The 144179-nt window shown below is 43.0% G+C and overlaps 5 protein-coding genes, 4 long non-coding RNA genes and 1 pseudogene across 16 annotated transcripts; 6 read left to right on the top strand and 4 right to left on the bottom strand.

Moving 5' to 3' along the window:
* Positions 1–7346: 7346 nt before the first annotated feature.
* Positions 7347–10115, top strand: LOC133731205 (disease resistance protein RPM1-like). Its single transcript, XM_062158633.1, has one exon. It carries the CDS (start codon positions 7347–7349, stop codon positions 10113–10115), a length of 2769 nt encoding a protein of 922 aa, XP_062014617.1.
* A 15594-nt stretch (positions 10116–25709) lies between these two features.
* LOC133731204 (gamma-soluble NSF attachment protein-like) lies at positions 25710–40605 on the bottom strand (annotated as a pseudogene).
* Positions 40606–66703: 26098 nt separating this feature from the next.
* LOC133733207 (uncharacterized CRM domain-containing protein At3g25440, chloroplastic-like) lies at positions 66704–70136 on the bottom strand. 7 transcript variants are annotated; one of them, XR_009857554.1, is made up of 6 exons: positions 69509–70136; positions 68943–69174; positions 68806–68850; positions 68076–68204; positions 67724–67937; positions 66704–67072 (listed from the first exon to the last, which is right to left on the bottom strand). XR_009857554.1 is itself a non-coding variant. In XM_062160835.1 (4 exons), exons 3-4 carry the CDS (start codon positions 68190–68192, stop codon positions 66848–66850), a joined length of 342 nt encoding a protein of 113 aa, XP_062016819.1. In that variant the 5' UTR covers positions 68193–68204; positions 68806–68850; positions 69509–70136; the 3' UTR covers positions 66704–66847. The 7 variants fall into 7 exon arrangements, 2 of the variants coding, with proteins under 2 accessions (XP_062016819.1, XP_062016818.1); XR_009857555.1 differs by having other exon boundaries at positions 67724–67964; positions 68943–69142; XR_009857552.1 differs by having other exon boundaries at positions 68943–69142.
* Positions 70137–74253: 4117 nt separating this feature from the next.
* LOC133734341 (uncharacterized) lies at positions 74254–77116 on the top strand. The gene is made up of 4 exons (XR_009858238.1): positions 74254–74563; positions 74673–74748; positions 76885–76953; positions 77083–77116. It is a non-coding gene; the product is annotated as an uncharacterized LOC133734341 (long non-coding RNA).
* Positions 77117–100561: 23445 nt separating this feature from the next.
* LOC133733414 (uncharacterized) lies at positions 100562–102905 on the top strand. Of its 2 annotated transcripts, XR_009857692.1 has the most exons (4): positions 100562–100755; positions 100876–100904; positions 100975–101025; positions 101858–102905. It is a non-coding gene; the product is annotated as an uncharacterized LOC133733414 (long non-coding RNA). The 2 variants fall into 2 exon arrangements; XR_009857693.1 differs by having other exon boundaries at positions 100880–101025.
* A 488-nt stretch (positions 102906–103393) lies between these two features.
* On the top strand, positions 103394–105646 carry LOC133731202 (uncharacterized). Its single transcript, XM_062158632.1, has 7 exons — positions 103394–103672; positions 104119–104211; positions 104292–104408; positions 104512–104982; positions 105058–105180; positions 105287–105545; positions 105609–105646. Exons 1-7 carry the CDS (start codon positions 103394–103396, stop codon positions 105644–105646), a joined length of 1380 nt encoding a protein of 459 aa, XP_062014616.1.
* A 934-nt stretch (positions 105647–106580) lies between these two features.
* Positions 106581–108227, bottom strand: LOC133734434 (uncharacterized). Its single transcript, XR_009858271.1, has 4 exons — positions 108090–108227; positions 107940–108007; positions 106902–107003; positions 106581–106764 (listed from the first exon to the last, which is right to left on the bottom strand). It is a non-coding gene; the product is annotated as an uncharacterized LOC133734434 (long non-coding RNA).
* Positions 108228–116489: 8262 nt separating this feature from the next.
* On the top strand, positions 116490–118719 carry LOC133731201 (uncharacterized). The gene is made up of 8 exons (XM_062158631.1): positions 116490–116768; positions 116869–117063; positions 117192–117299; positions 117365–117481; positions 117585–118055; positions 118131–118253; positions 118360–118618; positions 118682–118719. Exons 1-8 carry the CDS (start codon positions 116490–116492, stop codon positions 118717–118719), a joined length of 1590 nt encoding a protein of 529 aa, XP_062014615.1.
* A 934-nt stretch (positions 118720–119653) lies between these two features.
* Positions 119654–132146, bottom strand: LOC133734641 (uncharacterized). Its single transcript, XR_009858438.1, has 4 exons — positions 132069–132146; positions 121013–121080; positions 119975–120076; positions 119654–119837 (listed from the first exon to the last, which is right to left on the bottom strand). It is a non-coding gene; the product is annotated as an uncharacterized LOC133734641 (long non-coding RNA).
* Positions 132147–141341: 9195 nt separating this feature from the next.
* Positions 141342–142830, top strand: LOC133731200 (uncharacterized). The gene is made up of 6 exons (XM_062158630.1): positions 141342–141427; positions 141508–141624; positions 141728–142198; positions 142274–142396; positions 142503–142688; positions 142825–142830. The coding sequence occupies exons 1-6, from the start codon at positions 141389–141391 to the stop codon at positions 142828–142830; spliced, it is 942 nt and encodes a 313-aa protein (XP_062014614.1). The 5' UTR covers positions 141342–141388.
* The last annotated feature ends 1349 nt before the right edge of the window (positions 142831–144179 follow it).

The raw sequence follows: 144179 nt of genomic DNA, 5'->3' as shown, positions 1-144179 counted from the left end.
ATCTAAGAGTATGCTCTAAAATTTACATTCAAGGAATCTAACAATGCCGCCGAGTACAAGGCTCTCATTGTCGGGTTACAAGTAACCTGGAAGATAGGTGTCGAGCACCTTCAAATCTTTAGCGATTCTCAACTCCTAGTGAACCAGGTCAACGGGGACTTTGAGGCTAAAGAGCCACAAATGTCATCTTACCAGGCCCTTGCCAAGGCATTAGTGCAATGCTTTGTCACGGTGACAATCACCCAGATACCACGAGCCAAGAACAACAAGGCTGATGCTCTAGCTAAGCTCGCAGCAGCCCCACCGAGCACATCCTACGGTGCCACGAAGGTGGAAGTATTGTACAAGCCAAGCACTTCGAACGATATCAGAGATATTTTCCATCGCCACCAGCCCATCATGGATGGATCAAATCCTCAAATACATGATCGACAGTCTAACCCCGGAAGACAAGGTGGAAGCACGAAGATTACAGCTGAGGTCCGCCAGGTACGTACACCATCATGAACAAGAAGCTTTACAAAAGAGGCCATTGTTTCCCAGTTTAAAGTGTGTCATGGAGACCGAGGGCCACCAGATCCTCAAGGACATTCACGGGGGCGTTTGTGGCAATCACGCCGGAGCACGATCACTGGCGCATAAGGCCCTCAGGGCTGGATATTTTTGGCCAACAATATCTGCATTGGCAAAAGCGATCTCCAGTTCCTGCCACAAATGTTAGATGTATGCCAACAGTCCCCGGGATCCACCAATCGCTCATTCCATCTTACTTGCAGCTTGGGCTTTCTGCCAATGTGAACTGGACCTCATCGGTAAGCTCCTACGGCAATGGGACAATTTAAGTATGCTATTGTGGCAGTTGACTTCCAAACCAAGTGGGTAGAGGCAGAACCCCTGGTAGCCATCACAATAGAGAAAGTCAAAAATTTCTTATGGAGAAATATTTATTGCAGATTTGGCGTCCCTGACACCATTGTCATGGACAATGGGGCACAGTTTGACAACAAGGAACTAAGGGCATACACCGAGAACATGGGCACAAAGATCTTGTATGCTTCCCCAGCACACCCCCAAACAAATGGCCAGTTTGAGGCTATCAACAAAATGATCAAGAAAATTTTGAAAAAGAAATTGGAGGATGCCAAGGGACTTTGGGCCTCCAAGCTCCCGAAGACTTTGTGGGCCATCAGGACTACAGCAACCTAGGCCACTCTATCCTGGAGAGCTTGCTGCAAACCCTCCTGCGAGTTAGGTGGCTCTGCATGATAACCAACTACTGCAGGGTCTTAGTTTACCGCTGCTGCAATGCCTGTAGTACTTGCTGAGGATGCTGAACTTACCTGCGGGCAGATAACTCCCAATGCATGGCGGTAGATGCTGAGCATGAAGAAGTTTCTAGGCAAAGGTACCGTTAATGAGCTTAGGGCCTTGTACCTCTTATCCAACTCAAAGAAGTCTCTAGGCAAGGGTACCGTTACACTGACTGCCCGAGACTATGCGCCTCTAGTTACCGACTTGTCCTCGTCCCAAAGCAAGAGAAGTTAAGATGCATGATCTGATGCGAGAGCTTGCTTTGTTAACAGCCGAGAAGGAAAAGTTTGGTCATGTATGAGATGGGAGAGAAGTAATGGAAGAGACCTCAATCTGTCGCTTGTCAATTCACAAAATGGAAGGAGAAATTAAATCATTCAAGGGTATGTCAAAGATTCATTCTCTTCTTGTCTTTGCAACTACCAAGTCCTCATTGCCTTTCTTAAATACACTAGTTTCTCGATTCAAATTGAGGACCCTAGACTTGGAGGATGTCCAAATTGATAAACTGCCGGATGTAGTAGTTTACTTGTTCAACTTGAGATATTTAAATTTAAATGGCACTTTAATCGAGAAACTTCCAGAGTTCATAGAGCGTATCTGCAACCTTCAATTTCTGAACATCACAGATACTAAGATAGAGTTACTTCCACAAGAAATTTCAAAGTTGCATTATTTGCGCTATCTAATTATGTTTCGTCGTAATGAGGTTGAGGCATTTATAGGAGAATTCAATCGTATAAGTGGAACAAGAGCAGCGTCAAATATTTGTAAGTTGTAGAAATTAAAATGTTTATCAGGTATTGAATCAGAGGGGAACATTATTAGACTTGCCAGCAACATGACTCAACTTATGAAGTTAGGCATAACGAATGTGAAATAAAGAGATGAGATTGACCTTTGGGTTTCAATTAAGAAGGCAACTAAGCTTCGACATATGGGTTTAATGGAAAGTAATGAAGAGAATTCCTTCGGTTAAAGCAGAATGTCCACCTCTTCCGCACCTTCGAAAGCTTTATTTGTTTGGCAGACTGCAAAACGTAATACCTTGGTTTTCTTCACTGCATAGCCTCACAGCTCTGTATCTGCATTGGTCAAGACTTGAAGAGGATTTACAACCTCAAATTGAAGCACTGCCCAATCTGACAATCCTTGCTCTTTGTAATGCATATGTTGGGGAAGAGTTTCCTTTACGCAGAGGCTTTGTAAAGCTGGAGAGGTTGAATTTGTTGAATTTTTGCCCCAGTGAAAAAGATAACTATAGAAAAAGGAGTCATGTCAAATCTCTAGTACTTATGGGTCAATGGATGCAAGGGGTTGAAGACAGTGCCACTGGGCTTTGAATGCCTTTCTAATCTACAAACTTTGGGCCTGATAATTGTTCCCATTGAAGTTATACAGCCCATTCATAAAGGAGGTAAGGATCGCTATAAAGTACAACACATTCCTGAGATCATATATGTTTTCGAATAGTGATCCAAGTGGGTCCACGAACACTTGGCCTAATATTTCTTTCTCCCAAAAGGTACATATATATAGCCTTTTAATTATCATTCTATTCAAGAAATGGTACACAACAATAAAAACTAATGTGTGCAATTTAGTGTTTCGAGCCACATATTATATGCAATGAAAGAAATACTTCCAAAATATTTGTTTTCTCTTGTTATAGCTTTTCCGGAACCGATCAAGTCTAACAAGTATATATTGAAGAAGATTTGATGCAATTTGTCAATTTGATGAAGAATCCTTTTTGTACGTGTGGGAGGATGCGATGATCGATCTCGGTTTGTCATTTACCTCTTCAAGACTGTTTCTGACGTTGTACTTATTATTGTTTATGTGCATTGGCATGTAATAATGTGACATTGAGTGCCACTTTAGCAGTTTGCATTGTAATAAATATTCGGTATGAGATGGAGGTTTAGCGTGGTTGTTGCTACGGCGTCAATCTACGATTCTGGGGTTTCATCCTCTTCATTGGTGTTTTGGCTACTTGGGTTCAGATCGGTTGGTGATCGGACTGTTAGGGGGACTAGGCTCTGGACGGAGAACGGGACAAGGCAGAGGTGCTGTGATGGTGACGCTGTGGTGGTAGCGGCGCTAGTGGGGCTGTGGTGGCGCTGGATTGGGTTGGAACCCTGTTTGTTCCTTGCTGGGCCTAAAGGTTATTGGGCCTGGGCTTGTTCTTTGGCTCCAAATTTATTTTCCTTTATATTTTATTGTTATTTATATTTAGTTAATTGTGGCTTTATATCAACAATAAGTCCATATTACTTAATGGTAGGTCGACGTGGGCTTGGTCCCAGCATGCACCTTCAGTGTGCCTTGTCTGGCCTAGCGAGGCGGCGGGCTGTTTACATCAAATGGATGCAACCTCCTAGGAGCATGATGAAATTGAGTGTTGCCGGATTTATTTCCATGCTGCAACATAGTAGGAAAGCTGAGATATTTGTAATGATGCTTCTTCGTTATAGAGTAATTTTTCCGTTATGTCACCGCTTTGTTAAAGCAAATAGAGTAGCCGGTTGGGCACTTTTTGCTGTTTGTCATAATACATAAACTTAGTGGAGACTCTCGATATTATTTCAGGATGTTATCTTTATGCTTATGCTTATTGTAATCAAGAGCTCAGGCTCTACGTCCCCCCCCCCTTGTATTCTGCAGTTTCATTAATCAAGGCTTGAGGGCAGCTGCACCAAACCCCTTTAAAAAATAAAAATAAAAATAAAAAATCGGTATTTCTTTTCAAAAAAAAAAAAAAGATTGAATATCCATATCGAGCATTTTGCAAATTATTTTCTGTACTTGCCATTTATTTGGAATTTCTGGAGGAGAACCACATAACACACAAAGTGCACCTTGTTTAAGACCATCTGATATATGTGTCTGATCCAGACTCTAGTGACTTGTCCAAGTTGTAATGGGGTTAGTCTTACAAACAATGTTCTAAAAAATGGCCTAGGCGGTAAGGAACCAATCAGATTTTGGCCCAGGCGTTACCCTTAGGCGCTGGGCTACTAGGCGTCCGCCTAGGCGGGGACTAGGCGGCCCTAAACCCTAATTTATTCTATATTTTGACTATTTTTATATTTATAATTAATTTTTAGACTTTAAATATTTTTATTTATATTATTATAGGTCATAAAATAATTTAAAAATAAAAAAAATAAAAAACCGCCTAGTCCCCGCCTAGGCCCCTAGGCGCTAGTCCCCGGGTCACCGCCCGACTAGCGCCTAGCGTTTTTTAGAACCTTGCTTACAGATATCTTCAGAGATATCTTAATCATTGTACGATTCAGTTTCCTTGTAAGACTTCTATTCTCTGCTTGTAATCCTCTATATAAAGAGAGCTCTATTATCAATGAAAGCACAGATCATTCTCTCCTAATTTTTGATTTTCTAAAACACATCTAGTTTTTTTTTTTTTGGACTAAATATTTTTCATTCCTTATACTTATAGTGTCTCGACGTTTCAGTCCCTCACTTTTCAATTTCATCCAAATACTCCCTAAACTCTCTAATTCCACACAATAGGTCATTGTTATCAACTCTCCGTCAAAAGCTCTATTAAATTGTTGACATGGCATCCCTTCCACATAAAAATATTTTTTCTACCCTCATTTACTCTGTTTCAATTTTTTTTTTTTTTCTTTTGACCGCCTCTTCTTCTTCTTCCAGCTCTGTTTATCTCCATCTTCTTCATCCAAAAACAAGCCCAACCTTTGGCACCACTGGATCAGTTGGCCTCTCCTCGGCAGTGTCAGATTTTCAAATTTCCTTGGATTTACAGTGACAGTAGCACCGCCACTTATTGCTGCAGTTTTTGAATTTCCTTGGTATTGCCGGATTTCTTCCTGTCCTTGCAGATTCATAGATCATAGGGTGATTAGGGTCATTAGCCATATCAGACGGTTTCTAAGTTGTTTGTCCGTAACAGTTGTGCTCCTGAAATTACAACACAACAACTAATTAAGACCGAACCTAAGTAGCAGAAAAATGCATTTCAGATTAGATGTCTGATTTAACAACAGATTGTAGGAAGGAACTCCTTTAGATGTTTGCGAACACATTTTAGGAGTCAAATTCTGAAAACCAAAATGCCAAAATGAAAGTGTAACAGAACAATCCAAGAGATGCTGAGATTTACCCTGCCTCAGCTTTCAAGTTGTTGTCGCCTTCTTGCATGTTTCAAGAGGAAGCTGCCGGCGGACCGGCCGGTGGTGGTGAAGGCCAAGCTCATCTCGAAGGTGGCGGAGAAGAAGATCAAGGAGGCCGCCTAGGTTTTTGCTTATTTGGATTGATATGGATTTTGTGCATGGTGATGGATTTTGGTTTTGGTTTTATGCAATTGGTGGATTATGAAAATTTGAGTTGGGTTTTGATTAATAGAGTAGTAATGCTTCGTGTTTGTTGTGCTTATCTAATTTCAACCTTGAAATTGAACGATGTGTAGAAAAGATTGTAGCTTTTTCGTCATTAGGATTGGATTCCTTATTTCATGACTTTTCCCTGGTGGCTTTCGAAACTGTAGATAGAATCTTTTTGTCATGCATTTTCGATTCACGAAATACATTTCTATAAGAAATTTTATATCACCATTATTAGGGGATTCTGTATTCAATGGCTGGATCAGCTTAAAGCCCTTTTAGGATTCTAGCCCCTGAGCTTCTTGTATGCCAGAGTTTGAAACTTTCTGTTGCCAAGCATATGGTTTAGAATAAACCCTATGGTTTTGCTTTGCTTTACTTGAAGAATTTGCTTACTTCAGTGATCACCTCCATTCATGTGTAGTCAAACAGTCAAATAAGTTGTTGACCGTCCATTTAGGAAGTTTCATGCTGGACACTTGGTTCTCTAAAGCTGCTGGAGTTTTTGGGCCAGAAGCCTACTGCCTTAAGTATATCCCCATAGACTTATTGGGAGTTTGGGACTAAATAAGTAAATATGACCCTCCTTATCATTTCTATTTGGCACCACTAGAGAAGGCACACAGTCCTCTTGGTCATCTTCCGAACAGAATCATCCTAACATAGTTTAATACATTCAGCAGTCAAAATGGTGAGGAAGACCAAAAAGGTAGTGACAAACTGAGAAATTTTGATGTTGTATGTAGTTTTTGATAGATTCTGTGGCAAACCATATTCCCAGGTCCGATGACTTGTGGATGCCATGCCCATGTCACCGAACAAGTTGTAGATTTGTCCCAGGGGTGAACATGCTCCCTCATCTCACTGGCGATTAGCAAATAAAAATAATAGATGTTTTTGGTGATGATTCGGATCCTCATTCTGAACATCGATCTATTTGAATGACTAAAAGATCTTCAGTTTGGTTGATATTTTGCATAGACTCTTGCTGTTTCCTGAAACATAGCAGGATTTATCACAGTAAATAAAGTTCAGATAACTGAGCGTTACAATTTAGCATTGTATGCTCTGCTCATGAATGGTTGGGTACTAAAAGAGAATAATCAAAGTCTTGCTAATATAGTAATATGAAATGCCAACTCCTTCCAGCACTAGTAATGTGACTTATTACTACTTTACTAGAGTCGAAACTCCTCTTAATATTTTGTTTCTGAGCAATTTAGAAGACAACTAGACTGATGGACAACTACGCGTCAAAAGTCTTGGTGTTTGTTTTCAACAGAGGTAGGATGCAGCAGGTTCAGTATACTTTCTCTGTAAATTACATATGAATCATATCAACTACATTTTAGCAAAAGCTGCACCGGAAGTCTTCTTCTTGAGTTGTTTACTAGAGAGAGCCGTTAGATCGAGTCCAGTTCTTCATGGAATTGAAACAGATCACTCCAGTTCTTCTGTGAAATTTCACATCTTATCAGCAATATACATCCACACCGGGTACATAGTTCTACACCTATCATTCTTTAAAAAGCAAGCCAATTTATTTCGATATTAGTTTTGTCCTGTTGGAAATACTCGTCACCCTTACTTGTTTAGTTATGGATTTTATTAGTTGTTGTTGAACTCTCTCTCTTCTTTACAGAGAGATCGAGAGTATAATGACAGATGGCTACTATGGCCTTATCTGCAACGGACCTCTTAATTGGAAAACTTCTGACAATTCTTGAGAACGAAGGAAAAACCATAGCCGATGTTCGTGATGAAGTTGAAAAGATTAAGGAGGAGTTTCTAAGCATGAAAGCTTTCCTAGTGGATGCGGAGACCAACAAAACAAAAACTGAAGGAGGGAAATTGTGGGTTGCAAGCATCAGAGACTTAGCCAATCAAGTTGAAGATATCATTGATGAATTCATGTATCACATGTATGAGAAGCAAAGTGGGGGTCGACTTTCAAGGGGGCTGCACAAAACCATTGGCGCTCCAAGTCATCTTTGGTTCAGGCATAAAATTGCAAAGAAGTTGAAGAAAATTACTGAAATGATCAAAGCCATTCCAGAGAGGAATCAAAGGTACGGTGTTGGCCATGTAGGAGGAGCAACTACATCTGAAGATATTCACAAATTGGTGCAGAACCAAGTGGAGTCCTCTATTTTCATTATGGAAGACGAACTGGTTGGGATTGAAGGCAAGAAGCAAATACTGATGGGATGGCTCATGGATGAAGAGCAACACCAAACTGTTATATCTGTGGTTGGCATGGGAGGCTCTGGAAAGACAACTCTAGTTGCCAAGACCTTCAACAATGAAAAGGTGAAGAGACATTTCAATTGTTACGCATGGATTACCATTTCCCAAACTTATGATGTCGTACACTTGTTTCGAAGCTTGATTAGGGAACTCTACAAATCAAGGAAGGAAGAGTACTCTGGAAATTTGAATGCCATGAGCCGCATAGAATTGCTAGGGTTACTAGTTAACTACTTGGAGTCCAAAAGATACCTGGTTGTTCTAGATGACGTGTGGGATATAAAAGGTTGGAGAGAAATAAAGGTATCACTTCAAGATAGGCAACTCGGAAGTCGAATCATAGTTACAACTCGAAAAGAAGATGTAGCATGCAATTCTTTTGGAGTTAAAAGCCATGTTCACCATATTCAACCCCTGCTAAAGAATGAGACTTGGGAGCTCTTTAGCAAGAAAGCATTCTCAACTAATCAGGATAAAACTTGTCCTACTGAGCTTGAATCATTAGCTTGCCAACTTGTGGATAAGTGTGAAGGCCTTCCTTTGGCTATTGTGTCTTTAGGTGGTCTTATGTCTTCTAAGAAGTCACTGGATCAATGGGACCAAGTCCTCAACAGCTTTAATTGGCATCTACATAAAAATTCATTGCTAGACCCTATGAAAAACATCTTGTTCATGAGTTTCAGTGATTTGCCATCTCAATTGAAACATTGCTTCCTCTATTGCTCTCTATTCCCAGAAGATTTTGTAATTAAAAGAAAAAGGCTCACTAGATTGTGGATAGCCGAAGGATTTGCTGAACTTGTGAAAGGGGTCACACCAGAAGAAGTTGCAGACGACAATCTTATGGAGCTCTGTTTCCGTAGCATGTTACAAGTTGTAAGGAGAAATGGTACAGGAAGGCCGAAACAAGTTAAGATGCATGATCTGATGCGGGAGCTTGCTTTGTCGACAGCCGAGAAGGAAAAATTTGGTCTTGTCTATGATGGGAAAGAAGTAATGGAAGAGATCTCAACCCGTCGCTTGTCAATTCACACAACGAGTGATGGAGGAGAAATTAAATCATTGCCGGGTAAGTCAAAGATTCGTTCTCTTCTTGTCTTTGCAACTGACATGTCCTCATCCTCTTTCTCAAATACACTGGTTTCTCGATTCAAATTGTTGAGGACTCTAGACTTGGAGGATGTCCAGATTGATAAACTACCAGATGCCGTTGTTTACTTGTTCAACTTGAGATATTTAAATTTGAGGAACACTTTAATCAAGAAACTTCCCGAGTCCATAGGGCGTCTCCGCAACCTTCAATTTCTGAACATCAAGGATTCTAAGATAGCGTCGCTTCCACAAGGAAGTGCAAAGTTGCTGAACCTGCGCCATCTAATTATGTATCGCTACACTGGAAGCTTTCTAGACTTTAATTATGTGAGTGGGATAAAAGTGCCATCAAATATTTGTCAGTTGCAGAAATTGCAAAGTTTATCAATGATTGAATCAGAAGGGGATACTATTAGATTTATCGGAAACATGACTCAACTTAAGAGCATCGGTATATCAAATGTGAAAGAAAGAGATGAGATTGACCTTTGGGTCTCAATTGAAAAGTTGAATCTGCTTCAATCTATGGTTTTAATGGCAAGTAATGAAGAGGAAATCCTTCCAGTGAAAGCACAATGTCCACCTCTTTCGCGCCTTCGAACGCTTTATTTGACTGGCAGACTGCAAAACGCATTACCTTGGTTTTCCTCACTGCAGAGCCTTGTACATCTGTCTCTGCGTTGGTCTAGACTTGAAGAGGATTTACTACCTCAAATTGAAGCACTGGCCAATCTGACATGGCTTTATCTTTGTAATGCATATGTTGGGGAAGAGTTGTGTTTTCGCAGAGGCTTTGTAAAGCTGGAGAGGTTGCATTTGTTGAATTTTACCTCAGTGAAAAAGATAAGTATAGAAAGAGGGGTGATGCCAAATCTCCGGTACTTGTGGGTTGACAACTTCATGGAGTTGAAGACAGTGCCACTAGGCATTGAATACCTTTCTAATCTACAAACTTTGGGCCTGGCAATTGTTCCCATTGAAATTATACAGCCCATTCGGATAGGAGGTGTGGATCGGTCTAAGGTACAACACATCTCGGATATCAGACATATTTTCCAACAATCATCCAATCGGATCCACGAAAACTTGGCCTAGTGTTTCTTCCTCCTGCAAGGTATGTATATTTAGCCTCTTATCATACTATACAAGAAATGGTACACAACAATGGAAACTATTGTGTGCAATTTAGTGTTCCGAGCCACGTAAGATATGGAATGAAACAAAGATTTACCAAATATTTGTTTTTTTTCTTGTTACACCTTTTGCAGAACCGATATGGTCTGACAAAGTATATATTGAAGATGATTTGACGCAGTTTTATGAAGAATCCTTTCTGTACGTGTGGGAAGATGCAAGAATCGATCTCAGTTTGTCATTTGCCTCTTCAAGACTGTTTCTGATGTTGTACTTATTATTGTTTGTGTGCATTGGCAGGTAATAATGTGAGATTGAATGCCACTTTCAGTTTGCATTCTAATAAATATTCGATATCCATATCGAGCACTTTGAAATCATTTACTGTGTACTTGCAATTTATTTGGAATTTCAAGAGGAGAAACCATAGAACACACCTAGTTGTTTTGTTTTTTGTTTTTTGTTTTTTTTTTTTTTTCTTGTTGGAGAAATTTTATTCATACACTTTTAAATATTAAATACACATATCTTTTTTTACACACCAGCCTAACATCAAATTTTATGAGTACATGAAATTACTAAAAGAGACATTAAAATATATAGTTGGAAACTATAGAATCAAGGATTGCTTCTTTATTTTGTTATCAGCTGGGTTGAGGCCCCCCTCTGGGCTCTCTTTGGGCTTGTCCCTTTAATGGATTTATCCGTTTCTCCAAAAAAAAAAAGGATTGCCGGGTCTGTAAGTCTGTTGATGACCTTGTCAGGTTGAATGTTCCATATGGGGCGAAGTTATTGTACGTGCCAAGGAACTTTTCAGCATGGGCATAAGTCTCAAGTTTGAAACCAGGCTCTGCTGAGTGAGTACTAGAACTATGTTTTGTAAAGGACTAAATACTGTTTAGTCCTTGAGCTTTTGACCATAAAACACTTCAGTCCCTGACCTTCTAATTTCACATGTTTAGTCCCTGTACTTCAAAATTTCAGACCAATAGGTCCTTGCCGTCTAAAAGTCGCGGCGAAATGTCTATTATGCCCTCAGTTCTTTTTGTTTTTAATAAATTTATTCCTTTCTCTTTTTTTTAATTTATTCTTTTTAATTTATTTTATTTATTCTTTTTTTTTCAAACAGAAAGAAAGAAAGGAAAAAAAACAGAAAGAAAGAAAGAAAGGGAAAAAAATTTCCTTTTCCAAAAAAAAATAAAATAATTAATTAATTAAAAAAAAGAACTGAGGGCATAATAAACATTTCGCTGCGACTTTTAGACAAAGACCTATTGGTCTGAAATTTTGAAGTACAGGGAGTAAACGTGTGAAATTAGAAGGTAAACGTGTGAAATTAGATGGTCAGGGACTGAAGTGTTTTATGGTCAAAAGTTCAAGGACTAAACAGTGTTTAGTCCTTTTGTAAATGACTATGAATATCTCTCAGTATTTAGTTCCGGTGGTTGATTGCAATTTCTAACTCTTTTAACTTATATGTTCTACTTCCGTGTGACTAAGTCATGAGCATTATTAGGCTGGGGCCCAAAACGTTTTACTAATGGTTGCAACATGCTGGATTTGGTTAGTCATGTTGTATTCACGTATACATTTACATCAGCCCCTAATTAGCTAGGACTAAATTATTAATTACTGTTGGAGTGTTGTTGCTGCTGTTGGTTTTGAATTGCTTCGATTGATAGTTTCAGAGATGATGACTACGTAAAGATAATGACTTTCTACCAATCACATGTTAATGGGTGTACTGATAACTTGGGATGACTTATTAAGGATCATCGATCCTTCTCATGCTGTTTCCCGTCAATAAATGGTCTTAGTTATGTTTCAAAAAAAAAAAAAAAACACTGATCGAGGAGGATTGATGGTTCCAAATATAATTGGCAACAGCGTAATAATTCCCGATATTGGTGTTTCTTAATCCTCAATTGAGGTATCCCCATCTTTGACATTTAATCTATTTATTCTTATGAGTGCTTTTTTTTTTTCTTTTTTCTTTTGAAGTTAAGATGGTATATTGGGATGTGTATTTAGTGAATTGGTGGGTGTATTGTGAATGAGGATAGTTTAGGAAGTTTGGGGTTGTGTTTCTAGTAAAATGTTAAAATAAAAAAATGGTTAGGTGGTTTAAAAGTAGGGAATGTGTATCTAGTATTTAGCAATATGTGAATAAAATTTCTCTTTCTTGTCTGGTAACATACATAGGCTTTGGTTGCATAGAAAATGGCTGCTTTGGCAATGGCTGCATATATAGGAATTGGCACCCGGCAGCTAGGGAAGGCTCCCCGAGGCGGGAAGATGTGGAATGTCCCTCGAGGCGGGCAACTTTGGTGTGCTCCTTGAGGCGGACACTATAGGCAAGGTCCACCTTGCGCTTCTTTCCCACAACCTTAGGCAGCACTGGATCAGTTGGCCTCTCCTCAGCAGTAAGATTTCCACATTTCCTTGGATTTACAAAGACAGTAGCACCGTCACTTATTGCCGCAGTCTGTATTCTTCTCCACCTGGCTGCCTTGGTATTAGACGGTTGTACCTACACGTACGTTACAAAGCATAATTAGCTATAATCAGACACACTCATCGTACCGCCAGAGATACCAACTACCGTCAAAGGAGTAACCCACAGATAGGCAGCCAGGCGGGCCACGGCCTGAGCACAAGAGTTCCCCGGGATCAACACTGACGCGCCGCCACGCACTCTGCCAAGACGGCATCAGAAGCTACTGGAACTGGGAAACTGAAGCATATCAGTCCCACATCGAAAACAAGGAGAAGATCAGACCTCTCCTCACCTATAAAAGGTCCTCTCTTCTCTCTTCATTAGGACGCATTAACTACTCATTTATTATTGTGCTGCCTATATATCAACTGACTTAGGCATCGGAGAAGTGAAGACCGCCCAGCGCGGTCTCCCTCTGACGCCCTGTCTTTCATTTGGCAGCCAACAGGAATCACCAAGTATACAGAGTAGCGGTCCGCCCGCCGGACCCGCGTTAAACGAAGGTTTGGCTACCGCCAGACTTTGAGCATTAACATTGGCGCCGTCTGTGGGAACCCTTGAACAAGAGGTCATCCCATCACAACAACCATGACTAGCGGTAGCGAGGGAAACGCCGATGAGCAGGCAGACCAATCCGCCATCCCCCAACCATCCAATCCAGCGGTAGGTGTTAACCGCGCACTATTCAACACCCCAACTAACCTCGGCGGTGAGACGAATCCAAGCAGCAGTCGCCCGCCAGGCCAGGACCTCGCCGCCATGTACGAGCTGGCACTGGCAGACCTTCACAAGGCAAATAGAGAGCGTGAAGAGGAGCGCAGAGAGAAGACCGAGGCCCAAAAGCAGGTGGCTACGCTGATGTCGCGTTTTGATAACCTAAAGAGGACGTTGGAAAGAACCGCCAACCCGGAACAGAGCGAGCATTCGCATAGCACAAGGCGTAGTCATCCCAACGCTGGTACATTGGGACCAGAACCAGTCGTGCAGATGCAGGTCCCGCTGGATCCCCCTGAACTACTGGGGATGGGATCACCGCCCATTCCACAACTCATGTTGGAGCAGGAGGCAGAGTCGGTACCACGCACCAACCGCTCGGAAATTAGGGCAAGAACTGAGGGCGATCCGCCTGCGCCAAGGCGTAGGCAGACCCAGCGGAGTACATACGCCGGACCCGCCGGCGACGCAACAGCCCAAATTTTGGAGAGGATGCAACAGTTGGAACAAAGGTTGGTCCGGGCGGAGTCGGGCACCTCGCCGCCAACTCAAAGTCCACTTTTTACGTCCAGACCAGGGCCCTTCACCGCTGCAATCCTACAAGCTATCAGGCCTGCGTACGCAAAAACTCCAAAGATGTCGCATTACAGCGGTACAACCGATCCCTTCGTCCACATGGACACCTTCAAGAAGGTCACCAACAACAAGGGATTTGACGACCCCACTCTATGTCACTTGTTCAGCGAAACACTGGACGGAGAGGCAATGAATTGGTTCTTCGAATGTCCGCCAGGATCCATTGACTCATTCAACGCACTATCACATACCTTCCTCTCCCGGTTCATCTTATTGTCCGCCGGACATCATAACACGAGTCAGCTGTTCAGCGTCAGGCAGGGAGAGAACGAATCACTAAAGGCGTTCGTCACAAGGTGGCGAGCAGTAGCATCTCAGTGCCGCGATCTGGACAAATCGATGGCATCGGCGGCCTTCAAGCAAGGACTCCTCAAGGGGCCGTTCCTCTATCACCTCAACTACAATCATCCAAATGCGGCATATGACCATATCATGAGTGAGGCGGTCATTCACGCCCAGGCGGAATTCATTACATATGGAGAAGTCCCACCGCCACCGGCAACGCCAGCAAAGGCAACGCAGCCCACCTCCAATCATGAGACCGTTAATAAAGCACCCGCCGCATCACCAACTGACAAGAAGAGGGAATGGCCACAGGGCCACTACCAGAGCAAGCGGCAGAAGGATCAATACCACAAGGGCAACCGCCCAACCCAGGAAGATAACCGCAACAGACAAACGGAGTCTTCTCAGCGGTATGCAGTGTTCACGGTCCTCACAACTTCATACGAGGAAATATACAATCAGTGCATGGATCAAATCCCGCCACCTCCTCCAGCAAAATACCCAAAGACGGGCAAACCTAAAAACACCGGTAGATGGTGCAAATACCATGAAGACAGCGGCCACAATACCAACAGCTGCAACGCACTGAAGACGGCAATTGAGACCTTGTACCGCGAAGGCAAGATGGAACAGTTCAAGGTGCGCCAACCACCACCCGTGATCGCTAACGTAGAGATGTTGGGCCGCATTAACACAATCGACGGCGGTGCTCCAATCACGGGCTTGTCTCACAGAGCCAGGAAGCGTTATGCACGCATTAATCACCCAAAAGAGGTCTGCCATATCCGTTACGAGAGATCCGCCAAAGTCCCAAAGGTGGGTTGGGAACCTATTACATTCTCTGAGGAGGAGGAGCGCGGGGTGCACCTACCCCATGATGACCCCTTCCTGGTCGACGCCATTCTTGGTAGGTTCTCAGTGGGAAGGATATTGGTAGATAGCGGGTCCGCTGTCAACGTCATCTTTAACGGTTGCTATAGCCATCTCAAGCGGAATAACAAGTTGCTCCAGGACCATGAGCCACTGCTAAGCTTCTCTGGTGACGTCACACAGCCGCTCGGTTCTGACTATATGCGGTTGACTATTGGCGCTAGTCCATGTATGGCGGAGGTGCATACAGAATTCATAATTGTTGATTGTCTCAGCTCATATAATGCAATCCTCGGACGACCGGCGCTCAATAAGCTTAAGTGCATTATCGCCGGATACATGCTTCTCATGAAGTTCCCCACACCTAACGGCACAGGCAGTGTGAGGGGAAGCCAGCAGTTGGCACGCGAGTGTTATTCAACGACCATGGCACGGTCAGTACACCGCCATGATGTCCTGACGGTGGGAAACCAGGCACCGCCACCGAATATCTTCGAGGACCCTAGGGATGAGGAGAAGAAGTATGTAAGGAAGGAGCCGGTCAACCCGGACACATCCTTGAAAGTTGTCTGCATCTCGGACGAGCACCCTGAGCGGACAGTCCGCATAGGCGCCCAACTAGACCCAGAAGTAGAGGCAGAACTCATTCAATTCCTACGTCATAACGCCTCCGTCTTTGCATGGTCCTACGCGGACATGCCAGGTATCTCCCTTGAGATTATCACTCATAAACTGACCATCAAACCCTCTTTTTATCCCATCAAGCAGAAGCGGAGGGCCTTTGATGAGGAAAAATACCGTGCAATCGGAGAAGAGGTCGCCAAACTCCAGGACATTGGATTCATCCGCCAAGTCATCTATCCCCGGTGGATCTCAAATTTAGTAATGGTCAAAAAGCCCAGCGGCAAGTGGCGGATGTGTGTTGACTTCAAAAACCTCAACAAGGCATGCCCAAAGGATAGTTTCCCGCTACCCCGTATCGATCAGTTGGTTGATTCAACCGCCGGACATGAGCTCCTCAGCATGATGGACGCTTTCTCCGGATACAATCAGATCAAAATGCACCCCAGCGACCAGGAATGCACAACCTTCACCACCGACAAAGGCCTCTACTGCTACAATGTCATGCCTTTCGGTCTGAAGAACGCCGGTGCCACTTACCAGCGGTTGATGAACGCCATGTTCGCGGAGCATCTGGGAAAAATCATCGAGGTCTACGTGGACGACATGCTAGTTAAGAGCATAAAGGCCGTCGGACATGTGGCAAACCTCAGGATCATAGTAACCATTCTCTTGGCCTATGGTATGCGCCTCAACCCGGAAAAATGTTTCTTTGCAGTCACCGCTAGCAAATTCCTGGGATACATTGTCAGCGAGCGGGGCATCGAGGCCAACCCAGACAAGGTCCAGGCCATCCTTGACCTGGCGGACCCGGAGTATAAGGTGCACGTCCAGTGCCTCCAGGGTAAGTTAACAGCCCTTTCTCGATTCATCTCTCGACTCACTGACAAGTGTGCCCCATTCTTCAAACTCCTCAAAACAACGCACAAGAAGGTCATCGACTGGAATCCGGAATGTCAGGCGGCGTTCCGGGGCCTGAAGGAATATCTGGCGGCAGTCCCTCTCCTCTCTGTCCCTGTCCAAGGAGAAATCCTATTCATATACCTAGCGGTATCCGCTTCGGCGGTAAGTTGCGCAATTGTCAGAAGGGAAAGCCAAGATGAACACCCAGTTTTCTACGCCGGCAGAGGCATGAACGGAGCAGAAACAAGGTATCCTCCCTTGGAGCAGCTGGCCCTTGCACTTATCGTTGCCGCCAGGCGCCTCCGCCAATACTTCCAGGCCCACACGATCCATGTGTTAACCAATCAACCGCTCAGGCAAGTGATGCAGAACCCTGAACACTAGGGGCGCCTCAGCAAGTGGGCCATCGAGCTCAGCGAGTTCGACATAGAATACAAACCAAGAACCGCCATGAAGGGCCAGGCAGTGGCGGACTTCATCGCTGAACTCACCGAACGTCAACCTGAACCCGGTGTAGAGATGGTACCCGGAGCGGAAGTGGTGACCGTCGGGGAGGCAAGTCCCCTCCAGTCGGATTGGAACCTACATGTGGACGGATCAGCCAGCGCCAAGGCCAGCGGCGCCGGAGTCATCCTAACAGGACCAGGGGGATTGAACGCGGAGTACGCGTTGAAATTCAACTTCAAAGCTTCAAACAATGTGGCGGAGTACGAGGCACTGATCGCCGGCCTACTCCTCGCCATTGACTCAGGGGCTGACAGCGTCAACATATTCAGCGACTCTCAGTTAGTCGTTAACCAGGTCAACGACAGCTTCCAGGCCAAGGACCAGCAGTTGGCGGCATACTTGGGATATGTCAAAACATTGCTAAAAAAGTTCAACTTCCACACCATCACACAAATCCCCAGGGAAAAGAACGCCAAGGCTGATTCCCTGGCGAGACTGGCAACCGCCCAGCCACATCAAAGTCCAGCGGACACAAAGGTGGAATGTCTTGACAAGCCAAGCATCACAAAGACCCTAGCAGAGATCTTCAACATTGAAATCAACCCCAGCTGGATGGACGAAATCACTGCATACAAGCGCAGCGGCACACTACCAGAGGATAAGGTCAGGGCACGCCAAATTCAGCGGAGAGCAACCCGCTACAATATCCAGAATGGCAAGTTTTACCGCCAGGGGTTCACTCACCCCAACCTCCGCTGTTTAACCCCGGAGGAAGGAAAGCTCGTGCTGGCAGGAATCCACGGCGGGGAGTGCGGAAACCACTCGGGCGCCAGATCCCTGGCCAATCGTACAATGCGACAGGGCTACTTTTGGCCTACGCTTGGTGAGGACGCCCGGCAGGTGTCAAGATCTTGCCACAAATGCCAGCAGTTCGCCGATCTCCCACGTGCGCCGGCGGAACCACTTTCAGTCATCATCGGTCCATGGGTCCACTCTACATGGGGCCTCGACTTGATGGGAAAATTCCCAACCGCCAAAGGACAGTTCAAGTACATCATTGTCGCTATCGACTACAACAGCAAGTGGATAGAAGCAGAGCCACTAACGGCCATCACTACCGCCAAAGTCATTCACTTCCTCTGGAAAAACATTTACTGCCGCTATGGTGTCCCACACACAGTCATTACAGACAACGGCACACAGTTCAACAATGAGGAACTCATTTCATTCACCGCCAATCTAGGCACCAAGATGAGCTTTGCCTCTGTCGCCCACCCCCAAACCAACGGCCAGGTCAAAGCGGCAAACAAGATAATCAAGAAGCTGCTAAAAAAGAAACTCGACACTGCCAAGGGCTTGTGGGCGGAAAAGCTTCCAGAAGTGCTATGGGCCATCAGGACGACTCCATCCTCCGCCACTGGTGAAACCCCCTTTTGTATGACGTTCGGAACTGAGGCCATTCTGCCTATCGAGGTAGCTCAACCCACCGCTCGGGTCGAGTGCTACCACCCAGAGACCAACGGCGATGGCATCAACCTGGATTTGGACCTCCTAGAGGAAAAACGGCACAAGGCTCATGTGCAAAACTTGCAAAACAAGCAACGAGTATCGCGTTTCTACAACGCCAGAGTCAAGGCCCGGAACCTCCAACTGGGGGACTGGGTAATGAAGGAAGTCATTCCAGCACCAACAAAACTCCGCCCAACTTGGGAAGGTCCATATAAAATAGTAGAAGTCGTTAGCCCAGACACCTTCTACTTAATGGACAAGGATGGCGTCACTACGACCCACCCTTGGAATACCGAACATCTTCGGTATTACTACAAATAGTCATGTCGCTACCCAGGAGCATCTTGACTTAGCTAAATTTTTGTTCAATATTTAGCTAAGGGAAGCTACCCAACGGGTACATCCCCACTTTTGTTAACACTGACCAGTCAGTTATCAATGAAACGAGGAATTATTCAAACCATTGTTACCAAGTCTAGCACTGAGGGCAGCTGGCAACGCCAGCAATCGTCAGCGGACCACGTCCGCTACGTTGTGCACTTGGACCAATCTTAATTCCTTTAAATTTTTCATTGATTGCAAAAGAAAATCCTAAGTCAAAACCCTAGCGGTATAGACATGTCATCACACAAACGTCAAAAAATCCATACTTCATATATTCAGGGCTGGGACTCCCCACCCATAAAATGTTCCTTACATTCAAAAAAAAAAAACAGAGTACATATATCTTCAGCCTCAGCGGCTACACAATCAAAACAGGGCACGTCCGGCATGTCAGGGGTTGGCCCCGGCGTCGCCTACTTCGGACTGCGGCGGCTGTACGCAGCTGGTTTGGTCAGTCCCTCGAGCGGTCGGACTTGGCGTCTCTATGGTCCCATCCGCCGGAGTATGATACCCACTGCCTGAGCTGCCACCTCCTGCTGGGGGACTGGGTACGGGCGGGGGTTTCTTCGTCGGCGCTACATCTTTTGCTTGCGGCGCCTTGGGCAGGGACGCCTTGGCCCAGTCAATGGCACCCTTCGCTTGCAGCATCTCGACATTCGCTAGGGCACCGGCCTTTGCCGCCTCATTCATCGCATTTTTGTATTCCGCCGACTGCTTGAAATTCTCCACAGCGGCGGCTCGGCTTCCATCGTCCCTCAGCCGGGTCACCTCACCCTCCAGTCTCTTCACTTCCCCTTGCCTGGCGGCAGACTCCCGCTGCAAGATGTCAATTTTCTTCTCCTTGGCGGCCACACGCTCTTGCAGCAAGGCCTTGTCTTGCTCCAGCTGGGAGACTTGATCATTTCGTTCTATGTCCCGCTGGATGGCCACGTCTAGCTTGCCTCGAGCGTCCGCAGCATCACAGTCCGCCTTCATCAGGCGTCGCTCCACATCCGCCAGCCTGTCCTTGGCCTCCGCCAGCTCCCTCTCAAGCCTCTTAACCTCCTCCCGGAGCTGTCCCTCAATCCGGGGTTGCTTGGAGGCCGCCAAGAACATTTCTTTCAGCCCGACCGCCAGGTGCCCAAAGGCTGAGCTAAAGGGCGACCGCTCGATCGCCGTTGGCCGCGTCATCCCTGCCAGGCCGCCAAACCCCAACCGCTCGAACAGGTGATATAGGAACTCCCGCTCACTGTCGGTCATGAACTCGGTGAAGGCAGCGAAGGAGTCCAGATCGCTCACGGGCATCTCCCTCTCGGCCGTCACAGGGGCCTTCGACGGGCCTTGTCGGCTCTTCTTTTGCCTGTGGACCTCGAGGGTCTCGTCATCATCCTCCTCCCCGCCTGAGTCACACTGGCGCCGCTTCCGCAGAATCCCCCGTGCATCTCCAGTGGGCGCAGCCCTGGACCCCTTCGGCGGTTGTCTCCCCACCGCAGTCGCGGCAGCCCCCGCCGGCGCCAGAACTCTTTCTTTCTGCGGCCCACGTCGAGTGCCAACCGCTCTTTCCTTCTGCGGCACGGTAGAGGATCCCTTTTTTCCCCCGCCTGCATTCCCATCCCCCTGCACGCTGGGCAGACCGTCGGCCCCTAGGTGGGAGTGGTGCGGCATGGGCAGCACCACCGGAACCTCGGATGCACTCACCTCCAGAGTCTCCGGGTTCACCACTGTCCTTTGGACCACCTCCCCTGACGCGTACATCGCCTCCAAGAAGTTATCTATCTCCGCGCGATCCATGGCTTTGTCAAAGGCGTCACGGCTCGCTTTGTTGCCTGGCGGAGTATCTGAGAACATGCAAACATCCGTTAGCTTTAACCAAGTTTCCAAGCGATACAATGTGGCGGAGATCTCTTACCAATAGCGCGCGTTAACTGTTGGTCGACCAACAACTCCCAGCCGGTGAGGAGACGGAAGTCCAGCAAATTGCGATTCTTCCAACAGCCTTTGATACGCGCAACACGGCACTCTTCCTCACGGGTCAGGTTATACCGCAGTCCCGCTACAAAACAAGAAACAAGGCGTCAGTACAACAGTTGAAATACGTATAGCGTAAACCGCCAACTATGTTCAGCGGGGATCGACGGGCAACCTCGGATTGGCTGAAACTCCGACTTAATCCTAAACGTCGGTTCCCCCTCGTTCGACCCCGACTGGTACTCCCACCCTGTCATGGCCACGCAAAACGTCCCCCGCCAGTAGGACATCGAATCCCTCAAATTCTCAATCAGCTTGGGCGCCCCCTGCCGGCGGCTCAAATTTACTTGCCCCCTACAACCTTGGCGATTAATGTACACCAGTTCGTAGAAGTGCAAAACCTCCGCCACCGTCGGCCCCTCGCACCCGGATAGCCGCCACAAGGAGTTCATCGCCAGCATCAACCGCCACATGTTGGGACAGATCTGCCCAAAGGCGACGCCGAACTCACACACCAGGATCTGAAGGTTGGGCACTAGCGGCAACGTCACTCCTTGCCGGAATATTGCCTCGTGAACGGCGGCGAACCCCACTGGAAGGATTGAGGCCTTCTCGTCCGCCGTCGGTTGACGAAGTCTCACCACTCCCGCCAGCCGGTATATCCGCTTCATCCGGTTGACCGCGGCGGCAGTCATCCGCCCTCCCGCCTCGTCGACGGGGGTCCCATCCGGGAGCACCCACGCAGATTCTGTTTCCTCCCCCATCACGTTTCCCCCGTCAGCAGATCCACTGGCGGCACTATTACTTCCTAGCCGCTCCTCACTCCTCTCCCGCGCAGCAGCTTCCTCACCCGCCCTAGAACTCTCCGGACGCGACGTACGGCCCATGACAACCTCCCAGGGTATGGTTTGCAGCGGCTCGATGTCTAACGGCTCTGGCAGTGAGGTTCCTGCACGGGCAGACGGACGCAACGAGTCAATAAAAACCCTATCCGCCGCACTGATTGACACGTCAGACCCGGAGTCCTCACTGCTCGAGATCTCTACGACGTTGGCCATCCCAAAACCCTAAAACCCAAATCAGTTAGCCCACAGAAGGATCTAACCTATCCCTATATCAGGCATAGCAAAGCACCACGAACAGCTACCCAGAAAATACCAAAACATGAACAAACCCCCCCTCAACCCAGATTCAACCATCTAGCAAAACCCTAACTGTCAACTCTCTGTCAAAGCACCATAACCTACCTCAAATCTCCTCTTACACCCCCGACGAGCATCAAGAAACCCAGTTCACACACCAATCCCAGACACAAATACCAAACCCACAAATCGACAAAAAAAAAAAAAAAAACAAAACCGAAGAGAAGGATATTCAGAGCACTAACCTCAGTCGTGAACTCGTCGACGTACTGATGCTCGCTATGCCCCGACGACGGAAGTTTTCGTCTCTCCCACCACGAGAACTCCACCAACGCACGGCACTCTCTCTGCAAATCTCGGCTGGGCAGAGCTTGAAGACGACAAACAGTTCGAATGGATTTTCTGATCTCCCTTCTCAATACGTTCCCCCCCTTTTATGTCAACGTCAGAGGCTTGTGGGCCGTCCGCTAGAAAAACGACATCACACCCCAGCCGTACACGTGTCCCCTGTTCGCACTAACCCTCCGGGTTACCCGAGGCGTCGCCTCGGTTACGAAATCCATCATTACTCGCATTAATGACGAGAAGACGGCCGGACTGAGGAGACGCGTCTCCACACGCTAAACCTCTAGTTATTTGCCACGTGTCAAGGCGTATCACGGAAGCAATTCGAGGTACGCCCTTCTCCAAGTGACGGTCTCCGCTGAGCGAAACCCCGCCAGCGGAACTTCTCACTTGTCCTTCTCCAAGTGACGGTCTCCGCTGAGCGAAACCCCGCCAGCGGAACTTCTCACTTGTCCTCTCCTAGTGACGATCTCCGCTGGGCGGAACCTCGCCAGCGGCACTTTTCACTAGCCATTATTTACGAAGTCTCCTAAAAGCGGCACTTCTCCCTTGTCATCATACAAACGGGGCACCTTCCGCTACGCACCTCTAGCGGAAACCTCTTTTATCTGACAAGTCGCGTACTTTATTCAGCGCGGTACCGCTCAATAAAGTAACGCCAAGCACGTCCACTGGACGCTGTTTACTGCTATGAACCAGCGGGAGGACTCCCGCCAGCGGCGGATCCCGAGGCCACGCCTCATTCTGACAAATGACCGCCACGCGGCGTTACTGTCAGATTGTCCCTACGGGACATGGGGACTAGTCAACAGTCTACGACGACCCTGATCAGGTACGTTGACCCCCGTCATTCGGGTACTAAAGATTGGGTTCGCTACCCAACACCCTCTGCTCCGTACAGCTCCCCCTCACCAAACAAATTTTGCGACCATCCGGAGGTCCATCTTAGCCGGGGAGTGGGGGACTCCCTGGGGGGCCTAGCAGGGGCCCACCCGAAAGGGTATAAAGCGTTTGCTCAGTAATATCCATGGTTGACAACGCACTGACGCTAATTATGCTTTTGCAAAAGTCTAGCGGAAGAAAACGCTTCAAACCGCCGATCAACTCCCCAACCAAGATTGCCCTCCTTGACTGGGGACTTGGGGGACTTGTACCTACACGTACGTTACAAAGCATAATTAGCTATAATCAGACACACTCATCGTACCGCCAGAGATACCAACTACCGTCAAAGGAGTAACCCACAGATAGGCAGCCAGGCGGGCCACGGCCTGAGCACAAGAGTTCCCCGGGATCAACGCTGACGCGCCGCCACGCACTCTGCCAAGACGGCATCAGAAGCTACTGGAACTGGGAAACTGAAGCATATCAGTCCCACATCGAAAACAAGGAGAAGATTAGACCTCTCCTCACCTATAAAAGGTCCTCTCTTCTCTCTTCATTAGGACGCATTAACTACTCATTTATTATTGTGCTGCCTATATATCAACTGACTTAGGCATCGGAGAAGTGAAGACCGCCCAGCGCGGTCTCCCTCTGACGCCCTGTCTTTCATTTGGCAGCCAGCAGGAATCACCAAGTATACAGAGTAGCGGTCTGCCCGCCGGACCCGCGTTAAACGAAGGTTTGGCTACCGCCAGACTTTGAGCATTAACATCGGTTTATAAGTTGTTCTGTCCATAACAATTGTTACAACACAACAAGTAATTAAGACTGAACCTTAGTAGTAGAAAAATGAGATGTCTAATTTAACCGCAACAGGTTGTAAGAAGGTAATCTTGCTCAGGTGCGGATATCCGTACCTAAGCAAAAGGTACGGATTTCCAGTTTTTACCTAGTTTTGTATCACACATTTACATATTAACTGTTCAGTTTTTATGTCCTAATGTATAGATCATCTCTACAAATTTTCAGCCAAATTGATGATCGTTAAGGCATCCAAAATTGCAATTTACACGAATGAACCGAATCTATTGAACCGGAACCGTTCGTGTTCATTGTTGTAAATTGCAGTTTTGAATGCCTTAACGATCATCAAATTGGCTGAAATTTTGCAGAGATGATCTATACATTAGGACCTAAAAACTGAATGGTTAAGATGTAAATGTGTGATCAAAAAGTGGGTAAAAACCGGAAATCCGTACCTAAGCAAAAGGTACGGATATCCGCACCTGAGAAGCCCTGTGTAAGAAGGTACTCCATCTTTAGATGTTTGCAAACACCTTTTAGGAGTCAAATTCTATTCTTGTACTTTGACAATCTGGCTGCTCCTTGTAGGATTCAGAAGCTTAAGATTTCTAGGCACAGTCAATGTTCTTGAATATCGAAGCTGTAGAAAACACTTGAGAGAATTTCTTAACGTTTCACACTAAGCAAGTTTACTAACTTTTAATGGGAGTAGCTAGATTCAAGCAAGCATTCCAGCGAAACGATCCTTTGACAATGGGCTCTGCCGGACAGACTTACTTTATACTTAATAGAGAGAAAGGAAAAGCAGCAATTCAAGCTCTTTTTGAATCGGATATTGAATAGGCTAGGCTAGGTGTAGCCCTTTCTCTTTACGGTTTTGCTGAACTTGTCAAGCCTTTGGGAATTTTTGAGAATGATAGATAACAGAACAATCAAAGAGATGCTGAGATTTACCCCGCCTTAGCATTGGAGTTTTCGTCAAAATTGCATGTTGCTGCTTCTGTGCTTCTTCTTGTTGCTCTTGTTCTCGAGTTGCTCTTCAAGGACTTTACTTGACGAAGAACTTTAAGTCCTCGAATGGGGGTTTATGGAGGAGGTAGTTATATAAAAGAAGCATAAGCTTCCTCGAGAAGCTTTGAACATATATTGCAGCCTCCTTCAGAAGTTTGAACATATGTTGCAGCTTCCATGAGAAACTTTACCGGGTTATAGAAGCTATTTCATTTTTCAATTCCGTGGAACTTGGCATCTTCATTTTAGCTACTACGAATTCAAACTTCTTCTGAGATTAGCCTTGAATACAGTTTCTTGTTATGCGTATACATCTTTTAATTTCGGTTGCAATATGTGAAGGCCACTGCAAACCCACAATTAACACAAGTCTTAAATAATGTCGAATGTTAATACACATGAAGCCAATATTAAACAGACCAAGGAATTGTGATTTTACATTACAAGATGAGCTCTTTTTCATAGAAAAAACTCACTTGAAAATTCCATGTGTAAGAATGTACTAAGATCAACACATTGTGAAAGGGGGTATGTATGGCAATATCACTCTTGAAGCTATGTAAGATCATCTTCATCCAATTCTTCTTCTGGCTCCTTGACACATTAGTCTTTAGTCCACTGACATCACATGTAGGCAGTTTCCTGGCGAGTCTGATGACCTGCAGCCATTTCAGTTTAGTGAAACAAATGTAAAACCATTCAAAATCAAGATTGGTATACAACCCCATTGTTCGTAAAAAAGACAGGTTTAAGCAAACATCCCTATATCATAGCCTAGATTAATGCTCATACCAATAATGGTAGAGAAGCAAGCATATGCATTACCATGTGATCAAGATGAGAAACGGCGCTTGACTGAGCAAGTCGTTTGATTTATTCAATATCACCTTCTGTGTATGCGGAAAGAAGTTTACTAGCACGTCGGCCATGATCATTGCCCAAAAAAGCATCGACCCTACACATATCGATCCAAAGCAGTAAACTTATAATCGTGTAAACAGTACTTACCAGCCAAATGTATAGTGGGAGAAAATAGAATTTTTATGAATATAGATAACCACAGCCTCACATGTCATCATTCTAGGAACTTTATATAGATGCAGCTCAGCTCGGACGATAATTCTTTTCATATAAAAAGAAGGATTAAATTCAGTTTAGTCCCTCAGACTTTAGGCCAAACATCAGTTTGGTCCCTCATCTTTTTTTTTAATCAAACTCATCCCTGATCTCTCAAATTGCATCAACCTCGTCCAAAATTTGAATCCGGCCCCAAATGTGACGTCATCTGCTGAGCTGGAGTAGACAAGGAGGTCCCACAAGAAGGGCATAATGGACATTTCATATTTAATCTAATTTCTATTTTTTTTCTCTTATTTTCTCTCTCTCACTCTCTCTCACTCACATCTGAAACAGAGAGAGGAGCTCTCTCTCTCTCTCTCTCTCTCTCTCTCTATTTTTTTTCTCTTATTTTCTCTCTCTTTCTCTCTCTCACTCATATCTGAAACAGAGAGAGGAGCTCTCTCTCTCTTGCTCTCTCTCACTCACATTTGAAACAGAGAGAGGAGCTCTCTCTCTCTCTCTCTCTCACTCACTCACACATATTCCCAGCCACCGTGAACACCGGCCTACCACCATGAGAAGAATCCGTTCCCAGCGGCGCCACCACTGTAGTCACCACCATCCCCGCCGATTTTTCTTCGATTATGTCAGCGGGGTTAAGATGTTCAAGTCCAATTTCGGGGAGTTCTTCGATCATCACAACCCACCAATCCAATACCTAACCAAAATGCAATGCAGACACCACAACCCAAAATTGAAGAAACCCACAACACAGAACCAAGCAATCAACAACTTCCATTCAACAACCAACAAATTACATCAAAAAAAAAAAAAGACAGAAATGAACCGAGCTCCGAGTTTAGCAGACACCTCCCTCGATCTTGCGGGCCTCTCTCCTTGGCTCCTCCCACCCCGATTCCTATAGATTCAGATTCAAATCCGTCATTTGGATCTCTTTCCTGTTCGGATCCCGGATCGATCCGTTTCGCCTTGTCTGGATGCTTTCTCGTTGATCTGAGAGCATCACGGTTTCCGCATACCGAATCGCTGCCGGGTCAAGTAGCTCTGGGCTGCCTCGACAAGTCCAAGTCAGTCACCGGAGAAGAAGATGAGGACGACGCCTATCAAGAGGCAGAGGCGGAGGCGAAGAGAGAGGCTTCGACGGTGGATTTGATCGAGGCCTCCTGTTGCTCCGGTTTTGAGAGGGTGTGGAGGTGGTCGAGGGTGTGAGCAGAGGATTCATGGTGGCCGGCCGGTGTTCACGGTGGCTGGGAATATGTGTGAGTGAGAGAGAGAGAGAGATCGAGATAGCTCCTCTCTCTGTTTCAGATGTGAGTGAGAGAGAGCAAGAGAGAGAAAATAAGAGAAAAAAAATAGAAATTAGATTAAATACGAAATGTCCATTATGCCGTTCCTGTGGGACCTCCTTGTCTGCTCCAGCTCAGCAGATGACGTCACATTTGGGGCCGAATTCAAATTTTGGACGAGGTTGATGCAATTTGAGAGATCATGGATGAGTTTGATTAAAAAAAAAGATGAGGGACCAAACTGATGTTTGGCCTAAAGTCTGAGGGACTAATCTGAATTTAATCCTAAAAAGAAACTGGCATCTGGTAAATTTAATATAAGTATAAAAAATCCCATAATTTTTGGGCTCTGCCTCGATAAATTGTCAATAATATATAGTAAATAAAGCTGATGTAATAACACGTAAGGTACAGAACCTCAATATATTGCTTATACCAGAGGTTTCTATTAAAGCTTTTACTTACTGGGAGCAATCGTTGTAGCATTTTTCTGCTTGCTTGACGTCATGAATATACAGGTATATGAGAATTGCACTAAGATATGCCTGATTCAACAAAGGTCATAAAAATAACTTCTTCATAAGATCATATTTAAACATGAAACTATGGAATTAAAAAGTGACTGATACTCAAAAGCACATAGGATAAAACATTAATAATGCAACAGCTTAATATCCCATATGGAGATGCTGGTTAGTATTAACTACACAGATACAGAAGCACAAGTTACAGTCATCACAGAGTTATCAGACTACAGAAGTAGAAATGTAGAACCAGGAACAATTGCTACTTTGAACCTTTACACATACTTGCATTCTAATTGAAATGATCTGTAGAAATTAGTTTCAGTGCGACAACCAAGATACATGAATAGATGCCACAAGGATGGTAGTTTCTGTAAAACAAGGTGCAAGAAGACTAACTATAGCTCTAATGATAAAAGTTCAATTACTAAAGTCGCAAAAGGGAATCGGTCTCTTTGTCCAATGACAAGCAAATGAAAGCAGAGAGAAAGACATCGAGTTGTAAGTTTTTTCCCTTTCAGAAGATTCTATTTCTTAGAAAACTCAAATCCACTTTTTCAAGGCTTTAGCACTCTATGTAGCATTTGCACATTGTATTATCAAATACCAATACTTCTAAATTAGTCCAAAATAATCTATATCATTTACATATAAATAAATGGTAAAGAATAGTGTCAGAGGAACCAATTCCAAACATTATCATTTTGATAAAGAATAGTAAAACCAAAAGATAAATGTGCAAAAAGCCAAAAACCAATCCTTTCGCACCCTGCACTGGCTATGGTAGCATTACACTTATCAGCCGCTAAGTTCCATCTCAACAGGAAAGCCGCAGCATCTGTATACCTGTAAATAATGGAAGCAATTATTTGTAGATCACCACGATTATGATTAAACTCATAATGAAAGTTGCTGGTGACAGGTGACCCTAATTTCCTAGAAAATACTGATAGCACCAGAACAGCAAGAACAGTAAAAACAGAGAAAGAAGATAATAACTAAACTTCAAACATTTCATTCATGCCCAACAAAAGCATCAGTTTACAATTATATAAGATTGAACATCTATCTCAATCTACTGTAGACTGCCACGTGGTTATGACCGCTTCAAATATTGTCATTTAGTCTAAATGGGCTGAAAGAACTGTTGCTGCAAAATATACGGTCTGCTTAACTTGGGTTTGTGCAGGAGAATAGGGTTGCTGGGGAAGTGGTTCTAACAGGTCCCTCCCCCTTGAGTGGGTGCCTGACTGCGTGCACCAAAATCTGGGAACTTCGACACAATTGAGTGAGCCTCCTCCTAAGTTGCATCCTCCACAGGCAGACCTTTCCATTGAATAAGCCACATCGTCACAGAACGCTTCTTCTTTCTTTTCACCGCCATGTCGAGCACTTGTGCAGGTGTCCAGAGTAATTCACCTTTCTGATCAAACTGGGTAGTGAGGGGGAAATTGGGATGCTGTCCCCAACCCTTTTCTTCAAGAGAGAAACATGGAATGTGGGGTGAATCTTAGAGTGTGGAGGAAGGTGCAGTCGATATGCCACTTTGCCCACTTTGGCTGCAATTTGAAAAGGCCCATAAAAACGAGGAGAGAGCTTGTGAGAAGGGCGGCGGACCAAGGACTGCTGCCGGTATGGGTGAAGCTTCAAGAAAACCCAATCACCTTCTTTAAATTCTCTTTCAGTATGATTTTTATCCGCCTATTGCTTCATTCTATTCTGGGAGACCTCCAAATGATATTTGAGCTGCTGCAAAAGAAGGTCTCTACTGCGCAGGGCCAAGTCTACGGCATGAACAGAAGTAGAACCCGGCAAGTAGCGATGTACAGTAGGTGGGGGAGACCCATATAGTGCCTGAAAGGGGACCATCTTGATGGAGGAATGGAAGGTGGTGTTGTACCACCATTCGGCCCAATGCAAGAGATCACTCCAAGAAGAAGGTTTATCTGCAACAAAGCATCTCAAATAGTGCTCTAGTGATCGATTGACCACTTCGGATTGGCCGTCCGACTGGGGATGGTATGCTGAACTATGACACAGCTTGGTACCCTGTAATTGATGAAATGCTCTCCAAAATTGGCTGATAAAGATGGGGTCCCGATCGCTTACAATCGATCTGGGCATACCGTGAAGGCGAAACACCTTTTTCACAAAAATGTCAGCGATTCCGGCAGCTGAGTAAGGGTGAGAAACGGCGATAAAGTGGCCGTACTTGGATAATCTGTCGACGACAACCATGATTGCATTCTTGCCTTGAGAATTGGGGAGACCATCAATGAAATCCATTGAGATGTCTACCCATACTTCTTCAGGGATTGGTAAAGGCTGGAGCAAACCTGGAGGTTTGATGGTCTCATACGACTGCCTCTGACATTGGTCGCACGAAGCAATGAACAACTTGACATCTTTCCGCATCCCGGGCCAGGCAAAGCTTTGAAACAGGCGCACATAAGTGCGGAGATAACCAGAATGCCGTGCCTGAAGAGAAGAGTGAAACTCGAAGAGTAACTTAGGGCGCCATTCTGAGGATTGGGGAACAAAGATCTTGTTCTTGTAACAGAGGCGGTTCTGATTGAGATTGAAGCCTTTTCTTGTGGCTGTGCCCTGTTTCAAGGCTGAAATGATAGATTGGGCTTCTGGGTCGGGGAGGCATGCTTGATCAATTTGACTAATATAATCAAATACAGGGGCTGATATAATATGAATTGCACAAACCTCAAATTGCCTAGAAAGAGTGTCTGGAACAACATTCAGCTTACCCGGTCTATACTCAATTTCATAGTCGTACCCCAAGAGTTTAGCTAGCCATTTATGTTGAGAAGGCGTGCTGATGCGTTAATTGAGTAAATGCCTCAGAGTTTGATGATCGGTGATGATGGTGAATTTGTGACCCAGAAGGTATGCCCTCCACTTTTCAACTGCGAATAGGACAGCCATCATCTCCTTATCGTAGACGGACAAGGATTGATTTCTAGGTGATAATGCTTTGCTCAAATAGGCGATCAGATGGTTCTCTTGGGAGAGTACTACTCCGATTCCAGATCCGCAGGCATCAGTTTCGATGGTGAACGGCTTGGAAAAATCCGGCAAGGCCAAGACCGGCGCGGTGGTGACCGTGGTTTTCAGAGAAGAGAAGGCTGCTTCTACCGCAGATGTCCAACGGAAATTGTCAGCGCGCAACATCTCGGTCAGGGGTTTGGCAATTATGCCAAAATGCCGAACCAGTTGCCGGTAATAACCTGCAAGGCCGAGAAAACCCCTCATTGCTTTGACAGTTGTGGGCTTGGGCCAGTCAACCAAGCATTGGACCTTTTCTGGGTCAGCTGAGACTCCTTCTCCAGAAATTACATGGCCCAAATACTTCACGGTGGGCTGAGCAAAGGTGCATTTAGATAGCTTGATTCTAAGGTGATTATCCCTTAGGATGGAGAACACCGCTTCAAGATGTTGGACATGAGATGATAAATCCTTGCTATATACTAGGATATCATCAAAAAACACTAAGACAAAGTGTCGTAAGAGAGGCTGGAATAATTGATTCATTAGAGCTTGAAAAGTTGAAAGGGCATTAGAAAGCCCAAAGGGCATTACCACAAATTCGTAGTGACCGTCATGAGTCCGGAATGCGGTTTTTGGTATGTCTTCCTCCTTCATACGAATTTGGTGGTATCCCGAACGAAGGTCCAACTTAGTGAAGTACTTGGCTCCATGTAACTCGTCAGGAGTTCATCCACAACGAGAATGGGAAAACGATCCTTTATGGTTACGGAATTAAGGGAGCAGTAGTCCACACAAAACCGCCATGTGCCTTCCTTCTTGCTGACTAGGAGCACCAGAGAGGAAAATGGGCTTCTACTAGGGCGTATTAAACCTTGGGCCAACATCTCTTTGACTTGATTCTCAAGCTCGGTCTTTTGAGAATGAGCATAACGGAGGGCGAACATTGACAGGGTTTGTGTTTGGAAGTAGTGGGATGCGATGGTCAATGGCTCGTTTGGGTTGCAAACTCAATGGGGGCTCAAATAAATCAGAGAAGGTGGCTAATAGGGCTTGGATGGAGGGGTTGTGGGCTTCAGGTAACGGGGTTGGTGTCTTTGGGCTGGGCTGCATGCATTCTAGGTGGTCTGATGGTAGTAATGCACAGAGGGACATTTGGTCAAGGGTAGAAGTGTGAGTAGTGGTGCCCTGAAGAACATGACAACGGCTTTTAGCCGTAAAAACCATTACCTTTTCGGCGAAGTGCCATCCAATAAAGCCCAGAGAATCAAGCCATGGGGCCCCAAGTAGCAAATCACATCCAGTTACCGGCAGAAGAAGGAATGAGTCAGTGAATTCATAATCCTGGATGCGAACGGTGATGTTGTTTGCCATGCCTGATGGTGCAATCGTTTCGCCCGTGGCTGTGGAGAAGCGGAAGGCTGTTGTAGGAGAAACCGAAGAGCCTAATTGGTTGGCAATCGCAGGATTAAGAAAGTTCATAGCAGAACCGCAATCCACAAATATATTTACTAGAAGGCCATTCACAAGACCCTTGAAGCGCATCATCTCGCTCACCGATGAGTTGGTGATAGCGTGGAGTGGCAGAGGTGGGTTTGTTGCTTCTGTCGGCTCCTCTATGTTATCATGAGCAACGTTGTTGTCGACGATGTCCTCTTGAGCAGCGGGACATTCGAGGATGGCTAGGATCGGCTTTTTGCAGACATGGGCCGCCAACCAGTGCTCGTCGCAATGGAAATAGATCCCTTTGGCTCTTCTATCTCTTTGTTCTGGTATGGACAAGCGCCTGTACGGTGCCTCATGACGAGGTCTTTGAGGTGGCTGATTTTTGGTTGCAGGGAGGAAAGTAGAGTTGGTCGGCTGCAGGTGTGTATTGTTTGTGCTTTTGGTGGCAGACGAATGGGGACCACTTGACGGCTTGGGTGAGTACGACCAAGAATTTGTACAATGAGAGCGCATAGCACGGAAATCAAGGAGGCGTGCCTCGTAGCGTCGTGCTAGACGCTGAGCTTTCAACAGAGTGTTGGGCTCGAGGGCCATAACATCATGTCGTGTTGTGAATTTGGCTTGTTGATATGTCTAAGTTGATTAGGATTCAAGGCCAAACCAGATGGGTAAATGAAGATTAGTGCGCACAAGAATTCTTCTAGTATCCTAATGGGTTTTGGAATAGGAAGAGTTATTCCTATTGATTTAGATCTGGAATTAAAGTAAGTTCTATTCTAGTTAGGAATAGGAAAGCTAGCTCTCTTTCCTTGTTCTAATAGTTTTAGGAATCCTAATGTGATATGTTTGTAACCAGCACCTATAATCTATAAATAGGGCTGCAGGGAGGTCACATAATGTGTCCTCAGATCAGAGAAGAGATCAAAGAGATATCTCAGAGAGTTCTCAGTTAACATACAAACACAGGGGCAAGGAGAGCCAAGGGTGATAGAGAGATCTAGCAAAGGGGTTGGGGATTAGCATAGGGATTTCAATAAGTACTTGTAATCAAGTTGTTATTCTCCATAGTGCTAGTGATTCTCAAGAGAGATCACACAGAGGACGTAGGCAAAGTTTTTGTCGAACCTCTATAAAATTATGTGTTCGTGTGCTGTGGTTTTTCTTGCTGTGATATTTTGCATCATCATCCTATTACTGTTTGCAGTCATAAGTCTATAAAGAGAAACAAGGTTCTGGGTAAAAGGTGCATATTTACTACAAAGTGGTATCAGAGCTTAGGCTCAAGGTGTTTCTAAGATGGGAGATGACAAGGCAGATGCAGGCAGCAATGTGATGCCCATTATGTTGAATGGGAAGGATAACTTCACATTATGGCAGAGGAAGATGAGAAGTGTCCTGATTCTACAAGGTTTGTACGAGGCTATTCTCGGGATAGAGAATAAGGCAGCTGATATGGCAGACAAGGTTTGGCAGAAGATGGACAAGAAGGCAAAGAGCTTTATAGAGCTACATCTTGCTGATCATGTATTGGTTCATGTATTGGCTAGTGCCGGTGAGAATATGAACAGCAAAGAGACCTGGGATTATCTCGAGAAGGTTTATGTGGGTAAGGTTCATATTGGTGAGAATATGGACAGCAGTAAGACATTGGACCATCTGAATAAATTTCAGATTTGTGTTGCCAATTTATCAAAGGTGGATGTGAGGTATAAAGATAAGGAGAAAGCACTTATGCTGCTAAGATCTTTACCAGCTTCATTCGAGCACTTCATCACCAGACTCGTTTCCGGTCAGGATTCTCTCAAGTACGATGAGATTACCGAAGCTATTCAATCTTATTTTAAGATGAGTAAGGAGACCGAAAGCTCTCAAGGAGGCCTTCATGTCAAGGGCAAGGAGACAGGTTAGTTGACGAGTAAGAAGGCTAAATCTGGTAACAAGGGTACATCAAAATCCAAGGAAAAATACAAGAAAGGTTGCTTCAAATGTGGTGGTGCCGACCACGTGAAAAGAAACTGCAAAGAAGGGAAGATGAAAGCAGAGGTGATGGCAGGGAGTTCAAACACAGCCAATGTAGTCATCAAACAAGATAAAGATGACGGTGAACTCCTTGTGGTAACATCCAGCTCCAATGCTTTCAGAAATTGGATTTTGGATACCGGTTGTACATTCCACATGTGTGCAATCCGAGAATGGTTCGACACATATGAGGAGAGTAGCAGCGGAGAGGTTTTTAGGGGAGATGACTCACTGTGTAGGATCCTAGGTATTGGATCAGTGAAAATCAGAATGCATGACGGAGTTGTTAGAACGCTGGAGAATGTAAGATATATTCCTAAGTTAAGGAAGAACTTGATATCTTTGGGTACTTTGGACAAGGCCGGATATAGGTATCGCTCTGAAGAATGAAGACTCAAAGTTCTCAAGGGATCACTTGTTGTGATGAAGGGTGACATTCAACCTAACAACTTATACAAGCTTCAAGGGACTACAATAATAGGTGGAGGTACAATTTCTGCTGAGGTAAAAGACAAGACTGAGCTGTGGCATCATCGTCTAGGGCACATGAGTCAAAGAGGAATGCAGGAACTCCACAAGAAAGGTAAGCTAGAAGGCATCAATGTTTGCAAACTAAATTTCTGCAAGGATTGTACTCTTGGGAAGCAGAAAGTGGCATTCAGGTTAGCAAATTGTTAGAACAAAAGCAAAGGATTGCTGGATTATATTCACTTAGATGTATGGGGCCCGACACCAGTAAGGTCTATGGGAGGCTTCAAGTACTTTGTTACTTTTCTAGATGATTTTTCTAGGAAGATTTGGGTCTACTTTATGAGGAAGAAATCGGAGGTTTTCACCAAGTTTAAGGAGTGGAAAACAGAAGTAGAAAATCTAACAGGCAGAAAAATAAAGTATTTGAGAAGTAACGGTGGCGGTGAATATAGAATGAAAAGGTTCTTACAATTTTGCAAGGATGAAGGAATCACAAGACACTTCACAGTGAAGGAGAATCTCCAACAAAATGGGGCTGCTAGAAGGATGAATAAAACTCTCTTGGAGAGATAAAGAAGCATGCGGTTGCATGCAGGATTACCGAACACATTTTGGGCATATGCAGTTAACCATGCGTGTTACTTGGTTAATCGGTCACCATCAAAAGTCTTGGACTTCAAGTGTGCAGAGGAGGTATGGTCTGGAGAACCAGTTGACTATTCTAACTTAAAGGTGTTTGGTAGTAGTGCATATGCTCATATTTTCGACAATGAGCAAACCAAACTCAAGCCAAAGTCACGCAAGTGCATATTTCTCGGTGTTGAGAAAGGAGTAAAGGGCTACAAGTTACGGGATATTGTCAGCAAGAAAAGGGTTCTAAGTAGACATGCATGTCATTTTTGATGAGGAGACAATGCCGTTCAATGAAGTCAAGACAAGTGAGGTGAAGAAGAAGACTGATGTTGTAGAGGAAGCAACCGAAGTTCCTCTAACCAAAGGGATCATGGAAGAAACTCCAGCTCAGGTGGAGCAAATTGAGCAGGTGGAGCATGATAAAGAGGTTATCGAGGAAGAAGTCTTAGAGCAACAATATCAGTCATTAATACAAGCTCAGGTGGAGCAATTAGCACTGCGAACCTACGACTCAGTTCGTCAGTCACTTGGGCAGGAGTTCCAGAGAAGCATAGCATTGGACAAGTATGCTCTAAGTTTCAGTCTAGGAGATCCAACCACGCAGCTATCTCCTTGGCCAATACCCGAGTTGCGTTTATGACCAAATCTCACCAGCAGATAGCTGCGTTTATCATCATGTGTTCAAGGATAGTATGGTTTTACTATTGCTATTTTATTTAGGTGACATGTTAACTACACGTCAGGCTATGTCTAGAATTCCGAAGTTAAAGACACAACTAGGGAAGGAATTTGACATAAAGGATCTAGAAGCTACACAATAGATCCTAGGAGTGAAGATAAGGAGGGACAGAGAAGCGGGAAAAATATCGCTGTTACATGAACCCGTGTCTACTCCACCAGTAGCACACTTCCAGTTGAGTGTGCAGAGATCATCTACGAAGGAGTTAGATGAGATGATGAATGTGTCTTATGCAAGAGTAGTGGGGTGTCTTATGTACGCTAGAATCTGCACAAGACCAGGTTTAGCTCAAGCATTGAGCATTGTGTCAAAGTATATGGCGAATCCGGGTAGACGACACTGGCCAGCAGTGAAGTGGATTCTGTATTACTTGAGAGACACCAAGGAGCATGGATTTGTGTTTGAAAGACAACAAGAACAAGCATGCATTGTTGGTCATGAGCGTTCAAATTTGGCAGGAGACTTAGACAAGAGAAGACCTGCAACAAGTTATGTCTTTACTTGTGGTGAACGTTTAGTGAGTTGTAGAGCAACTAAAGAATCAGCTACGACGTTGTCTACCACTGAAGTAGATTGCATGACACTAACAGAAGCTTCCGCAGAGGCATTATGGCTTAATGGATTGGTGAGTGAGTTTGGAATTCAACAAGAAGTTGTGGTGAAGAATGGGGTCATCAATTTGACAAGGAATCAAGTGTTTCAAGCAGAGACGAAACACGTTGATGTTCGTGGTCATCGCAGCGAAGGTTAGGTCAACTCAAGGAAGATAACAATTGAGAAAGTTCATTCAAAGGAGAATGTCTCAGATTGTTTGACCAGGACCATTGCCATGGAGGAGTTCAAGTGTTACTTGAACCTGCTCGATCTTACAGCATGTTGAGATTGAGGTGGAGCACCTCCTCACTTGAGGTGCGTTGAGGCAAATAGACTTTTGCCAAGGTGACGGTTCTTGAAGGTTTCAGGATTACTTCAAGAAGTACAAGATATCCTGGAGGTTGCAGCAATCAGTTTGGTATCAACTCACCAAGGTGGAGATTGTTGTGAATTTGGCTCGTTGATATGTCTAAGTTGATTAGGATTCAAGGCCAAACCAGATGGGTAAATGAAGATTAGTGCGCACAAGAATTCTTCTAGTATCCTAATGGGTTTTGGAATAGGAAGAGTTATTCCTATTGATTTAGACCTGGAAAGTAAGTTCTATTCTAGTTAGGAATAGGAAAGCTAGCTCTCTTTCCTTGTTCTAATAGTTTTAGGAATCCTAATGTGATATGTTTGTAACCAGCACCTATAATCTATAAATAGGGCTGCAGGGAGGTCACATAATGTGTCCTCAGATCAGAGAAGAGATCAAAGAGAGATCTCAGAGAGTTCTCAGTTAACATACAAACACATGGGCAGGGAGAGCCAAGGGTGATAGAGAGATCTAGCAAAGGGGTTGGGGATTAGCATAGGGAGTTCTCTATAAAATTCTGTGTTCGTGTGTTGTGGTTTTTCTTGCTGTGATATTTTGCATCATCATCCTATTACTAAACGCATTCATAAGTCTATAAAGAGAAACAAGGTTCTGGGTAAAAGGTGCATATTTACTACATGTCGGATTTCCGATTTCAGGCCACCTAGAAAGATCGGAAGTAGTTGCTCGTCCGACCAATCCGGAGCACGGCAAGAGAGTTTGGTGAAGGCCGTGATGAATTCATCGACGGAGGATGATTGTTGAAGGTGTGACAACGCAGCCTTGAAGTCGGTGACATTGCCGGACCCAAAATGCTCTAAGAATGCAGCGACAAAGCAATCCCAATTCGCTGCAGGGTTGCGTTGCTCAAACGCATTCATCCAAACGGATGCATCCGGTCCAAAGTGTGATGCAATTGTGGATACCTTGTCTTGAGGAGGGATGTGGTGGGAGCGTATGTACCGCTCAGCCATGGCTAGCCATCCGGTTACATCCTCGCCAGTGAAACGCGGTAGGTCCACTTTGGGTGGCCGGAAAAAATGTGGGTCTGGTGGGGTGTTGTAGTGGTGAGGGGGTCTGGAGGTTGGGGTGTATGCAGGGAATGATGTGGCAAAATTCAGTGGTGGTGGAAGCTGTTGTGATAGTGAAGGAACAGTGGAGTAGTCGGGCGGGGCAGAGAAAGGGGTGGAGTAGAGAGATGGTTGGAGTATGGTGGAGGTCTGGGAGTTGTAGGTGAGGGCTGGGTGGTGTTGGGACCGGGGCCCGAGGGTGGTGTGTGGGCGATGGTGAGAGCCGGCCATGAAATGGGTGGTGGTGGAATTGATCCAAAGGAGATGTGTGGGTGTGTAACTGGTGTTGCAGGTTGAATTTGGGCTATGGAGGAACCCAATTGCCCTAAAAAGTCATAGGGTGGTGTAGTCGTGGAGGTAGGTGGTTGTGGAGGTTGGAGACGGCTCATGAGTAGCTGCTGAAATGCAACAAATTGCAGTGCCATGGTGGTCTGGCTCCGAGATATTGCATCCATGGAAGCGTGGATATCCTCTTGCTGTGATTGGAGGAGTTCCACAGTGGCTTGAAACACAGTGTAGGGGTCGTCATCTTGAGTTGGTAAGGGGGTGGAAGTGGAGGGATTTTGGCTCGGAGTTGGTATGGTGGCTGAAGTGGGGGGATCTTGGTCCGGAGGTGGTGGGGAAGGTGGTGGTGGGGTTTGGTTGTGTGAAGTAGAGGAGATTTGCAGGCCTCTCATGGATCAAGGTCTCTGATACCAAATGATAGCACCAGAACAACAAGAACAGTAAAAACAGAGAAAGAAGATAATAACTAAACTTCAAACATTTCATTCATGCCCCACAAAAGCATCAGTTTACAATTATATAAGAGAGTGATTCTTGCGTGGGGCAGCCGCACCGCCACGTGGTGCGGCTGACCAATCAGTGCCCAAGCAGAGGAGTATTTTGGGTATTTCACATTTAAAAACCAGGGACAATTTCGGAACAAAGAAAAAAAATTCTGAGATTTGAATGGGCAGCCGCACCGTACACGTGGTGCGGCTACCCACACCTAAGAATTGGCCTATATAAGATTGAACATCTATCTCAATCTACTGTAGACTGCCACGTGGTTATGACCACTTCAAATATTGTCATTTAGTCTAAATGGGCTGAAAGAACTGTTGCTGCAAAATATACGGTCTGCTGAACTTGGGTTTGTGCAGGAGAATAAGGTTGCTGGGGAAGTGGTTCTAACAAATACCAACTATCTAACGTTTTTATGTTCCACTTTGTACCCTCAGAGCATTCTCTTTTCCCTTTTCCCTTTTCCTAAGAAATAAAACCTATAAGCCCCAATTTCCCACAACCTTAGCCTCAATTGTTGGATTATCAATGCTGCTAGAAAACCCTACAACATGATTCAACAAGACCTCACCCGTTCACCAAAATCATAATTACCAGAACTAATTTGTTAACGGCCATTATGTACTGCATCTTCTTAATCAATTAAAATAATAATTGCGTAACTTATATAATAAGTGGTAGATCATTCCAAAACTTACTTCTGAAGTTTTATATAAGCACTAATAACATCTCGATATAGATCAAAGGCCATTTGCTCTTTGCCATCGTCTTCAAGAATAGTGCACGCCTCAATGTAAAAGTTGAATAGCTTCTTCAGGCACAGGATCTTCAAGAGCACTGTAATCAATTTAACATTTCAAATGGATTAGGAAAGATATTCACATTTAAACTATCAGATGTACAAACCAGTACAGAACACAAAAGAGGCCAAATCTCTCAAGCTATAACCGTAACTCAAGTATATGCACAAGATGAGAGAAAAATAGACATGGGAAACTCTCAAATAGACAAAAGTTTTTCTGGAATATAAATTTTCAGGTATCTCCCTGCAAAAATCAGCGACTTCATTCCAGTTGCCCAACTCCTTTGCTAGAGCAGCAGCATACTCCATATGCTTTGCAGCATCCCAGCGTCTGATTTCATAGTAAAGGATATAGCAAAGGAACAGTCATACAGATCATCAAACAAAATCACTTGTATAAATGAGGATACGATGAGATCAACTCTTGTCCTTTTGATGCTTCTTCGAGCGCCTCCTTTGCTTTCTCGTAATCCTTGGTAATCCATTAGCTACACAGAACCAGTGTATAAGAACAATGAAAATTAAGAAGTAAAAGTTTTATGCTTGAGCAATGAAAATTGCTTGAATGAAACAAAAGACAAAACCTTTGCCCTCTTCTACTCTTGGTCTCTCTTCCCCGTTACAAATTTACCAACTTTATATCCATACTGGGGCTTGGTCGAAGAACTGAAGCTCCGGGACGCGAAGCGACGGCGTTTTGGGGACTCCCAGTGGTTTTTGTTGGCTCACTTAGTCAGTCCAACTCTGTTTTTGGGGTTAAAAAGATAGAAGATGATGTTGCAAAATGATGGGACCCACTTACGTACACTTGTCTCAAGTGAAATCCAATTGCTTAGCGGCATATTCCCAATTTCTGGAAATGGTTTTTTTGTTGGTAACTATGAGAGTAGAATCCATTCCATGGTCAAATTATTGAAAATCCCTTCAAGGGGTTGGTGTTTTTCCAAACAAGACTCATCTACTTCTGTTTATGCATAGGGTAGTGGAGGCTGGAACCGGGCTGGGCCAGTCCTGTTAGGCTTTGGGTTCTGCCTTTTCATTTGGGCCAAATTGGGTTGTTGCTATTGAGCTTCTTGTATGGTTGACTGAAGCATGTTTGCCATAAGAATTTGACGGCTTATATGCATATCAGTGAAAGCAAGCCATCAGCTTATATGCATAATATGACTAAATTTGCTCACTTTCATTTATGTGTCTTCCTTGGTGGTAGGAAAAACTGGAAAGAAAAAAAAAGTTGTTGATGCATGGTCCATTTATGAGTTCTTCATGACATTGGGTCTCCAAGGCCAATCTTATGGATTGCTCATATCTAATCAATCATATGAGCAAATTATGAAGCCCAAATTATCATGATATCAAATATTGTGAGTTTGGATAAACTCTTAAGAACAGAGGAAGCAGTTTCTTATGAAGAGAGAAAGATTGTGGTAGACAAATGAAAACCACCGTTATTTTAACTCTTGAACTATTGAAGCGTTCTCAACCTTAGTATCAAATACTGTCATTTACATACGTTAATTTACCTCCGTTAGTCATTTTTATATCTGGAGCTAGATATTTTGTTACAAAAAAATGTTAGTTACCTAAAACATCTCTTTGGTACGACTATACGGGAGAAGGCACAGAGTCTCATGGTCATCTTCCGAACAGAATCATCCTATAGTTTCAAACATTCAGCAGTCAAAATGGTGAGGAAGACCAAAAAGGTACACTTGTTTCGAAGCTTGATTAGGGAACTCTACAAATCAAGGAAGGAAGAGTACTCTGCAAATTTGAATGCCATGAGTCGCATAGAATTGCTAAAGTTACTGATTAATTACTTGGAGTCCAAAAGATACCTGGTTGTTCTAGATGATGTGTGGGATATAAAAGTGTTAATGTCTAAAAGTTCGGCGGTATACGTAGCTGAACCTTTGTTAACGTTGATCCGGTGGGCGGATCGATACTAGTGGTACTCTCAAAGCTTCCGCTACCTGTCAAGTAAAATACACAGCGGCGTCAGAGGGAGACCGCGCTGGGCGGTCTTCAACTCTCAGATGCCTAAGTTAGTCAATGTATTTATGTTGACAAAGTAACAGTAGGTAAGTATTGAATGCGTAATTAATGAAGAGAGAAGAGAGAACCTTTTATAGGTGAGGAGGAGGCTGACCTCCTCCTTGTTTTCGATGTGGGACTGATGTGCTTTAGTTCCCAGCTCTGGGAGCTACTGATGCCATTTTGGCACGGCGCGTCGGCGGTGACCTGGGGGTGATCCGACGCTGAGGTTGTAGCCCGCCTGGCGGTGTATCTGTATGTCACTCCTTTGGTTGGAATTAGTACCTTTGGCTGTACAATGAGCGTGGCTCATTATAGCTAATTATACTTGCAAATGTACATGTATGTACAAGTCCCCCAAGTCCCCAGTCAAGGAGGGCAATCTTGGTTGGGGAGTTGCTCGGCGGTTTTGAAGCGTTTTCTTCCGCTAGACTTGCAAGAGCATAATTAGCGTCAGTGCGTTGTCAACCATGGATTTAATGAGCAAACGCTTTATACCCCTTCGGGTGGGCCCCTGCTAGGCCCCCCAGGGAGTCCCCCACTCCCCGGCTAAGATAGACCTCCTGATGGTCGGCAATTTGTTTGTTGAGGGGGAGCTGCACGGAGCAGAGGGTGTTGGGTAGCGAACCCAATCTTAGTACCCGAGTGACGGGGGTCAACGTGCCTGATCAGGGCCGTCTTAGACTGTTGACAAGTCCCCGTGTCCCGTAGGGACGGTCTGACCGTAACGCCGCGTGGCGGGCGATGTCAGAGTGAGGCGTGGCCTCGGGATCCGCCGCTGGCGGATATCCCCCCGTTAACTGTAGCAGGAAGCAGCGTCCAGTAGACGTGCCTGGCGGTACTTTATTAAGCGATATTGCCCGAACAAAGCACGCAGCTTGCAAGATGAAGGGGGTGCCGCTAGAGGTGTGTAGTGGAAGACGCCCCGCTTGCAGGATGGCAAGGGAGAAGTTCCGCTGGCGGGGTTTCGCTCAGCGGAGACTTCTTCTCTTGGAGGATGACAAGGGAGAAGTTCCGCTGGAGGGGTTTCGCTCAGCGGAGACTTCGTCACTTGGGGGATGACAAGGGAGAAGTTCCGCTGGCGGGGTTTCGCTCAGCGGAGACTTCGTCTCTTGGAGGATGACAAGGGAGAAGTTCCGCTGGAGGGGTTTCGCTCAGCGGAGACTTCGTCACTTGGGGGATGACAAGGGAGAAGTTCCGCTGGCGGGGTTTCGCTCAGCGGAGACTTCGTCACTTGGGGGATGACAAGGGAGAAGTTCCGCTGGCGGGGTTTCGCTCAGCGGAGACTTCGTCTCTTGGAGGATGACAAGGGAGAAGTTCCGCTGGTGGGGTTTCGCTCAGCGGAGACTTCGTCTCTTGGAGGATGACAAGGGGGAAGTTCCGCTGGCGGGGTTTCGCTCAGCGGAGACTTCGGACGGTTTGTGAAGTCATCCAAGTGGTTACTTCCACCAGACGCTTCGTCTGGTGGTGGTTGACACATGTCCAACTCGTAGAGGGTTAGCGTGCGGAGGCTTGTCTCCTAGCGTCTGGCCGTCTTCTCGCCATAAATGATAGTAATTATGGATTTCGTAACCGAGGCGACGCCTCGGTTAATCCGGAGAGTAAGTGGAGGTCTGCGACACGTGTACGGCTGTCGTGTGATGTCGTTTTTTGAGCGGACGGCTTAGAATGCGTTGATGTTGACATAAAAGGGGGGGGGGGAATTCTGTCGAGAGATTTGACACTTTGTGAAAACTTCAAACCTGAGTCGTCGTCTTCAAGCTCTGTGTTCGTCCGATACCGAAGAAAGAGGTTGCCGGAGTTTGGAGGTATCGCACCCGGAGAGTCGAAGATTTTCCCCACTGAAGGCTACTGCTCACCATCACACCGGAGCTTTCTCCACCAAGGTTGGTATTTGGATTCTTGCTCCTGTTTCATTGGATCTGTTGGTTGTTGGGTTTATTTTTGTTTATGTTTTTGGGGTGCTTTCTGGTCTTCTTTGGTGTGCTCTGAGGTGTGAGATTTGGGGGGGGGGGGGGGGGGGTGGGTGGATGGGTTATGGTTGTTGGCAGAGAGTTGGCGCTTAGGGATTTGCTAGATGGTCGAATCTGGGTTGAGTGTGTTTGTTCTTCTTTTGGCGTTTTCTGGGTAAACTGTTCTTGATGTTCTTGGTTATAACTGATGTAAGAATAGGCTAGATCTGTGTTTGTGCTAACTGGTGTGGGTTTTAGGGTTTGGGATGGCTAACGTCATAGAGATTTCGAGCAGTGAGGATTCCGGGTCTGACGTGTCGTTCAGCGCGGCGGATAGAATATTTATTGACTCGTTGCGTCCGTCTGCCCATGCAGGAACCTCACTGCCAGAACCGCTAGAGGTTGAGTCGCTACAGACCATACCTTGGGAAGTAGCCATGGGTCGTGCATCACGTCCAGAGAGCTCCAGGGCGGGTGAGGCCGCTGCGGCCAAAGCTAGGCGTGATGAGCGGTTGGCAAGCAACAGCGCTGCCAGCGGCTCCGCTGGGGAAGAGGAAACAGCGGGGGAGGACGCTAAGTCAGCGTGGTTCCTTCAGGATGGCACCCCTGTTGACGAGGCGGGAGGGCGGATGAATATTGCCGCCGTTAATAGGATGAAGCGGACGTTCCAGCTGCCGGGTTCGGTGAAACTGCGCCCGCTGACGGCGGATGAGAAGGCGTCAATTCTCTTGGAGGGGTTTGCCGCCGTACATGAGGCGATATTCCGCCAAGGCGTGACACTCCCGCTGGTGCCCAACCTTCAGATTCTGGTGTGCGAGTTTGGCCTTGCCTTTGGTCAAGTCTGCCCCAACATTTGGCGGTTGATGCTGGCGTTAAACTCTCTGTGGCGGTTGTCCGGGTGTGAAGGGCCTACGGTGGCGGAGGTGCTTCATTTCTACGAGCTGGTCTATGTAAAGCGCCAGGGTTGCAGAGGGCAGGTGAACTTGAGCCGCCGCCAGGGAGCACCCAAGCTGATCGAGAATCTAAGGGACTCAATGTCCTACTGGCGGGGGACCTTCTGTGTCGCCACAGAGGGTTGGGAGTATCACGCTAGGTCGAACGAGGAAGGGCCGACATTTAGGATTAAGTCGGAGTTCCAACCCATCCGAGGTTGGTAACCGGCTTCCGCTGAACGTAGTTGGCGGGTTCTTGTATTTGCAGACTTGTATTCTTACTAACGACTACTGTGTTTGTGCAGCGGGACTGCGGTATACTCTAACACGCGAAGAAGAGTGTCGTGTAGCAAGGATCAGGGGTTGCTAGCGGAACCTCAACTTGCTGGACTTCCGACTTCTGACCGGTTGGGAGTTACTGGTCGACCAGCGGCTAACTCGCTTCGTTGGTAAGAAATCTCCGCCACAGCGCTTTTGTTTTACAACAAGTAACCCAGGCTGATTGGTTTTTTTTTTTTTTTTTAGAAACTCCGCCAGGTAACAAGTCGAGTCGCGACGCTTTCGAAAAAGCAATGGACCGTGCGGAGATAGACAACTTCCTGGAGACCATGTACGCCGAGGGGCTGGCGGCCCAGAAGACACTGGTGAACCCCGAGACACTGGCGCTGAGCCAGTCCGAGGTTCCGGTGGTGCTCCCAATGCCACACCACTCCCATCTTGGTGAGGATGGTTTGCCTGTAGTTCAGGCGGGGTCCCAAGTGGCCGGCGGGAAGAGGGGAAACGCTGCAGCTGGGCAGCAGAAGGAGCGGATGCCTACCAACAGGCGTGGCCCTCAAAAGGAGAGGGTGGTGCAGCCGGCGGATACTGTCATTGCGCTAAGGGAGGAGCCACCGGCGAGGGTAACGAGGACCGCCGCCGGGAACCCAAGGGCGCTGGAGAGAAAGCGTCGGCAGATCGACTCCCCTGACGAGGAAGAGGGGGAGGACGTGGAGACAATCGGGGCCCGCCGACAGAAGAAGGCCAGTCAAGCTCCGTCGAAAACTGCTGTGGTGGAGGGAGAGGCGTCCGCCGCAAGTGACCTGGACTCGTTCGCCGAGTATGCTGAGTTCATGACAGATGGTGAGCGGGAGTTCCTCTTCCACCTCTGAGAACGGCTAGGGTTCGGCGGCCTAGCGGGGATCTCGCACCCAACGGCTATTGACCAGTCGCCCTACAGCTCGGCGTTTGGTCAAATATCCGCAGGGTTGTACAACATGTTTGAGGCGGCGAAGAAGCAGCCTCTGGTCGAGGGGGAGCTCAGGGAGGAAATCCAAGGTCTCCAGAGGGAGTTGGCGGAGGCGAAGGAGAAAATGGCGGAGGCAGAGCGGCGCCTGGCGAAGGCGGAGTGTGATTTTGCGGACGCTCGAGGCAAGCTGACGGTGGCCATCGAGCGGGACTTGGAGCGGAATGAACGCGTCTCCAAGTTGGAGCAGGACATCGCCCTGTTGCAGGAGCGGATAGCTGCCAAAGACAAAAAACTCATTATCGTGCAGCGGGAGTCCGCCGCCAGCATAACTGAGGTGAAGCGGCTGGAGGGTGAGGTTGCCCGCCTGAGGGCTGAAGGGAATATTGCCGCGGCCGCCGCTATTGAGGCATTCAAACAGCGCTGACCTAGTCGGCGAAGGAAGGGGCCCAAGCAAACATAGACATGCTGAAGCGGAAGGGCGCCATCGACTTCGCCAAAGCGTCCCAGCCCGACATGCCGCCGGCCAAGAGTGCTCCGCCGGAGAAAGGTGTCCTACCTACCCCCACGGAAGGTGCCCGCTCAGGTAGCGGAGAAAGTGGCGCACGCCCGGCGGAAGGATCCCAGCAGACTCCTCCTCCTACTCAGTCGGAGGTGTCACGTGCTGGTTTCCTGGCGGAGCACACCCGGGCGGACGGCACAATAGAAACTCCAAGTCCCACAGCCCGAGGGTCTGACCAAACGAGACGCGCAATTCCGCCGCCGCACGCTGAAGCAGAAGATGCCGAGGGTCACCTCTAATGCTCGAACCTTCACTATATTTTCCTTCTTGTCCTTTTGTAGCCGCTGAGGCATAAAAATTTGTACCAAACATTTTGAAATGGAATGAATTTTTGATTGTGTTTGTTATGATGTGTTTGTACCGCTAGTATTCTGACTTAGATTTTTCTTTTGTCAATCAATGAAACATTAAAGCAATTAAGATTGGTCCAAGTGCACCATGTAGCGGACGAGGTCCGCTGATGATTGCTAGCGTTGCCAGTTGCCCTCAGTGCTAGACTTGGTAACAATGGTTTGAATAATTCCTCGTTTCATTGATAGCTGACTTATCAGCGTGTACAAAAGTGGGGTAGTACCCGTTGGGTAGCTTCCCTTAGCTAAATATTGAACAAAAATTTAGCTAAGTCAAGATGCTCCTGGGTAGCGGATGACTATTTGTAGTAATACCGAAGGTGTTCGGTATTCCAAGGGTGGGTCGACGTGACGCCATCCTTGTCCATTAAGTAGAAGGTGCTTGGGCTAACGACTTCCACAATTTTGTATGGACCTTCCCAAGTTGGGCGGAGTTTTGTTGGTGGCGGAATGACTTCCTTCATTACCCAGTCCCCCAATTGGAGGTTCCGGGCCTTGACTCTGGCGTTGTAGAAACGCGATACCCGTTGTTTGTTTTGCAAGTTGTGCAAATGGGCCTTGTGTCTTTTTTCTTCTAGGAGGTCCCTGTCCAGGTTGACGCCGTCGCTGTTGGTCTCTGGGCAGTAGCCTTCGACCCTAGCGGTAGGCTGAGTTACTTCAACAGGTAGGACAGCCTCTGTTCCGAACATCATACAGAAAGGGGTTTCGCCAGTGGCGGTAGTTGGAGTTGTCCGGATGGCCCATAGGACTTCTGGAAGCTTCTCCGCCCACAAACCCTTGGCGTCGTCGAGCTTCTTTTTTAGCAGCTTCTTGATTATCTTGTTTGCTGCTTCGACCTGCCCGTTGGTTTAGGGATGGGCGACAGATGCAAAACTCAACTTGGTGCCCAAGTTGGCGGTAAATGAGATGAGTTCCTTGTTGTTGAACTGCGTGTCGTTGTCTGTAATGATTGTATGTGGGACACCATAGCGGCAGTAGATGTTCTTCCAGAGGAAATGAGTTACCTTAGCGGTGGTTATCGCCGTCAGTGGCTCCGCCTCTATCCACTTGCTGTTATAGTCGATAGCAACAATGATGTACTTGAACTGGCCCTTGGCGGTTTGGAACTTTCCCATCAAATCGAGGCCCCACGTGGAGTGAATCCAAGGGCCGATGATGACTGACAGTGGTTCTGCCAGTGCATGTGGGAGATCTGCAAACTGTTGGCATTTGTGGCAAGACCTCGAAATCCGCCGAGCGTCATCACCAAGTGTGGGCCAGAAGTAGCCCTGTCGCATTGTGCGGTTGGCCAAGGATCTGGCGCCTGAGTGGTTTCCACATTCTCCGCCATGGATTTCCGCTAGGACGATCTTTCCCTCCTCTAGGGTTAGACAGCGGAGGTTAGGATGGGTGAATCCTTGGCGGTAAAGCTTGCCATTCTGGATGTTGTAGCGGGTTGCTCTCCGCTTGAGCTGTCTCGCCTGGACCTTATCTTCTGGCAATGTGCCGCTGCGCTTGTATGCAATGATCTCGTCCATCCAGCTGGGACTGACCTCAATGCTGAAGATCTCCGCCAGGGTCTTTGTGATACTCGACCTGTCAAGGCACTCCACTCTTGTGTCTGCTGGACTTTGATGTGGTTGGGCGGTTGCCAGTCTCGCCAGTGAATCAGCCTTAGCGTTCTTTTCCCTGGGGATTTGTGTGAATGTGTGAAATTTGAATTTTTTGAGCAACGTCCTGACGTACCCCAAATATGCCGCTAACTACTGGTCCTTGGCTTGGAAGCTGTCGTTGACCTGGTTAACGACTAATTGAGAGTCGCTGAATATGTTGACGCTGTCAGCCCCTGAGTCAATGGCGAGGAGCGTCAGCCCCTGAGTCAATGGCCAGGAGCAGGCCGGCGATGAGTGCTTCGTATTCCGCCATGTTGTTTGAAGCTTTGAAGTTGAATTTCAACGCGTACTTCGCGTTCAGTCCCCCGGGTCCTGTTAAGATGACTCCGGCGCCGCTGGCCTTGGCGCTGGCGGAGCCGTCCACATGTAGGTTCCACTCCGAGTGCGGGGGAGTTGTTTCCTCAGCGGTTACCATTTCTGTTCCGGGCCCTATCTCGGTACCGGGTTCCGGCTGACGCTCGGTGAGTTCAGCGATGAAGGCCGCCACTGCCTGGCCCTTCATGGCGGTTCTTAGCTTGTAGTCTATGTCGAACTCGCTGAGCTCAATGGCCCACTTGCTGAGGCGCCCTGAGTGTTCAGGGTTCTGCATCACTTGCCTCAGCGGTTGATTGGTTAACACATGGATTGTGTGAGCCTGGAAGTATTGGCGGAGGCGTCTGGCGGCAACGATGAGTGCGAGGGCTAGTTGCTCCAAGGGAGGATACCTTGTTTCTGCTCCGTTCATGCCTCTGCCGGCATAGAACACTGGGAGCTCGTCTTGGCCTTCCCGCCGGACAATGGTGCAGCTTACCGCCGATACCGAGACCGCTAGGTAGATGAACAGTGTTTCTCCTTGCACAGGGACAGAAAGGAGAGGGACTGCCGCTAGGTATTCCTGCAAGCCCTGGAACGCCGCCTGACACTCTGGGTTCCAACTGATGACTTTTTTGTGAGTTGTTTTGAGGAGTTTGAAGAATGGGGCACACTTATCAGTGAGTCTGGAGATGAATCGAGAAAGGGCGGTTAACTTGCCCTGGAGGCATTGGACGTCCACCTTATACTCAGGGTCCGCCAGGTTAAGGATGGCCTGCACCTTGTCCGGGTTAGCCTCGATGTCTCGCTCGCTGACGATGTAACCCAGAAATTTGCTGGCGGTGACTCCAAAGAAACATTTTTCTGGGTTAAGGCGCATACCATAGGCCAGGAGAATGGTTACTATGATCTTGAGGTTTGCCACATGTCCGCTGGCCTTTATGCTCTTGACTAGCATGTCGTCCACATAGACCTCGATGATTTTTCCCAGATGCTCAGCGAACATGGCGTTCATCAACCGCTGATAAGTTGCGCCAGCGTTCTTCAGACCGAAAGGCATGACATTATAACAGTAGAGGCCTTTGTCGGTGGTGAAGGTGGTGCATTCCTGGTCGCCAAGATGCATCGTGATCTGATTATATCCGGAGAAAGCGTCCATCATGCTGAGGAGCTCATGTTCGGCGGTTGCATCGACTAGCTGATCGATACGAGGTAGCGGGAAACAATCCTTTGGGCATGCCTTGTTGAGATTTTTGAAGTCGACACACATCCGCCACTTGCCGCTGGGCTTCTTGACCATTACTAAATTGGAGATCCACTGGGGATAGATGACTTGGCGGATGAATCCAATGCCCTGGAGCTTGGCAACCTCATCTCCTATTGCCTGGTACTTTTCCTCATCAAATGCCCTCCGCTTCTGCTTGATGGGATAAAAGGAGGGTTTGATGGTCAGCTTGTGAGTTATAATTTCAGGAGAGATACCTGGCATGTCAGCGTAGGACCAGGCAAAGACGGCGGCGTTATCATGCAGGAACTGAGTGAGCTCCGCCGCTACCTCTGGGTCTAGCTGGGCGCCTATGCGGACCGTCCGCTCAGGGTGCTCGTCCGAGATGCAGATGACTTTCAACGACGTCTCCGGGTTGACCGGTTCCTTCTTTACATACTTCTTCTCCTCATCCCTAGGATCCTCAAAGATATTTGGTGCCTGATTACCCACCGTCAGAATTTCATGGCGGCGGGCTGACCGCGCCATAGTCGTTGAATAGCACTCTCGAGCCAATTGTTGACTTCCTCTCACACAGCCCGTGCCGTTGGGTGTGGGGAACTTCATGAGAAGCATGTATCCAACGATAATGCACTTGAGCTTGTTAAGCGCTGGTCGTCCAATGATGGCGTTGTACGAACTGAAACAATCAACAATAATGAACTCCGTATGTACCTCCGCCATGCATGGGCTAGCACCAATAACCAGTCGCATGTAATCCGACCCCAGCGGTTGTGTGACGTCGCCGGAGAAGCTGAGCAATGGCTCGTGATCCTGGAGTAGTTTCTTGTTCCGCTTGAGGTGGTTGTAGCATCCGCTGAAGATGACGTTGACAGCGGACCCGCTGTCCACCAAGATTCTCCCCACTGAGAATTTGCCAAGAATGGCGTCGACCAAGAATGGGTCGTCATGTGGTAGATGCACTCCGCGCTCCTCCTCCTCTGAGAAGGTAATAGGTTCCTAACCTGCCTTTGGGAGCTTGGCGGACCTCTCGTAACGGATGTTGCAGACCTCCTTTGGGTGATTGGCGCGTACATAGCGCTTTCTTGCCCTGTGAGACATGCTGGTGATTGGAGCGCCGCCATCGATGGTGTTGATGCGGCCCAAGGTCTCAACGTTGGCAATTACTGGTGGTGGTTGGCGTACCTTGAACTGCTCCAGCTTGCCGTCACGGTACAAGGTCTCAACGGCCGTTTTGAGAGCATTGCAGCTGTTGGTATTGTGGCCGCTGTCCTCGTGGTATTTGCACCACTTGCCAGTGTTCCTAGGTTTGCCCGTTTTTGGGTACTTTGGAGGGGGTGGCGGTGGGATCTGATCCTTGCACTGATTGTAGATGTCTTCATACGAGGCCGTGAGGACCGTGAACACTGCATACCGCTGTGAGGACTCTGCCTGTTTGTTGCGGTTATCCCCATGGGTTGGGCGGTTGCCCTTGTTGTAATTCTGGTCCCTTTGCCGCTTGTTCTGGTGGTGGCCCTGCTGCCACTCCCTTTTCTTGTCAGTTGGCGGTGCTGAAGGGGTCTTGTGAGCAGTTTCCTGATGACTGGAGGATGGCTGTGTTGGCTTTGTTGGAGTTGCTGGTGGCGGTGGGGTTTCTCCATATGTGAGGAATTCCGCCTAGGCATGGATGACCGCCTCACTCATGACGTGGTCATATGCCGCGTTAGGATGATTGTAGTTGAGATGATAGAGGAATGGCCCCTTGAGGAGTCCCTGCTTGAAGGTCGCCAATGCCATTGTTTTGTCTAGGTCACGGCACTGAGACGCTGCCGCCCGCCACCTTGTGACAAATGCCTTCAGTGACTCGTCCGCCCCTTGCTTGACGCAGAACAGCTAACTTGTGTTGTGATGTCCGGCGGACAATAGGATGAACCGAGAGAGGAAGGCGTGTAACAGTGCATGGAATGAGTCAATGGACCCTGGCGGACACTCGAAAAACCAGCTCATCGCCTCACCGTCCAATGTTTCGCTGAACAAGTGGCACAGGGTGGCGTCGTCAAATCCCTTGTTGTTGGTGACTTTCTTGAAGGTGTCCATGTGGACAAAGGGATCAGACATTCCGTCGTAATGCGACATCTTTGGGGTCTTTGCAGACGCTGGTCTGATAGCCTGCAGAATCGCAGCGATGAAAGGCCCAGGTCTGGAGGCGAAAAGTGGATTCTGAGTTGGCGCTGGGGCGCCCGACTCCGCCCGGATCAACCTCTGCTCCAGTTGGTGCATCCTTTCCAATATCTGGGCGGTTGCATCGCCGACGGAATCAACCTGAATAATCCGCTGGGTCTGCCTGTGCCTCGGCGCAGGCGGATTGCCTTCAGTCCTCGCCCTAGCTTCCGAGCGGTTGGTGTGTGGCAGTGATTCCGCCTCCTGCTCTATCATTAGCTGGGGGATGGGCGGTGGTCCCATCCCCGAAAGTTCAGGTGGGTCCAGCGGTACCTGCATCTGTATGACTGGCCCTGGTAACAATGCGCCAGTGCCTGGTCGACTACGTCTGGTGCTATGCGACTGCTCGCTCTGTACTGGGCGGGCGGTGGCCTCCAACGTCCTCTTCAGTTCCTCAAAACGTGCCATGAGCGTAGCCACCTGTCTTTGGGCCTCAGCCTTTTCCCTGCGCTCCTCCTCACGCTCTCTGTTTGCCTTATGAAGATCCGCCAGTGCTAGCTCGTACATGGTGACGAGATCTTGGCCCGGCGGGCGGCTGCTGCTTGGGTTTGCCTCGCCGCCGGGGTTGGCCGGGGTTGTGAATAGTGCGTGGTTAACGGCTACCGCTGGGTTAGGGGGTTGGGGAATGGCAGACTGGTCTGCCTGCTCTTCAGCGTTTCCCCCGCTACCGTTAGTCATGGTGATTGTGGTGGGATGACCTTTTGTTCAAGGCTTCCCACAGACGGCGCCAATGTTAATGTCTAAAAGTTCGGCGGTAGCTGAACCTTTGTTAACGCTGATCCGGTGGGAGGATCGATACTAGTGGTACTCTCAAAGCTTCCGCTACCTGTCAAGTAAAATACACAGCGGCGTCAGAGGGAGACCGCGCTGGGCGGTCTTCAACTCTCTGATGCCTAAGTCAGTCAATGTATTTATGTTGACAAAGTAACAGTAGGTAAGTATTGAATGCGTAATTAATGAAGAGAGAAGAGAGAACCTTTTATAGGTGAGGAGGAGACTGACCTCCTCCTTGTTTTCGATGTGGGACTGATGTGCTTCAGTTCCCAGCTCTGGGAGCTACTAATGCCATTTTGGCACGGCGCGTGGCGGCGCATCGGCGGTGACCTGGGGGTGATCCGACGCTGAGGTTGTAGCCCGCCTGGCGGTGTATCTATATGTCACTCCTTTGGTTGGAATTAGTACCTTTGGCGGTACAATGAGCGTGGCTCATTATAGCTAATTATGCTTGCAAATGTACATGTATGTACAAAAAGCTTGGAGAGAAATAAAAGTATCACTTCCAGATAGGCAACTCGGAAGTCGAATCATAGTTACAACTCGAAAAGAAGATTGGCCACTGACATGATTGATTAGATATGAAATTTCCACAATCCTTACTATCACTACCTATTAAATCAATCAATCCAAAGCAATGATATATTTAAAAACACAAAGAAAGAAATAGCAACTGTTCTCTACACAGATACTAGGCATCTAATGGCAGAGAAAGTGCCAAGATTTATCTTCTCCGTTGTAATAATGTTACAATGGTACATGACTATATGCAACAATGAGCTTCTGTTATTCATGGCTCATGTTAAATGGTGTAAAGCCAGGCATTTTAACTGCAAACACAACACCTCAAGCAACAATAGCATCATTATGAAATGTATTAGATTTATTCATCCTTGTACATACTAGGGAAGTCTCAACTAAGTTTGGCACTATCGGCTGGGCCCCATCGGTACTCCCATGTACTATGCCATGGGCCGGGTTCACGACCCACCATGGCGGGGCCCATTTGGGATGCCACCCCGGGCACCCAGGGCCCTGGGCAAGGCCAACACAGCCCAACTATTTACACAACAGGAGGACGATATGGCATCAGAAGAACAACTAGTGTCCCACATCGAAGATGGGGGAGACTTCCTTCACATGCTCGAGTATAAAGGCATTAGCACAACCACCTTTTACGGGTAATAACTCCTTTGTCCACTATTTACTTACTATACATCAATATTAGCTTCTCACTCAGGCATCGGAGAGGTGTAAACCGTCCGGTACGGTTTACCCCTCTAAGCGTGTGTTCTTGGTATAGGATTTAGGAGGTGCATCGGTACCCCAGACGGTATAGCATTCTGTGTGAGGTACCCGGAGAAAGCCACCAGAAACATTGGCGCGCCAGATAGGGGCTAGCTATCATGACTGAGCCGGAAGGAACGGCAGGAGAGGGTAGAAGTGTCGCCCGGGCACTGATATTCTCTCCGGGTACTTCATCAGCAGAAGCGCCAGGTGTTGAAGAGATTCATGGTCTCGGATCCTTGGACCCGCATGTCCCGGACCAAGTGTCTCCGGTATCGGAATTGGAATCCATGCGGGCGGAGATAGCAGCCTTCAGGGAACAATCCAGGATCGATCAAGAACAACAGAGTACCGATAGGGAAACAAACCGCCTTACGCAACAGAAGATGCAGGATCTGGAAGATGAAAACACAGCGCTGGCCCGAGCACTGGACCGGAGGCACCAGCACAACGAGGCCCTCACCCAGGCCCTGGCTAGGGCATCCCAACCAGCAACAGGCGTGAACGCTGCCCAGCGGGTAATCCAAGTACCGGTAGAATTATTCCCGGAAAGCTTGAGACATCTACCACCACCACCGTTACCACAGCCAGTACCGAATATACCCCCGGTAACCGACGCAAACACGGCATTACTTGTGCAAATGAGCAACTCTTTGCATGCTCTGCAGGCAAGGGTGCAGGCCACAGAAAACAGGGACACCTGGAGGGCCCTGGCCACCTACGAGGACCGCCCGGGTCCTTTCACCCAACAGGTTAGAGGAGCCATTCGAGCGGATATGTCGAAGCCACTGAAGATTGACTACACGGGGGTTGGAGACCCCTACCAGAATCTACAGGCCTTCCGCTCGCAAACAAGTGCCAAGGGATATACTGATGAGGTGTGTTGTAATATGTTCCAGGAAACCTTGTCAGGGGAAGCTTTGAGTTGGTTCTACGAACTGCCGGTCGGTTCTGTAGGGAAATTCAAGGAGTTAGCTGACAAGTTTGTAGCTCGATTCATCTTACGCACCGATGGGATACACACACCAAAGGCCTGTTAAAGGTCCAGCAGGGAGAGAATGAAACTTTGAAGTCTTTTGTAAATCGGTGGCAGGCGGCTACCGCCAAGTGCCGGGACCTTAATAAGGAACTGGCAGAGCTGGCTTTCAGGAGAGGCTTAAGGCGCGGAGAATTTCTCTATGGGATTAACCATAATCCTCCAGCCAACTACGACGAGCTGATGGCCACTGCCATCAGACACGCCCAGGCCGAATTCGAAACCTACGGGGACACCCCCAGACCAGAGCTAAGGGTGCCAACCCCGGCCTCAACTGTCAGGGATGAGCCACGAAAGAGGGAGTGGGCCCATAGTCATGACAGGTCACCCCATACCTCGAGCAAAAGAAGCAAAGAGTCCTCGTCCAGGACTAACAGTTATGGGACCACTCACCACCAGCGGGAGCCAGGGGTACAACAGGCCCCGCGAACACCACCACCCCCCCGGTATGAGGTGTTCACAATCCTTAACGCTTCATACGAGACTATTTGGAACGAAAGTAAGGATGAGATACCGGGCCCACCCCCAAGGAAGTTCCCGAAGAGTAAACTTACCCAGCAAGATACCGGAAAGTTCTGCACTTATCATGAGGATACCGGACACAATACCAATCTCTGTGTTGCTTTAAAAAATACTATCGAGTCCCTTATCCAGAGGGGCAAGCTTCAACGGTACCTGCCTGCTAAGGAGATAGGAGCGGTGGACGTGTACGGCCAAATCTTCACGATCCACGGTGGGGGCCCGAAGGAATTACATCCCCAGAGGAAGAGGCGAAATTCTAGTTTTGGTCATCCGGAAGTTTTCAACTTCCACAAGGCCCCGCGGCAAGACGGTGGTACCGGATGGACATCGGTGACATTCCTGCAGGAGGAGGAAGCCGATCTGAAAATGCCCCATGATGATCCCTTCTTAATCACGCTCCAAATGGACCATTATATAATGTCCCGGGTGCTGGTGGACACCGGGGCCTCAGTTAGCGTATTATTTCGCGATGCGTACAAAGCTTTGAACAGAGGGAGAGCCAAGCTGTCGCAGGATAATGAGCCCCTCATTAGCTTTTCAGGGGATATCGTCCAACCACTCGGATCAGATTACCTATCGATCACGGTAGGCGAAAGCCCAAATTGTTCAACCATCAAAACAGAGTTCATCGTGGTGGACTGCGTCTCATCCTATAATGCTATCCTAGGCCGACCGGCACTTTGGCGTCTGAAAACCTTCATTGCAGGTCACATTCTGATGATGAAAGTGCCAACCCCGGTCGGCATTGCTACGATCCGGGGTGACCAGGCCGCAGCAAGGAAATGCTATTCATTGACCGTATCTCGCGGTAAGGGAAAGTCTGAGATGTTGCCCGTGGATACTAACCCTCTGACGGACAGGTACGAGGATCCCAGGGATGATACCGATTCAGACGAAGAACGGCCCGGTACCGTAGAGGACATTGAGGAGGTGGTGCTATCAGAGCAGTTCCCGGACAGGACTGTTAAGATAGGTACTAAACTGTCTCCGGTTATCAGGGAAAAGTTGATCTCGTTCCTCCGCTCAAACTCATCTGCATTCGCCTGGTCATATGAGGACATGCCCGGTATACCAATGGAGGTAGCCACGCACAATCTTAGTATTATCCCTTATTCAGCACCGGTAAGACAAAAGAGGAGGGCCTTCACACACGATAAGTACTGGGCTATCCAGGCTGAAGTAAAGAAGTTGATGGCCATCAACTTTGTCAGGGAAGTCACGTATCCCCGGTGGTTAGCCAACGTGGTCATGGTGCCAAAGAAATCTCAGGGATCATGGCGCATGTGTGTGGACTACACAAACCTCAACCGGGCATGCCCCAAGGATAGCTTCCCGCTCCCGCGAATTGACCAACTAATCGACTCCACTGCCGGGTACCGGTTACTCAGTTTCATGGATGCGTTCAGTGGGTACAACCAAATTCGAATGAACCCGGCAGACGAGGAGCACACTGCCTTTACCACAGACAATGGTCTTTATTGTTACCAGGTCATGCCTTTCGGATTAAAGAACGCAGGTGCCACTTATCAGCGACTCGTCAACTCTATGTTTGAGGAGGTTATTGGTACTATCATGGAAGTTTACGTGGACGATATGCTGGTAAAAAGTTTAACTCCGGAGGACCACGTTACCAACTTGTCAATCGTCTTTACCATCATATTACGCAATGGTATGCGGCTTAACCCGCAGAAGTGCATCTTCGGGGTCGAGGTAGGAAAGTTTCTCGGGTACATCATTAGCCACAGGGGGATCGAGGCCAACCCGGAGAAGGTGCAGGCTATATTAGACATGGTATCCCCAACCTACCGGAACGAGGTCCAATCTCTTACAGGCAAGGTGGCCGCCCTGTCAAGGTTCATCTCCAGGCTGACGGACAAGTGTACTCCTTTCTTCAAACTGCTAAAAACCCAGCACGTCGAGGTAATAGCCTGGACAGCTGAGCACGAGTGTGCTTTTATTGGCTTGAAGGCGTACTTATCAGCGGTACCTCTACTTTACAAACCTGTTCCGGGAGAAATGCTCTACATATATCTGGCGGCATCTTCAACGGCTGTAAGCTCAGCTCTGATTAGGAAGGACTCCGATTGCGAGTACCCGGTGTACTATGCTGGAAAGGGGTACACTGGTGCAGAATCCAGGTACCCGGACATTGAAAAAATAGCACTGGCCCTCTTGGTATCGGCCCGGAAGCTTAGGCATTACTTCCAAGCACATTCAATCACCGTTTTCACTAATCACCCGCTGAGGCAGGTTTTGCAGAAACCGGAGACATCGGGCAGGTTAATTAAATGGGCCATCGAGCTGGGAGAGTTCGATATCAAGTACCAACCCCGGAAAGCTATCAAGGGCCAGGCAGCGGCGGATTTTATTTCTGAGGCGATTCCCTCCCATAACCCTTCCCTGGAATCACCTGAACCACTAGCCCCGGATCCGCCTCCACCAAGCACTTGGCGATTATATGTTGATGGCGCATCCAACAAGAAAACAAGTGGAGCCGGTATCCTGCTAATTAGCCCGGACGATCAAGTCTACGAGTACGCCCTCAAATTTGCCTTCAAGGCATCCAACAACACCGCAGAGTACGAGGCACTCATAGCAGGCCTGCAGATCGCCCGGGAACTGGGGGTGCAGCACCTTAGTATTTTCAGTGATTCCCAGTTAGTAGTAAACCAGGTCAGCGGTAACTTCGAGGCAAAGGAACCCCACATGTCCTCTTACCAGGCTCTGGCTCGGGCATTAGTGCAGAGATTTACTTCCTACATTTTTACCCAAATACCGAGGGCAGAAAACGACAAGGCAGACGCCCTTGCTAAGCTTGCATCAACTTCCCCAAGTCCTACCTATGGAGCCACTAAAGTCAAAATACTCGAGAGACCTAGCACTTCTAAAACTGTGTCAGAAATTTTCGCTGTGGATCACACAGCTTCGTGGATGGACCCAATTTTGAAATACATGGTCGACGGCCTGGCACCGGATGATAAGGTCGAGACCAGAAGACTGCAGTTAAGGTCAGCTCGATACACGATCATGAATGGCAAGTTATACCGGAGAGGCCACTGCTTCCCCAGTCTGAGGTGTGTAACGCCGGAGGAGGGTCACAAAATAATGAAGGACATACATGCTGGCGTATGCGGTAACCATGCCGGAGCCCGGTCTCTCGCACATAAGACCCTAAGGGCAGGATATTTCTGGCCAACCATGTCGGCCCTAGCCCAAACAATATCCAGTTCTTGCCACAAGTGCCAAATGTATGCAAATATCCCAAGGGCACCGCCCATTGCCCTCTCCATCCTCCTTGCACCGTGGCCGTTCTGTCAGTGGGGTTTGGACTTGATTGGTAAACTTCCCACAGCAGTGGGACAATTCAAATACGCCATCGTCGCTGTGGACTATCAAACAAAGTGGGTTGAAGCAGAACCTCTTGTCGCCATCACCACGGAAAAGGTAAAAAATTTCCTGTGGAAGAACATCTACTGCAGGTTTGGAGTCCCGGACACCATAATCACGGACAATGGTACCCAGTTTGACAATGATGAGTTGAGGGCTTACACAGAGAACCTGGGCACCAGGATTCTATATGCATCCCCGGCCCACCCCCAGACCAACGGTCAGGTCGAGGCTGTCAACAAGATCATCAAGAAGATACTGAAAAAGAAGCTCGACGATGCCAAGGGACTTTGGGCTGCTAAACTCCCGGAGGTGTTGTGGGCTATCAGGACCACGGCAACAGAGGCCACCGGAGAGACCCCATTCTGCATGGCTTTCGGGACAGAAGCGGTACTCCCTATTGAAACACAGGTCTAGAGTCCCCGGATCGAATACTTCGATGCGGGTACCAACTCGGAAGGCCTACAACTTGATGCCGATTTACTAGAGGAACGAAGGGATGTGGCACACATGCATAACTTGGCTAACAAGCAGAGGATAGCTCGCTACTACGATGCCAAGGTACAATCCCGCACACTGAAGTTGGGGGACTGGGTCATGAAGCAGGTCTACCCAGAGCCCCGGGGACTGGATCCATCCTAGACAGGCCCTTACGAGATCATTGAAGAGGTAGGCCCCGCAACCTTTTTCATCCGGGACATGGACGGAGTTGTATCCCGGCATCCATGGAATACCCAGCGCCTACGGTACTATTACAAGTAGCTCCCGGAGCATCTTGTCCTAGCTTTTGCTTTTTGGCCATACAGCTATGGCAAGCTACCCATCGGGTACTCATTCTGTATTAACCACCATGTGGTACTTGAATGGAAAAATGAATTATTCAGACCATTTCTAGCATTTTTTTTTACCTACACCGGGCATTCCCGGACATAGCTGTTGTCAATTACTCTATTCCGGTAATAAGTGATGCAAGTAAACGCTTAAAGCAAGGTATAAAATCCTAGAAATTTTAATCCCTTTCCAATTCCCATTCAAGTTCAAAAAAATTCCATTCACAAAAGGCCTGGACTACCAAGCACAGGAATCACGCCATTGTTCAAGAAAAGGATAATTCCTACAAAAAAATAGGTAATAATGGTAATTTCCACTACTGCTTGCCACCGGTACTCTGGGATCCACCAGCACCGGACTTGGTTGCCACCTCCTTCTCTTTCTTCTTCTCGAGAAGGCCCCGCCTGAATTTGGCTTCATCCAAGTACCCGGCCGCCACCCACTCCTTGAACTTCATGATAACAGCCTTGTCTTGGGCAGCAGCTAGCATCGCAATAAGCTCTTCGGAAGCCTTGTACTCCTCCACGGCCTCGTGCTTCTCCACGGGAAGACGCTCCTCCAAGTAGTCTGCCTTCTCCATCCATGATGTGGCAGACTCTACAGCATCCTTCTCAGAGTCCCGAGCATTTTTTACCTCATCTCGCGCCTCAGTGAGTTCACCCTCAAGCTCCGCGATCCGCTGCTTTGCCGCGTCCATCTCGGCAACCAGTGGAGTCAAGGACTCAATCTTTTGCCTCAAGGAGTCCCGCTCCTTCTCCAGCTTGGCCTTCTCACCATGCAGATACTTCACCTGCCCGGAGAGATTGCTAACCTCCTCCTTCAGTTGAGTATCTTCCTCGCTGGCATCAACCGCGTACACATTGAAGAGTGCCTGCAAACACACCGGTTAAAATATATATACAATAAATCGGTCGCAAGAGTGAAGCAAACCCATACCCGCATTATAGATTCCCGGGCGAGACGGCGATTCTCTTTGGGGGTATTGTCCTTGGCCCGCACCCGGTCGAGGTCAATATCCTTCAGATCACTAAGCATGGACCGCACGAATTTTTCATCAGCAACCCCGTACCCACTCAGCAGCTGCTTGATGGGCTTCTTAGGGATTACCGGAATGGCAGGAGCCAGTAGGCTAAGTGAAGGCGACGCCTCGGGTACCGGAAGTTCTTTCTTCTGCCTCTTCGCACCGGATCCTTTAACATCCCGACCGGTATAGGTAACCTCCTGCTTATCACCTCGGTGCCTATGTGACCTCTTCTTCTCCCCTGGAAGCAGGGCCTCGTCGCTCCCAGTGGACCGAGAAGAAATGGACACGGCGGGCGGTACCTTCTCCCTTCCGGGATCAGCTATGGTGATAATGTCAGCGGCAGAAGGCTGCTCGACTTGAGTCGCGGGAGCATTGGGATCAGGTTCCCCATATTCCGCGTCAGTGATCTCCAGAAGGGTCTCTTCAATGGACCGACCCGTAGCCTTCGACCCTAGGTCGACCTCAATATGCAGGGCGTCTTCTCCCTGGCTCATCAGCATATCCATCAACTGGTTATCGTCCATTCTGTCCTCCTCTTTGCCTTTCCGGGGTTTCCTCTTCGGCGCTTTCACTGCAATCAGTTCCAAAGTTAGTAAAAAAAAAAAAAGAAGCCAAAAGAAAAAAAAAAAAAAATTTCTTTTAAAGCCTCACCAGGGAGCCATCCTATCCCTAGCCTATAAAGTATAGAATGCCGGATAAATCTATAAGAGCTCCTCTCTTTCTCATTCCAAACAGCGTATACCCGGGCTATCCTCTTCCTTTCCACCTCAGATAAAGTGTAGGCCTGGTCCCCGATTGCTTGGAAAGTACCGGTCAGATGCCACTTCTTATTTTTAATCTGCCATCGCCCACCAGCTAGAAACACTTTATTCCTCCACCTTTTGCTCATCGACGAGGGCATGTCGGTAACTAATGGTTCGTAATCCCTAGCGGCAAATGTCACCGTACCCGCACAGGACAGCTTCCTTGAGTACAGGATCCTGTGTACCGCGCGGAATTCATTTATGGAAGGCCACCCTTGTTGGCACAAGTCCCACATGGCCATCATACTATATATTTGGCGAATAGCATTCGGGGTCAACTGCCCCGGTGACAGGTTCAGCATCCGCAATAGATACTGTAGGCACCGGGGCAGCGGTAGCGATAACACTTGGTGGAACTGGTTCTCGTGCAGCGCCACCCACCCCGGGGCAGGATTCGCGGCCATCTCTCCATCCTTAAGAGGCCTAAGCTCTACTGCGTCCGGTATTCCCCACTTCAGTCGCATGGCGATGATCTCCTTCATCGTCATACTTCTCCCGGGTTCGTCGCATACTGTCCCGTCCGTAAGTGTATACCTAGGCTTCGGTATGCCCTCGGGGATTGCGACCGTGACTACGGGGGCCTCCACAGATCCATCCTCGCTCTCACCCTCGTCGGACTCCTCACTGCTCTCCGAGAGCACCCCCGTCGAGGACCCGGTATTCTCTGCTAATTGACCTACTGAAGCTAGGTACCGATCGATATCCACTTCAGCTTGCCTGGCAGACGACTGGTATGACGATCCCGTATCCCCACCCTTGGTTTCTGATTCCATCCTAACCACGATACCGGAAACCTTAAAACTCGCTATATCTGGAATCAGAAGCACAAGGGTTAGCCTAACCAGATCTAAGACCACGTTGAAGCGCGGATCACTCCCCACTTCAAGCAAAACCCAGAAATTCAAAGCAAAACCCAGAAATTCAAGCAAAACCCAGAAATTCAAGCAAAACCCAGAAATTCAAAGCAAAACCCAGAAATTCAAGCAAAACCCAGAACTTCAAGTAAAACCCAGAAACACAAGCAAAATCGAAGCAACCCAAAACCCACGCCAAACTGAAACACAAAAAAAAAAAAACCAAACCACATTCTCTTACCTCTTTTCCGGCAGTCGCTAATCTGGCCAAAGCTTTCGTCTTCACTCCTCACAGTGACAGCAACAGAAGCACAAGAGGAGAGAGGGCAAAACGCAAATTCTCAGTTCTCAGAATTTCAGAAAAAGTGAGAAGGGAAACAGTCTGTTTCCCTCTTAAATTCAATCTCCAAAGCATCAGGGCCGTTGAAGCCGAAAAGCCCACAACCACAGGATCACTACACGTGTCCCACGTCTCGAAAACCGTCAGTTGAGGGGACGGGCATTTATTGCACAACTCAGTATGCCCCACGTGGCTGACATGCACAGCCTACCCCATCGGGTACCAAGAGGCTCCAACTCTCTCTACCCCATTGGGTATCAGAGCCAAGTCCTCTCTCTACCCCATTGGGTACCGGAGGCTCACATCCTCTACCCCATTGGGTACCGGAGGCTCACTTCCTCTACCCCATCGGGTATCAGAGCCAAGTCCTTCCTCTACCCCATCGGGTATCAGAGCCAAGTTCTCTCTCTACTCCATCGGGTATCAGAGCCAAGTCCTCTCTCTACCCCATTGGGTACCGGAGGCTCACATCCTCTACCCCATTGGGTACCGGAGGCTCACTTCCTCTACCCCATCGGGTATCAGAGCCAAGTCCTTCCTCTACCCCATCGGGTATCCGAGCCAAGTTCTCTCTCTACCCCATCGGGTATCAGAGCCAAGTCCTGTCTCTACCCCATTGGGTACCGGAGGCTCACATCCTCTACCCCATTGGGTACCGGAGGCTCACTTCCTCTACCCCATCGGGTATCAGAGCCAAGTCCTTCCTCTACCCCATCGGGTATCAGAGCCAAGTTCTCTCTCTACCCCATCGGGTATCAGAGCCAAGTTCTCTCTCTACCCCATTGGGTACCGGAGGCTCACATCCTCTACCCCATTGGGTACCGGAGGCTTACTTCCTCTACCCCATCAGGTATCAGAGCCAAGTCCTTCCTCTACCCCATCGGGTATTCGAGCCAAGTTCTCTCTCTACCCCATCGGGTATCAGAGCCAAGTCCTCTCTCTACCCCATTGGGTACCGGAGGCTCACATCCTCTACCCCATTGGGTACCGGAGGCTCAATTCCTCTACCCCATCGGGTATCAGAGCCAAGTTCTCTCTCTACCCCATCGGGTATCAGAGCCAAGTCCTCTCTCTACCCCATTGGGTACCGGAGGCTCACTTCCTATTCCCCATCGGGTATCAGAGTCAAGTCCTCTCTACCCCATTGGGTACCGGAGGCTCAACCCTCACCCTATCGCAGCGTGTAGATTAGCTACCTACAGCGTAACCCGCTCAAGATATCCCTTGAACGGGAACTTGGGGGACTCCCTATAGGCACACTAGTGCCAAACTTCCGAGACAATAATAAGTCCCCACCCAAGAAACATCTTGAACGGGAACTTGGGGGACTTGTACATACTAGGGAAGTCTCAACTAAGTTTGGCACTATCGGCTGGGCCCCATCGGTACTCTCATGTACTATGCCATGGGCCGGGTTCACGACCCACCATGGCGGGGCCCATTTGGGATGCCACCCCGGGCACCCAGGGCCCTGGGCAAGGCCAACACAGCCCAACTATTTACACAACAGGAGGACTGATATGGCATCAGAAGAACAACTAGTGTCCCACATCGAAGATGGGGGAGACTTCCTTCACATGCTCGAGTATAAAGGCATTAGCACAACCACCTTTTACGGGTAATAACTCCTTTGTCCACTATTTACTTACTATACATCAATATTAGCTTCTCACTCAGGCATCGGAGAGGTGTAAACCGTCCGGTACGGTTTACCCCTCTAAGCGTGTGTTCTTGGTACAGGATTTAGGAGGTGCATCGGTACCCCAGACGGTATAGCATTCTGTGTGAGGTACCCGGAGAAAGCCACCAGAAACAATCATTACCGGCATCTGGAAGACCATCTTTGCGTATTACAAATATATATTTTTTTTTTGGTAAATAAACGAGTATATTAAACCAAAGAGGGGAGGGCAAAGCCCAGTACAACCCAAAGCCAGAGGCAAAAAACTTACAAAACAAAGGGAAACAAGCCATCCAAAAAGAAAGCAAATCAAACCAAAAAAGGAAGCAAAGCAAGGACAAAAGCTAAGTTCCACTTTTCAGCAATGGTTCTATTAGTACTTGTGGACTTAAACTTGATGGAAATGATCCTGCATCTAATTGTGGTGATAATATGCTTGAAAACCACAGAGGGAACACATCTTTCACTCCTAAAGATGCGATTATTTCTCTCTTTCCAGATGAAGAAAACAGAAACCGAAAGGCCAAGCTTCTTGATGGTAGAAGAGAGAGATTTACCGCCCACCCGAGAAGAAGCCCATTCAACAAATAAAGGCCATGGAGGGTTCAACCAAGGTACCCCACAAGAACAAAGAACTTTCTTCCAAATATACCGAGAGAAAGAGCAGGTAAAGAAAAGATGATTGATATTCTCAGGAAACAAACCACAAAGAGGGCAGAGAGGATTGATTTGAGGAGAATAAACAATGACTCTATCAAGAGTAGCAAGCTTACCATGAACAGCCAACCAAAGGATAAAGCTAGCTCTAGGGATATTATTGTTAAACCAGATCGATAAGCTTTGCCCAGTCAACAGAGGGATAATGATACCGAAAGTGCTCCAACGCTGAAGCTGTAGAGAATTTTCTAGTTGTAGAGGGTAACCACATAAAGGAGTCCTTGCAACTAGAATTGGGATAAAGGTCTTCTAGATTGTTTACAACTTCAAGAATGGCAGAACTGTTCAAAAGAGGCCAGCACCAAGACACACCCATTACAAAAGAGCTAACCAAGGCATTGGAAGGAATACCAGAGTTAATAATAGCATCAAGCCCCAATCTGGCAAGCAAGGGGCCTAAAGAGTGCCAATGATCATGCCAAAAATAAGTAGACTTGCCATCGCCAATATTATGCTTAATAAGAGGACGAATATGGTCTCTAATCTTCAACAACTTCCTCCAATTCCATGAACAAACTTGGGGGGTCGACACAGTCCAGAAGCTATTATCTCTCAAGAAATTAACTTTGATCCAAAAAGCCCAAAGACTAGTATCATCAGTAAGAAGAGTCCAAATATCACTACTACAGAAATTGAAACAGACGACGGGCAAAAACTGTCGTCTGATATGGAGCCTGACCGTCGTATATCGAGGCGCCGTCTGATGAAGGTCGATTGTAGGGAACCGTCGTGTGAATGGATCGGCAGCATGGCGGCAGCATGTCGGCAGCATGCCGGCAGCCTGTCGACAGCATTAGCTGTTGTGTGACTGTTCTTCAGACAACGGGCGACTTTAGAAACTGTTGTGTGATTGCGATTCAGATGTCGCTTTATTTTATGGCCGTTGTGTGAGTTTTATTCACACAACTGTTTTTTCATAACATCCGTTATCTGTTTTGAGTTCAGACGACAGTTTTTATTTTGAGATTGTTGTGAATATTGTGTACATACGACAGTTTTTTATGTGGTTATTGTTGTCCTAATAGAATGATTCAATGCATTATATTTGCTGGATGTGGAATCAAAAATGACCAAATTAACTTATCAATATATATATATAGAAGAAATTGTTATAATCCACATCATACACCAAAATGGATTGTGCAAAGATAATCTTTTATCCACAAAAGGAGTATATCTAGTAGTACTCTCCTAGTAAAATACATCCAGAAATTTACTTAAGAGTGTCTAGCTTTGCTGTTCTCATGGTCTCATTGGGGTTTGAGGAGCTCCCAGACTCAACGCTCTCAATATCTTCAGGAGTTTCTTCAATAGCATTAGAACTAAATTCAACTTTTGTTTTAGCATGTGCTTTAAGCAACTCAAGGTCATGTTCCAGCTTCTGAATGTGCTTCCTTACTGCTCGAAGGCCATCCATATACTTCGATTTATCCAAAGCCTGTAAGGGGCAGGAGAGAACAAAAGGAGAAAAATGAGAATTAATGATGGACAGAGTCTCAAGTCTATAATTAAGGGCTCTAGTTTTAATTTCAACATCAGTAAGCATTTGACCAGTGTTCAGTGATCAAGATATCTAGTTTCAACTATGCAAAGTGGACAAAAACACTAATAACCCTACGAAGGAAGGTCATTTCAGAATCTAATGTGGCGGATAACATGACAGTACTTAAAAACATATCACTCAGAATAATGTTCCTAAATAGCTTTGGCAACCATTTTTTGAGAAAATCCCATGCTGACAAAATGACCAAAAACTTTGGTATTGGAAGGTCTGAAGGTCCTGGAGATGAGCTCCTCATGTAGGAAGAAACAACAAAGGAATTGCATGTTCAGAATCTAATATATACTATATCCCGTCAAAATATCATGCGTGCTTCTACATGTATACTTATGGGCATATTCATCTCGTAGCAGTATATGTTTGCAAGTTCATCAAAAGCCATAAAAATTAATAATACAAAAGATGATTATAGTGTGCACATGGGAAACCAAATTAGTCAATGCATTTAAGCATACAGCAAGAAGCCACGGTAAAAGTAAAGATGAATAAGCTGACTTCAATTTAACAAAAATATAAGAAAACATTTACCTCCACAGAGCCCAGATTAGCTGAAGAAGAAGATAAAGTGAAATTTTCAATCTTGTCGAGCTCATCTTCATTATCCCAGTTGTGTGATCAGGTTCTATAGGCTGTACTCTGCCTTCATTTCTTCTAAGACAATAAAAGCGCGGTCAACTGCTCCTGATTGACCATATGCAGTAATAAGTGCATTGAATACAACTCAGACTGGCTTCACTTTCTACTGCATGTAACATTTCATCAGCATGAACTTGCAATGCAGAAAGATACAAGAAACCACTTGCTCAGAAAACCAAAAATATGATTATGTGGTATCAATAACTACTAAAAGTGATTGTAAAGTTTGTCAGTGTAATAGTACCTTAGACCTCAATATCCCATAAGCACCAAATGCCTTTGCCACTTCCGCAGCTCTGCCACAACCATTAATCAGTGCCCCATATGTGTGAACATTTGGTTCTACTCCAGCACTAACCATCTCATGGAAGACCTGGGAGAGGAAGAAAACATAGCTATAATAAAATGGGCGACTCAAAATAAGATACAGAGATTATATTCCAGGCATATTCAATAGAAACAATTCACCGACTGAGGACTCATTAGTTACCAAAGCTGTAAAGGAAAAATGTAATTACAAACATCAAAACAAAGATTGAACAAAATGAAATTATAGCCCAGAAAAAGATAAATAAATAAATGAATAAAAGAAAAAGGCAGATGCTAGAATTGCAATTGAGATGTAGAAAGTAAAAGTTCTATCAGCAAGCATTGTATGGACTATCATCTCTAAGTAGCAAACACATTAAAGAAAGCAGGAATTCTTTTGACATATATAGGAAGCTAAATGGGCATAATTTCTCAGCCTTGAAGTAACGTGACTAAATATTTTATGATATGATAGTGTGACTAAATAAGTCAAACTAAAATTCAGAAATCTCGGTTAAAACTCTATATGTATGTCATTCTAAACCAACAGAAGCCAAAAAGGAAGATATCATACATCAAACATCGTGCCTAATAAGATTAGTCTAATGTACTTATTTCAGCCTTTATCTCTGAAATTTCAAAGTTAAAAGTTGCAAGGAGTATACCTTCAAGGAAGCACCACCAACTAGAAATTTCACGGATCTGCAAACCTGCATCCAAAGTATAGCAACACATAATCCAATTACACACAAAGTCAAGCCATTACTCATCAGGAAGCACACTCATAACAAGAATGTGATACCTGAAGATCAAGAAAAGAAGCAGCAGCTAGAACACGAAAGGCATTGGTATCACTGAGCTTGGGGTGGTGGCCATACAAGTATGCCAAAGCAGTTGCAATTGCCTATGCGTTAATATTCTTATCATCTACATGTAATGTCACAATGGGAGTATGCTAAAGCAGTTGCAATTACCAATGCTCTGCATTCTTACCAATTCTCACTGTTCAAAACATAAACATTGAACAAGCAAACCTGCAACTCAGTTAAGTAATACACTAAATATACTAAATAAACCAAAAAAAAAAAAAATCTAGATAAACAAAGATCACAAAAGGTTCCAACATCTTCTCGAACAACTCTAGTGCACTTGTTTACTCATCTTATTCAGCAAGATATAAATTTTACCCCAGATATCAGTAACCCAACCTAAATTAAAACAAACAAACCTAAAATTCGCCTCAATTGAGAACCCAGTACCAATCGAAACAAACCCCAGAACAGTCGAATTGAAATTTCCAGAACCAATTACTTGGGTTAGGGTTAGGGATTCAAAAAATTGAACTTTCAATTAGAAATAGAAGCGCACCTCTGGAATTGAGCTCAATCCGCTGGGCCTCGAGTCGATTGAGATTGTGGGTCTTCTGGCGGAACTGGAGCTGGAGCTCGTGAATGTGTACCAATCCAAGGCCTTCTTTTCAGCTTGTCGTAATCAATGACCCAGTGGAGGAACTCACCTTGTAGGGTAGACTATCAAAGTAGATCGAGGTGGCCGAGATCTTCTTCCTGCCGGAGGTGTAGTAACCATGGGTCAAGTGACAGCCGGAGGGGAGCCCATGATGCGGTCGTGGGGCTGGAACACGGCGGTGTAGTAGCGGTTGCCGGGCATGCCCTCAGATCGACGGAGAGGATGACGACCGCTTGGATTATGGCCGGTGATGGCCTTGAGGGGCTGGTACCGAAGATGGTGAGGGAGAACAGCCTTTGCCATGATGATATCAAGCCGTCAATTGGTTAGAGAGACTGATTTTGGTTTGAAGGTAAGGCACGAGCGAGGAGTGCGGGTTTGGGAGAGTGAAGTTTTGGTTTTGGGGAGACGTTGTCGAGAGAGTGAGGAGTTTTGGGTTCTGTGTCTGTGTCTGTGTCTGTGTCGAGAGAGAGTAAGGCGCTGTCGAAACTTGAGAGAATGAGGAATGAGCTTCGAGTATTTTGTTAGTTTTTTTTTTCACCTTAGTGTTGGGATTTCAAGCCCCGCCTATATCAATTTGGACAAGCCCTATCAATTTAGTCATTTAGACAATGACTCACACAATAGAATTTTATAAAAATGTGGTCTGAATGCAGCTATTTTAAATTTGAATTTGTCTCCTATCAATTTGACTTCCCTCTTTGGGGAGTTAGAAAAAAATGATGGTGGGAAATCTCCCTCCTTTCTGCCAAACATATTAATCAGACCACAGTTTTATTGTTTCTCGTCGTATGATTAATACATGTTAGAAGAAAATTTAGGGTTTGAGATGGGGTTTGGCACCACAGACATGGTGGGAAATTTTCCGCTCAAGTTTTTTAGGGTCATACAACGGTTTTGTCCTTAAACGTCTTCTGAACTAATTCAAAATTCCATATCAGACGACGCATTTTATAAAACTGACGTCCAAAAAAATAAAAATCAATCAGACGACGGAAAACTATAATGCGTCGTCTGAGAGGCGTCGTCTGATTCAATTTTTGTAGTAGTGTATGCCTAGCCATAAGAGCCATGTTCCAAATGTGAAGACTTTTGATTCCCAGGCCTCCCTCACTTGTAGGTGTACAAACAACCTCCATGCCACTTTAGAAGAATAATGGCCGACACTACTTCCAGACCACAAAATTAAAGCATCTTAATTTCTGCTCAATTGAGTTAAGAATCGTTTTAGGCCAAAAAAGATGAGAAGCCCAAAACACTTGCAAACTACAAAGAACAGACTTTACAAGTTGGAGACGACCAGCATAAGAGAGGAGCTTATTCTCCCAACTTTGGATCCTTGAAACCACACGCTCCACTAATGGCGAACAATCACTTAAGCAAAGTTTAGTGGTGATGAGAGGAATACCGAGATACTTGAAAGGAGTGGTACCCATTGGAAAGCCAAAACAGTTTCTAATTAGGGAAGCTTCATCAGAGTGAACACCAGAGAGATAAATATTTCTCTTATTTGCATTAGCAGTTAATCCCGAGAAACCATAGAAAGAATTTAAACTCTCTTTTAACACCCGAGCAGGCTGAAAATCACCACCACAAAATAAAAAGAGGTCATCAGCAAAGGCTAAATGAGAAAGCTTGGTTGATTCACATCTCCAGTGGTACCTAAAAGCAGGATGAGCTTCAATTTTGTGATGTAAGAGCCGAGAAAGAACCTCCATAGCAATAACAAAAAGGTAAGGAGAACGAGTCTCCTTGTCTCAAACCACGATTACTAGGAAAGAAACCAGCAAGATCACCATTAATGGAAACAGAGAACATTGGGCTCGTGATGCAGCATCTAATCCAACTATCTAAAGAAGCTGGGAAGTTGAAAGCACTAAGAGCATGAAGAATGAAATCCCAATCAACTGTGTCATTAGCTTTCAAAATGTCTACTTTGATAGCACACCTGGGAGGACCCGAGTTCCTATGATAGTTCTTAAGCAACTCCTGTATCAATAAAATATTATCTCCAATTCTCCTTCCAGCAATAAAAGCTGATTGAGAATGATTAATAATAGAAGGTAAGCAAGACTTCACCCGATTAGCCAACAATTTAGAAATAATCTTATAAATGGTATTGCAGCAAGAGATGGGCCTATAATCACTCATGGAAGAAGGATTGCAGACTTTAGGAACCAAAGTAATAATGGTAGCATTGAACTCCCGGAGAAGCTTGTGAGTAGACAGAAACTCTTGGACAACTTTAATAATATCACAGCCAATAATATGCCAAGTCTTCTTAAAAAAGAAAGCATTAAAACCATCAGGACCAGGTGCTTTATTAGAAGGTAGAGCAAAGCAAACCTCTTTAATCTCATCATCAGAAAAATCACAACCAAGAGCAGAGGATTGCTCAGTAGAGAGAGGGTTATGAATAATATTTTGAAGATCATCAAAGGTTGGCCTAGGAGAGGAACTAGACCCACCAAATAAAGATCAGAAAAATCCAACAGCTTCTACCTTAATATCCTCATCAGTAATAGCAACAGACCCATCCCCACAACAAATGGAGTTGATACGGTTCCTATAATGTCTCTTGTTCACCACTTTAAAGAAAAAAGAAGTACAACTGTCACCAGAGGAAAGCCACTGCACCCTGGACTTTTGTCTAAAGAAACTTTCCTCATAGATAAGAGCATTAGAGTAAGCATGTAGCAAGTCACACTCTAAAGATCTGAGAAAGGGATCCATAGGATTGGAATACAAGTTCTGTTGGCAGGCATCAAGAGCATCCTTAGCAGCAATTACATTAACAGAAACATCTTGAATTTTAACACAATTAAGCTTTTTAATCTCAGCTTTGATAATTTTGAGCTTCTTAGCAACTTGATATTGGAAGGACCCAACAATAACAGTGTTCCAAGCTTCCATAACAATAGGTAAGAATTCTTCCCTCTCAGCAAGAAAATTGAAAAACTTGAACGGGGACTTCCTACCCTGGACTGGAGTACCAAGAGAAACAAGAGCAGGACAATGATCAGAAATACCAGGAGGAAGAAACTTTACCAAGCAGTTAGAGAATTTGGAAAGCCAAGCATTATTTCCCATAACTCTATCCAGCTTCCTGTGAATAAGAGTACCATCGTATTGATTGTTGCACCAAGTAAGCTTGCAGCTAGAATAATTTAAGTCCTCAAGTTCAGTATCATGGATGCAATAAGCAAACTCATCCATAGCATTCGACCGGGCCTCATTACCACCATTTATTTCAGTAGTGAATCTAACAACATTAAAGTCTCCCAAAACAAGCCAAGGAACATTCCCATGGCTATTAGCAAAAGAGGATAAATTATTCCACAAGTTAGTGCGATCGTTATCATCATTGGCTCCATAGATAAAGGAAACAAGAAAATCCTCATTACTGTCCAGAATAAGAACTCTGCACACTACTAGAAAAATCACATACAAGGACACCAAACAATGACACATAATTTATGTAGTGTCCTTGAAGGTTTTTAAGGACACACAACGTCAAATTGAAATTTTTTTAGTGGGTGGACAGTTATTTTTTTTGGTTACAAGTGGGTGGACAGTTTTTAAGGACACCTTACACCATTTATGTTGTGTCCTAATATATATTGGGCTCCAAAACTTAAATCCAAGTGAAATAAAAAAAAACGCGGCCTCATGTCGTCTGTTGCCAAAGTTCTCCTCTCTGTCCCATGTCGTCTGTTGCCAAAGTTCTCCTCTCTGTCCTCCTCCCATCCCTTCTTTTCTATTTTTTCCTCAACCCATCTCACCTCAATCCAAAAACCCTTCTCTCCTCTGCTAATTGCAGCAAGCTCCACCCCTTCGATGCCGCTAGAAAAACGTCCCCGGGACCGGATCCGTCCTCGAGATTCCACCTTGGGTGCCGGAGTGAAGATTTGCAGCTTCATGGCAGCGAGCATAGGAGAGAAAACGGTGGCGGAACCACTACAACACCCTTCGACGGAGGCGCTGTTCCTTATGGAAATGGCGATGAATTTGTGATCGGTGTTCACCGATTTGGGCTGGGCTCCCTGTTTAGGTTACTGTTTGTTGGGTCTCATGTTTTGGGCCCATCGTTTTATGTAATGTGTTTTATTAAGTTTGTTCCCCTTGTTGTTTTGTCGGTAATAACCTCCAACCGTGTTCTGGTTGGAGGCAGTGGCCTGTGTGCCAGTGGCCTGTGTGCCAGTCATTGCACCTTGTGTGCCTGTTTTGCTCTAGGTAGGCGGCGAGTTCCTTGCACTTGCAAATGGTCGCTGCCTCTTAGTAGCAGAGGGAAATTAAGTGTCACTGGATGTAGTGTCCAGTGGCATTATGATGGGAAAGCTATGCGTATGGTAATTATGCTTTGCTGCAGTCGGGTTGCAGATCAAGTTATCTTTCCGTCGTATCACCGCTGCGTTAATGCAGTTAAAGCAAATAGAGTCGTCAGTAGAGCGCTCTTTGCTAGTTGGTGCTTTGTTGAGTACAAGCATTTAGTAGAGACTCAGGATAGTATTTTAGGATGTTCTACTTATTGTAATCAGGGGTTTAGGCTCAATGTCCCCCCTTGTATTCGACAGTTTCTTTAATTAAGGCTATCAAGGCTTGAGGGCTGCCGCACCGCCCTTTTCTCAAAAAAAAAAAAAAAAAAAACGCGGCACCACGTACAGTACTTCGCGTTTTCAGCTCCCTCCCCAAAATTTCACTTCCCTCCTTCCCCATTTTCAACTTCCCTCTTCAATTGAAACCCTACCCAATTAGAGAAAAGATGTTCCATTCACTATATTTCCAGTTTTTAGTTGTAATAGAAAAAAAAAAGAATCTGGAATTGAAAACATATTCGATCTGTTTCGACTCGGTGCAGGAGGCGGCTACTATTTGAGTGGGTTCAACTCGTAGTGAGGTTACTTGGTGTGAGAGATACTCTGGGTTGACAGATTCTGGGAAGAATTTCAGTACAAGGTGAGGTTACACCATCGAATTTTTGGGGGTTAATCGATCCCAATTTTTTTTTTTTTTTTTCTGTTTTGCTATTGTTGGGTTGAATGTTCTGTTACTCGGTGACTTCCAGCTGTTGTAAGCAGTGGTGTTGGTGATTTTATGTCGTCGTATGTGGGTTGTGCGTAAATCTCTTGCTTGGGCTTGAGGTATGAATCCAACTATTTCAATTCAATTCAATTCAACTCTCTTTATTATTAATTGTGAGAATGCGTTCTATTTTCCAGTTGTTGGGAATTTGAGAGTCCCAAAGGATAGTGTCGGATTTTTAGGCACTAAGTGGGTTCTCAATATATCTGCATTTTGTTTACGAGCAATTGAAAACAATATCATGAAAGTAGTACTACTGTAATCATGATTGTCGTGCTGAATCATACTTGAAGAAAAAGGGTGTTGCAATATGTTCATTTGAATTTGTGGTTTCAGGCATGATTTTGTGATTTCAATTAGTAAAACATTGATGCTCTGTCGTTGAAAGATTATTGTGGTTTCCTTAGTTCCTGACAAGTTAGCAAGGTCTGTAGTTAATTTTATTTAGACATTATCTCCTTCATGTCATGTACAGATCATGAAGTGGATAATTAGCTGGGCATTATGTTCTAAAAGAAAATGGACCTTCTGCACCTTCTGCATATAATATCTCATATTGATGTAGGTTTTACCAAGTCTTCAGCTTGAATCATACAAGAATGCTTTAAGTCGGTGGTAATAGTAATAGGTGTTGAAAGGAGTATCAATAGGTGTTGGTGATTCTATCTATGGTCAATGTACTACTTTTCTTCTGTGTATTCAATTGATAATGTTCAGTTTCTTGATTTAGAACTAAAACGATGTATGACTTGTGTGATTATTAAAATTTCTGACCAGGTAGTGGTTGTGATTTGAATCTTATGTTTTAGTGGTTGATACTCATAATAGGCAGAATACTTTAGGATTGAGTTTGCTAGCGATGTGAAAACTTGGGCAAAGTGAAAACTAGGAGTGAGAGAGTTTGCTTTGCTAGTTGTCTGTTTGAGTTACTTTTGATTGATTGCATCAGAAATTAAAGAACAAGAACTTAGACAGTTGTTTATTAGTTGTTATTTGATTGCTAGTTGTTTATCTTTTTAGTGGTTGATACTCATTATCCTAATCAGTCGTTTGTTGTTGGTATCGGATTGGGTGTTCAAAAAATAGAACACCCATTGAACAAAATTTGAACTTTGGGTCAATTGTTGCGATTTCTGTAATGGGCATTGGGTGAAATTGTTAATTTGTTTTTTTTTTTGTTATATCGGATTGGAGAGTCTGTGGGTTAGCTGAAGTGGTTGAGAGCTTAGTGGTCAGTGGCATTAATTGGATGCTAATTTATCTCAAGTTTCTTGGCAAATTTCGGTTTGATTGTTTATTCACTTTGGTAGCTTGATGCTTGGAATTTCAGTGCTAGTGGGATTCCATGAGAGAATATGGGTGTTATTATACAATTTGGTTTTCTGGTCCTTTTGAAATGTCAATGTGTTATAATCACTAATAGGGGAGCACCCTGAAACTTCAGGAAGATAATCTATTACTAAAGGAATATCTATATTCTATGTTAATATTTTTGCTCCCTTGGTTCTGCGTATCTTCAAGAGAACCTTTATGCACAAGGGGGTTATATATGTCCTTGATGTCACTATGATTATAAACTGGGCAACAGTGTTTGAAAAAAATATTTTATAATTGATTTCTTTTTGAAGATATCACAATGGCTCAGTTTTGAAGCACCAGAACAAAAAAAAGACATAAACTGTAAATTTACTGAGGAAAATGCATTCCTTTATAGGGTAGCCTAAGTGTTATACAGTCAACCTCCATTAATATGGGTACGATTGTTTGTGCTTAAACCATTTGCAGTCAATCTTTTTCAGTAGTCTATTGTAGTGTGTGTTGTGGTTGAAGATTGTTCAAACATATATAACTCTTTGCCTCAAAATCGTTCCTTATCATCGAGAATCTGTGGATTGGAGAGTCTGTGGTTTTTTTTTATCCAAATTAGTGATCCCAAAATGTAGTGGGCTTTGGTCAATTATGTGGTTTAATTTACTTTCCTTGTGATGTCCTTGTATAACACAAAGGTTAAATAAAAGAGTCCTTTCTTTTTTCTTAGTAAGTTTGGACATTTGGTTCCTGGCACTCATGCATGTAGAAGTCTCCTTTGGAGAATTGCCAGGCTTAGGGATTGGTAATTATTATAAACTATGGTGATTTACTGCGTACATTGTGTTGATGAATTTAACTGGGTATTGTTATGCCATTTCCTGCAGAACCAGGGAAAGACGTCCAACAGATTGCAAAAGGATTACCCGGTTCTCTTATATCTGTTAAGTGTTAAGGTAATGAATTCACATTTATCGCTATTTGATAGGAGCATAATTATGCGATATTAATAACGTTAATCTCTATACTTTCTTTGTTAGTTTAGTGTATTTTCTCGTTATTTACGTTGTTTACTTGTTTTATAGGTATTTGGAGCAAAGAAGGAGAAAAGAAGTAGAAGAGGGACTAAAAGGCAAAATCGGCAAATCTGCCTGTGCAGATCAGTCAACTTTGACAGATCACTGAGACCAGCTCAGAACGATTCATAGGATGATCTTTATATTGATGGAAAGCTTCGGATGTCTAGTTTCCAGATATTTTTACGGCTTGTCAATATCATTTTTGTAGAGGAAGTTATGGCCGATTTAGTACAAGAAGGTCAGGCTGCGCGTGAATCTGAGGTTGGACGGGAATTTATGTTTCGAGGCCCAATCACACCAAGAAGCCCGAGGACGAGTTTCTGCTTCATATTCCGACTTATGATGGACAATTGGCATGATGTGAATGGTTGGAATAAGTCATCAAGTTCAAGAGCCAATAGGAAAACTCCACCTAAGCACGTGAACCCTAATTCTTTTAGGTTTTGGATTTCCTACACAACAAGAAAGACGAAGGCAACCTCTAAGCATATAAAAGGAGATCAATCTGCAGCGGCTCTGTCTTCTCTTCTCTCCTATCTTCTCTTCTCTCCTCTCTTCCTCCCATTCTTTGTTTTGTTTTCTTCTATGTTTAACTAGTTTTTATTAGTTAGGGGGCTGCTTGAAGCCCCAAATCATGATTGTAAACTTATTATGACTTTCAATTAGTTTTGTTTATTTATTGGATGAGAACTTAATTTCTATCTTCACATTGATGATTCCTTTACATGTTTTCTTTGGTGCTCAACTTAGATTGCATGTTTAGGGTTCTATTGCTAAGAATAATCATTGCCTGTGCCTTGCTTCGAGGGTTCCGTTGAGAGTTCTAGAGTAGTAAATTGTCGATAAGGCAAAGTGATTAGGTTCCTAGGTTAATTGAGACGCGTCGTACTCAAGATGCCTTGTGATGTCTCGTTTTTCTATTGCGTAATGATTTCTTTGTGTTAACTTGAGCATCTTCATCCATAAATAAATGAAATTAGGTTGAACATGATTAGTTTACTTGATTGATTGGTGGTGGATGCAATTCCCCTTACTTGTTTTATCTTTGATTTTCAAAACCTTGAATCAAGTCTTTTTATTTTCGGAGTCATTTAATGTTTCGTTTTTATTTAATTAGTTCGTCAACCAAAACACCGTCAAAAATTATCAAACTTTGTCAGTAGTTAGTTTATCATGTCTAGAGTCTGTCTGTAAATTTTCGTGACATTTAGAGTAGTTTAGAGTCATCTGCCAGTCAGATCTTTCTAACTGAACAGTTTAGGATTTATTTTGTTTTGAGTCTTTAGATTAGTGATTAGACCACAATCTCTTGCGGGAACGATCCCTACTTACCTATACTATTTTCGACATTCTTGTAGGGTTAAATTATAGACATTTTTATGCATCTATTTAGGTGTATAGAAATAGCCTATCAATTTTTGGCGCTGGTCGCCGGGGATTGTTGTTTCTAATTGCTAGCCTATTTTTTTGTTTCTTTTTGTTCTTGATCTATATCTATTCTAACTTTCTTTTCTTTTTATTTTTTCTTTGCAATGTGGCATCCTTCGTACGAGATAGGGTGTTCCATATGCTCCTTGGTTGGTCATTCAACGGAGACATGTCCAAACATGCAATATCAAGCTTATTTCGATCAAAATAATATGTTTGGAGGATATCAAGCAAACCAAGGGCATTGGAATGATCCATATGTGCCTGCGTACAATCCGACATGGGATAATCATCATCCCTACTTTGCGTGGAATGGCTATCTAAACTCCCAACAAGGATCCTTCAATGCGTTTGAAGCTTCTTCGTCTTCATACCATGATCATCAGTCGCCAACACCTGAAGGTAACTCTCTTGAAGATTTGGTTGCTTCTATGACTAATACTGCTTCTTCTTGCATACAGAGCATGAAATCTTATACACAAAATATTGAAGAATCTGTTGAGACAATTGGGCAATATGTGGAGATAATTTTGGCCTGCTTGAATCAAGAGTCAAGAGAGCCAGAACCAATTCAAGAGCTTTCCACGATTGAGGAGGATGATTGGCCGGCAGTTAATGAGATTTGGGAGAGCGCCTTACCTCAAGAGAACTCTCCTACACATATGACAACTCTATGGGAGCCCCCAACAGCCACTGTGTTGCTTCAATCTCATGATACATCACCTGACTCATTCTTAGATGAGGATGAAGACTATACCGTCCACTACATGACCGAGCTTGAAGCGTTGGAGGAGGAAGATCCCTTTGACGATGAGGGTTTTTATAATGAAGAAAGTAAGGAGCAGGAGCTTTATGACAATGATTTCAATGTGCCAGAAGCAATCACAATACCTCATGAATATCAAGAGCGTTTCAATGATGATATGGGTGATTTCTTAGAAGAGGATACCATCAAATCACATATCATCGGGCCTCTATCTCTAGCACATGGTACACCACCTGATTCTCCCTTGCCATATTCGAACTCTACACATGTTTCTTCCATCCAAGAAATCATTGATTTTGTCGATCATGTGGATATGGTAATTTGTGAGCATCTGACATCTGATAAGGAGATCCTTCTATCCATGCTTGGTGGATCTCATAGGAGATGGAGACAATGGAAGAAGAGAAAGAACAAGAGGATCATCCAATCCCATGTTTCCATTACTCCAAAGCTACCCAAGTTGTTATCAAGAGATCATGAAACTTCACTTAAAAGGGTTAAGCATTTGAGGGAACCAAGACCTAAACCTCCTGATTACTCTTGATGGAGAGTAGGTGTGTCAGGCTGAAGATGTTAAACCAAGCGCTATTTGGGAGGCAACCCAATGATGGAAGAGTTGGAAGCGGCGAAGTGCTTGCCAAACAGATTTGATCTCTCTATCACTTCTCTTTTATTTATGTTCTTTGATTATTTTTGCTCTATTGTGTCTTTTTGTTGTGTTTAATCTTTTTCTTTATGCTTGCTTTGTTCATTGTTGTGCTTCATAGTCAAACATTGAGGGCAATGTTTAGATCAAGTGTGGGGGGAAGGTTAAACACTTTGTTGTTTTGCTTAGAGTCTTTGTTTTAGGAGTTTTGGCTTTAATTTCATGTTTTTGTCGAAATCCACCGACCAGTCGGCTAAGTCTGCCGACCGGTCGTTGTTTGTCTATTTCAGGGTCAGAAGCTCACCGACCAGTCGGCGAAATCCGCTGACCGGTCGTCAGGAAAAAAAGAAAAAAAAAAAACTGAAAATCAACCAAAAAAAAAAAATTTAGGTTTTTGTTTTTGTTTTTGTTGAGTCTTTAGGAGTCTTCCAACACAATGATGAGCATGAACTATTGATTTGAATTATATGGTTATAAGATGATTGCAAGCATGATTTTGAATTCATAATCTTAAGTAATTGCTAATAGACTTTTATGATTATTATGCTTTATTTATGGTGCAATAGATGGTTAGGGCTTATGTGATGACTAAAACTTGATTGAAGCATGCTAGGACAAGTCAAATTTGATTTAACCCTTGTGAGTTATTGAGCCTGTATATGTGCTATTCTTTTCTGAGAGGTTTTAACTTAGATCATCCTTTTTTCTTGACGAGGGATTGTAGATTTCACATGTCGTTTCATCTTGACTATGCATATTGACCATAGCTTTTAATGTGACTAGAGAATGCTAGAACTTGTCTTCATGTCTATTGAAACTTTTTGCCAATCTAATGCTTGAACCTCTGAAGGGATAAAGGCACTAGGATTACCACCATAGCCAAATTAACCTGTGTCCCTTTTATGCACACAAGATGTGCAATCCCCTAGTTTACCCTCTTGAGCCTACATTAAGCCTTTTCTTTCATCATCCACAAATTCTTACCCTTAAAGCTTAGTATAGATATATCCTTACCTTATCCTAAGGAATTAGTGGAGCAATTTTTAGAGAGATATAGGCTTAGTTTGGGATTGCTGTGCTGTGAGAGGAAGCACTTTTAAATTTGCTGTGAGAGGAAGCACTTCTAATTTTGCTGTGAGAGGAAGCAGCTGAGTGTTTGGTAAACTGTTTTTGAAAGTGCTGTGAGAACGAAAAGCAATTTCGAAGTGTATGGTAAACTGTGAATAAAAAGTGCTGTGACGGTTTATAATTACTAAAAAGGACATAAATGTTGAAAATATCCAAATAAATACCACTAAATAAAAAAAAAATTATGTTCATCTAACTCTTCTTATATTTTCTATTGATTTTTACTTTTGTTTTTTTTAGTGCATTTTTCTATTGATTTGGAAAGGTGTCCAGACCCTTTGAAGTTCGAACAAGACAACCAAACATATTATTATAATTGTACAATCTAGATAGATACCTTTGATGATAATTTAAACAAATGAATTACCAAAAAAAAAAAAAAAAAAAACAAAAGCTTAGAAACAAGACACGAACAGTAAACAAAAAGAGAAGGCCATTATCACTCATTCCCTTCTAATCCACAACGATCAGGGCAGAAGGAACTCAAGGAAGAAAAGACAAATAGCCAATTTCATCTTCATCTTGTTGATTTTTCCTCCTAATCTACCTTTCTCTTCATCTTTGTTTTCCCCCTCTCTCTCTCTCTCTCTTTCTCTCTCCCTCTCTCATGAATTCTGGATCTATGCTTTGTTTTGGGTTCTGAAATTTAACCATGGTGAGATGCTGTGATGATTATGTCGAGTTTGTTCCCAGATGGGAAGGGGATTTTGAGTCTGCTATCAATCTTGCAGGTTCCATTCTGAGTTTCTTTTCTGGGAATTTTGAGATGGTTTTTCTAGGTTTCAATTCGATGTTGATGAGCTCTTGAGATATAGAGATGGGTCTGAGTCTACTTGATTTTGAGAGTTTGGGATTATGGGTCAGATGTTTTACCTCTTCAAAATTATGGGATGTTGCTCTCTTGAATTTTAGTGAAGAGGAAGAGGAAGAGGCAGAGGTGTTGTAGATGAGGTTGTTGAGATCTTTGCAGAGGGGAGAGTGCGAGAGGGAAAGATGTAAAATTGAGAAAAGCATGAGGACAATTCGGATATTCATCAAAATTTCATTTAATCTTCCGCGTTGAGGGTTGATTCCCGCAGAAGCTGAAATCAAAAAGCTACGAATTGTAGCTTCTTCAATTCGGCGGTTGGGAGAAGCGCTTCGGGTCAGAAGCTGATTCTCCATGGTTTACCAAACACCACCATACAATTTCAGAAGCGCTTTTGAGATCAAAAGCAGTTTCAAAAGCAGTCCCAAACTGGGCCATACTTATGTTCAAGGTACTTTAGTAAGCAAGTGTGGGGGTAAGTCTTGTCCATAAAATTAAAAAAAAAAAAAAAAAGAAGTATGTATGCTGAAAAAGAAAAAAAATTAGCATACGGCAAAAGAAAAAAAAATGTGTATGGATTTTAGTCCCCCCTTTGTGAATAAGGAGGTTATTTTGAATTGAAGGCCTATTCAAGAAAATTTGGTCTTTGTCCTATTTCACAAATGTTAAAAGAAGGTTTAGAATGAAGCAAAGGCCCAAAAAGATGACGTCTGGCCTTGGAAAAAATTATTACTATTTGCTTTGAGGAGATATCAAAGTTCTTACATCTCTCATATCATTTATAGCGCTCTGCTAATTTCCTTAGTATCTTTGTTATTTCCCATACCGTTCTTTCTTTTAACCTTAACCCTTGGCCCCATTACAACCCTGAATAAAAGACCTATTTGATCATTGGGGACGGCAGTTGGTTTGTGGAGATTGTGCATGGTGATGGGCCTATGGCTTGGGTTCATTTGGTCATATATTAGTATCTTTCGTGAAATCTTTGAGAAAAAAAAAATTATATATTCAGAAAGTGCTTTCATTATCATGATATCTACGTGAGCTTTTTGTTGTCTTATATATCATCTCTCTCACGTAGCAATATTTAGGATTGTGTGCATTAAAGTCAGAAAATCATGAGAGAAAAGAAATTGAGAGCATCCTTGTGAGAAATTAAGTTGAAGCTTGTTTGAAACATGAAGATGTTGAGTTTTCTCCTGTTGCATTGGTTTTGATTATCTTTGCATTATATATTGAGTATAATGGTTGTCAAAGTAAATTAGCTCTTAAGTCTGATTATGGATTTGATTTCATCCGAGCTTGAATTTTGTTGACCATACATGCGGGCTTAAAAGTTCTCTAAGATGTTTGGAAGATGTTAGGTCCGTGTCTTTTGTTCTAGTTAATTCTTTGTTTGCTAGGGACTAGCAAAGCTTAAGTGTGGGGGTATTTGATAGGAGCATAATTATGCGATATTAATAACGTTAATCTCTATACTTTCTGTTACACCCCGTATTTATCAATTTAGGGGTTGCTAGAAGTTGACTTTTTATGGGTTAACAATTTGAGAAATTTTCCTTCATGTAAGTTGTAGGGGACGTTAAACCGAGTCCGTGGACATGTGGTACACTTAAATCGGAGTTCGTATGCAAAAGTTTTGAGTGATTTAAGAAATTTACTGTTCATGGTAAAAAATATATAAAGTTGGAAATTTTACTGTGGTAGGATTCCAAATCCGGAAACCTACCTTCCTCTCTCCTCTCCCCCGATCTCTCCCTCTTTCCTCTTCGGGCGGTTTGCTTTCCCCTTTGATTTGCCGCCGTCCGGCCATCAACCGGTGGACAACCGGCCACCACGGGGTCGCCTCCTTCCCCTCAACACGCTGGTGCCCTTGGTTTTCAACAATTTGGCCGGAAAACCTCGAATCGAAGCAAGTTCCCTCTTAGGGGCAGTTTGAGTTTTTCCGGCAATTCCACCGTTTCCGGCCGTCCCCGACCACCAAATCACCATCGAAGGTTCGGTTTTTGCCCAGGATTGTTTTGCCCCTAGCCTTGAGTCACGTTTTGCAGTGTGGAGGTCGAATCGACGATTTCAAATTCTAGGGTTCTTGAGTTTTTCTGGAAAAACTTCTCCAGCCGGTTTCGACTGTATCAAGGTAAAATTGTAATATGTTGTAGTTGAGAAAATGGTTGGGCCTGTTTTGAAGTTGCTGTTGTCAAAATTTGGGGGCCATCGGAGGTGGTGGTCACCGGCACGTGGGCCCCACGCGCCGCCACTGTGGGTGGCGCGTGGTAGCGCGTAGGGATGAGTTTTAATTAATGCTTTGGCCCAATAAATCGTACATTGGTTGTAGAATGTTTATACATGAAGTTTGATTGAAAATTTGAGGAGTTATGAATTGAATATAAATTATCGGTTGGTGATTTACATGAATTCGATCGCCGAATTTCTTTCGAATTCACTTTAGAATTTATATATCGATGAATAAATATTATTGGAGAATTTCGGATGGATTCGATGTGAATTAAGGAGTTGGATGTTGAAGGGGGACGCTTTAAATTTCAATTTTTAATATTCGTAAAATTAATTTCCGTCCTGTAAATATATTTTTACGAGTGCTATTCGTACATGACAAGAGGAGTCTTCATACGAGGAAAATACCGAGCGACGTCAGGATTGACCATATACTGTGAGTGGACTTTTATTTTCAAAGAATGATGCATGCATTTATTTATTTGTTTCCGAGATGATAATTTATTTATCGTATTACTTTCTCGTGCATATTTGATTATTTGAAGATTTTATGGCGTGCGGGGTCACGTCATTGGATTATGCTTATTTTATCTTATTTATTTTTTGAATCTGAGTTTATCTTGGCGTGTGGGACACGTCATGGGAATTCTTTTGCGAGAGTTGGGGAAGCCTTATGTATTTATGATTTTACTGTGGTTTCTGGATTTTCTTTTGCCATACTTTGGGTGACTTATCATTGCTAGCTTTGATCTTCCACCTTTGTGGCGAGGTGATGGGATCACCGAAGCCCTCCGCCGTTGTGGCGCTGGTTACTGTCTCTGTGACAGTAATTCTGAAGCCCAGTATCCTATCACTACACTTAGTGGCGTAAGGGTATATTACGGGAGTAATGGGAGTACTTTAGCCTGGGAGGCTCACTCGTATGGCTATCGTCTTCCCCTACTCACTTTACTATTTTTGACTAGCGGGGCTAGTTCGATTTCTGTTTAACCAGCGGGGCTGGTCCTACTTTCTTGAGTACCGGAGTTTCAATCTTTTCTTTTAGTTTGTGACTAGCGGGGCTAGTCGGTTTTTCTTGTACAGAACTTCTCTTGTTTTGTTGTCCTTAAACATTGCATGCATCGGGAGTTTTTAGAGAAATAAATGGGGAAAGTATTAAATTCCTTTTGTTAAAATTTGTTTATTTTTGTCCACTCACGCTAACGTGTTTTTCAATACTTTTCCCCTGGGCCCTTCGGTTTCAAATGCCCAGTTTACAGTATTGCTGCTCGGCGTTCAGGAGTGAGCCATAGTGACCGCATCCGCTTCCGTCATCACATTTCGTAGGTTACCTGTTTAACCTACTGTACTCTATGTTAATTTACGTTCCTAGATTTGCTCTGATTACTATGGGATTTGTGACCCAGACTTGTAATGAATTATATTTGAGGTCTACGACCTAACTTTGTGAATTGTAGTATCCTAAATCTTGGAGTTTCTTAGACTTGAAGTACTTGATACACTATTATTATTTTTGAGTTTGGGTTGGTTGAATGATGGGAGCAGGGTGGCTCCAGAAGTATGTGGCTGGATTATTAGAAGTGAAATTTGTTTTCCGCAGGTTTTTGGGTTGTCCCTTTTTAAGGGAGGTTATGCCGAAATTTTTGGTAAACCTTCTTTAAAAGTGGGTCCCGCAGGGCCACTTCGGATTCCAGGTGGAATCCGGGGCGGGTCTTGTCACTTTCTTTGTTAGTTTAGTGTATTTTCTCGTTATTTACGTTGTTTACTTGTTTTATAGGTATTTGGAGCAAAGAAGGAGAAAAGAAGTAGAAGAGGGACTAAAAGGCAAAATCGGCAAATCTGCCTGTGCAGATCAGTCAACTTTGACAGATCACTGAGACCAGCTCAGAACGATTCAGAGGATTATCTTTATATTCATGGAAAGCTTCGGATGTCTAGTTTCCAGGTCTTTTTACGGCTTGTCGATATCATTTTTCTAGAGGAAGTTATGGCCGATTTAGTACAAGAAAGTCAGGCTGCGCGTGAATCTGAGGTTGGACGGGAATTTATGTTTCGAGGCCCAAATCACACCAAGAAGCCCGAAGACGAGTTTCTGCTTCATATTCCGACTTATGATGGACAATTGGCATGATGTGAATGGTTGGAATAAGTCATCAAGTTCAAGAGCCAATAGGAAAACTTCACCTAAGCACGTGAACCCTAATTCTTTTAGGTTTTGGATTTCCTACACAACAAGAAAGATGAAGGCAACCTCTAAGCATATAAAAGGGGATCAATCTGCAGCAGCTCCTGTGCAGTGCAAGTGAGGGAATCAAATATTTTTTATTTTCTTTTAACAAATTACTGTGGAGTGGATAAAAATTAGGGCCCAGCATAGGTACTTTACCTGAAAAGCCAAGAGCTCTCTTTCTAGCAAAGAAACTCCGGAAGAGAAGAGAGCTAGCTAGAGTAAATAGATGCAGAAAACTTTTGGAAAGAGAAAGGCACTTGAAAAAAGAACTGAAGTCTTGCTTTGACCTTATTTCCATTAACAACTTATACAAGCATTCCTCAACTAAGTGTAAAGGTCCCATATTTGTCTATAAACAATAGTAAAGTCAAACCTTCAAACATTTCCAGAATCCAGATTGTAACGAACTTTGGAACTACAGAATTCTAGTAAGGCTAAATTAGTTCTTGTGCACGGTCTTCATTATTTTGAAGGTTTTATTCTATTTCATTGCTTGCTAATTGTTACAACTTATAGGTAGTTAGGATTTGTTTGCCTTGCTACCGTCACTGCATCTAGTGGATGTTCTGTAATCTGTATATTGATCGACTTGCATTGCCAATTGGTGTTCCCCACATTATGCTTTAGTTTACCTTTGGCAAATGTTCTGATTCTGCTTTTCTTGTGTGTAATTAATTAATAATGTTTTTGTTCTGACTTTATTATTGTCTTTTGTGGCTCTTTGTCTGTTGATTCCAGTCTAATTTCAGAACAAGTATTAGAAAGTGAAAAACAAGTGAACTCCATGAAATGTGGTTCTGCAATTACCTTTCATTTGTTTTCTCTTTCAACTGAAAAATACTTGTGCTGATGAAAGAGAAGAAGATGGTAAACTTCGGCATCCAGCGGACTCTCCTTCATGGAAGCTTGTAGACCACATGTGGCCAGATTTTGGGGATGACCATAGAAACCTTCGATTGGCAATTTCAGCAGATGGAATAAATCCTCATGGTTCTCTTATGGTCACCTATAACCTACCACTGTGGTTGTGTATGAAAAGAAAATTTATTATGCTAACAATGTTAATATCTGGTCCTAAACAGCCCGGTAATGACATTGATGTCTATTTGGCACCATTAGTAGAAGATTTAAAAACTTTGTGGGATGTTGGTGTTAAGGCATATGATGCATATAGACAAGAGAGCTTTATGTTAAAGGCTATTTTGCTATGGACAATAAATGACTTCCCTGCATATGGGAATTTGTGTGGTTGTAGTATCAAGGGATATAAAGCATGTCCAATTTGCAGTGATAATACACATTCTGAATGGCTAAAGTTTGGTAATAAGATTTCATTTGCTGGCCATAGAAAATATCTGCCGAGTGATCATGTTTTCAGGAAACAAAAGACCTCATTTAATGGTCAACAAGAGTTTGGAACAGTTCCACATCCTTTAAGCGGGGAGGAAATTCTTGAAAGAGTCAAAGGGATTGAATCATCATGGGGGAAGAAGCTGTTGAATTCCAAAAGACCAAAGGTCAAAGTTCAACTTGGAAAAAGAAAGGCCAGCGATGAAGTTAATGTTTCCAAAAAAAAAGTGGTCAATGATCAGCTTACCACTTGCTGGAAAAAAAAAATCAATATTCTTTGATCTACCGTATTGGAGTTCATTGCATGTTAGACTACAATAGCTTCACGCGAGTTATGTTTAAATGTGATTGGGTTGCAAACAGTAAGAAAGGGATAAAAGTAGAGGATTTTGGATTCACCTTAGTTGACCTTAGTAAGATTGGGCACAAGTCTGATTCTTTTGTTTTAGCTGATCTTGTGCAAAAAGTATTTTACATTGAAGATCCAGCAGACTCAAGGTGGTCAGTTGTATTGCAAGCACCTCAATTGGACTGGTTAAATGAAGATGAGCTAGGAGATACTACACTTGATCATCAATCTTTTCCCCATGCACTGCCATCTGTTAATACATTCGATATCATGACTGAGAATGATGCAGTTTATGTGAGAAATGATTGTGAAGGCACATGGGTCGAAGAGCATATAATTGACTAACTTCTACTTTAGATAATTAACGGATTCATGATGTTGTTGTTGGCATGATGCTAGTTCTGATCTTATTTGCTTCATGTTAGTTCATTTGCTTGACGTTTAGTTCTGATGTGTTTTTGTGTTATATTGACTTGCTGAACTGTTTTGTATTGATGTGGTTTTGCTGATCTGTTTTTGTTTTTGATTTTTTCAGGTGTTAAGATATGGATTCAGAAGAAAAAAATCATGCCACTGAAGATGACTTGCCATCTGACGAGAAGAAGAGAAGAGGTCCAACTCTCATGTCTGATATTATTCATGGTAGGTGTAAGGGGGCTCGAATGGAAGTGACATATAACAAAAAGGGGCAACCAATTGGTCTTGGAGGGAAGAGGCTAGCTACTTTTATTGGGGTAATGGCTCGAACTACTATCCCAATCACATATGAGACTTGGCCAGCAGTGAAGAATTCACTTAAAGAAATGATATGGAGCATGGTTCAGGTATGTGCAGCATTAGTAAAAAAATTTCCTTGTAATTTTTGTTTGTACCTTGAATAAATTTTAATAATGAGTCAATACTTGTCTTCTTGCATATTTCCAGAAATCATTCATTGTGGATCCAAGAAGCAAGAAAGATGTCTTTATTATTGTCTGACTTTATTATTGTCTTTTGTGGCTCTTTGTCTGTTGATTCCAGTCTAATTTCAGAACAAGTATTAGAAAGTGAAAAACAAGTGAACTCCATGAAATGTGGTTCTGCAATTACCTTTCATTTGTTTTCTCTTTCAACTGAAAAATACTTGTGCTGATGAAAGAGAAGAAGATGGTAAACTTCGGCATCCAGCGGACTCTCCTTCATGGAAGCTTGTAGACCACATGTGGCCAGATTTTGGGGATGACCATAGAAACCTTCGATTGGCAATTTCAGCAGATGGAATAAATCCTCATGGTTCTCTTATGGTCACCTATAACCTACCACTGTGGTTGTGTATGAAAAGAAAATTTATTATGCTAACAATGTTAATATCTGGTCCTAAACAGCCCGGTAATGACATTGATGTCTCACTACTACACAGAAATACATTAATGGCGTTTGAAAAACGTCATTAAATGTATTTCATGGCATTTTTCAACGTCATCCCCAGACGCCGTAAATACCAACGCCGTCTTTTCCTAAACAGATTGATGGCGTTTTCAAAACGCCATCAAATGTATTCCATGACGTTTTGAAAACGCCATCAAATTTTTTTCACTTTTTAAAAAAAAAATTATATATATTGATTTTTTTATTAATTGCAAAAAATCAATTGTCCTATTGGCAAAAAATATTACACATTACAATGACAAAATTCTAATGCTATGTACATTTGAATTAATAAAAGATTAAATACCCACTCTACAATACTCCATAATGCAAATTTTATTGTTCATCTACAAATTCACACATATGTTAGCTAAGATAAAGAAAAGACAGAAAGATAACAGAAGGGTAGCTGGGTAGCTAAACCACAGTATATGGAAGTGATGGAGATTAGCAACTGCTGCGTTATTATCTATATCAATTCCATCATGGCTGCATGAAAGTCATTCTCTGAACTGCAAAAATGATAAAAGAGAAGAATTACAGAACTTGTCAATGTTAAAAGTAAAGCTAAATGATCCAGCATTCTAAGAGTACAAAGAAACGAGCATTAAGTCATTGAAAATGTAGCATTAGGGCAAAAAAGATAAGGAATTGACTGCTAAAGAGCCAGCTATAATATGTATATACATGCCAGGAAACGCATGTCTCAAAAATAGCCACAAGTTAACTTTAGGACATAAGCTTATATCTAGCAGTGATGAAGAAGAAAATTTACACAGAAGAAGTAAATCTGCATAAATTTGCCATATGAATACTCAACCGAACATAACCCAGAAATGAAATACTAAACCGTAACTCTTTTAAATGAGAAAATTACCTTGAAGTTCATCATTGACAAAAGCATGGAGAGCATGGCCTTTTGATTCAATTAGAAGTACTGGTGAGCTTCCTTTCTTTAAGAACTCTTCATTTTCATCAACAAAAATGCTGCCATTAGGGAATCTTAGGAGTCAAAGAGATTACTTTGCTTTTAATGAGCAAATTGATTGAGAGCGAAAAACAACAAGCAAAGGTAGTCAGATAGAATATAAAGCTCCAAAGATAATATCAAAGTAAATTATATGAAACCCATGCAATGCTTTTTTTTTTTTCACATGTCCATCGATTCAAAATGAACAGCCACCTCAAAGTCAAGAAAAAATAAAGCTACAATGTTTCTGTCTTTGAGAGAGATTTCCCTTGCCTATTCTGATATTAGTTTGTCTTTGAAATAGTGTTTAGTGGTATTCAACCTTGCAAGGAAATAAGTCCCTTAACTAGTAATATTAAAACAAGTCCATCTTATTATAAAATGTGCCCATCATGTGTGACCTAGTGGAAACATACAATTCTACTTTTTAGAAGTCTAGGCAATTTTATATTGGTGTAAAGTTACCATTCAAAAACCAAGTCGGTGGATGTCCCTAGAATCCTGCTTTTTAAGAAATTAATGCATCATGAGGAAAGACAAACCTTGTTGTATACCACAGGTAGTGGTAACTTTTGTGGTATTGATGTGATCTACAAATCCAGTTTTGACAAAGTCAGCTTCACCCCAGATCCCAGCTTTCTCCACAAATACCTCCCACTTAAGACCTTTCAAGCCTTTAGTTTCAGATGCCATCTCAACTACAGAAGTTTGGGATGCTACTTGTTGGAAAATTTTATATTCAACTATAAATCCTACTTGAGCAAAATGATAAATCAAAATTAAGGATAAGCATAGGGCATTTCTCATAACTATTTCACCAGTATTTTATCTGCAGATTACTTGTAAAAGCACAAATTACCAAAAAAAAAAAAATTCATGACGAAATACTGTAAATTGTAGACCCAAGTGCAAGAGAGTTCTAATTCAAACTCTCTACCAAAGTGTTACACAACAAAAACTTGGGGCTTCAGAGTTCAAATGCGGCTTGTCTAAGAAGCAGACTGTCTACAACTCTACATATATATGTACACACACACACATATATATATATAAAGACACAGACATGTATGCATTCATATGTATGTATAAGATACGCAAAACATCTTAACAATTTGAAATAAAATATCTTGGGGGGAAGGAAATTGGGATTCATAATGTTTGGAAGAATGCAGGCTCAAGAAACTGAGTATTTACCTTTGCTATGTTAAATACTACAGTCTTGCAGTCAGCCAGTATGCTAACTGACCATGCTGGTAGATGATATGACACATTACGAAATACTACTCTTTTGTCATTATTGTCGTCCATATTAGAAATAAAAGCAGCACATGCTCCGGAAGAGTTGGTGAAAACATCAGCCTGCAATGAAGGCAAAATGTTCATTAATGTCACCCAAGTAGGTAAATAGATTAAAATCACATCAGAATGCAATTGACAGAACTAACGGTTACAAGAGTTAAGTGGCAGAGGATATGGTATCACAGGATATGGTAGCTTGTCTTAGTAGTCCAACGGAGAGACCCTGCACATAAAAATCCCAATTAGAGAATCTAATCTGACAAGCTCTAAGTAACTAAAGTTCAACCAAAAAAATTCTTCCACATTTTGAGCCTCAAATCTGATGTGCATTGGAAGGCAGCCATCATGGATGTGCTTACCTTCACAGATGATGAATTTGAAACATGGTAAATAACACATTTTAATAAACATGTAACAAGCGATACTGTTAAGTAACAAGCGATACTTTAGTTTTCAAATCTCATGTTCCAAATGCATGCACACTGAGTGACTAAGCTGATAGTGTAGCTTATCCTATACAACTTTGAAAAATTCAACAACAAAAAGAAACAAAATTTAGAAGGAGAGAAGAGAAATATGATACCATATGCATAAACATCAGTGTTCAGGAGTGTGTTTCCTTGTTTTGCTGGATCCCATTACCATTTGCCAATTGTGAAGCTGGAAGGACATGGTTCAGGAATCAGGACTGTATTTCCTTGTTTTGTTGGATCAAATATCATTTGATCAAGGACAAAGCACTATAGCAAAATAATAAACAAAATAGCAAAACATCAAGCCACACTACTCATCAGAGAATCACTGAGATGCAAACTATCTGGAATATAGATGTATTTTTTATCTTCCTCTCAACTATAAACTAAACAAAAAGAGAAAATGGAGCTAGTATAAAGCTCCCACCACCATTATGTGGCACAACACAGTTAGCACTGAAGAACAACTCAACTAAAATACACAACCTGATATCTCATATATTACTGTTGGGTCATGGATATATCTTTTCTTTTTGGTGCACTAAACATCCTTTTCCTGCCAAAAAGAAGTTCTTGAAGTTCTTGTGTGCAACGCATTCTAGCTTTGGTTGAAGCTGCAGGGGACACTAGGTCAGGGCTAGTAAAAATTTCTCCAAAATCAGGAACTGAAGCACAAGTCACTGCATACAGTCATCTACACCAAAATTTGAACTAACTTACAAAACAATTATCACTCAAAATCAGAATATAACAGACACCCACCTCAAAATTTAAAATTACAGAATCCAAAATCCACGATATTTTGAGATCAGTAAGTATGGCAACAGAACTTTAAGCGATCGGCAGCTTTCTCAGAAATTGTACAGGAGTGGTTAGCCTTCAACGAAACTATCACATCTCCACCTTGGCAACAAGGCTTAGCATCCATACCCAAAACCCAAATGAAATTTGCATTCCCTAACTGTAATCTAAGTAAGAAAATTGAGCTATTAACCCCAATTTCACAATTGGTATCCAGAACCCTAAACCCAAAAACTAAGTACAATTTCTCAAAAATCTTCAATCAAATAGATGCATTCACAGGAAATAAACAATATGAGTAATACCCAAGAGAAAAATCGGACCCCAACCTGAGAAATCAATTGTTCTTGGACTCAAGGAGAGGATTTCTCAATGTTCTAAACCAAAAACACGAAGAAGTGAAATGGAAATTGAGTTGAACCAAGATAATAAGTGAAAATACAAGGACAGAATATGATTTTCTGGAAAACGAGGATTGCAGTGCACTGATCAATCCTTACTGGGCAGCAGAAACCAAAATAACAAACTAAACACCAGATTTTGGTTACGCAGTGAAAACCTCAAGTATGAGATTAAAAACACTGCGGGGCTCTTACTCTTGAGAACCCAAAATAAATATCATCATATTGAAAAGGATATGTTCTTTTACAAACTTTGAATAGCACTAGCTCGGCTATAAGATTCACACAAAATCTAATACAAAGTTTGTCTTCCTTCAAGAACTCCTTCACTTGAACGATCTTCAAATCTTGTTCTTCTTTCTTCACAGTCGCTCTACTGATCTCGAGAGAGTATTATGCATATGAAACTATGATCACAAACACTTATACATGGACCAAGTGTTTTGACTCTTTGTGAAGGCACAAACTCAAACAAACATGCAAGACCCTATCACAAATTCTTGCGTTTTTGAATGTATGCTCTAGACCGTGTATTTCTTCAGCTCATCTCATAGGCCTGCGGCAACTACTCAATAAAGCCAATATTTACCCTAATTCGACTTGTATTAGGAAAGAGCTTTTATTCCAAGATATCCACAAAATCCTAGAATACCTAGGACTTAAAAACTACCCTTTTATTTATCAGATAAAATCGTTTAAGAATATAATTCCATAAAGCCCAAAACCACTTCCTAAAAACTGACTCCACATAAAGGGACTCTTTGTATGGGAATGCCAATACGACAGGTACAAGAGTTGTACCTACAATCTCCCCCTTTGGCATTCCTATACAAAACAACTTTACCGTATGAAAACTCCCCCTCAACAGGTACTTGAGAACTTTCCCTTGTGAACACACCTGTCAATCCTGAAACACTTATCACACACACATTGTGAAAATACACAAGATAGAATAATGATACCACTGATTAAACACAGCATGTAAATCCAACAGATCACACAACACATTTAACATCATATATTTCTCCCCCTTTTTGAATAGGAATGACAAAGGCAACTTACGTAGTGGAAGCAATGTAGAAGGAGGATCACAAAGAGATGGGGCACAGTAGACACTAGCCCAAGGCGAATCAATCAGAGGAAGATAGGCCAAGTATTAATACTCCCCCTAAGTGTGATCATGTTATGAGAGATGCAAGAATGAAATGCAAACACACAATGAGTGGGTTGTATCCAAATGCTAAGAACAGATTTAATTTGCATAGCTTTTCCAACAAGAGCAATACCACTTAACCATAAACAAGAGTGCAACAAAATAAGTTCACACGAGTGAATTGATTCCGACAATCACAAGGTAAGATAGAGTGTGGTCGAGTATTCTATACCTCTTGTTGTGAAGAGTGAACATATCTCAAGATGGGGTGTGTAATATTTGTGGAAACCTGAAAAGCAAAGCTCACATACGAAACACATCTAAGCACATAAACTTTATTCCCCCTTATAACACCGTGTGGGCATGATTTTGAATTTTTTCTTTTTGCCTTTCACACAAAGTAACATTTTTGCTCAAGAAGACTACGACCCATGGAACGAGTATTATGCTAGCAGCTCCCAAGTCAGATGACTTTAGGGTACTAGATGTAACAAGGACATCCCAAAGAGCACATCTACTCGAGTCAATAGTTTCACAATCCACCGGGGTGACCAAACCATTCCCGTTTCTTCCCAATCCTCATATCGTTCGTCACGACCGAGGCCTGTTTACTTTGGGAATAGCCTGGCCATGCTCCATTAACCAACTACATTTTTTTTTTTTTTTATCAAGGAGCAACCAACAAGAGTAATTTCGTACATGAGCAATGAGAACAAGCCAACCATCAATTAAGACTTACCACCACTTAGAGTATGTGTGCATGTGAGGTTTCAAGATTGTAGAGAATATGTTGTTCAAGCTCACAATTACAGAGTGACGTAAGGACAAGTTCAAAACATGCTAGGCACCTTATTGCACACAGATTTAAAGAAAAGAGTATGGCCCTTGTCAATCTAAGTTCAAAATAATCTGTCAGACACTCGGGGATACAAACCACTATTTTTCAATTCTAAATTTTCAGAAACTGAACCTAACAATGCAGAGACATAAACAAAATGCACCTATACTATCATGAAGACATACACCATGAATGCATGCAAAATGGATCAAATGAAGTGAGAGTATCAATACTTAGAGCATCCACCAACGTTGCTTCTAAGTAATTCAAATTGAGGTATGTCTAAAGGCCTAGTAAACAAATTAGCCAATTTGTGATCAGTAGGAACAAAAGCACGTTCAAGCATATTATCAAGATTATCCATATGAATAGAAAAACGATTATTTGAACCTTTTTTAATCCAGATTTGCTTCTGCTTCGTTTTTGGTTCCAGATTCACGGGGATTGAAGCCAGCTTTGCAATCCTGGCGATCAGATTCAGACCCTCTTTCAACTCAGCTTGCAGCGAGGCATGTGAGTTAATACCCATCGTTTTCCTCTGATTTTGAGTAACCCTGCGAAGCATATTGCACCTAGGACGTATGTGTCCTAATTTTCCACAATAATGACAAGTAGGAACAAAGTTTTTGGAGTTATGAATATACCTGGGCTGACAAAGTTTGTCAGGACTTACTTGAGCAACCTTTTTATAGGTTTGAAGGTCCAATTTACGTTCTGGTTTTTTGGGCAATTTGGGACCAGAATCAATGTCTTCTGAAGCATGTGATTGACGCAGCGGATTTTCACCTTCCACACCTTTTACAAAGGTCAAAGGCTTGCACGACTCACCTTCAAACCCTAACCCTTCTTTGTTGCCGTGAGTTTTACCAAATCCTATCATCTTGGAGACCTTTTCAGACCCTATGGAGAATTTGTTGAAGCTTTCCTTGACTTTAAACAACTCATCCTGCAATTTCTCATTTTCAAGGGTTAGTGAAACATTCAAAGTGGATTGAGCCTTGACTTCAACCTGCAAAACTTTAATTTTATTAACGACATCACCATGTTCCTTGTCCCCAACTTCAGATTTAACCTCATCCTGCAAAACTTTTATCTTATCAACAAGGTTAGTACACTCAACATTCCATTCTTTTACAGAAGTTTCAAATTGTAGCTCAATTTTCTCTTTTTCTTCTCTTAAAGATTCAATTTCTTCTTCAAGTTTTTTATTTTTTCGAAGAACAATTTTGGAAGCATTATACAATTGCTTACACTTTTCATTTGTTTCTTCATCAAGAGTATCATCTTCCAAGTCAGAACCATCAGAAAAATCAATATTAAGTGAAGAAGTAAGAGCAAGATTTACCTCTTCATTCTCAGATTGAGAGCCTTCATCACTATCACTCCAAGTAGATTTTAGAGCCTTGTTTCCACGCAAATTATACCTTTTATTGCCACAATCAGCAGCAAGGTGACCAATTCTACCACACTCAAAGCATTTAGGTTTGTTAGGCAAAATTTTCGAAGAGTTTCCAAATGATTTGTTTTTTAAAATTTTTTTGAACTCTTTTGTCAACAAAGCTAAATCCACAGAATCATCAACAATATAATCTTTCTTTTTAACAGAAGAGAAAGCAATATTTTTTACCTTTTTCTCGGGCTTGATCCTCATCTCAAAGGTTTTGAGATTACCTATCAGTTCGTCAAGAGAATATATAGGTGTCCAAGTCTTGAGTCTCCTCTATGGCAATTTGCTTGGCTTGAAATTTTGAAGGAAGAGCTCTGAGAAATTTCTTGACTATTCGATGCTCCTCAAATGGATCATCAAGGCTACGGCATTGGTTTGTCACATTGAGAAGTCGAGCGTGAAAATCATCAATTGATTCATCTTCCCCCATGGTCATGTTCTCAAATTCCAATACGAGTCTTTGAAGCTTCTGACCTCTAACCTTCTTGTTTCCCTCATAAGTAACCTGAAGTAGATCCCAAGCTTGTTTGGCTGTGTCACAGTGGCTAATTCTCATCCTCTCCTTCTTGGACAAAGCTGTGAATAGTGAATTCCTTGCCTTAAAGTCACAAGTTCTATCACGAACTTCTTCTTCTGTCCATTCCTTCCTAGGTTTGAGAACCCTTGCAGAGGACCCTTCTACTTTCTTTGAATCTTCTGCCTTGGTTGGATGTTCCCATCCATTCTAAACTATATTCCACATGTTTTCATCTTGAGAGTAGAGAAAAGCCCCCATCATAATCTTCCATTGTGAATAGTCTTCACCATCAAACAAAGGCGGGCAATTTATAGAACTAGAGGCTCTGTTATATTCACGTTCCATCCTTGACCACGGATCAACTAAAAAAGCTTTAGAACCTGCTCTGATGCCAAGTGAAAATACAAGGACAGAATATGATTTTCTGGAAAATGAGGATTGCAGTGCACTGATCAATCCTTACTGGGCAGCAGAAACCAAAATAACAAACTAAACACCAGATTTTGGTTACGCAGTGAAAACCTCAAGTATGAGATTAAAAACACTGCGGGGCTCTTACTCTTGAGAACCCAAAATAAAGATCATCATATTGAAAATGATATGTTCTTTTACAAACTTTGAATAGCACTAGCTCGGCTATAAGATTCACACAAAATCTAATACAAAGTTTGTCTTCCTTCAAGAACTCCTTCACTTGAACGATCTTCAAATCTTGTTCTTCTTTCTTCACAGTCGCTCTACTGATCTCGAGAGAGTATTATGCATATGAAACTATGATCACAAACACTTATACATGGACCAAGTGTTTTGACTCTTTGTGAAGGCACAAACTCAAACAAACATGCAAGACCCTATCACAAATTCTTGCGTTTTTAAATGTATGCTCTAGACCGTGTATTTCTTCAGCTCATCTCATAGGCCTGCGGCAACTACTCAATAAAGCCAATATTTACCCTAATTCGACTTGTATTAGGAAAGAGCTTTTATTCCAAGATATCCACAAAATCCTAGAATACCTAGGACTTAAAAACTACCCTTTTATTTATCAGATAAAATCGTTTAAGAATATAATTCCATAAAGCCCAAAACCACTTCCTAAAAACTGACTCCACATAAAGGGACTCTTTGTATGGGAATGCCAATACGACAGGTACAAGAGTTGTACCTACAATAAGAGATGGTGTTGTTGACCTCAAAGCTTTTAGACGATAGATTGAGACATTTGAGGCTTGAGCTCAGAGTTTTTCTTCAAGTAGCTTAGAGATAATGAGGAGCTGTGTGAGAGAGAGAGGAAAAAAGTAGTGTCGAACAGAACTAAAAATTGGAAATAAAATGAGATGGGCTTAAAGCGCGAAATGAAAAGAAATAGAGCGGCAGAATGAAAAAAATTGGCCATGGCTTTTAGGACGTTTTCGAACGTCATGGGCTCAAATATTTTTCATGGCGTTTTCAAACGTCATTAAAAAACTATTGGTGACGTTTAGGAAAACGCTATAAATTTTAATGGCGTTTCAAAAACGCCGTTAAAGTTTTTGAACTTCTATGGCGTTTGCTAAATGCCACAAGTATAACATAAAAATTTGGTATCAAAGAAACAATGACGTTTCAGTAGAAAAACGTCATTGAATATACTTTTCATGACGTTTTTCATAAAATGCCATAAAAAAAATGTCATTAAAAGTACTCTTCCTAGTAGTGTCTATTTGGCACCATTAGTAGAAGATTTAAAAACTTTGTGGGATGTTGGTGTTAAGGCATATGATGCATATAGACAAGAGAGCTTTATGGTAAAGGCTATTTTGCTATGGACAATAAATGACTTCCCTGCATATGGGAATTTGTGTGGTTGTAGTGTCAAGGGATATAAAGCATGTCCAATTTGCAGTGATAATACACATTCTGAATGGCTGAGGGTTGGTAATAAGATTTCATTTGCTGGCCATAGAAAATATCTACCGAGTGATCATGTTTTCAGGAAACAAAAGACCTCATTTAATGGTCAACAAGAGTTTGGAACAGTTCCACATCCTTTAAGCGGGGAGGAAATTCTTGAAAGAGTCAAAGGGATTGAATCATCATGGGGAAGAAGCTGTTGAATTCCAAAAGACCAAAGGTCAAAGTTCAACTTGGAAAAAAGAAAGGCCAGCGATGAAGTTAATGTTTCCAAAAAAAAAGTGGTCAATGATCAGCTTACCACTTGTTGGAAAAAAAAATCAATATTCTTTGATCTACCGTATTGGAGTTCATTGCATGTTAGACTACAATAGCTTCACGCGAGTTATGTTTAAATGTGATTGGGTTGCAAACAGTAAGAAAGGGATAAAAGTAGAGGATTTTGGATTCACCTTAGTTGACCTTAGTAAGATTGGGCACAAGTCTGATTATTTTGTTTTAGCTGATCTTGTGCAAAAAGTATTTTACATTGAAGATCCAGCAGACTCAAGGTGGTCAGTTGTATTGCAAGCACCACAATTGGACTGGTTAAATGAAGATGAGCTAGGAGATACTACACTTGATCATCAATCTTTTCTGTGAGCCCCCGAAAATTTTGTTTAATTTTTAGAATGTAATTTTTCGCCAATAAGATTTTCGCAAGGTGATTTAAGTGAAGAAATCGATTTTGGAAATTGTTTTGGTGTCGAGACCACCTACTGGGCCGACAATTTAAGTTTGGGCCAAAGTCCTTTCATTTGGGCCTGGAAGGTACTAAAGTTCATTGCAGCAAAAAGATCGCCGAAGCAAATTTGAAAGGAGAACATTTTAACTTCGTACTTTTTCTTGTTATTTTAATTTGTCGCATAACGTATGAAATTACGTATTCGTAATGTACGAATGTATTCGAGATTAGATTAAGATTATGAAGCCATTAAAAGGATTAAGAAATTAGAGAAAATCCAATTTGGGTCTAGAAAAGTATTTTTAAAGTATTGAGGCTTAGGACAAGCCCGGAAAATTTTCCCGAAAGGATTCGGTGAAGTGTCGGAGAAATAAGGATGTTTGGAGATGTAATTTTCGGATTGGGCTTGAGGAAATTAAGAGAAAAAGAAAGTTGGAGCAGCCCAAGCCCACTTGGCCCAAAAGGAGGGGCAGATTCGACTTTTCACAATTAAATTTGGGAGAGGTATTTAAGGAACACATCCCTCTCAAACCCTAGCCACTTCCCTCATTTTCTCCATCAGCTTTCTCTCTCTACCGAGAGCCTCTCTCTCTACCCGGTCGCCGGAAATCGCCGCCGCCGCCGTCGCTGCCGCACCGCCGCCGGTCGCCGGAATCCGGATTTCAACCAAAATTTCCAGATTTTCTCCTCTTCCTTCCCTCTTTCCATTTCTCCAACCAAAATCATGAAATTTAGCCATTTAATCCCCCAAAAACCCTAGAACCCGAAGCTAAAATTGGGGCTTTTGTGATTTCTTCTTTCCAAGCTCAAATCAAGGTATTTTCCATCCTAATCTAGCCTATATTCCTTCGATCTATACATCTTTCTTCCTAAATCCGAGTTTTTGATTTGGGTTTGTGATTTTGTTTGCATGAACCCGATTTCTCCTTGAACCAGCTAGGCTATGGGTTTGACAAGGATTTGTGGTAAGGATCTATCCATGCAACCTTGTTTCGCAATTTTTGGTTGTGGTATTGATGATGGACGGATTTGTAGGTGAAGAAGGCCATGGAGGAAGCTTAGGCCGTGAGTTTTGAAGAAGAAAGGGTAAGGAATGGGTTTTGGACAAACCCTAGAATTTTTGGAATTTATTTGGTTGATTTTGATTTTGTTGAGATATTGTTGTTGTTGGAAAAATTGTGAAAAATAGAGTTTTGAAGAGAGTTTAATTAGTAGGATTTTATTGATCTAATTTTCAAAGGATTGGAAATTGGTGTTGAAGATTTGGTGAATTGTTGTTGTGTATTTTGGCCAAAAGAAAAAGAAAAGGATGAAGAAAAGGAAATGGCTTTATTTTTGAAAGAACATAAAGAAAATGAAGAAAAGAGTAAAAGTTGGATTAAATTGAGGTTTTACTGTGGTAAAGTGGTAAAAAGTGAAGAAGGTGAAAGTAAAGGTAAATTCGGTAAAAAGGAGGTAAAAGGTAAAAGTGAAAGTGTGGAGGTAAAAGTCTTGGTAAAAGTAAAAATGTGAAAAAGGAGAAGTAATTGGGTAAAAGGGAAAAGTAAAACTTTATTTATAATTATTTACTTATTTATTTTTGATAAATAAGAAATAATGGTAAATAAGGGAATACTTGGTCAAAAGTCAGAAGTCAAAGTCAACGGTTCAAAAGTCAACTCCGAGAGTTGACCATGGTTGACCGACTTCGTAAAACGTGAGGATCGACTCGACTTTGGTCGCTCGGATTGACGATAGTTTAGCGGAGCGATAAGGACGTTTTTCCTTTTCAAGAAAGAAGTTAGTTTCCCAAATTGGTAAAGGTTAAAAGAAGTAATTAATGGCCTCATTGAAATAAAAAGGATTTAGCGTGCGCGATTACTTAAAGTTGATCATGATGTTTACTGGATAATTACTTACAAACTAAGTAATGGTTTAGGAAACACGATCGTTAAGGAAGCTTAAGCGGAAAGCGTCAGAGCGTGGAATACGCCGGCATATCCAGGTAGGGTGAGCTGTCCCTTCCTTGTTAGAGGCTTTTCAATATATGTGGAATGTTATACTATGATAATATGTTGCCTGCAAGAACGTTTTTGGTTGTTCATCAGTCGATGCCTCGTGATACATGTGTTTTCAGAACTAATAATTGCTAATTGTGAAAACCGAGGCTAGACTTGCATGTTGAGATACTGTACCCTTGTATGTGTGTACTTGTGACCTGAAAGTGAATGGGACCTAGACGCGTTGATTCCTAGGGATCCCACGGTGTCGATAACCGTGAACCTCCGGAGGGGGCTGTGCTCCTATGTTTGTCGGGGAAAGGTAAGTACAGACAGTGAACCAGTCATAGGAGACTCAGAGCCAGGAAATGGACACTTTCGCTACTTGTAGTCACAAGGACTACAGAGTAGTTGGTTGGTTCTCTTACTCAGGACGAACCAGATCGGTCACTGATTTATTTACTTTAGCCGGCAGGTAAGTATCTCGGAGCTCCAAATTGTGTGAAGCATACTGCATATGCTTTTTGAAAGAAAACAAATGTTTGTGGTTGCCTCTTTACTTAAAGTATTTTTCGATAAACGTGCACAATATTATGTAGTAAATATTTTCAAGTATATTATTTTTCAAACCTAGCATGGTTGGGTCGGCCCCTATTGGGCATGCGAGGACGAAAGCTCACCCCTACTATAGTGTGCAGGTTTCGAGCATGTGGTCGGGAAGCGTACAGGGGAGGCACATGGCACGGCTTGGCGCATTTCTCTTTAGTTTTATCAAAAGAAGGTTTTGGTCCTTAATCGGATTTTGTAGTAGCTTGTTTATTTACTTTTTATTTATTTCCTACTCGTTTACAAAAATTCTGGGAGACCCGTAACCCTGGGGCGCGTCTCCCTTACTTGTCGTTACTTAGAGATCAGTTTTATTTTCCAAATTGGGCTCCGATCGCAAGCCCAAAACTCTTAGCCCATTTCGAATTCCGCTTTTGAAAATGTGTTGTTAGGTTGCTAGAATGACTTGTCCAAGAAAGTGTTTTGTAAACCAACAACCTAAACCCAAAAGGCCTTGCGGTTTCGGGTTGAGGAGCTATCGAGATGCCATTCGTGACATGTCGATTCCTCATTGGCTCGGAGTCGCGGCGCTGTGGGACCCCCCTCTCGGGTCACTACATTTTCCCCATGCACTGCCATCTGTTAATACATTCGATATAATGACTGAGAATGATGCAGTTTATGTGAGAAATGATTGTGAAGGCGCATGGGTCGAAGAGCATAATTGACTAACTTCTACTTTAGATAATTAACGGATTCATGTTGTTGTTGGCATGATGCTAGTTCTGATCTTATTTGCTTCATGTTAGTTCATTTGCTTGACGTTTAGTACTGATGTGTTTTTCTGTTATATTGACTTGCTGAACTGTTTTGTATTGATGTGGTTTTGCTGATCTGTTTTTGTTTTTGATTTTTTCAGGTGTTAAGATATGGATTCAGAAGAAAAAAATCATGCCACTGAAGATGACTTGCCATCTGACGAGAAGAAGAGAAGAGGTCCAACTCTCATGTCCGATATTATTCATGGTAGGAGTAAGGGGGCTCGAATGGAACTGACATATAACAAAAAGGGGCAACCAATTGGTCTTGGAGGGAAGAGGCTAGCTACTTTTATTGGGGTAATGGCTCGAACTACTATCCCAATCACATATGAGACTTGGCCAGCAGTGAAGAATTCACTTAAAGAAATGATATGGAGCATGGTTCAGGTATGTGCAGCATTAGTAAAAAATTTTCCTTGTAATTTTTGTTTGTACCTTGAATAAATTTTGATAATGAGTCAATACTTGTCTTCTTGCATATTTCCAGAAATCATTCATTGTGGATCCAAGAAGCAAGAAAGATGTCTTGAGTAGTGCAAGAAGGAAATGGAAATCATTCAAGAGCACTTTAACTACAAAATATATATTGAAGTATAAAGATCGGCGCAGCCTTCGATCCTAAAGAAAAAACCTGAAGAATATGAGTTTATTACTCAACCTGAGTGGGAAGCTTTTGTGAAGTCTCGATTAACTCCGGAATTTTTGGTAGGCCACATCTTTTGTTTAACATTAGCTTTAAGTGTCCTCTTTCTATTACTTAATTTTTTGTACTGATGAGTCATTGTTAGGCATTTAAACTGTTAAAATCTCAAGCTTTTGGTTTGTGTTAATAGGAAATTCATGAGGACCACTCAAAGAGACTAGCTTTGCATGAGTATGATCATCGAATGTCTAGGAAAGGCTATGCTAATTTGGAAGAGAAACTAGTAAGCAGATTTTTGGTATGAATATGTTGATGTACACTTATGCATGTGGATATGATCTAATTACATGTTTATGTATACAGAAAATGGAGTTAGGGACTGAAGACGATATTGATAGAGCCATCTTATGGAAGAAAGGGCGTGTCTATAAAGATGGTAACTATTTGAGTGAGACAACCAAACAACGTGTTGAGAAAATTGTGAGTTGAGATTTATCAGACTTAATCACCTTAAATATTACGTTTACATGGTTACATCATTTTAGATAGTTAAGTATTCATTGGTGTTTCTAATCTGTCTTAGGATGCTTTAACGAAAGATGTGAGGGAGGGAATTGTGTCCGCTGTTAGTAGAAACGACATTTTGACTCAAGCTTTGGAGACACCTGAGCAATCGGGCAGTGTAAGAGGTGCTGGACAATTTGTTACACATAAGGTGTACTTTAATACATCTAGATATAAGCCTGCAACCAAGACACAATTGTTGGAACAGCAGTTGGAATTGATAAAAAACCAGATCAACATGTTTACTTTATTATTGGATCCCGAGAAGTTGGATCCAGTTAAACTAAACATGATGCGAGACATGTTCAGATCTAATAATGGATCTGAAAAAGCTAGTTGCTCCGTCGACAAGGAGAAAAATAAGTCTTCTAAGGAGGAGGTATCTAAGGTGGCATCGGAGAAAGAAAATGAGAAAAAAGCTACTGCCAAAAAGGTTCAAAAAATGGATGATACTCCACCTCCAATTGACAGCAGTAGAGAGAGCAAGAAGGTACATAAATTCTTATAATTTATTTATCTTTTTCTCATTTGTATCTTCTTGACATTTTTTATATTTTCATGGAAGGCAAAACAATTGTATAAAGGGGGACTGATGATGAGGCAGAGAGGAGCATTGGAAGATGACAATGTGATAACTTCAACAGAGAAAGCATATATTCCTATTGAGACAACAAATGTTGTAAAAAAGGTATGTAACTTTGTGACCTGTGCATTCTTCTACTTGTATTATTCATTATAAGTATCTTTGGTATGTTGTTCACTATAAGCTTATGATTTCAATTCAATTATTTAAGGGGAAAAAATGCAAGCTAGTAGTAGACACCAAAGATAACATTGTTGCAATGGGAACTGTAATAATGTTGGATGGGCCGATACATGGAGTGCCACTAGGAGCAGAAAATATACGTATCTCAGTTGATGTGCCCATCAAGGAAGATGCTAAACTCCCCATCCCAAATGTGTCAGCTGAAATTTTTACAGTAAAGCAAGCTACCGGTACTCATGCCGCTTGGCCTCGACATCATGTTTTAATGTCACATGAAGAGGTATATAGTAAGTTGATTATAATTCCATCATAGAAGTTAAATATGGTATTTACATGGTATTTTAATTCAGATTTAGAACTCAATGAGCACTTGGAAGTATTCGAGTAAAGCACCATGCAGACAACACTACAACCAAAATGCTAATTTGCGAGGAACAAATTTGTCGCTGAAAACTGAGATATCCTCGCCGTAGTGTTTTCGCGAGGAAAATATTTTGGTCACCCGTTCCTCGCGGTAGGGTGGTCAAGAAAAGTTTCCGCGAGAAAAATACTATTTTCTCGCCAATCCCTTTTCGCGATGAATATATTTTTTTCTCGCCGTTATTCTTTAGCTACAATTTTTTTCCTCGCCTAAACTCATACTTTTTTCTCACTAAAAAATTTGGAAGACCAGAAAATAGTCGTTAAATATATTTCCCGATAAAATAAATTTCATCACTAAAGTATTATTTCCTCGCTAATGATATGTAAATAATTTAGAAATTATAAATAATAAAAAATTTGAAAAAACATTTTCATCGTTGTAGGTATCTTTTGCCAAGGAAGTCTTTCCTCACTATAAGCAATCTTTAATGAGGAAATTTATTTTCTTCCTTATATGTATCTTGTACGAGAGAAAACTATTCCTCGCCAAAGGTACTCAATGACGAGGAAATTTACATTTGTTGATGTAGGTTATATGGTATATTCCTCGCCAAAGGTACTGAATGACGAGGAACTTTACATTTGTCGATATAGGTTATAAGGTTTATAAGCGAGGAAATTTACTTTTGTCGTTGTAGGTTGTATTTGCTATAGCGAAGAAATTTTCTTTTGTCGTTGTAAGTTGTATAGTCTATAGCGAGGAAATTTATCTTTTGTCATTGTAGGTTGTATAGTCTATAGCGAGGAAATTTACTTTTGTCGTTGTAGGTTGTATAGTCTATAGCGAGAAAATTTATTTTCATCGCGATAAATATTATATTCTATAGCGAGGAAATTTATTTTTTGTCGTTGTAAGTTGTATAACCTATAGCGATGAAATTTACTTTCATCGTCGTACATATTATAATCTTTAACGAGAAAATTTATTTTTGTCGTCATAAGTTGTGTATTGTATAGCGATGAAATTTATTTTCGTCGTTATACATTCTATAGCCTATAGCGAGGAATTGAGTCCATCTTCTACAGAATTTTCGCATGGCTGATCAGTCGTTTGCACACGAGAGCATTTACTCATTGCATTACCTGTTATTACACACACATGTTAAATTAATCAATATGAGTCAAATAAATAAGTTAAATCTAACTTTCTGTAAATATTGTTGTAGCAAAACAAAAATTGAAGTTTCAGACCAAAAAAAAAACAAAAATTGAAGAATTACCTGAAGTAGAACTGGATCCATTTGGGCATGGCTGATCAGTAGTTTGCACACGAGAGCGTTTACTCGGTGCATTACCTATTGTTATACACCGAAGCCTTCTCTCTGTCCAACCAAAAAAGATCAGAGAACAGAACATAAAGTTGGAAAAAAAAAATTATAGCCTAACTCTCTTGTTCTGTGAGTGGAAATTTCAATTCAGTTAAGTAATTAACGTACTACTTTGTTATACTTGACTCTTATAATATCTTTTACTTTAACTGGGTTACTTGGCAATTAGATTTAGCCTAAGATTGTAGTGGAGGCAAGCACTTTGTTTTCGTTGGTTTTTGTAACCTATATTTTGAATGAAGTTCTATTTTTTATTTCAGTCAGAACTTAAATCAAACAGTTGGTATGCATAGTTTACTAACCCAGAAAATGAAACAAGACCACAGAAGACCAAATTCCCATGGAAGAGTCTACAATTTTTCAGAACATATATAACTAACATTTAGATATCAGCTAAATGACTTACAAGGGCATAAAATAATCACGAAGGAAGGCTCACAACCAAAAAAACCATACAGATTTAGATCACAACATCCTTCTTACTGCACATTAATTCTAGATTTTCAATGATGACCGCCCAAGAACAAACAATTGACATCATCATATCTCATCCAACATTAAAATTATTCAATCCCTGCAACTCTACCTTCATTCGATTATAAAGTTAGATATATCAGTCATGTGTTAAGAGTCAATTTCAACCCAATTATTATACCCTCTGTGTTGAACTTGGGATTACATAATCCACCACGAAAAGAATCAAATCAACTAATTATGAAACTAACCCGAAGACACCTCAATCCAAGGAACCAAGTATAAGCAATTCACTCGAAACACTTACAAATAACTAGCAATCGACCCGTTATGTAATTGATTTGTTATTGCACATAAGCAAGTAAGCCACAGATTCCAGTATATGCAAGTTGAAATGAATTTGGGGAATTCGAAATAGAAACGGATAGAAGAAGAAGAAGAGGAAGAATGGCTTACATATTTGGCAGCACATACCCAATTAACTTCCAAATTCCATTCGATCCCAATTCGATCGAACTTTTGTTCTGTTTTTGCAAATAGGACCTTCGTTAATCAAACAATACAATAATTGTGTACAAGGAGGAAAAAAGATGAATCTAGTCTTACCTATAGAGATGAGAGCTTCAATTCAAAGATGGGAGATGCAGAGAGGGAGGCTGCACCGTGAGAGATAGAGAAGTAAAGAGTTTTCCTTCTCTTAGGTTTTATCTCTTAATTGTTTTTCCTTTTTAGATTAGCGCTTTGTTTTTTTTTTTTTTAACTCTCCCCGCCTTCGGTAAATGAAACCAAAACATCCCGCTTTTTTTTTTTTTTTTTTTCAATATGTCATTTATAATAATAAAAATGTTTTTATAAAAATAAAAATGGGTTTAGGGTATCTTTATTGCAATTATCTTAACTGTTTTCATTGTGGAGAGCTCCATGATATTTTGATCATACTTTAGCATAAACATAAACAATGCTTAAGTATATGAACAATGATTGAGTTTATGTAAAATAATGTAGTTTTTGGTTATCTTTTTTACGTGTTTTGCTATGTTCTCAATAAGAAGATTTCTTGTTTAGAGGAGATATCCTGTTAAGATGGAGATATCTAGTTAAGGCAGAAATATTTAATCGAGGTGGAAATATTCGCTCGAGGCTGAAAAATCTGGTCGAGGTGGAAATATCTAGTTGAGGTGGGAATATCTGATCAAGGTGGAAATATTCGATCAAGGCGTGAATATCTAATTGAGGAGGAAATAACTTGTAGAGGATGATCTCGATATGGGAAATAACTTGTAGAGGATGATCTCGATAGGATGAAACTCTTTAAGGAGGATTTGAGTGACGAGAGATTTGCTCAAGGAAAATAAATATTTAAAGACACTAATTTTTTTATAAATCTATATTTATATATCATACATTTCAAAGAACAACCTCTATCAATTCAAAGAAAATGGGAAAATTGACCGTTGGATGTGATTATTACAATAAATTATGCGTGTGGTTAAAAATTTAGTCAATATCACCATAGTTTCGAACCCGATCGGATTGGTCAACCGTAGTCATTTGTATGTTTTCTTGGTTGACCGATGGAGTGACGACCGCGAAACGTGCTTATTTTTTTACATCACGTTTGTAAATATTTCATCGATGGATGTGCGTGGACATAAGATAAAAATTTCAATTTTAATTACAAATACGTTGGTCTATACCAATTTGCCTCCTAAAGTTGTATAACTTATACATTGCATTTAAATTGTTGAGGTTCATTCTAAAGCAAATATGAAGTGGAAAATGAATTTGGAGAAACCAACCGCTCGATGAAGAGATTGTAATGTTTTATGGTGGTTGTAAAAATTTCAGCCAATTTGGTTCTCGTTTCGAATTCGATCAACTAGGTCAAACTTAGTTACTATTATAAACCTATATTTATATCATATACACTCTAAAGAGCAACCTCTACCAATTCAAAGAAAATGGAAAAACCAACCGTTGGATATGATTATTACAATAAATTATGAGTGTGGTAAAAAATTTAGCTAATTTCACCTTATTTTAGAATCCGATCGAATTGGTCAACCATCGTCACTTGTATGTCTCCTTAGTTGACCGATGGCATGACGACTGCGAAATGTGCTTATTTTTTCACATCACGTCTGTAAATATTCCATCGATGGATGTGCGTGACCATAAGATAAAAACTTCAATTTTAATTACAAAGACGTTGACCTATACCAATTTGCCTCCTAAAGTTGTATTGACTTATACATTGCATTTAAATTATTGAGGTTCATTCTAAAACAACCATGAAATGGAAAATGAATTCGGAGAAACCAACCGCTCGATGGAGAGATTGTAATGTTTTATGATGGTTGTAGAAAATCCAGCCAATTTGGTTCTTGTTTCGAATTCGATCAGTTAGGTCAAACTTAGTTACTCTTATAAACCTATATTTATATATCATACAGTCCAAAGGGCAACCTCTATCAATTCAAATAAAATGGAAAAACCGACCATTGGATGAGATTATTATAATAAATTATCAGTGTGGTAAAAAATTTAGCTAATTTCACCATATTTTTGAATCCGATCGAATCGGTCAACCGTAGTCATGACATGTAAATATTGCACATATTCTATATAGAAGTATGAGAACATCTAATTTCACCATAAGCCAAATTACAACAAATTCACACTCACACAAAGAGACACACACACACACACATATATAATGATGATGTGGCACACTGAAGATTTCCAAATATATGTGCTGGGCCTTCTAGACATAAACTTGTAAAAGATGTAGCAGATTCCCGTCCAAGCTGAACTGCCTTCACTTAAATTACCATAACTCCTTCTAGAAAAGTCGGAATCGCAAACCGTAAAATTATTCAGAAACTAGACACATGGGGCTTTCCGTGTATATAGGGTACAGCTCCTAATTCTATCCGAGCAGTTCCCAGTAATTCAGCGAAGTTCGGTTCTAGACATGAACTTGTAAAAGATGTTGCAGATTCCCGTCCAAGCAGAACTGCCTTCACTTAAATTGCCATAACTCCTTCCAGAAAAGTCAGAATCGCAAACCGTAAAATTCCTCAGAAACTAGACACATGGGGCTTTCCGTGCATATAGGGTACAGTTCTTAATTCCATCCGAGAAGTTCTCAGTAATTCAGCGAAGTTAGGTGTTTTGCACAGTAGTTTCTGTGTTGCAGATTCTCGTTCAAGCTGAACTGCCTTCACTTAAATTGTCATAACTCCTTCTAGAAAAGTCGGAATCGCAAACCGTAAAATTATTTAGAAACTAGACACATGAGTCTTTCTGTGCATATATGGTACGGCTCCTAATTCCATCCGAGTAGTTCCCAGTAGTTCATCGAAGTTAGGTGTTCTGCACAACAGTTTCTGTGTTATTTATATAATATTTTTTGTTTGCGGGCTTTTAAGGGCCTGGCCTATGGCTGGCTTTTTTGACGGGCCGGGCCGGGCTTTTGGCCCTCCGGGCAGGCGGTCCTCCATCGGCCTAATTTTGGCATGCTCCTTCAGTTCTTCATATCTTACAATCTCATCTTCATGGAAGAAAGGAAACAATAGGATGTAAGATGTTAACCCACAGACCAGAGTTCTAGAGAGAGCTGCTATGAGAGAAACCTTATGTTAGGGTTTGGTCGTCATCTATTTATAATATTGGTATTGGTTTTTGTTTTATGTTTTATGTTTTATGTTTTTTAATTATTTTTTTCCGGTGCCAAGCCAAAAAAAAATATGGTTGACTTTTTTTAAGTACCGCCAATTCCCCCCTTAATTATAATTTTTTTCCCACCAAAATCTACAACGACGAAATCATTATTTCCTTAATAATTGCTTCTTTTTTACGAGGAAATAGTTCTCGTAAAAGACTGACTTTTAGCGAGGAAATCATACTTTTGTCGCGCCATTGAATTTGGCAGGTTTTACATAATTTTCCGCCAAACAAATAACGACGAAATCATTATTTCCTCCCTAATGATTTCTTTTGACGAGGAAATAGTTCCTCGTAAAAGACAGACTTTTAGCGAGGAAACTATACTTTTGTTGCCATTGAATTTGGAGGGTTTTACATAATTTTCTGCCAAACAAATAACGACAAAATCCTTATTTCCTTCCTAATTGCTTCTTTTGATGAGGAAATAGTTCCTCGTAAAAGGCGGACTTTTAGTGAGGAAACCATACTTTTGTCGCCCTTGAATTTGGCGGGTTTTACATAATTTTCCGCCAAACAAATAACGACGAAATTCTTATTTCCTCCCTAATTGCTTCTTTTGACGAGGAAATAGTTCCTCGTAAAAGACGGACTTTTAGTGAGGAAACCATACTTTTGTCACCCTTGAATTTGGCGCGTTTTACATAATTTTCCACCAAACAAATAACGACGAAATTCTTATTTCCTCCCTAATTGCTTCTTTTGACGAGGAAATAGTTCCTCGTAAAAGACAGACTTTTAGTGAGGAAACCATACTTTTGTCGCCCTTGAATTTGGCGGGTTTTACATAATTTTCCGCCAAACAAATAACGACGAAATTCTTATTTCCTCCCTAATTGCTTCTTTTGACGAGGAAATAGTTCCTCGTAAAAGACAGACTTTTAGTGAGGAAACCATACTTTTGTCGCCCTTGAATTTGGCGGGTTTTACATAATTTTCCGCCAAACAAATAACGACGAAATTCTTATTTCCTCCCTAATTGCTTCTTTTGACGAGCAAATAGTTCCTCGTAAAAGACAGACTTTTAGTGAGGAAACCATACTTTTATCACCCTTGAATTTGGCGGGTTTTACATAATTTTCCGCCAAACAAATAACGACGAAATTCTTATTTCCTCCCTAATTGCTTCTTTTGACGAGCAAATAGTTCCTCGTAAAAGACAGACTTTTAGTGAGGAAACCATACTTTTGTCACCCTTGAATTTGGCGGGTTTTACATAATTTTCCGTCAAACAAATAACGACGAAATCCTAATTTCCTCCCTAATTGCTTCTTTTGACGAGGAAATAGTTCCTAGTAAAACACGTACTTTTAGCGAGGAAACCATAGTTTTGTCACCATTGAATCTGGCGGGTTTTACATAATTTTCCGCCAAAGTAATAACGACGAAATCATTATTTCCTCATTGAATATTATTTTCGCAATGAAAACATTCCTCACCCAAGTTTCATATTTCCTCGCTAATAACATGATGATTTAGAAGACCAAATTATGGTCACCTTTAGTGATGAACTAAAATATTCATCGTACAAAGTGGTGTATAGTGAGGAAAATATGTTTCTCACAGAAAACCTAATGACATTTAGTGAGGAATCGAAATATTCCTCGTAAAAAGTGACATTTACTGAGGAAAATAAATTCCTCGCAAAAAACTTAGTCGCTACACTTAGTGGCGTAAGGGTATATTACGGGAGTAATGGGAGTACTTTAGCCTGGGACGCTCACTCGTATGGCTATCGTCTTCCCCTACTCACTTTACTATTTTTGACTAGCGGGGCTAGTTCGATTTCTGTTTAACCAACGGGGCTGGTCCTACTTTCTTGAGTACCGGAGTTTCAATCTTTTCTTTTAGTTTGTGACTAGCGGGGCTAGTCGGTTTTTCTTGTACAGAACTTCTCTTGTTTTGTTGTCCTCAAACATTGCATGCATCGGGAGTTTTTAGAGAAATAAATGGGGAAAGTATTAAATTCCTTTTGTTAAAATTTGTTTATTTTTGTCCACTCACGCTAACGTGTTTTTCAATACTTTTCCCCTGGGCCCTTCGGTTTCAAATGCCCAGTTTACAGTATTGCTGCTCGGCGTTCAGGAGTGAGCCATAGTGACCGCATCCGCTTCCGTCATCACATTTCGTAGGTTACCTGTTTAACCTACTGTACTCTATGTTAATTTACGTTCCTAGATTTGCTCTGATTACTATGGGATTTGTGACCCAGACTTGTAATGAATTATATTTGAGGTCTACGACCTAACTTTGTGAATTGTAGTATCCTAAATCTTGGAGTTTCTTAGACTTGAAGTACTTGATACACTATTATTATTTTTGAGTTTGGGTTGGTTGAATGATGGGAGCAGGGTGGCTCCAGAAGTATGTGGTTGGATTATTAGAAGTGAAATTTGTTTTCCGCAGGTTTTTGGGTTGTCCCTTTTTAAGGGAGGTTATGCCGAAATTTTTGGTAAACCTTCTTTAAAAGTGGGTCCCGCAGGGCCACTTCGGATTCCAGGTGGAATCCGGGGCGGGTCTTGTCACTTTCTTTGTTAGTTTAGTGTATTTTCTCGTTATTTACGTTGTTTACTTGTTTTATAGGTATTTGGAGCAAAGAAGGAGAAAAGAAGTAGAAGAGGGACTAAAAGGCAAAATCGGCAAATCTGCCTGTGCAGATCAGTCAACTTTGACAGATCACTGAGACCAGCTCAGAACGATTCAGAGGATTATCTTTATATTCATGGAAAGCTTCGGATGTCTAGTTTCCAGGTCTTTTTACGGCTTGTCGATATCATTTTTCTAGAGGAAGTTATGGCCGATTTAGTACAAGAAAGTCAGGCTGCGCGTGAATCTGAGGTTGGACGGGAATTTATGTTTCGAGGCCCAAATCACACCAAGAAGCCCGAAGACGAGTTTCTGCTTCATATTCCGACTTATGATGGACAATTGGCATGATGTGAATGGTTGGAATAAGTCATCAAGTTCAAGAGCCAATAGGAAAACTTCACCTAAGCACGTGAACCCTAATTCTTTTAGGTTTTGGATTTCCTACACAACAAGAAAGATGAAGGCAACCTCTAAGCATATAAAAGGGGATCAATCTGCAGCAGCTCCTGTGCAGTGCAAGTGAGGGAATCAAATATTTTTTATTTTCTTTTAACAAATTACTGTGGAGTGGATAAAAATTAGGGCCCAGCATAGGTACTTTACCTGAAAAGCCAAGAGCTCTCTTTCTAGCAAAGAAACTCCGGAAGAGAAGAGAGCTAGCTAGAGTAAATAGATGCAGAAAACTTTTGGAAAGAGAAAGGCACTTGAAAAAAGAACTGAAGTCTTGCTTTGACCTTATTTCCATTAACAACTTATACAAGCATTCCTCAACTAAGTGTAAAGGTCCCATATTTGTCTATAAACAATAGTAAAGTCAAACCTTCAAACATTTCCAGAATCCAGATTGTAACGAACTTTGGAACTACAGAATTCTAGTAAGGCTAAATTAGTTCTTGTGCACGGTCTTCATTATTTTGAAGGTTTTATTCTATTTCATTGCTTGCTAATTGTTACAACTTATAGGTAGTTAGGATTTGTTTGCCTTGCTACCGTCACTGCATCTAGTGGATGTTCTGTAATCTGTATATTGATCGACTTGCATTGCCAATTGGTGTTCCCCACATTATGCTTTAGTTTACCTTTGGCAAATGTTCTGATTCTGCTTTTCTTGTGTGTAATTAATTAATAATGTTTTTGTTCTGACTTTATTATTGTCTTTTGTGGCTCTTTGTCTGTTGATTCCAGTCTAATTTCAGAACAAGTATTAGAAAGTGAAAAACAAGTGAACTCCATGAAATGTGGTTCTGCAATTACCTTTCATTTGTTTTCTCTTTCAACTGAAAAATACTTGTGCTGATGAAAGAGAAGAAGATGGTAAACTTCGGCATCCAGCGGACTCTCCTTCATGGAAGCTTGTAGACCACATGTGGCCAGATTTTGGGGATGACCATAGAAACCTTCGATTGGCAATTTCAGCAGATGGAATAAATCCTCATGGTTCTCTTATGGTCACCTATAACCTACCACTGTGGTTGTGTATGAAAAGAAAATTTATTATGCTAACAATGTTAATATCTGGTCCTAAACAGCCCGGTAATGACATTGATGTCTATTTGGCACCATTAGTAGAAGATTTAAAAACTTTGTGGGATGTTGGTGTTAAGGCATATGATGCATATAGACAAGAGAGCTTTATGTTAAAGGCTATTTTGCTATGGACAATAAATGACTTCCCTGCATATGGGAATTTGTGTGGTTGTAGTGTCAAGGGATATAAAGCATGTCCAATTTGCAGTGATAATACACATTCTGAATGGCTAAAGTTTGGTAATAAGATTTCATTTGCTGGCCATAGAAAATATCTGCCGAGTGATCATGTTTTCAGGAAACAAAAGACCTCATTTAATGGTCAACAAGAGTTTGGAACAGTTCCACATCCTTTAAGCGGGGAGGAAATTCTTGAAAGAGTCAAAGGGATTGAATCATCATGGGGGAAGAAGCTGTTGAATTCCAAAAGACCAAAGGTCAAAGTTCAACTTGGAAAAAGAAAGGCCAGCGATGAAGTTAATGTTTCCAAAAAAAAAGTGGTCAATGATCAGCTTACCACTTGCTGGAAAAAAAAAATCAATATTCTTTGATCTACCGTATTGGAGTTCATTGCATGTTAGACTACAATAGCTTCACGCGAGTTATGTTTAAATGTGATTGGGTTGCAAACAGTAAGAAAGGGATAAAAGTAGAGGATTTTGGATTCACCTTAGTTGACCTTAGTAAGATTGGGCACAAGTCTGATTCTTTTGTTTTAGCTGATCTTGTGCAAAAAGTATTTTACATTGAAGATCCAGCAGACTCAAGGTGGTCAGTTGTATTGCAAGCACCTCAATTGGACTGGTTAAATGAAGATGAGCTAGGAGATACTACACTTGATCATCAATCTTTTCCCCATGCACTGCCATCTGTTAATACATTCGATATAATGACTGAGAATGATGCAGTTTATGTGAGAAATGATTGTGAAGGCACATGGGTCGAAGAGCATATAATTGACTAACTTCTACTTTAGATAATTAACGGATTCATGATGTTGTTGTTGGCATGATGCTAGTTCTGATCTTATTTGCTTCATGTTAGTTCATTTGCTTGACGTTTAGTACTGATGTGTTTTTGTGTTATATTGACTTGCTGAACTGTTTTGTATTGATGTGGTTTTGCTGATCTGTTTTTGTTTTTGATTTTTTCAGGTGTTAAGATATGGATTCAGAAGAAAAAAATCATGCCACTGAAGATGACTTGCCATCTGACGAGAAGAAGAGAAGAGGTCCAACTCTCATGTCTGATATTATTCATGGTAGGTGTAAGGGGGCTCGAATGGAAGTGACATATAACAAAAAGGGGCAACCAATTGGTCTTGGAGGGAAGAGGCTAGCTACTTTTATTGGGGTAATGGCTCGAACTACTATCCCAATCACATATGAGACTTGGCCAGCAGTGAAGAATTCACTTAAAGAAATGATATGGAGCATGGTTCAGGTATGTGCAGCATTAGTAAAAAAATTTCCTTGTAATTTTTGTTTGTACCTTGAATAAATTTTGATAATGAGTCAATACTTGTCTTCTTGCATATTTCCAGAAATCATTCATTGTGGATCCAAGAAGCAAGAAAGATGTCTTGAGTAGTGCAAGAAGGAAATGGAAATCATTCAAGAGCACTTTAACTACAAAATATATATTGAAGTATAAAGATCGGCGACCTGAAGAATATGAGTTTATTACTCAACCTGAGTGGGAAGCTTTTGTGAAGTCTCGATTAACTCCGGAATTTTTGGTAGGCCACATCTTTTGTTTAACATTAGCTTTAAGTGTCCTCTTTCTATTACTTAATTTTTTGTACTGATGAGTCATTGTTAGGCATTTAAACTGTTAAAATCTCAAGCTTTTGGTTTGTGTTAATAGGAAATTCATGAGGACCACTCAAAGAGACTAGCTTTGCATGAGTATGATCATCGAATGTCTAGGAAAGGCTATGCTAATTTGGAAGAGAAACTAGTAAGCAGATTTTTGGTATGAATATGTTGATGTACACTTATGCATGTGGATATGATCTAATTACATGTTTATGTATACAGAAAATGGAGTTAGGGACTGAAGCCGATATTGATAGAGCCATCTTATGGAAGAAAGGGCGTGTCTATAAAGATGGTAACTATTTGAGTGAGACAACCAAACAACGTGTTGAGAAAATTGTGAGTTGAGATTTATCAGACTTAATCACCTTAAATATTACGTTTACATGGTTACATCATTTTAGATAGTTAAGTATTCATTGGTGTTTCTAATCTGTCTTAGGATGCTTTAACGAAAGATGTGAGGGAGGGAATTGTGTCCGCTGTTAGTAGAAACGACATTTTGACTCAAGCTTTGGAGACACCTGAGCAATCGGGCAGTGTAAGAGGTGCTGGACAATTTGTTACACATAAGGTGTACTTTAATACATCTAGATATAAGCCTGCAACCAAGACACAATTGTTGGAACAGCAGTTGGAATTGATAAAAAACCAGATCAACATGTTTACTTTATTATTGGATCCCGAGAAGTTGGATCCAGTTAAACTAAACATGATGCGAGACATGTTCAGATCTAATAATGGATCTGAAAAAGCTAGTTGCTCCGTCGACAAGGAGAAAAATAAGTCTTCTAAGGAGGAGGTATCTAAGGTGGCATCGGAGAAAGAAAATGAGAAAAAAGCTACTGCCAAAAAGGTTCAAAAAATGGATGATACTCCACCTCCAATTGACAGCAGTAGAGAGAGCAAGAAGGTACATAAATTCTTATAATTTATTTATCTTTTTCTCATTTGTATCTTCTTGACATTTTTTATATTTTCATGGAAGGCAAAACAATTGTATAAAGGGGGACTGATGATGAGGCAGAGAGGAGCATTGGAAGATGACAATGTGATAACTTCAACAGAGAAAGCATATATTCCTATTGAGACAACAAATGTTGTAAAAAAGGTATGTAACTTTGTGACCTGTGCATTCTTCTACTTGTATTATTCATTATAAGTATCTTTGGTATGTTGTTCACTATAAGCTTATGATTTCAATTCAATTATTTAAGGGGAAAAAATGCAAGCTAGTAGTAGACACCAAAGATAACATTGTTGCAATGGGAACTGTAATAATGTTGGATGGGCCGATACATGGAGTGCCACTAGGAGCAGAAAATATACGTATCTCAGTTGATGTGCCCATCAAGGAAGATGCTAAACTCCCCATCCCAAATGTGTCAGCTGAAATTTTTACAGTAAAGCAAGCTACCGGTACTCATGCCGCTTGGCCTCGACATCATGTTTTAATGTCACATGAAGAGGTATATAGTAAGTTGATTATAATTCCATCATAGAAGTTAAATATGGTATTTACATGGTATTTTAATTCAGATTTAGAACTCAATGAGCACTTGGAAGTATTCGAGTAAAGCACCATGCAGACAACACTACAACCAAAATGCTAATTTGCGAGGAACAAATTTGTCGCTGAAAACTGAGATATCCTCGCCGTAGTGTTTTCGCGAGGAAAATATTTTGGTCACCCGTTCCTCGCGGTAGGGTGGTCAAGAAAAGTTTCCGCGAGAAAAATACTATTTTCTCGCCAATCCCTTTTCGCGATGAATATATTTTTTTCTCGCCGTTATTCTTTAGCTACAATTTTTTTCCTCGCCTAAACTCATACTTTTTTCTCACTAAAAAATTTGGAAGACCAGAAAATAGTCGTTAAATATATTTCCCGATAAAATAAATTTCATCACTAAAGTATTATTTCCTCGCTAATGATATGTAAATAATTTAGAAATTATAAATAATAAAAAATTTGAAAAAACATTTTCATCGTTGTAGGTATCTTTTGCCAAGGAAGTCTTTCCTCACTATAAGCAATCTTTAATGAGGAAATTTATTTTCTTCCTTATATGTATCTTGTACGAGAGAAAACTATTCCTCGCCAAAGGTACTCAATGACGAGGAAATTTATATTTGTTGATGTAGGTTATATGGTATATTCCTCGCCAAAGGTACTGAATGACGAGGAACTTTACATTTGTCGATATAGGTTATAAGGTTTATAAGCGAGGAAATTTACTTTTGTCGTTGTAGGTTGTATTTGCTATAGCGAAGAAATTTTCTTTTGTCGTTGTAAGTTGTATAGTCTATAGCGAGGAAATTTATCTTTTGTCATTGTAGGTTGTATAGTCTATAGCGAGGAAATTTACTTTTGTCGTTGTAGGTTGTATAGTCTATAGCGAGAAAATTTATTTTCATCGCGATAAATATTATATTCTATAGCGAGGAAATTTATTTTTTGTCGTTGTAAGTTGTATAACCTATAGCGATGAAATTTACTTTCATCGTCGTACATATTATAATCTTTAACGAGAAAATTTATTTTTGTCGTCATAAGTTGTGTATTGTATAGCGATGAAATTTATTTTCGTCGTTATACATTCTATAGCCTATAGCGAGGAATTGAGTCCATCTTCTACAGAATTTTCGCATGGCTGATCAGTCGTTTGCACACGAGAGCATTTACTCATTGCATTACCTGTTATTACACACACATGTTAAATTAATCAATATGAGTCAAATAAATAAGTTAAATCTAACTTTCTGTAAATATTGTTGTAGCAAAACAAAAATTGAAGTTTCAGACCAAAAAAAAAACAAAAATTGAAGAATTACCTGAAGTAGAACTGGATCCATTTGGGCATGGCTGATCAGTAGTTTGCACACGAGAGCGTTTACTCGGTGCATTACCTATTGTTATACACCGAAGCCTTCTCTCTGTCCAACCAAAAAAGATCAGAGAACAGAACATAAAGTTGGAAAAAAAAAATTATAGCCTAACTCTCTTGTTCTGTGAGTGGAAATTTCAATTCAGTTAAGTAATTAACGTACTACTTTGTTATACTTGACTCTTATAATATCTTTTACTTTAACTGGGTTACTTGGCAATTAGATTTAGCCTAAGATTGTAGTGGAGGCAAGCACTTTGTTTTCGTTGGTTTTTGTAACCTATATTTTGAATGAAGTTCTATTTTTTATTTCAGTCAGAACTTAAATCAAACAGTTGGTATGCATAGTTTACTAACCCAGAAAATGAAACAAGACCACAGAAGACCAAATTCCCATGGAAGAGTCTACAATTTTTCAGAACATATATAACTAACATTTAGATATCAGCTCAATGACTTACAAGGGCATAAAATAATCACAAAGGAAGGCTCACAACCAAAAAAACCATACAGATTTAGATCACAACATCCCTCTTACTGCACATTAATTCTAGATTTTCAATGATGACCGCCCAAGAACAAACAATTGACATCATCATATCTCATCCAACATTAAAATTATTCAATCCCTGCAACTCTACCTTCATTCGATTATAAAGTTAGATATATCAGTCATGTGTTAAGAGTCAATTTCAACCCAATTATTATACCCTCTGTGTTGAACTTGGGATTACATAATCCACCACGAAAAGAATCAAATCAACTAATTATGAAACTAACCCGAAGACACCTCAATCCAAGGAACCAAGTATAAGCAATTCACTCGAAACACTTACAAATAACTAGCAATCGACCCGTTATGTAATTGATTTGTTATTGCACATAAGCAAGTAAGCCACAGATTCCAGTATATGCAAGTTGAAATGAATTTGGGGAATTCGAAATAGAAACGGATAGAAGAAGAAGAAGAGGAAGAATGGCTTACATATTTGGCAGCACATACCCAATTAACTTCCAAATTCCATTCGATCCCAATTCGATCGAACTTTTGTTCTGTTTTTGCAAATAGGACCTTGTGGGGGTGGTCAACGAATTTGACCCTGCAATCAAGGCAATTAAAGAGAAGTAATGACAATAGTAAATGCAACGGTTAATGTAGCTGTAAATGCGACGATAAATGCGACATTCAGTATGACAATCATGGCCGCCAATAAGTGACGGTTATTGCAGGAGTAAATACGGCCTTAATGGTGGCGTGCCGCTCAAGTCACTACGGCTTGCTGTGCAAGTTTACTTGCAGCCCACGCCGAGGTACACCTATAAATAGGCTGCTCGACATCAAGGTAATGCATCGAATTCCAATTCACTCTACTCCACTACTAAGAAACGTACTGACTTAGGCATCGGAGAGTTTTCTGCAGGTACCCCCCCTCCTCCTCGAGCCGACGGTCAAACTTCGAGTCAACGCTCGAGGGAAGCTTCTCGATTGTTCCCGGTCAGCTCCCGCGCCAGTCCGCATTCATTGGTGAGTCAAACTCCTCTATGGAATTTTTCGACACCAACAAGTGGCGCCGTCTGTGGGAATCAACAAGGGTCGATGACGAGACGCCAACATCGAGGTCGACACTAAGGTTATTGCGAAACACGTCGCCGACGTCGAGGTTGGGGTCTACGTCGAGGTTAGCGCCGACGTCGAGGTCGACGCCAAGGATATTGAAAAAGACGTCACCGACGTCGAGGTTGACACCGACGTCGAGGTTGGCGCCGAAATTCATCTCAAGTAATGGAGAAGGTACGATAATATGGTGACTTCGTTTTGATCTAAAGATGGCACAACTCGTAAAACTCAGGTAAGAAAAATAAAAGAGTTTAAGTGATTTTTGCGCGTGTTGATATCTCATTCGAGAGACTATTGAAATTATGTATTTTGTATTTCTTACGTGAATAATATCACTGGGACTGGTTCCTCGAGTAGGACAGTCCTATTAATATGTATGACTGGTTCCTCGAGTAGGACAGTTGCATTCAATTTGTAGAAACTGGTTCCTCGAGTAGGACAGTTGATTTGATTCGTAGGAGCTGGTTCCTCGAGCAGGACAGTTGCCTAAATGGTTCGGAACTGGTTCCTCGAGTAGGACAGTTGATTTGATTCGCAGGAGCTGGTTCCTCGAGCAGGACAGTTGCCTTAATGGTTCGAAACTGGTTCCTCGAGTAGGACAGTTACGTTTGATTCATAGGAGCTGGTTCCTCGAGTAGGACAGTTGCCTTAATGGTTCGACACTGGTTCCTCGAGTAGGACAGTAACAGTTGATTTATAGGAGCTGGTTCCTTGAGTAGGACAGTTACCTTAATGCTTCGGGTAGGATGACGTGCCTCACCCTCGCTGCAGGCGGGGGTGGGATGAAGGACCACACCCTCGCTGCAGGCGGGGGTGGGATGGCGTGCCTCACCCCTCGCCGAGGGCGGGGGTGGGATGATGGACCACACCCTCGCTGCGGGCGGGGGTGGGATGGCGTGCCTCGCCCCTCGCCGAGGGCGGGGGTGGGATGATGGACCACACCCTCGCTGCAGGCGGGGGTGGGATGGCGTGCCTCGCCCCTCGCCGAGGGCGGGGGTGGGATGATGGACCACACCCTCGCTGCAGGCGGGGGTGGAATGGCGTGCCTCGCCCCTCGCCGAGGGCGGGGGTGGGATGATGGACCACACCCTCGCTGCAGGCGGGGGTGGGATGGCGTGCCTCGCCCCTCGCCGAGGGCGGGGGTGGGATGATGGACCACACCCTCGCTACAGGCGAGGGTGGGATGGCGTGCCTCGCCCCTCGCCGAGGGTGGGGGTGGGATGATGGACCACACCCTCGCTGCAGGCGGGGGTGGGATGGCGTGACGAATTTTAATCATGCAGGATATAGGGTGTGTAACCATTGCGTGGCGGATAGACTCACCATCACGGTTTGGTTTCCCTTATTCTATTGTTTTGCACAGCTCCATGCCTCGAATATTTTACTCTCGTTTTGTTTTTCTTTCTGAGCGTCTGCGAGCACAGACAAGAAAAACAAAGGGGCAACTAAGGGAATGGAATACAAGGGGGCACATAGGAGAGCCGACGACGTGGCACCCTCGTCGAGGTACCCTTGTCGAAATGGATGCCTACGCCGATGACGTGGCACCCTCGTCGAAATCTGATTGCCGATGACGTGGCACCTTTGTCAAAATGGATGCCTACGCCGACGACGTGGCACCCTCGTCGAAATCCTATTGCCGACGACGTGGCACCCTCTTCAAAATGGACGCTGACGTCGTGGCACCCTCGTCGAGGTACCTTTGCTGATTGCCGACGACGTGGCACCCTCGTCGAGCCACCCTCGTCGAGGTACCCTTGCCGATTGCCGACGACGTGGCACCCTCGTCGAGGTACCTTTGCTGATTGCCGACGACGTGGCACCCTCGTTGAGCCACCCTCGTCGAGGTACCCTTGCCGATTGCCGACGACGTGGCACCCTCTTCGAGGTACCTTTGCTGATTGCCGACGACGTGGCACCCTCGTTGAGGTACCTTTGCTGATTGCCGACGACGTGGCACCCTCGTCGAGCCACCCTCGTCGAGGTACCCTTGCCGATTGCCGACGACGTGGCACCCTCGTCGAGGTACCCTTGCTGATTGCCGACGACGTGGCACCCTCGTCGAGGTACCTTTGCTGATTGCCGACGACGTGGCACCCTCGTCGAGCCCTTGCTGATTGCCAACGACGTGGCACCCTCGTCGAGGTACCTTTGCTGATCGTCGATGACGTGGCACCCTCGTCGAAATAGACGTCGATCTCGAAATGGACGTCGACGTCGAGGCTCCCTTGTCGAGAGGGACGCCGACGCCGACGACGAAACGCCGACATCGAGACGCCCTCGTCGAAATGGACGACGACGTCGAGGCACCCTTGTCGAAGCCGACGTCGAGGCGCCCTCGTCGAAATAGGACGCCGACGTCGAGGAACCCTTGTCGAAGTTGACGTCGAGGCGCCCTCGTCGAAATGGACGCCGACGTCGAGGCACCCTCGTCGAAATGGACACCGATGTCGAAGCACCCTTTTCGAAGTGGACACCTACGCCGACGTCGAGACGCCCTTGCCTTCAGTAAAATAGACACCTGCGCCGACGTCGAGGTCGACGCCAAGGATATTGAAAAAGACATCACCGACGTCGAGGTTGACACCGGCGTCGAGGTTAGCACCGAGGTTATTGCGAAAGAAGTCATCGACATCGAGGTTGGCGCCGACGTCGAGGTTGATACCGAGGCCGAGGTTAGCACCGAGGTTATTGCGAAAGAAGTCATCGACGTCGAGGTTGGCGCCGACGTCGAGGTTGACACTGAGATTATTGAGAAAAACGTCACCGACGTCGAGGTTGGCGCCGACGTCAAGGTTGATACCGACGTGGAGGTTAGCGCCGAGGTTATTGAGAGCGACATCATCGACGTCGAGGCTGGCATAGTAGTTATTGAGAAGGATGTCACTGACGTCGAGGTTGGTGTCGAGATTATTGAGGAAAAATCACCACCGTCGAGGTTGACGCCGCAAACATTAAAGAAGATGTCATCGACGCCTACGCCGATGTCGACGTCATGGTCATTGTGAAGGAGACGTCATGACGTCGAGGCCGACGTCGCAGAATGTTAGGTGACTAAGAAAGGAAAAGAGGAAGAGTTTCGCAGTAGGGTACCTCAGGCTCGGAGTCTAGTTTGAGCTGCGCTGGGGGCACGGCTTAGGAACAAGGTAGCTCAGCGGGGGCACCGAGCGCAGGTGAGACTAGAAACTAGGCTTCGGCGTTGTGGGCGAGGCACCGTAGATGCCACAAGCAGACAAGTCCGCGACGCGAAGACCCGATACTAGAATGGCTGCAAGACAAAGGCAGATTTGAGTCCTGATTTGGGCACGTCGGCATCGGCGTCGTCGACGAGATGAGATGCCGACTCTAAACAAGGAACGAGGATCTTCTTATACAGGCATCTACATTTTCAAACACGAGGAAGGCCTAGATGAAATTCAAAGAGGGGTGCCCAAAGAGAAGTATAAAGATGTGGAGCCCATAGAGAAATTTGAGCTTTGGAAATTTTCTCTTGGGATGAATTCCCAAGGAGAAAATTTGGGGGCATTGTAGGGGTGGTCAATAAATTTGACCCTGCAATCAAGACAATTAAAGAGAAGTAATGACAATAGTAAATGCAACGGTTAATGTAGCTGTAAATGCGACGATAAATGCGACATTCAGTATGACAATCATGGCCGCCAATAAGTGACGGTTATTGCAGGAGTAAATACGGCCTTAATGGTGGCGTGCCGCTCAAGTTACCACAACTTGCTGTGCAAGTTTACTTGCAGTCTACGCCGAAATACATCTATAAATAGGCGGCTCGACGTCGAGGTAAAGCATCGAATTCCAATTCACTCTACTCCACTACTAAGAAACGTACTGACTTAGGCATCGGAGAGTTTTCTGCAGGTACCCCCCCTTGTCCTCGAGCCGACGGCCAAACTCCAGGTCAACGCTCCAAGGAAGCTTCTCGATTGTTCCCGGTCAGCTCTCGCTCCAGTCCGCATTAATTGGTGAGTCAAACTCCTCAACGGAATTTTTCTGCACCAACAAGTGGCGCCGTCTGTGGGAAGCACTTTTCCCTAAAAAGTGATGGAGGGAGCTGCGCCATTGGAAATCTCATTTCCGTCACTAAGGACTGGGAGTGATGGAATACAAGCCCGAAGTAATAAAAGTTTGGACGTACCCCGATCCTAATCCAAGATCCAAACTTGCCTCTGATTAACGAGTTGTAAAGGCTGCGGATGAGACAAGGCTAGCGATGGTGCTTGCCAAACCAACAGATTAATAAGCACGGGCGCCGGCGGCGCCACCGATAAAGGCTTAAGCAGACCTCACGCTGAGGGGGCAAGCGACACACTTATTGGATGAATAAGAAGAGCCAGTACAGACCAATCCTCGAGGGCTCTAAGGAAGCATGTGCTGAGGAAAGTGATCGATGAGCGTAACCAGGCCGGCCCTCGAGGGCTCGCAGCTGAAATCTAGAGGCACATCGGTGAGTCTTTATACAAAGTAGCAAATGGGCATCAACCCAGGTAACACCGATCAGCATTTAGCAAATACTCCTGTAATTTTCGTTTACAATTCATGTCGAAATGCGATTAAGGGCAATGGACAAAGTGACAGAATTATTGCTCGATTAGCAAGGGCGACCTCATGGACTACACCCTCGCCGGCGGCGAGGGTGGGATAGCGTGCCTCACCCTCGCTGCATGCGGGGGTGAGATGATGGACCACACCCTCGCCGGCGGCGAGGGTGGGATGGCGTGCCTCACCCCTCGCCAAGGGCGGGGGTGGGATGATGGACCACACCCTCGCTACAGGCGAGGGTGGGATGGCGTGCCTCACCCCTCGCCGAGGGTGGGGGTGGGATGATGGACCACACCCTCGCTACAGGCGGGGGTGGGATGGCGTGCCTCACCCCTCGCCGAGGGCGGGGGTGGGATGATGGACCACACCCTCGCTACAGGCGAGGGTGGGATGGCGTGCCTCACCCCTCGCCGAGGGCGGGGGTGGGATGATGGACTACACCCTCGCTACAGGCGGGGGTGGGATGGCGTGCCTCACCCCTCGCCGAGGGCGGGGGTGGGATGATGGACCACACCCTCGCTACAGGCGGGGGTGGGATGGCGTGCCTCACCCCTCGCCGAGGGCGGGGGTGGGATGATGGACCACACCCTCGCCGGCGGCGAGGGTGGGATGGCGTGCCTCACCCCTTGCCGTGGGCAGGGGTGGGATGATGGACCACACCTTCGCCGGTGGCGGGGGTGGGATGGCGTGCCTCACCCCTCGCTGTGGGCGGGGGTGGGATGATGGACCACACCCTCGCTGCAGGCGGGGGTGGGATGGCGTGCCTCACCCTCCTTGCGGGCGGGGGTGGGTATGAACTGGTTCCTCGAGCAGGACAGTCGTGTTGATTCATAGGAGCTGGTTCCTCGAGCAGGACAGCTGCCTTGTTGCTTCAAAACTGGTTCCTCGAGCAGGACAGTTGTGTCGAGTCGTAGGAGCTGGTTCCTCGAGCAGGACAGCTTCCGTATTGCTTCGAAACTGGTTCCTCGAGCAGGACAGTTGTGTTGATTCATAGGAGCTGGTTCCTCGAGCAGGACAGCTGCCTTGTTGCTTCCAAACTGGTTCCTCGAGCAGGACAGTTGTGTTGATTCATAGGAGCTGGTTCCTCGAGCAGGACAGCTTCCGTATTGCTTCGAAACTGGTTCCTCGAGCAGGACAGTTGTGTTGATTCATAGGAGCTGGTTCCTCGAGCAGGACAGCTGCCTTGTTGCTTCAAAACTGGTTCCTCGAGCAGGACAGTTGTGTTGATTCATAGGAGCTGGTTCCTCGAGCAGGACAGCTGCCTTGTTGCTTCAAAACTGGTTCCTCGAGCAGGACAGTTGTCTTAATGGTTACGAATTGGTTCCTCGAGTAGGACAGTTGCTTTGATACGAAGGACCTGGTTCCTCGAGTAGGACAGTTGCCCTAATGCTTCAGGACTGGTTCCTCGAGTAGGATAGTTACAGTAATGCTCCAAGCGGGACGGCGTGCCTCACCCTACTACGAGATTGATAGAGGATGTCAACTCCTCAGAGCCTGGGGGCACTCCCATAAGCTATCGCCAGCTGGTAACCCAGGTTTGGTTTCCAATTCTCCAGTACATTGCGTTTTGTTTTGTTTTTCTCCCTGAGCGACTGCGCGCACAGAGAAGAAAAACAAGGGGGCATGTTGGGAATGTAAAAACAGTGCTCGAAGAGGAGAACTCTCGAGGAGGCAAGTTTTTCTCAAGAGGAAAACCTCTTAGGAAGCAAGTCTTTTCTTAAAACGAAAAACTCTCAATAAAGCAAAGGCTCGTGGAGATGAGTTTCTCTCGAGGAGGTGAATTCTCGAAGAGACAAAAAAGTGAACAGGTAAGCTCTCGAGCGAGCAATCGAGCAAAGCACTCAAGGTAAGTAGAGTGAACAGGCAAGCTCTCGAGGGAGCAATCAAGCAAAGCACTCAAGGTTAGTACATGTGATTGGTAGTTTAAGGCATGTTGGTAAATACTTGAGGAGGCGGATAAGCGAGGGAACGATAGTGTCAATCGTTCAAAGACGATTGAAGAGAAAAGTACTCAATAATGAAGAAGGCATGTCAAAAGAAACGTATTACTGTTTTATTAAGGCTCATTACAAATATCAGTAGTTGGGACAATCCCGAAGGAGGAATCCAACAAGGGTAAGAGCAACAAGACTACGAGAAAGAAAGATGAGGAACTCAGAATGCGGAACAAAGGAGCAAATGAAAGCAACACTTGTCCTTTCAGACATTCATTTAGATCGAGGGGTAGAGGACATTTCCTCACCCCCATGGTCATGGCCCTCCGAAGCGCTGGATGCTGGTGAGGGGACGTCCCCAGGAAACATGCCTCGAATGGGAGAGTAGCACATAGGGGCAAATCCGTAGTAACGGTCGAATTCGTCGGGGCCAACATAGCACCTGTCCTCCTCTCTGGTCAAGGCTTGATTCCACCCCAGCCGAAAATTTTTGGCTGATACGCGCTTCATCTGAGCAGCCCCTCTCTCGAACTCTTCCTCCTTGCTCCGAGTTACTAAGTCCAAGTCGGCTTTCAATGTCGATATCTGACGATCTTTGTCCTCGAGGAGGTGACTTAGGTCCACCATTGTTTTCATCTGTTCGTTAAGCTCCTCTTCCTGGGATTTGAGTTGGCGACTCGCCTCGTCCAATTGTTGTTGTTGCTTCAACTGGAAGGCGTCGAGGCTGCGCAGGAAATGGTGAGACGCCATGAGGGCCTGTACAGGAAGGAAAGAACTAAATGAATAGAGCAAAAATCATTTGCGTCAAGGAGAAAGTAATGGGAAAAAGGAAAAAGTACTCACATCTAGCTGAGAAGCGCACATGTCATTGTAAAGCTCCGTAGGACTCATAGGAAGCAGTTCTGAATTGGGGCTCAGTGATGCAAAGGCACTGGCTACCGCTGACGCGGCCGGACCATTGGCAAACAAGGATTCTCCTGCCAGAACATAGGAGTTGTCGCGTTTCTTGAAACTTAATTCTAGGACTTTGGGTGGAGGAGGAGGCATCATGACCGACTGGGTCGCCGAGGACGCAGGGGCGCTTCGAGGGGACGGATGAGAGATGGTAGCTAGCACGGGTGGCGGAGTAAGATGAACCCTCTGCAGCGGAGAATGCAACGAAATGTCTCGAACCGGTTCCACTCGAGAGGAATGGGATGGGCCATTGCCAGCTACGAGATCTCCGACCTTACGTTTTCTCACCTTCCGAGGAGGAGGAACCGATTGAGGTAGCTCCCTTACCGAACAAGACGAAACTCCTTCATCCGAAACGTTATCCTGGGACCCTCCTTCCTCTACTTCAAGGCTTTCTCCTGCTTCATCCCCCTCGACAGTGACCACAGCGGAACAAGGAACTATTAAACGAAAGGTGTCCTTGACTTCGAGATACTCAGCAAATAGTGATTCGCACTCGTCGGATATGTAGAAATTGTCCTCAATCTGTACAACATGAAGCGCTAGTTCCTTCCCAGAGAGCGCATGGTCGATATATTCTTGGTAGCGGCCAAATAAAGCTGATGGGCGGTTGGATGCGGCCTCGAGAAGATTCTCACGAGTTATAAACTGAGAAGGAAACCACTTTCTTTGCACAAGGTGATTTTCTAACCACGCAATACGGCTGGGGGGAAGATTGACCTTGGCTTGAGAGAGTTTGTAAGCTGCGATTGAAACAAAAAAACAAGTGAAAGTTTATCGGCAGGCACCGTAGAGGGAATTAAGTACGGGGAGAAAACGGTAAAGATACGTACCAAGGTCGTCTGCGAACGCTCTCGGGGGCAAAAGATCTAGCTCAGGGGAGCGCCATCCACCAGTGATCAACAAGGCCCTGGATTTCCATCCTCGATAGTTATTGGATAAACCCCCGAACACCTTCATCTTCGGATATGGAGTAAAGTTAAAATATCTGAGTTTACCAATCCTGGCACAATTGTACAGATAAAGAAAATCTGAAAGTCCTAAGGAAACCCCCCACTTCCAACCCATGATTAAAAATGCAGATAGAAGAAGATAAGCATGCGGATTAAGTTGAAGTGGGTGCAAACCAAGTACGGCCCACATGAGTTGGAAGACGGGGTGTACGGGAAACCTGATAAATCTCAGGTGCTGAGGAGATAAAATCAAGGTACCAACGGGCAAGTTTTTGCCAGTGTAAATATCGGCGTCCGCAGGAACAGGCAAGAGCTTAACAGATTTCGGTATGGAGTACTCCTCGATGTACTTTTCGATGTCGCGATCCGTCGGTTTCCAAGGCACGGACTCCTCAACTCTTTCTGGAGTTTTCTTTTGGATTTTTGCTGAATCAGTGTGCTTGATGCGAACCATGGGTGCGGGAGGCAGAAACTACGAAGAACAAAAAGGTAGTTAATGTTCCTACGCATAAACGTGCAAAAGAAGGGAAATATATGTATCATATATCATAAGATAAAATCAAATAAAATGAAATAAAAGAAATAAAAAGGAAGAAACAGAAGACAAAGAAAAGAGAAGTACCAGGTCGGGTTCGAGCTAGGGGGCACGGACAGGTGAGGGAGGCTGACCGGCGGGGGAGTCGCCGGCGAAACTCAGGAGCACCGACCAGGGCCTGGGGCGACGTGGGTCTGCTGCACCAAGGATGGGTCGTGCACTGCTAGGGCCGTGGCCGGATCGTGCGGTGCTAGGGCCGTGGCCGGATCGCGCGGGGCTGGAGGCCGGGCAAAGTGGTGCTAAGACCCGACTGCGGGCTGGAACGGCAGCACGGCGACGAGGCTGGGCCGCACAGGTCTGGGGCCGATCGGGGTGTAGGCGAGCCGAGATCGAGCAGCTGGGGTCAAGAGTAGGCGTCGCCGGCGAAGTCGAAGATGGTGTGAGGAACCAACTGAAATTGGGATCTTCTTTATAGGGGTAATGCAGCGATAAATCATGGTATGATCAAAGGAGAATCCAGAGATTCTCGCAGCAACAAGGAGTCGGAAAATCCGGCCGGAATCATGCCGGATCCGGGTCGGAAGGAGGCCGGCTTGGGCCGCGGCGGAAATGGAGGCAAAACAGGGTCGGGGACCTATCCGGGTCGGGATGAACTCAGGCCTGGGGGTGGGGTAATCGGGTCGGGTCTGACCCGTTTCAAAAAAAAAAAAAAAAAAAAAAAAAAAAGGAAAAAAGAAGAAAACGAAAATTGGGCCTGGGTCGAGCTAGGTGTGACTTGACATAGGCTTAGAGGTTGGGCTCGTGAAATCTGAGGCCTTCTTTGGAGATGGTTTTCACAATGGGTGTCCAAGGGAGAAGCATGGGTGTCCAGAGAGAAGTCCAGATTTTGGGAAATTTCCTCTTTGGACAAATGTCCAAAGAGAAAATTTGGGGGCATTGTGGGGGTGGTCAACGAATTTGACCCTGCAATCAAGGCAATTAAAGAGAAGTAATGACAATAGTAAATGCAACGGTTAATGTAGCTGTAAATGCGACGATAAATGCGACATTCAGTATGACAATCATGGCCGCCAATAAGTGACGGTTATTGCAGGAGTAAATACGGCCTTAATGGTGGCGTGCCGCTCAAGTCACTACGGCTTGCTGTGCAAGTTTACTTGCAGCCCACGCCGAGGTACACCTATAAATAGGCTGCTCGACATCAAGGTAATGCATCGAATTCCAATTCACTCTACTCCACTACTAAGAAACGTACTGACTTAGGCATCGGAGAGTTTTCTGCAGGTACCCCCCCTCCTCCTCGAGCCGACGGTCAAACTTCGAGTCAACGCTCGAGGGAAGCTTCTCGATTGTTCCCGGTCAGCTCCCGCGCCAGTCCGCATTCATTGGTGAGTCAAACTCCTCTACGGAATTTTTCGACACCAACAGACCTTCGTTAATCAAACAATACAATAATTGTGTACAAGGAGGAAAAAAGATGAATCTAGTCTTACCTATAGAGATGAGAGCTTCAATTCAAAGATGGGAGATGCAGAGAGGGAGGCTGCACCGTGAGAGATAGAGAAGTAAAGAGTTTTCCTTCTCTTAGGTTTTATCTCTTAATTGTTTTTCCTTTTTAGATTAGCGCTTTGTTTTTTTTTTTTTTAACTCTCCCCGCCTTCGGTAAATGAAACCAAAACATCCCGCTTTTTTTTTTTTTTTTTCAATATGTCATTTATAATAATAAAAATGTTTTTATAAAAATAAAAATGGGTTTAGGGTATCTTTATTGCAATTATCTTAACGGTTTTCATTGTGGAGAGCTCCATGATATTTTGATCATACTTTAGCATAAACATAAACAATGCTTAAGTATATGAACAATGATTGAGTTTATGTAAAATAATGTAGTTTTTGGTTATCTTTTTTACGTGTTTTGCTATGTTCTCAATAAGAAGATTTCTTGTTTAGAGGAGATATCCTGTTAAGATGGAGATATCTAGTTAAGGCAGAAATATTTAATCGAGGTGGAAATATTCGCTCGAGGCTGAAAAATCTGGTCGAGGTGGAAATATCTAGTTGAGGTGGGAATATCTGATCAAGGTGGAAATATTCGATCAAGGCGTGAATATCTAATTGAGGAGGAAATAACTTGTAGAGGATGATCTCGATATGGGAAATAACTTGTAGAGGATGATCTCGATAGGATGAAACTCTTTAAGGAGGATTTGAGTGACGAGAGATTTGCTCAAGGAAAATAAATATTTAAAGACACTAATTTTTTTATAAATCTATATTTATATATCATACATTTCAAATAACAACCTCTATCAATTCAAAGAAAATGGGAAAATTGACCGTTGGATGTGATTATTACAATAAATTATGCGTGTGGTTAAAAATTTAGTCAATATCACCATAGTTTCGAACCCGATCGGATTGGTCAACCGTAGTCATTTGTATGTTTTCTTGGTTGACCGATGGAGTGACGACCGCGAAACGTGCTTATTTTTTTACATCACGTTTGTAAATATTTCATCGATGGATGTGCGTGGACATAAGATAAAAATTTCAATTTTAATTACAAATACGTTGGTCTATACCAATTTGCCTCCTAAAGTTGTATAACTTATACATTGCATTTAAATTGTTGAGGTTCATTCTAAAGCAAATATGAAGTGGAAAATGAATTTGGAGAAACCAACCGCTCGATGAAGAGATTGTAATGTTTTATGGTGGTTGTAAAAATTTCAGCCAATTTGGTTCTCGTTTCGAATTCGATCAACTAGGTCAAACTTAGTTACTATTATAAACCTATATTTATATCATATACACTCTAAAGAGCAACCTCTACCAATTCAAAGAAAATGGAAAAACCAACCGTTGGATATGATTATTACAATAAATTATGAGTGTGGTAAAAAATTTAGCTAATTTCACCTTATTTTAGAATCCGATCGAATTGGTCAACCATCGTCACTTGTATGTCTCCTTAGTTGACCGATGGCATGACGACTGCGAAATGTGCTTATTTTTTCACATCACGTCTGTAAATATTCCATCGATGGATGTGCGTGACCATAAGATAAAAACTTCAATTTTAATTACAAAGACGTTGACCTATACCAATTTGCCTCCTAAAGTTGTATTGACTTATACATTGCATTTAAATTATTGAGGTTCATTCTAAAACAACCATGAAATGGAAAATGAATTCGGAGAAACCAACCGCTCGATGGAGAGATTGTAATGTTTTATGATGGTTGTAGAAAATCCAGCCAATTTGGTTCTTGTTTCGAATTCGATCAGTTAGGTCAAACTTAGTTACTCTTATAAACCTATATTTATATATCATACAGTCCAAAGGGCAACCTCTATCAATTCAAATAAAATGGAAAAACCGACCATTGGATGAGATTATTATAATAAATTATCAGTGTGGTAAAAAATTTAGCTAATTTCACCATATTTTTGAATCCGATCGAATCGGTCAACCGTAGTCATGACATGTAAATATTGCACATATTCTATATAGAAGTATGAGAACATCTAATTTCACCATAAGCCAAATTACAACAAATTCACACTCACACAAAGAGACACACACACACACACATATATAATGATGATGTGGCACACTGAAGATTTCCAAATATATGTGCTGGGCCTTCTAGACATAAACTTGTAAAAGATGTAGCAGATTCCCGTCCAAGCTGAACTGCCTTCACTTAAATTACCATAACTCCTTCTAGAAAAGTCGGAATCGCAAACCGTAAAATTATTCAGAAACTAGACACATGGGGCTTTCCGTGCATATAGGGTACAGCTCCTAATTCTATCCGAGCAGTTCCCAGTAATTCAGCGAAGTTCGGTTCTAGACATGAACTTGTAAAAGATGTTGCAGATTCCCGTCCAAGCAGAACTGCCTTCACTTAAATTGCCATAACTCCTTCTAGAAAAGTCAGAATCGCAAACCGTAAAATTCCTCAGAAACTAGACACATGGGGCTTTCCGTGCATATAGGGTACAGTTCTTAATTCCATCCGAGAAGTTCTCAGTAATTCAGCGAAGTTAGGTGTTTTGCACAGCAGTTTCTGTGTTGCAGATTCTCGTTCAAGCTGAACTGCCTTCACTTAAATTGTCATAACTCCTTCTAGAAAAGTCGGAATCGCAAACCGTAAAATTATTTAGAAACTAGACACATGAGTCTTTCTGTGCATATATGGTACGGCTCCTAATTCCATCCGAGTAGTTCCCAGTAGTTCATCGAAGTTAGGTGTTCTGCACAACAGTTTCTGTGTTATTTATATAATATTTTTTGTTTGCGGGCTTTTAAGGGCCTGGCCTATGGCTGGCTTTTTTGACGGGCCGGGCCGGGCTTTTGGCCCTCCGGGCAGGCGGTCCTCCATCGGCCTAATTTTGGCATGCTCCTTCAGTTCTTCATATCTTACAATCTCATCTTCATGGAAGAAAGGAAACAATAGGATGTAAGATGTTAACCCACAGACCAGAGTTCTAGAGAGAGCTGCTATGAGAGAAACCTTATGTTAGGGTTTGGTCGTCATCTATTTATAATATTGGTATTGGTTTTTGTTTTATGTTTTATGTTTTATGTTTTTTAATTATTTTTTTCCGGTGCCAAGCCAAAAAAAAATATGGTTGACTTTTTTTAAGTACCGCCAATTCCCCCCTTAATTATAATTTTTTTCCCACCAAAATCTACAACGACGAAATCATTATTTCCTTAATAATTGCTTCTTTTTTACGAGGAAATAGTTCTCGTAAAAGACTGACTTTTAGCGAGGAAATCATACTTTTGTCGCGCCATTGAATTTGGCAGGTTTTACATAATTTTCCGCCAAACAAATAACGACGAAATCATTATTTCCTCCCTAATGATTTCTTTTGACGAGGAAATAGTTCCTCGTAAAAGACAGACTTTTAGCGAGGAAACTATACTTTTGTTGCCATTGAATTTGGAGGGTTTTACATAATTTTCTGCCAAACAAATAACGACAAAATCCTTATTTCCTCCCTAATTGCTTCTTTTGATGAGGAAATAGTTCCTCGTAAAAGGCGGACTTTTAGTGAGGAAACCATACTTTTGTCGCCCTTGAATTTGGCGGGTTTTACATAATTTTCCGCCAAACAAATAACGACGAAATTCTTATTTCCTCCCTAATTGCTTCTTTTGACGAGGAAATAGTTCCTCGTAAAAGACGGACTTTTAGTGAGGAAACCATACTTTTGTCACCCTTGAATTTGGCGCGTTTTACATAATTTTCCACCAAACAAATAACGACGAAATTCTTATTTCCTCCCTAATTGCTTCTTTTGACGAGGAAATAGTTCCTCGTAAAAGGCAGACTTTTAGTGAGGAAATCATACTTTTGTCGCCCTTGAATTTGGCGGGTTTTACATAATTTTCCGCCAAACAAATAACGACGAAATTCTTATTTCCTCCCTAATTGCTTCTTTTGACGAGGAAATAGTTCCTCGTAAAAGACAGACTTTTAGTGAGGAAACCATACTTTTGTCGCCCTTGAATTTGGCTGGTTTTACATAATTTTCCGCCAAACAAATAACGACGAAATTCTTATTTCCTCCCTAATTGCTTCTTTTGACGAGCAAATAGTTCCTCGTAAAAGACAGACTTTTAGTGAGGAAACCATACTTTTATCACCCTTGAATTTGGCGGGTTTTACATAATTTTCCGCCAAACAAATAACGACGAAATTCTTATTTCCTCCCTAATTGCTTCTTTTGACGAGCAAATAGTTCCTCGTATAAGACAGACTTTTAGTGAGGAAACCATACTTTTATCACCCTTGAATTTGGCGGGTTTTACATAATTTTCCGCCAAACAAATAACGACGAAATTCTTATTTCCTCCCTAATTGCTTCTTTTGACGAGCAAATAGTTCCTCGTAAAAGACAGACTTTTAGTGAGGAAACCATACTTTTGTCACCCTTGAATTTGGCGGGTTTTACATAATTTTCCGTCAAACAAATAACGACGAAATCCTAATTTCCTCCCTAATTGCTTCTTTTGACGAGGAAATAGTTCCTAGTAAAACACGTACTTTTAGCGAGGAAACCATAGTTTTGTCACCATTGAATCTGGCGGGTTTTACATAATTTTCCGCCAAAGTAATAACGACGAAATCATTATTTCCTCATTGAATATTATTTTCGCAATGAAAACATTCCTCACCCAAGTTTCATATTTCCTCGCTAATAACATGATGATTTAGAAGACCAAATTATGGTCACCTTTAGTGATGAACTAAAATATTCATCGTAGAAAGTGGAGTATAGTGAGGAAAATATGTTTCTCACAGAAAACCTAATGACATTTAGTGAGGAATCGAAATATTCCTCGTAAAAAGTGACATTTACTGAGGAAAATAAATTCCTCGCAAAAAACTTAGTCGCTACACTTAGTGGCGTAAGGGTATATTACGGGAGTAATGGGAGTACTTTAGCCTGGGAGGCTCACTCGTATGGCTATCGTCTTCCCCTACTCACTTTACTATTTTTGACTAGCGGGGCTAGTTCGATTTCTGTTTAACCAGCGGGGCTGGTCCTACTTTCTTGAGTACCGGAGTTTCAATCTTTTCTTTTAGTTTGTGACTTGCGGGGCTAGTCGGTTTTTCTTGTACAGAACTTCTCTTGTTTTGTTGTCCTCAAACATTGCATGCATCGGGAGTTTTTAGAGAAATAAATGGGGAAAGTATTAAATTCCTTTTGTTAAAATTTGTTTATTTTTGTCCACTCACGCTAACGTGTTTTTCAATACTTTTCCCCTGGGCCCTTCGGTTTCAAATGCCCAGTTTACAGTATTGCTGCTCGGCGTTCAGGAGTGAGCCATAGTGACCGCATCCGCTTCCGTCATCACATTTCGTAGGTTACCTGTTTAACCTACTGTACTCTATGTTAATTTACGTTCCTAGATTTGCTCTGATTACTATGGGATTTGTGACCCAGACTTGTAATGAATTATATTTGAGGTCTACGACCTAACTTTGTGAATTGTAGTATCCTAAATCTTGGAGTTTCTTAGACTTGAAGTACTTGATACACTATTATTATTTTTGAGTTTGGGTTGGTTGAATGATGGGAGCAGGGTGGCTCCAGAAGTATGTGGTTGGATTATTAGAAGTGAAATTTGTTTTCCGCAGGTTTTTGGGTTGTCCCTTTTTAAGGGAGGTTATGCCGAAATTTTTGGTAAACCTTCTTTAAAAGTGGGTCCCGCAGGGCCACTTCGGATTCCAGGTGGAATCCGGGGCGGGTCTTGTCACTTTCTTTGTTAGTTTAGTGTATTTTCTCGTTATTTACGTTGTTTACTTGTTTTATAGGTATTTGGAGCAAAGAAGGAGAAAAGAAGTAGAAGAGGGACTAAAAGGCAAAATCGGCAAATCTGCCTGTGCAGATCAGTCAACTTTGACAGATCACTGAGACCAGCTCAGAACGATTCAGAGGATTATCTTTATATTCATGGAAAGCTTCGGATGTCTAGTTTCCAGGTCTTTTTACGGCTTGTCGATATCATTTTTCTAGAGGAAGTTATGGCCGATTTAGTACAAGAAAGTCAGGCTGCGCGTGAATCTGAGGTTGGACGGGAATTTATGTTTCGAGGCCCAAATCACACCAAGAAGCCCGAAGACGAGTTTCTGCTTCATATTCCGACTTATGATGGACAATTGGCATGATGTGAATGGTTGGAATAAGTCATCAAGTTCAAGAGCCAATAGGAAAACTTCACCTAAGCACGTGAACCCTAATTCTTTTAGGTTTTGGATTTCCTACACAACAAGAAAGATGAAGGCAACCTCTAAGCATATAAAAGGGGATCAATCTGCAGCAGCTCCTGTGCAGTGCAAGTGAGGGAATCAAATATTTTTTATTTTCTTTTAACAAATTACTGTGGAGTGGATAAAAATTAGGGCCCAGCATAGGTACTTTACCTGAAAAGCCAAGAGCTCTCTTTCTAGCAAAGAAACTCCGGAAGAGAAGAGAGCTAGCTAGAGTAAATAGATGCAGAAAACTTTTGGAAAGAGAAAGGCACTTGAAAAAAGAACTGAAGTCTTGCTTTGACCTTATTTCCATTAACAACTTATACAAGCATTCCTCAACTAAGTGTAAAGGTCCCATATTTGTCTATAAACAATAGTAAAGTCAAACCTTCAAACATTTCCAGAATCCAGATTGTAACGAACTTTGGAACTACAGAATTCTAGTAAGGCTAAATTAGTTCTTGTGCACGGTCTTCATTATTTTGAAGGTTTTATTCTATTTCATTGCTTGCTAATTGTTACAACTTATAGGTAGTTAGGATTTGTTTGCCTTGCTACCGTCACTGCATCTAGTGGATGTTCTGTAATCTGTATATTGATCGACTTGCATTGCCAATTGGTGTTCCCCACATTATGCTTTAGTTTACCTTTGGCAAATGTTCTGATTCTGCTTTTCTTGTGTGTAATTAATTAATAATGTTTTTGTTCTGACTTTATTATTGTCTTTTGTGGCTCTTTGTCTGTTGATTCCAGTCTAATTTCAGAACAAGTATTAGAAAGTGAAAAACAAGTGAACTCCATGAAATGTGGTTCTGCAATTACCTTTCATTTGTTTTCTCTTTCAACTGAAAAATACTTGTGCTGATGAAAGAGAAGAAGATGGTAAACTTCGGCATCCAGCGGACTCTCCTTCATGGAAGCTTGTAGACCACATGTGGCCAGATTTTGGGGATGACCATAGAAACCTTCGATTGGCAATTTCAGCAGATGGAATAAATCCTCATGGTTCTCTTATGGTCACCTATAACCTACCACTGTGGTTGTGTATGAAAAGAAAATTTATTATGCTAACAATGTTAATATCTGGTCCTAAACAGCCCGGTAATGACATTGATGTCTATTTGGCACCATTAGTAGAAGATTTAAAAACTTTGTGGGATGTTGGTGTTAAGGCATATGATGCATATAGACAAGAGAGCTTTATGTTAAAGGCTATTTTGCTATGGACAATAAATGACTTCCCTGCATATGGGAATTTGTGTGGTTGTAGTGTCAAGGGATATAAAGCATGTCCAATTTGCAGTGATAATACACATTCTGAATGGCTAAAGTTTGGTAATAAGATTTCATTTGCTGGCCATAGAAAATATCTGCCGAGTGATCATGTTTTCAGGAAACAAAAGACCTCATTTAATGGTCAACAAGAGTTTGGAACAGTTCCACATCCTTTAAGCGGGGAGGAAATTCTTGAAAGAGTCAAAGGGATTGAATCATCATGGGGGAAGAAGCTGTTGAATTCCAAAAGACCAAAGGTCAAAGTTCAACTTGGAAAAAGAAAGGCCAGCGATGAAGTTAATGTTTCCAAAAAAAAAGTGGTCAATGATCAGCTTACCACTTGCTGGAAAAAAAAAATCAATATTCTTTGATCTACCGTATTGGAGTTCATTGCATGTTAGACTACAATAGCTTCACGCGAGTTATGTTTAAATGTGATTGGGTTGCAAACAGTAAGAAAGGGATAAAAGTAGAGGATTTTGGATTCACCTTAGTTGACCTTAGTAAGATTGGGCACAAGTCTGATTCTTTTGTTTTAGCTGATCTTGTGCAAAAAGTATTTTACATTGAAGATCCAGCAGACTCAAGGTGGTCAGTTGTATTGCAAGCACCTCAATTGGACTGGTTAAATGAAGATGAGCTAGGAGATACTACACTTGATCATCAATCTTTTCCCCATGCACTGCCATCTGTTAATACATTCGATATAATGACTGAGAATGATGCAGTTTATGTGAGAAATGATTGTGAAGGCACATGGGTCGAAGAGCATATAATTGACTAACTTCTACTTTAGATAATTAACGGATTCATGATGTTGTTGTTGGCATGATGCTAGTTCTGATCTTATTTGCTTCATGTTAGTTCATTTGCTTGACGTTTAGTACTGATGTGTTTTTGTGTTATATTGACTTGCTGAACTGTTTTGTATTGATGTGGTTTTGCTGATCTGTTTTTGTTTTTGATTTTTTCAGGTGTTAAGATATGGATTCAGAAGAAAAAAATCATGCCACTGAAGATGACTTGCCATCTGACGAGAAGAAGAGAAGAGGTCCAACTCTCATGTCTGATATTATTCATGGTAGGTGTAAGGGGGCTCGAATGGAAGTGACATATAACAAAAAGGGGCAACCAATTGGTCTTGGAGGGAAGAGGCTAGCTACTTTTATTGGGGTAATGGCTCGAACTACTATCCCAATCACATATGAGACTTGGCCAGCAGTGAAGAATTCACTTAAAGAAATGATATGGAGCATGGTTCAGGTATGTGCAGCATTAGTAAAAAAATTTCCTTGTAATTTTTGTTTGTACCTTGAATAAATTTTGATAATGAGTCAATACTTGTCTTCTTGCATATTTCCAGAAATCATTCATTGTGGATCCAAGAAGCAAGAAAGATGTCTTGAGTAGTGCAAGAAGGAAATGGAAATCATTCAAGAGCACTTTAACTACAAAATATATATTGAAGTATAAAGATCGGCGCAGCCTTCGATCCTAAAGAAAAAACCTGAAGAATATGAGTTTATTACTCAACCTGAGTGGGAAGCTTTTGTGAAGTCTCGATTAACTCCGGAATTTTTGGTAGGCCACATCTTTTGTTTAACATTAGCTTTAAGTGTCCTCTTTCTATTACTTAATTTTTTGTACTGATGAGTCATTGTTAGGCATTTAAACTGTTAAAATCTCAAGCTTTTGGTTTGTGTTAATAGGAAATTCATGAGGACCACTCAAAGAGACTAGCTTTGCATGAGTATGATCATCGAATGTCTAGGAAAGGCTATGCTAATTTGGAAGAGAAACTAGTAAGCAGATTTTTGGTATGAATATGTTGATGTACACTTATGCATGTGGATATGATCTAATTACATGTTTATGTATACAGAAAATGGAGTTAGGGACTGAAGACGATATTGATAGAGCCATCTTATGGAAGAAAGGGCGTGTCTATAAAGATGGTAACTATTTGAGTGAGACAACCAAACAACGTGTTGAGAAAATTGTGAGTTGAGATTTATCAGACTTAATCACCTTAAATATTACGTTTACATGGTTACATCATTTTAGATAGTTAAGTATTCATTGGTGTTTCTAATCTGTCTTAGGATGCTTTAACGAAAGATGTGAGGGAGGGAATTGTGTCCGCTGTTAGTAGAAACGACATTTTGACTCAAGCTTTGGAGACACCTGAGCAATCGGGCAGTGTAAGAGGTGCTGGACAATTTGTTACACATAAGGTGTACTTTAATACATCTAGATATAAGCCTGCAACCAAGACACAATTGTTGGAACAGCAGTTGGAATTGATAAAAAACCAGATCAACATGTTTACTTTATTATTGGATCCCGAGAAGTTGGATCCAGTTAAACTAAACATGATGCGAGACATGTTCAGATCTAATAATGGATCTGAAAAAGCTAGTTGCTCCGTCGACAAGGAGAAAAATAAGTCTTCTAAGGAGGAGGTATCTAAGGTGGCATCGGAGAAAGAAAATGAGAAAAAAGCTACTGCCAAAAAGGTTCAAAAAATGGATGATACTCCACCTCCAATTGACAGCAGTAGAGAGAGCAAGAAGGTACATAAATTCTTATAATTTATTTATCTTTTTCTCATTTGTATCTTCTTGACATTTTTTATATTTTCATGGAAGGCAAAACAATTGTATAAAGGGGGACTGATGATGAGGCAGAGAGGAGCATTGGAAGATGACAATGTGATAACTTCAACAGAGAAAACATATATTCCTATTGAGACAACAAATGTTGTAAAAAAGGTATGTAACTTTGTGACCTGTGCATTCTTCTACTTGTATTATTCATTATAAGTATCTTTGGTATGTTGTTCACTATAAGCTTATGATTTCAATTCAATTATTTAAGGGGAAAAAATGCAAGCTAGTAGTAGACACCAAAGATAACATTGTTGCAATGGGAACTGTAATAATGTTGGATGGGCCGATACATGGAGTGCCACTAGGAGCAGAAAATATACGTATCTCAGTTGATGTGCCCATCAAGGAAGATGCTAAACTCCCCATCCCAAATGTGTCAGCTGAAATTTTTACAGTAAAGCAAGCTACCGGTACTCATGCCGCTTGGCCTCGACATCATGTTTTAATGTCACATGAAGAGGTATATAGTAAGTTGATTATAATTCCATCATAGAAGTTAAATATGGTATTTACATGGTATTTTAATTCAGATTTAGAACTCAATGAGCACTTGGAAGTATTCGAGTAGAGCACCATGCAGACAAGCAACATACAAGATGCCTGTGTCTGTGCATCTTCTACTGCATTTGGCAAGAACAATGGATGAATCTATAGCAGTGTCGGTCCCAATGGAAGAAGGTGTGTTTGGCAATGACCACAATACATTCATAAACATTAACGACATCATCCAATTTTGTTCGATGCAGCCAATCCAATATCCACTATTTGCATTTCTATCTACATGAGGTTAGAGACTTTTACATGTTTAATGAATAATTCGCATGCTAGGTTTGAAAAAAAAAATTTATAGGTCTTTTTCTTTTATGTAGACACCTCTGGTCATTATTGAAAATGAAGAATGAGGATCACTTGTATGCATTTGTGGATCCTGGCCGCATCTCTAATGAAGCTGGAAAGGTTGAGGCTAGATCATGTGCGCTATCACATAGATTAGAATCTGCCCAATTAGATCAGTTAATTCTTGCTCCTTATAATACAGGGTATGTTTATTGCTATATGACATTTCATAGTTATTTTCTTGGGAGATGCATGCACTATGAAGTAGAGAGTTCATTTTATTTTTTAATGCAGGAATCATTGGTTATTGGCTGCCATTAACCTGTTTACTACATTGGTGTATTACTTCCGACCCATTGAGTAACATTAACATCAATCCAGGCATGAAGAACATTATAGAGCTGTAATAATTCTGTCCTCTACTTTTCATTTCGAAAATTGAATAAAATGATATGCTGGAGTGGTCATCAGATCATTGGCTTACTATTTTGTTACTGAGCTCTTCATGATGTAGTTCCATTAAGATGTTTAATGCTCAAAAGGGAAGAAAGAATCGTAAAGCAGTTCATTGGGAGGTGGTTAAGGTACATTTCTACTTTTATTATTTCCTTTGATCTGATGGTACACCAATACATACGCTGCAATATTGATATTCAATTATTCTGTAGTGTCCTAGACAACCTGGATCGGTGGAATGTGGATATTATGTCATGAAGTACATGAAAGAAATTATTGGTACTCCAAGCAGCTCAATTTTAAATATGGTTAGTAATACTATCTCAGTGGTTAGTAATAAGGCTAATTAGCTCAGTTCTGTGTACTAGTTGCATGTTTTGATTAGTTGTAACCTAGTTTTGTGTACTGGTTGTTTTGATCAGTTTTAGCTTAATTTTGTGTACTGGTTGTAGCTCGATCAGTTTTGTGTACTAGTTGTTTTGATCAGTTTTAGCTCAGTTTTGTGTATTGCTTGCATGCTTTGATTAGTTGTATCTCAATTTTGTGTAATGGTTGTTTCAACATAGTTGTACATCAATTTTGTGTACTGCTT

This window comes from Rosa rugosa, chromosome 2, assembly GCF_958449725.1.
Source record: "Rosa rugosa chromosome 2, drRosRugo1.1, whole genome shotgun sequence".
Taxonomy (NCBI): Eukaryota; Viridiplantae; Streptophyta; class Magnoliopsida; order Rosales; family Rosaceae; genus Rosa; species Rosa rugosa.
The sequence above is the reverse complement of the archived record's forward strand: the minus strand, read 5'-3'. Positions and strand labels throughout refer to the sequence as shown.

Coding starts and splice junctions, on each gene's coding strand:
- LOC133731205 (XM_062158633.1), top strand. CDS start 7,347: ATGGCTACTATGGCCTTATCTGCAACGGACCTCTTAATTGGAAAACTT.
- LOC133733207 (XM_062160834.1), bottom strand. CDS start 68,910: ATGAGTAATGGCTTGACTTTGTGTGTAATTGGATTATGTGTTGCTATA. Junction 68,205..68,805: donor TTGGTGGTGCTTCCTTGAAG/GTATACTCCTTG, acceptor TTCCTCTCCCAG/GTCTTCCATGAGATGGTTAG. Junction 67,073..68,075: donor ATGGGATATTGAGGTCTAAG/GTACTATTACAC, acceptor TGCCCCTTACAG/GCTTTGGATAAATCGAAGTA.
- LOC133731202 (XM_062158632.1), top strand. CDS start 103,394: ATGGATTCAGAAGAAAAAAATCATGCCACTGAAGATGACTTGCCATCT. Junction 104,409..104,511: donor AACAACGTGTTGAGAAAATT/GTGAGTTGAGAT, acceptor AATCTGTCTTAG/GATGCTTTAACGAAAGATGT. Junction 104,983..105,057: donor GCAGTAGAGAGAGCAAGAAG/GTACATAAATTC, acceptor TTTTCATGGAAG/GCAAAACAATTGTATAAAGG.
- LOC133731201 (XM_062158631.1), top strand. CDS start 116,490: ATGGATTCAGAAGAAAAAAATCATGCCACTGAAGATGACTTGCCATCT. Junction 117,064..117,191: donor GATTAACTCCGGAATTTTTG/GTAGGCCACATC, acceptor TTGTGTTAATAG/GAAATTCATGAGGACCACTC. Junction 118,254..118,359: donor CAACAAATGTTGTAAAAAAG/GTATGTAACTTT, acceptor CAATTATTTAAG/GGGAAAAAATGCAAGCTAGT.
- LOC133731200 (XM_062158630.1), top strand. CDS start 141,389: ATGTCTAGGAAAGGCTATGCTAATTTGGAAGAGAAACTA. Junction 141,625..141,727: donor AACAACGTGTTGAGAAAATT/GTGAGTTGAGAT, acceptor AATCTGTCTTAG/GATGCTTTAACGAAAGATGT. Junction 142,199..142,273: donor GCAGTAGAGAGAGCAAGAAG/GTACATAAATTC, acceptor TTTTCATGGAAG/GCAAAACAATTGTATAAAGG.